General features: G+C 46.1%; 2 protein-coding genes across 2 annotated transcripts; both read left to right on the forward strand.

Moving 5' to 3' along the window:
* Positions 1–16,777: 16,777 nt before the first annotated feature.
* On the forward strand, positions 16,778–99,028 carry CFAP221 (cilia and flagella associated protein 221; the record flags this gene model as incomplete). The annotated part of the gene is made up of 23 exons (XM_082841158.1): positions 16,778–17,021; positions 19,605–19,705; positions 29,639–29,725; positions 29,886–29,984; positions 31,541–31,641; positions 52,584–52,687; positions 58,972–59,131; positions 61,304–61,424; positions 61,508–61,619; positions 61,782–61,890; positions 65,402–65,489; positions 66,979–67,068; positions 69,916–70,014; positions 73,530–73,635; positions 74,995–75,128; positions 76,753–76,833; positions 77,601–77,708; positions 77,794–77,928; positions 83,192–83,350; positions 84,722–84,813; positions 91,247–91,339; positions 93,755–93,850; positions 98,923–99,028. Exons 1-23 carry the CDS (start codon positions 16,883–16,885, stop codon positions 99,026–99,028), a joined length of 2,520 nt encoding a protein of 839 aa, XP_082697284.1. The 5' UTR covers positions 16,778–16,882.
* Positions 99,029–110,514: 11,486 nt separating this feature from the next.
* Positions 110,515–111,456, forward strand: TMEM177 (transmembrane protein 177; the record flags this gene model as incomplete). The annotated part of the gene is made up of 1 exon (XM_082840839.1): positions 110,515–111,456. Exon 1 carries the CDS (start codon positions 110,521–110,523, stop codon positions 111,454–111,456), a length of 936 nt encoding a protein of 311 aa, XP_082696965.1. The 5' UTR covers positions 110,515–110,520.
* Between the last annotated feature and the right edge of the window lie 5,837 nt (positions 111,457–117,293).

Raw genomic sequence — 117,293 nt, forward strand, 5'->3', positions numbered from 1 at the left:
CATCAGGCAGGTGTGCCCGGCAGCCGCTCATGCTCAGTCTGAGGCCTCAGATGTCCTGGAGGTTGGCTTTTGGCCTCTCGGTACAAGGCATCTTCAAATGGCTTTTGTAGACCCAAGTTTTTCTTTTTCTGCCCTGGTGTCCATTCCCTTTCCTCGTGTCTCTCCTATCTAGATCTTTGTCTCAGGCACTTAAAGTCCGTCAGCTCATTGAATTCCCCCTCCCCCCCACCCGCTCCTGCACACGTGGAGGTGAGGCGAGCTCTGCGTGATTGACGCATTTGGGATAAGGATTGGCCTGAGGTTCTGCGGGCGTGCGCACACACACGCACACGCACGCACGTGCACGCACAGTGCTCCCACTAGCAGAGAGCCTATAACTGGATTGCCCTGGGCCAGGCTGTCATTGGAGGCCAAGGTTCTGACTGCCTTGATCCAGTGTGGTCAGTGGCAGGTGGTGGTTTTTGTCTCATTCCAGGCCACAAGTATGAGCCACATTCTCCAACATTATCAGTGACAAACCCACTTGCCCACAAGTATAAGCCATATTCTCCAAGACCAACGTTATCACTAATAAAAGTGATATTGGGCCCCATCTGTCTTAATCGTATTTCTCAACTTGTTCAAGATTCAGGCTGGAAAAAAAAGTTATCAACTGGGTTTCCCTAAACCCTGACATCATAAACGTGCATTAGAAAGTGCATGAGTTAAAGACTTGCCATTTTTACTGTATAGACTTTCGTGTTACTTGAATAGTTTCTGTAACCACTGTGTCGTGATTGCCAGTGAAAAAGCAAAACGACATTTGTTCTGGGCAATTCAATCAATTTCTGGCCTGTGGCAAACCATTCTTCCTTAAATAGGATGCTCTGTCTCTCAGAGTATTGAGAAAAAGATCTGAATGCTCTGTGGGAAGCCGTGGATGCAGTCAGTGGCTTTGTAAAACCTGCCTGAGAAAACAGTTTGAGAATAGGAGTGGAAGGGAGAAGGTAGGGAACTAACCATGTATTTAATACCCGCCATGTGCTAGGGAGTCTTTTAGTAATTTGGGGTGTGTTACCATAGCCAGTCCTCCAAGACTCAATGAGAGGCATTCACTTTGTCTGATGAATAGGATGGGAACTGGAGGCTTGGGGAAGGTAAACACTTGCCCAGGACTGAGCCCAAAGCCCCGGCCCTGCGTCCTTTGCGGGGCGCTAGGATTTCTCTCAGTCGTGAAGATGGCTTCCTTACCCTCAGGGTTTCCAAAGCTCTTTTGCCTGCAGCATCTCCTTTGATCCTAGAAACAACTCCAGAGGTCGGTAGGACCAACGATCAGGGGCTGAGGGAGAGGGAGACCCCATGGCTCACATGGTTTCATTGAAGAGTTTAATGAAAGAACACCGTGCGGAGGTGTGGGCAGGACTGAGGGCACCGAGAGGGGACGTGAGGTGCCGGGCTCAGCCATAGCGGGCCTGACAGGTGACAGAGACCCTCTCCTTGACCAGACGTTGGTCGGGCTCCTCTGAGCCTCTTCTCGACTGGGCTCTGACCTGGCCCCGTCTGTCTTTGGCCTACACGCCCAGCCTCAGCGAGACTCCGGGCTTCGGTTCCTGGGAACCCTCCCCCCTTGATGTCTGATTGAGCTCCTCGTCCCCCACCTGTGGTGCCTAATCCCACCCTGCCTTCAGCAAGAAGGCTGTTCTCTCAGTTTAGCAGGAAATCTGCCTGTCTTGATGCCTCCTCTGAGTACTCTTCCATCCACTGCCGCCCTCAGGCTGCTCCCTGGCTACGAATCCCCGCTTGTTCTTGCTCTGTTTGAAGTTGAGCCCCAGCTCTCTGCCCTATTGCAATACCTCTGTTGTAACGGTCTTTTTTAAATTCATTTTTATTGGAGTATAGTTGATTTACAATGTGGTGTTAATTTCTGCTGTACATACAGCAAAGTGACTCAGTTATATGTATATCCACTCTTTTTTAGATTTGTTACCCATATAGGTCATTACAGAATATTGAGTAGAGTTCCTTTCGCTATACAGTAGGTTCTTATTAGTTATCTGTTTTATATATAGTAGTGTGTATAAGTCAATCCTAACTTCCCAATGTATCCCTCCCTCCCCTTATCCCCTGGTAATCTGGATGTTTGTTTTTTGTACAGCCGTGACTCTACTTCTGTTTTGTAAATAAGTTCATTTGTACCCATTTCTTAGATTCCACACATAAGCAATATCATATGGTATTTGTCTTTCTCTGTCGGACTTAACATCACTTAGTATGATAATCTCTAGGTCCATCCATGTAGCTGCAGATGGCATTATTTTATTCCTTTTTATGGCTGAGTAATATGCCATTGTGTATATATACCACATCTTCTTTATCCATTCCTCTGTCGATGGACATTTAGGTTGCTCCCATGTCCTGGCTATTGTAACAGTCTTGAATAAAGGCTTCCTTACCATTTTAACAAGAATCAGAATAATCTTCCTTTAACAAGGAGCAGAGAGAAAGCAGTGTGCCCCAAAGCTGGCAAGAGCTGCCCTTGGGAATGCAGCCCCTGTCACAGCTGTGGCCTGGCAAGGGGTCAGGTTGGGATAAATACCCTGACCTCTCCTCTGCCTGCAGAATCTCCTGGCAGTGTCCTCCATCGGCTGGACCCAACCCAAAGCCAGAAACAAGGCAGACAGAGGGGGAAGAAACTGTCCACAGAGTTTAACCTTCTGCGTGGAGAAGGTAGGGTTGAGGCAAAAGGAGAATAACCCCACTTGGATGTATCATTGTGTGCATTTAACAGATGAAGAAACCAAAGTGGATGGGGCCAAAGGTCCAGATCACACAGGACTGTCTGTACTGAAACGCTGGTCTTTTGATTCCCAGCCCTGAGTTGTCTCCATCATGCTTATACCCCTTACACCTGAATCTAGTGATGGAAAATCAGAGCAATGATTTACTATCCTTTCGAAGTCCTGGGGGCTAACTGGGCTCGGCAGGCAGTTCTGGTTCGGGGTGTCTCACGTGGTTGCAGTCAGAGTCACCCTAAGACATGCTTGCTTGGATGGCTGGGGCTGGAGTGGCTGGGGTTCCTCGGGGTCCCCCTCTATCTCTGCATGGATCTCTGCGTGCTCCCTCCACATGGTCCCAGCGTCAGGCAGCCTCAGGGTGCCTGGGCTTCTTTTTTTTTTTTAAACTTATCTTTTATTTATTTATTTATTTATTTATTTATTTATTTATTTATTTTTGACCACACTGTGTGGCATGTGGGATCTTAGTTCCCCGACAAGGGATCTATCCTGCGGCCCTTGCGTTGGAAGCCCAGAGTCCTAACCACTGTACCACCAGGGAAGTCCCCTGCCTGGGCTTCTTACATCGTGGCTCTTGATCCCCAAGGTGCTTGTCCCAAGAGAGAGCAGGTGGACAGTATGCCGTAATTTATGACCCAGCCTCAGAGGTCATACAGTGCTGCTTCCGCTGCTTTCTGTTGTCTAGACAATCACAAAAGCCGGCCCCGGTTCTAGGCGAGGCAGAATAGATGCTGCCTCTTGATGGAAGAGTAGGAAGATCCTGGAGGAGCATGTGAAACCCTAAGTACTGCTAGGTGGGATGTGGAAAGAAACTGTATGTCCACACTCTAAATTCATTATAACCCCTATGAGCGTCAGAGAGGGGCGTCTATTTGATTTTGATGATTTTCTAGGTCTTCAGTCCTATCCCTTTCTCCAAGTTACACTGCAGAGGTGGAGTGGGGCATATAAACCTAAGTCATGACCGCTTCAAACGCTAGAAGTCATGTTCTCACAACAGTAACTTAAAAGTTACCCTGAAACTCTAATTCGAAAAGATATATGCACCCCAATGTTCATAGCAGCACTATTTACAACAGCCAAGATGTGGAAGCAACCTAAGTGTAAGTGTCCATCGACAGAGGAATGGCTAAAGAAGATGTGGTATATATAAACAATGGAATACTACTCAGCCATAAAAAAGGATGAAATAATGCCATTTGCAGCAACATGGATGGACCTAGACATTATCATACTAAGTGAAGTCAGAAAGAGAAAGACAAATACTGTATGATATCACTTATATGTGGAATCTAAAATATGATACAAATGAACTTATTTACAAAACAGAAACAGACTCACAGACATAGAAAACAAACATAAGTTTACCAAAGGGGAAAGGGGGTGGAGGAAGGGCAAATTAGGAGTTTGGGATTAGCAGATACAAACTACTATATATAAAATAGATAAACAACAAGGACCTACTGTATAGCATGGAAACTATACTCAATATTTTGTAATAACCTCTAATGGAAAAGAATCTAAAAAGACTATCTATCTGTCTATAAATTATATGTCTGAATCACTTTGCTGTACACCTGCAACTAACACAACATTGTAAATCAACTATACTTCAATTAAAAAAATTTTTTTTAAGTTACCCTGAGGATGGGAGATCCTGTATTTGGTTCCAGGGTAACTTGTTCCCTAACTGTTTCATACAGATATTCTTATCACCCCTGTAAGGCAGAGTGTAAGGCTAAATACTGAAGGGCACCAGAACGTCACCCCAAATATGCCGCTTTGGCATACGGATTCTTTTGAGCTAAAGGGAACTGAGAAGCAGCAGACACAGGAAAAGCTCTTCACCTCCCCAGAACTGCCCAAAGTAAAGTCAAAGCTGCCCTTTTGTAAAGGAAATTTCCATTTATAAGAAGTCTCTGTAGCAGGAAGAGAGCTCCTCCTGAAGACAAGCCTTATCATCTGAGAGAGTCTTACCTGCACAGCGAGACAAACCTCATTCACCATGCAGCCACCCCTCCTTCCTAGCTCAGCTCCCCACCCAGAAGCCCCGAAACCACTTTTCCTTTGTTTAGCCTAAGACGGTATATAAACCTCAATCATCTGGGGACTTCCCTGGTGCCCAGTGGTGAAGACTCCGCGCTCCCAAAGCAGGGGAGCCGAGTTCGATCTCTGGTCAGGGAACTAGATCCCACATGCCGCAACTAAGACCCGGCGCAGCCAAATAATTAAATATTTTTTAAAATAATAAATAAACCCCAATCATCTGGCTGCCTCCTGGACTCTGGTTTCCTTGTGAAAGTCCGTGCATAAGTGGGTAATTAAAACTGTTTTTTCTCTTGTTAATCTGTCTTTTATCAGACCGCTTCGCACAGGCTTCAGCCATTGAACCTGGGAGGGGAGAGGGAATGAGATTTCTCCTCCCCCACAGTGCAAATCCCCACCCCCTACCAAAGTGAAATATAAACATTTCCCTGGCATCAAAAGGGAAAGAGAGCTTTTCCTCTCTCCCTTTTCTTTCAACAGTTCCTCTAGAAAACTTATAAATCCCATTTGTCTCTTTGAGATGTATGTAGATCTTTATAAAAGCTCAATAGCCTCTTGCCAGTTTTGCATCCCAGGAATGTCTTTCATGAAGGTCTTGGAACCATCTCTTTGCAATGTGAATGTCAAGGAGGATGGTGCCCTGTCTTCCTAATGCTGTGGGAGTTTAGCCCAAGCACTTGGCTCCAAGTTGTAATTTCCTGCTTGTCAAAAGGATAGGAGAAGTTTTATTTTTCCTTTGTTAAAGACAATTAGCATGTGTGCTATGCATTGTATCTGTCTGGCTTTATAAAAGGGTAAGATTTCTATTTGTCTTTGCCATGGGATTGCCAGTGATGTGCATCAGAGTCTGGTTATTAATGGTCACTCAATAATAAAACGGATTCATTCTTTTCTTCATTTTGTGGAGAGGGGTCTCATGGTTGGCTGGAGATTTATGTTTAACTACTTCAACAAGAAATTAGGATATATATATAGAGAGAGAGAGAGAGAGAACTTAGCTAAGCACATCCACTCAGTGCTTATTTATTGAGCAGCTACTGTGTTCCACGTGCTGTGCCGGACCAATAGAGGCCTGGGGAAATTGCCTGCATGAAGCCCATGGTGCTGTGATTGCACCCCGCTCCCAGGAGGCCTGGAAAGATGACTGAGGCTGGTAGTCAAGACTTCAGAAGTTTGCACAACCACACATTTAACAAACTTATTGGTTGGCTGAAGTAAGCAACTGCAGAATGTATGGTGGGTATCATAAACTGGGATAAATTCTATGGGAGCGTATACATACTAAAGGACCAGACTAAGCCTTGAGGGTTAATGTATTAGGCTGTCATGTCACTCATCATCTTTGTAGATAAATTACATTTGGATAGTGATGATTTTACAAGGTTCAACCTCCTAGGTGTGTGTTGGTTGTGTCTGGCCAACCGCCATTCCCTCTTCTTCTGCTACAAGGAGCTCCCTTGGCCTTCCCCACTCGCAGACCACATGGCTTGGGTGGGACTTGCACCACAGGCAACCCAGGCGTGTGCATGTGACCCAGACCTGGGCAAGGAGAGTCGCCCCCGCCAACTGACCACAGTGACTGCTTCAGGGATGGACACATGGCTGAAGCAGGGCCAATAGGAGTGGCACCAACAGAACCTACGTGATGGCATATTACGCAGAAGCTGGTAGCAAGATGGCAGCCTTCCAACGTTATGGAGAGACCCAAGGGACAAAGAAGCCATCCTCTGGCACCTGCCCGCAGCTGTGGTGGACGCCTCGATAGATAGGTAGGTAGGTAGATAGATAGATACGTAGATAAATAGATAATTTTTATTATTTTATTTTATTTTTAAATGTTGAGCATAGTTGATTTAGTGTTGTGTTAATTTCTGCTGTACAGCTAAGTGAATCAGTTATACATACATATGTATTCTTTTTCATATTCTTTTCCATTGTGGATTATCACAGGGTATTGAATAGAGTTCCCTCAGATAGATGGTTTTTAAACTTTTATTTTTTTAACTTTCGAATTCATTTCTGTCACTTGTAACAAAAAGAGCCCTGCATACACTATGGAAGCTTCCCAGGACAGTGATGCTTGAGCTGCAGGGGTTGGTTTGGGGGCGGGGGGATGAAGAGAGTGCTGGGGGAGGGGTGTGGTGGGGGAGTGAGGAGCTGGCCTGGGGGTCCAGGTCTAAGCCCCCTGAATGAACTACACCAGTGAAACCTCACTGAACTTGCTCTGCCCCTTCAGCTAATCAATAAACCAAACAAAAAGGTCTGTTCTCCCTTGCGTGTGAGCTCCTCTGGTACTCAAGCTAATGCATTATTGATAAGCCATAAATGATGGGGCCGGAATGCTTTCCTATTCAGTGCTGAAGTGCAAAGGTGTACACTGACGTTTGCATGAGGTTTTAGGGCTCGGGCCCACTGGTTACTTTGGTATGGGGGCTGGCTTTTTCAGGAAAGCAGTTTTTACTTCTCTAACTTTCCTCCTCCCTTTGTCAGCATCCGTTTAAACATTTGTATGAAATATTATCATTAAAAGAGATCAGATAAAAGAGAGCAAATAAAACCATATCTGAAAGACAGCGTTGCTAATGCTCTCCAGGCCTTATCTTCACTGGACGGAGCGAAGAAAGGTCAGGTGCACGCTGGCCTCCCAGAGGCTCCCTGCTTTTCTGCCTACTAAGGCAGTTTGACTTGGCACACAGAAAAGAAGGTTGGCAACAGACAAACTTGGATTCTGTTCCTAATTTAGTCATCAATTACTGTGACCCTGGGCAAGTTACTTTAGCCCTTTAAGCCTTGATTTCCTCATCTGTAAAGTGAGGAAAATAATACCAATCTTTCAGCATTGCATGAGGTTGAAAATAATCCAGTGCAATTAAATTATCTAGCGATACTAATTAAGATGCATGTGGCGGGACTTCCCTGGTGGCGCAGTGGTTAAGAATCCACCTGCTAATGCAGGTGACACGGGTTCGAGCCCTGGTCCGGGAAGATCCCACATGCCGCGGAGCAACTCAGCCCGTGCGCCACAACTACTGAGCCTGCGCTCTAAAGCCCATGAGCCATAACTACTGAAGCCTGCTCACCTAGAGCCCGTGCTCTGCAACAAGAGAAGCCACCGCAATGAGAAGCCCATACACCACAATGAAGAGTAGCCCCCACTCACCACAACTAGAGATTGTCCGTGCTCAGCAACAAAGACCCAACACAGCCAAAAATAAATAAATAAATAAATAAATAAAATAAAATAAAAAGATGTGATACACACACACACACACACACACACACACACACACACACACACACACACAATGGAATACTACTCAGCCATAAAAAAGAATGAAATAATGCAATTTGCAGAAACTCGGATGGACCTAGGTATGATCATACTAAGTGACATAAGTCAGACAAAGACAAATATCATATGATATCACTTATATGTGGAATCTAAAAAAATGATAGAAATAGAAACAGAAGTAGATCCACAGACATAGAAAACAAAATTATGGTTACCAAAGGAGCTAGTGGGGGGTTGGGAGATAAATTAAGAGTTTGGGATTAACATATACACACTACTCTATATAAAATAGATAACCAACAAGGACCTACTGTATAGCACAGGGAACTCTACTCAATATCTTGAAATAACCTATAAGGGAAAAGAATCTGAAAAAGGATATATACATATATACGAATTACTTTGCTATACACTTGAAACTAACACATTGCAAATTAACTATACTTCAATTTAAAAAAATTTTAAAAAGGAAATACAGCTTAAACCTGGCTCTCTCCTGGGATACTTGCCCTGTGAACCCAGCAACCATGTTGTGAAGAAGTCCAGGCCACTTGTTGGTATTTTGGGCAAGATCTTCATCTACGCTTGCAGCTGGCAGCTTTAGCGTCAACTGCCTTCCGACAACTTCACCTCCCCGAATTTCGGGTCTTCCAACTGAAGCCCCAGACATTATGGAGCAGAAACAAGCCATCTCTGCTGTGCCCTGTCTGAACTCCTGTCCCACAGAAATCGCGACAGATAGTAAGTGCTTGCAGTTTTTAATTTTTTTTTTTTTTTTTTACTATTTACTTATTTATTGGCCGCACCACGTGGCATGTAGGATCTTAATTCCTGGACCAGGGATCGAACCCATGCCCCCTGCAGTGGAAGTGCAGAGTCTTAACCACTAGACCGTGATGGAATTCCCCATAGTTGTTTTAAGTCACTAAGTTTTGGGGTAATTTGTTATGGAGCAATACATGATGAATACAACATAAATTTTTTTTAAATTCTGCAAGGCAAAAACCATTAACAGCAAAGTCGAATAACAAGTGTTGGGAAAATTTTTGCAACACTTATCAAGGAATGAAAGACAAATTCCCTGATATATAAAGAGCTCCAACAAGTCAATAAGAAAAAGATCAAGAATCCAATGGAAAAATGAGTAAGGGACATGGATTACAGAAAAGGAAACACAAATGTCTCCTAAACATGTGAAAACATGCTCACCTTCACTGATCATTAGAGAGATATAAAATCAAACCAAACTGAAATACCATTTTTCACCTATCAGATTGGCAAAAGTATAAATGTTTTGTAATATATTCTGTTAGTGAGGCTGTAAGGAAACAAATGACCTCACACTTTGCAAGTAGGAGCAAAAATTAATGCAAAGCCCATGATGGGTGACCCAACAGTAGTTATCAATAGGACAGAGGCACAGACCCTTTGGCCGAGCACTTCTACTTTAGGGACGTTTCCTACAGATATACTCACATGTACGTGAATGTATATATGCAAAAGTCTGTAGAGATGATATATGCATTGTATAAATCATTACAACACTTTTTTTTTTTTTTTTTTGGCTGCGTTGGGTCTTCGTTGATGCACACAGGCTTTCTCTAGTTGCGGCGAGCGGGGGCTACTCTTCGTTGCGGTGTGCGGGCTTCTCATTGTGGTGGCTTCTCTTGTTGTGGAGCACAAGCTGTAGGCGAGCAGGCTCAGTAGTTGTGGCACGTGGGCTCAGTAGTTGTGGCTCGCAGGCTCTAGAGTGCAGGCTCAGTAGTTGTGGCACACAGGCTTCGTTGCTCCGCAGCATGTGGGATCCTCCCGGACCAGGACTCAAACCCATGTCCCCTGCATTGGCAGGCGGGTTCTTCACCTCTGCGCCACCAGGGAAATCCTACAACATTGTTTATAATGGTGAAAGATCAGGAACAACCACATATCCAACAATAGGGGACAGGTTACATAAAATACTGAATATACGCAGCCATAAAATAAGAATGAGGAGGTACCTTATGTACAGATACGGAATGATTGTTACAGAACGGTCCATTCGCCGGACTCACAGCAAGCCAACCACTAGACGCCAAGGTTTACAGCAGAGAAAGAGTTTATTCACAAGGCAGCCAAGTGAAGAGATGGGAGAACCAGTCTCAGATCCACCTCCCCAAAGGCAAGGGCCTTGGGATATTTATGGGATAAGCAGGGTGGTCTTAGGCGTGAGGAAAGGGGATTGGAGGTAGAGGAAAGGTGAGATAATTGCTGTTCCGTGCAGGTGCATCTCGGATACCTGCTTCTGGATATTCAAAATGGAGGCACTGACCATGATTGGGGGGTGCGGTTTTCCAGTCCTCTGAGGTCAACAGGCCATTCATAGGGCATCTGCACAGGCCCAGTCTTAGGGTCTGTGGTCTCAACCAGCCCCAGCTGGCTCACACAGGGCAGGAGCTGAAAGATCTTGTAAAATAAGTGGGCTGAGTGAGGCTGGGAAGGTACGCAATTAAAGAGAGAGAGAGAAAGGAAGGGAGGGAAGGAGGGAGGGAGGAAAGAAACTAAAGCAAACATCATCAGTGAAGGCTGTTGACAATGAAGACAGAAGCAAAGTGCTTTACAAGCTGTGCCCTTAGCTATTGTTCTGTAAGACAAGTTCAAGAATTTCTATTAGTTATCAGCTCCTGTGGGGCACAGTTTCATGATCACTCAGATTTATTGTAAGTGGAAAAAAGAGGAGACAGAAGAGTGAGCAATTTGGCTTTTAAATAGGGGATGAACTGCTTACAAGTAGAAGCATACATATAATTGCTTGTGTATGCATAGCATACACCTGGAAAGATAATAAGAATCTGGCAACATGTGTTACCTCTAGGAAAGGGAACCTGGTGGCTTATGGACAGGGATAGGGGGGAGATTTTTTTATTTTTTGAATTTTGAACCATATGAATATATTGCCTATATTTCAAACACATATGTGTGTGTGTTCTAAATATATATGTGTGTGTATATGCGTGTGTATATGTGTGTGTATGTATATATACGTGTGTGTATACATGTGTGTATGTGTGTGTATATGTGTGTGTTCTAAATATATATGTGTATATAGTGTGTATATATATGTGTGTTTGTGTACGTGTGTGTATGTGTATATATATGTGTGTGCGTATATATATGTGTGTGTTCTAAATATATATATGTGTGTGTATACATATATATATTTGTATATATATGTGTGTGTATGTGTATATGTGTATATATGTGTATGTATATATATTGTGTATATATATGTGTGTGTTTGTGTATATATGTGTGTGTATATGTATATATATGTGTGTGTGTGTATATACTGTGTGTATATATATGTGTGTTTGTGTATATATATATGTGTGTGTATGTGTATATATGTGTGTGTGTATATGTGTGTGTGTGTGTATATATATATATATATATATATAAAAGTTTAGGACTCTCTTGGCATAATTCATTAATGACTTAATTCTCTGAATATTTTGGAGGTCGCACCACGTGCCAGGCAGTGTGCAAGGTGATGAGTATATGGTGGTGAGCAAGTCGAACTTCGCTGAGCTTATGGTCTAGGAAGACAGAGGTCAAAGAGGTAAAGCCATCGGTCTAGAATCACACACTGCGAAAAATGCAATGAAGGAAAAGAACCTGGGGCTGGGAGAGAGGATGATGGGGTAGGACATGATTTAGCTAGGGAAGCCAGGAAAAGCCCCTCTAAGGAAGGGATCCTTAGGCTGAGTAGGACTTAGCCAAGTTTTCCATTATTCATTGCTGCAGCTAGATGTATCCCAGAGCTTGCAGGCTTGAAACAACAACCATTTTATTCTATTGCATGAATTTTGGGGTCAGAAATTCCGGCAGGACTGGACTGGGCCGTTAAAGTAGTCCCAGACCCACCCAGATTCAAAGGGAGGGCACAGGGTCCCCACTTCTCATGGGAGGAGTGTCAGAGAACCTTCAGCCAGCTTTAACTCACCACACCAGGCAAAGGGCTGTGGGGGGAGAAGAGTGGAGCCAGGGGTGAGGGAGAAGGTGGAGAGAGGGGCCAGCAGTCAGGTCCTGCAGAGCCTTGAATGTTGTGTTAAGGATTTTGAATTTTATTTTCTGCACAATGTGAAGCCACCGAGGAGTTTCAGCCAAGGAAATTCACCGCTCCCCTGTGCATCAGCTTCCGTGCCTCTTGTCACACCCATTTTATTGCATTAGTTTGGCAGAGGCTGGGATACCCTTGTATTCTGCTCACTGCAAACGCTAAGTGAAATAAATGTGAAATACGTAAATGAATCGATTAAATAATTGATGATCTAGAACAGCTGGAATTGTACGGCATCAGTTCAGTCATTTCCAAACTTTAATGTGTCCATGAATCTCCTGGGGAGGGGCTCTTATTAAAATGCAGATTGTGATTCGGGCGTTCCGAGGTGACCTGAAATTCTGCATTTCTAACAAGCCTCTGTGCTACCACTTTTGATTAGTGAGTGTTTAGAAATCATTGTATGTCAGAATGTTTTCAGCTGAAAGAAAGAGGTCATGGGATTTGGGTACCAAACAATCAGAGTCGAGATGACGTCATCCAGGTGGAGTCTCATTCCTGCTCTGCTATCCTCACCACCGCCACCTTCACCATAATACTAGGACCCCTCAATGCCTCTGGGGGCTGCTGCACTTCCAAGGAATCACTTCTGGATACTACACTGTCCAGAAAGAGAAAGATACTGTATGTCTCTTTCTTAGGAGAAAGGAAGCCTTTTTCCAGGGTCCCCTGGAAGCCTTACTCTAATGTCTCTGTGGCCAGAATTGAGTTACGTACTCAACCATAAATCAATCGTGGGCAAGAAGATTGGGAATTCGATGATTGGTATAGACTAATCAGAATCTAAGTGGGGTCTACGGAACTGGGGATTAGGGAGAAATCTTAGCAAAGCTGCGGTTCTGTTTGTAAGAAAGTGGAAGCAGATGACCAACAGTGAACACTACACAATAATATGCAATTTGCTTAATTGATTGTACAGAGACCTACATGTTATATGTATATCCCTATCTATCTATCTTTACATATAAAATAGGGAATTTGGCAAATTTATTTAAAAACTTAAGGGAAAATCAGGGAATTCCCTGGTGGTCCAGTGGTTAGGACTCTGCATTACCACTGCTGAGGGCCCAGGTTCGATCTCTGGTCCAGAAACTAAGATCTTGCAAGCTGCGAGGTGTGGCCAAAAAAACAAAACAAAACAAAACAAAAAACTTAAAGGAAAATTTTAAAATGTTACCCAATACCCCTTAAAAAGTGTATGGAGATAAACATTTGATGATTTGATCTCAGGTGGAAAGGTCCGGGAATATGGGAAACATAATACTTGTTCTGAAATCTACATCCTTGTTGGGGCAACAAAACAGAAAAGTAAAAAGCAATCTACTATATAAGCAAGTGAATTAATTTTTTTGCCCACTTGACCAACAGTTACTGGGTACTCACTCTGAACAAAGAACTGTGCTGTGGGAGATGCAAAGATAAGGCATGGTCTCCTCCTCCTAAGAATTCTGCAGCTTCAAACACACACATAATGATGTGTTTGGCATATAAAAAGTGCCCTCAAAGATGACAAAACAAAGTGAATAGGAGCCCAGAGGAAGGAAACAGTCCTTGTGGTCTGGATGCTTAAGGAGCAGGTAGAGGTTACACCATCTCTACTGATACCCTTGAAAGATAGGGAGATTTTTAATCAGGGATGATGGTAGGGAGAAGGGAGGTGCTGGAAAATGGGAAGATGGGAAAAATGAGCATTCCAGGGTGGGGGAGGGGGGAGGGGCACAAAAGCGCATGCAACACAAGTGATGTGGGTTTGGAAAAGGCAGGTATCCTTATTGGATTCCTACGATAATCTCTTATCAACATGAAGCCATAAATAACATCAAGCAAGTGCCAAGTCATACAAGGAGGGAGCAGGACAAGGGCAGCTCCCAGGAAGAGAGACCTGAGCTGTCTGTGTAAGGAAAAATGTTCATGCATGAGCAGGGTGGAGCAAACAGGGCAAGAGGTCTGGGGAGCTGGCCCAGTTTCATGGTTTACAATCCCTAAATACCATTATTAAACAGAAACAGTTTCTTCAATGAATAAATTGCAACAACAACAAAAAGACATGGAGAGAGAATCTATTGATGAAGAGACCTAAAGGACATATCAATCTATTGTAATGTGTGGATTCTATTTGAATTGTGATTCAAAGTGTCAAACTAAAAAAATATTTTATGACGTTTATGAGACAATTGAGTACTCAGTATTTGAAGATGTTAAGAAATTATTGTAATGTTTTAGGTACTGACTGTGGTTATATTTTCAAAACGAGGCCTTTTCTTTTGGAGGTATATTCTGAAATATTTATTGTTGATACGATGTCTGGGAGTTCAGACATGAAACAAATACAGGGAGTAGAGGAAAGGTATAGATGAAACAAGATTGGCCATGATTTGATAATTGTTGCAGGTTGGTGTTGAAGATTAATCATACTATTCTGCCTGTATATGTTTGAAATTTGTCATAATAGAAAGTGTATATGTTTGAAACTTGTATGTGGTTGGAATTTGTCATAATAGAAAGTGTAAAATGAACTATATTACAGTAGGATGTCTAGGACTGAATGTCCCTCGGGGAAGCTCCACCCACTGAGCTTGGTAGGCCCCGCCCCCTTCGGCCCCGCCCCACCCCTTCAGCTTCAGCCCCGCCCCGTCAGCTTCAGCACCACCCCCTTAAGCCCCGCCCGTTTCAGCCCAGCTCTCCCGCCGTCTGCTCTCAGGGTATGCAGTTTATGGTGTGTTCCGACTTCCTCATGTCCGCTCTGGAATTCGTTGTCTTCACACCCTATAAGTCGCTCTCTTTGTTCTTTCCCAGGCCGCAGAGACTGCTCCGAGTCCCCAGAACTGACCCATGGCCTCCAGACCTCCAGCAGCGGCCGCCCGGGTCCCCCCACGTCCCAGGGGAGTTTGGTCGCGTCCGGTCGTGACCCAGGGAGCGCGTCCGCGTCGTCATGGCGACGCTCGGGGAAGGTGGCGGCGCCCGCGGAATCCCACCCGGAACCCGCTCCGGGGTGAGCGGCCTGGGACCTGGGGTCGTGAAGGCAGCCTGAACCCCGGACGGGTGTCCAGCCGCAAGTCAGCCTGGGTGGGGGGCGGAGGAGAGCTCGGGCCCAAAGGGTTAAATGAGGATGCGGGTGGCACGTGGGTCTGGGTTCGACCCTGCTCTGGGGTAAAGGGGTGCTGAGGGGAGCAGGCGTTTGCCGAGGGTGAGAGGGCCTGCCCCGTAAAGCATGGGGCCGCGAAACCGAGGATGCCTGGCGGCGGGGGTGGGGAGGTGGGGGTAAGGGGGACAGTTCACCTTGGGGGTGAGTGACCTGGGACGGGAGCTTGGATGACAACGGTTTAGCTATTGTGTCTCCCTGAAGTACAGGCAGGGAAAGTGAGGGGAGGGGGCTGGAGAGTGAACCGGGGCGGGTGTTGAAGGGGTCGAGGGGAAGGAGCTGGGCGAGGTGAATCTTCAGCCATGCTGGCGAGAGGGGATGGGCCGAGAGTAGAAAGGAGAACCTTCCTTCAGAAAGTGATTGTTAAGCACCTCTTCAGTGTGGTCAGTGTATTTTGCTTGATGCTGTACTCTTTGGGGAATCTAAAGCTATGAGCCTTCTCAAAACAAAAAACAAAAGAACACACGTAAAGATCCACACGTGATGTTACGTCAGTCTCAGGGGCTTCACAGAGCAGCCCCCAAGCTTAGAGACGCAGCTGTGGGAGATATAAGGATGTGTGGGATTTGTAAAATGCCATCACAAGGCAATACATTATTAATGCCAGAAGTAGTGGAGGCAGCAATTGCTAAAGAACGTTAAGGGGCATTGAGATCAGTGTGAACTTTATGAAGGGAACTTTATGAAGGCAAGCCTGGCAAAGGGTGTGACGGAACCGGGACCCTCGGTCCTAGGACAGAGCTCCTAGGAAAGCACCCAGTGGCGGGGGAGGAGGTCTATGGCTCTCCACCTCCTCTCCCCAGAGGGGGGCCCAGGAAGGTGGCTCAAAAATGTCAGTGTCTCGGCTGCCCTGGTGGCGCAGTGGTTGAGAGTCCGCCTGCCGATTCAGGGGACACGGGTTCGTGCCCGGGTCCGGGAAGATCCCACATGCCACGGAGCGGCTGGGCCCGTGAGCCATGGCCGCTGAGCATGCGAGTCCGGAGCCTGTGTTCCGCAACGGGAGAGGCCACAGCAGTGAGAGGCCCGCGTACCGCAAAAAAAAAAAAAAAAAAAAAAAAAAAAAAAAATGCCAGTGTCTCCCAGTGTTGAAGGGTTTCATGGTCACATCCATCCAAGAAACTGATTCGGAGAAATCTCAGAAAGAAAAGCCCCGTTTAACTGCTGACTTCAATATTTTCCAAACTTCATCAACTGTGAGAGCCTCAGGAAGCATCAGGGCTACATTTTGGGAAAAGCTCTTGAACAGAATGAAGGACCACGGAAGGGTTTTGAGCAACGGCACGGCACTGGGTTCCATGTGTGACGCAAGATGAATGGGACCACCTGTGTGGGAACGGAGCGGCGAGAGAGGAGAGGCGGCGCGGGGGCGGGGGGGAGCCCTGAGCCACAGTAAACCACACAGTGACAAGAAGTACATTTGTCAAGGGTTGAGAAAAAACTGTGTGTGGTTTCCTGTGGATGATTATACGACTACTGTTTTCTTCCCAGGAAATGACCTTTGGCTCTAAAAAGAAGGCTCCATTTTTCATAAAATGGCAGCGGTGAAAACCCCCAGCAGAGAAGTAAAGAATGCTGAAGAACCATTTCATGATGTATCGCCCCTCCTTTTAAGGAGCCTAGTGGAGGAACCCAAGAAACCAAAAGAAGTACCTAATCACCTCCTGGAATCAAGTAGGTGGTTAGGAAACAGATTTGCTTTACAACTCACATCTTCCCAGAGGCTCCAAAGTCCAGAAAGCATAAAGGAATGTTGGGTGCTGATTTATCTGTATTGTTGTACAGGCTGGTGATAGTGTTCATCATTAAGAACAATGGTTCCATTTAGATCCATCCACTTCACTGGTAGACTTTTTTTTTTAATATTTATTTATTTTATTTATTTATTTATTTTTGGCTGCATCAGGTCTTAGTTGCAGCACATGGGATTTTCTGTTGCCGTGTGGGCTCTTCGTTGTGGTGCTCTGGCTTCTCTCTAGTTGTGGTGGCGGGTTTTCTCTCTAGTTGTGGCACTTGGGCTCCAGAGCGCGTGAGGTCTGTAGTTTGCGACACGCGGGCTCTCTCTTTGAGACGCGTGAGCTCAGTAATTGTGGTGCGTGGGCTTAGTTGCCTGGCCACATGTGGGATCTTGGTTCCCTTGACCAGAGATCAAACCCGCTTCCCCTGCATGGGAGGAGCGTGGAGTCTTATCCACTGGACAGCAGGGAAGTTCTGTAACTGGTAGACTTTTGTGGTGGAAATTGGTCGCCAAGTTCTGCCACCTCCACTTCCTCCAATATCTTTCCTCTCTGTCCCCATTGCATCCTCAGCAGGTCACCAGGACTATTTCAGGGCCCTCCTCCCTGGCCACACTCTTCACAGCCCTGGCATTGTCCTTCCTAGAATCCATGCTGGCTCCTGCCCCCATCCTGTTTGGATGCTCTCAGGGGATCCCCTGTGTGCAGTTCCTTTGCTTGGCACTTGGCCCTCTTTGCCGTCGGTCTAAGCCTGCCCACCCAGGGGCCCTCCAGTCCCCCAGCTCCGGCCATGCCTGTTACTCCTGCTTCTTCAAGGATACGTGCCTTTTCCCACGCGCATCCCTGAGCCTGGAAAGCCTGTTAAATCCTATGGCTGTTGTGCAGAAGGCTAATCATTTTGCCTGCGATCTTCTCACTGAATCCATCACATCATCATGATACCGTCTATGTCCATTTTACTGTTGGGGAAGCTGGGGTGGCCCACCTAAGCAGAAAGGTGGTGTTCAGCTGTTGCAGCCCAGTGTCCCGCTCCCTACGTCCCACGAGCTTGCTTCCCACTTGCCATTCAAGGCCCATCACAAATGCTGGAAATGCAGCATTTGCTGTGACTCTGTTGTCCCTGAAGAACACACTGAGTGCGAGTTAGTATACTTGACTATTTCTGGACATTAACAGAAAAATGCCCATTTTACATGTTTTGTGGCCCTACAAACAAAATCTTCAGCATTAAAAAAAATTACCAGGGGACTTCCCCGGTGGTCCAGTGGGTAAGACTCCACACTCCCAATGTAGGGGGCCCGGGTTTGATCCCTGGTCGGGGATCTAGATCCTGCGTGCATGCCGCAACTAAGAAGCCCACATGCCACAAGTAAGACCTGGTGCAGCCAAAATAAATATAAATAAATAAATTTTTTAAAAATTACCAAGTAATGTTCAATACTTAAAAGTAATTACCAATACTTACAAAGTTACCAAATAAACTACGGAGATCATAATCCCCCTGAGACCCCACCCTTACCCCAGTCCAGCCCTTCAGTTTGGCCCACAGTTGATGACAGTGACCATTCGCCCGCAGAGGAGAAAAACACCAAATGTTTCACACCCGCTGTAGATGGGTACGAAACATGGCGGGCGAAGGGTGGGGTCAGAGTGTCAGTGACTCACAAGATTTAGCTATAGCCAAAGGGGAAAGGTCATCATTTGTAGGAAACTGGACAGGGCATTCATACCGCAGGAGGCAGTTTACTGGTCGGAACCAGGCCTAGGTTTGATTTTTACAAAATGGAAAGAACGGGGGGTTATAAACAGATGCCTGGCGTGAAGCACGGAAGGCACGGAAAGGCTTGCGACCCAGTGTCTTCTCCACACATCTCAGTTCCTGCTGCGTGAAGAGCCGGGACAAGTTCTGTAGACCTGGACTCTTCTGTGAGCTCAGCTGTCCTAACCTTGTTCTCAAAACTGGGAGCAAAAAAAGACACTCACGTGACAAGAGCAGTTTGAGACTTTACCGTCCAGAGGCATAATTTTTCAGAGCCTTAGGATTACTCTGTATTGCACTGTAATTCAGTTCAGAGGAAATCAAATAATAGCAGTTAAATATGCAGTAATAAAATTAAACCCTTGCTGTTTGGATTCTTTGAAGTGGATATTCACTACATAATAAGCAATTGCAGTGTTATACAGAGAAAACACAGGGTGTGTGCTCTTCACAACCTTGTTTTATTATGAAGACTTGTATAAAATGTGTACAGAGCAAGTTATTTTAATGGATAATAATAAATGTGAATTTGTATTGTGATGATAATATCTCCCAAGTGATGTGTAAAAATAGAGGGAGAAGCAGTCCAGTTCTTGTGGAACAATCATTAATCTTGTTGGCAGCTGTATCCTCTGTCTGAAACCTTCGCAGGCTTAAAATACCCTAGATTAAAGGGAGCTCGTGTTGATAGGATCTTCTTTCATTTCATATACGTTTTTATGTCTAAACTCATGATATACTTAATCTGCATTGTTTTTATAGAGGTTTATGCAGATCTTCTGAATAATAAGGTCATACAGGCAAAACCTGGCATATTGCATTTTGGAGGCTATCAAGTAGAAAAACAACACCAGCAGATACTGGTAGGTACTTTAAAAAAATTTTTTTTTAAATTTCGTTGAAATATAGTTGATTTACAATGTTGTGATAGTTTCTGCTGTACAACAAAGTGATTCAGTTATACATATATATACATTCTTTTTCATATTCTTTTCCATTATGGTTTATCCCAGGATATTGAATATAGTTCCCTGTGCTCTACAGGAGGACCTTGCTGTTTCTCTCTTTAATAGTTTGCATCTGCTGACCCCAAACTCCCGATCCATCCCTCCCCCACCCCTGGGTAGGTACTTTCTAAGTGGGATAATTAATCATAATAATGAAATGCCATGAATGTTCTACATTTATATTACTCATTCATCTAAAGAGAAGCATAATCAGCAGAAGTGCAGATGTAAATTGGACCAGAAAGGTAGTTCTAGGATGAGAAATTTTAAAGTTGCATCAGTGTCCTTGGACAGCTTTCCTCCCCCTGCCAAAGGCTCCTCCCAGCACTCTCTCCAAACTGGTGCCGTTGCTGAGGGGCCAGGAACTGTGCTTTGCATCTCACGTGGTCCAGTTGTCTTTATACTAGCTTTGTGGAGGTTGTATTGTGGCTCTCTTTGTAGAGATGAGGAAACCGTGATTCCAGAATGTTAAATACAGTACTTGCCTCAAGAACACAGGGACAGAGACAGAGTGACTCTTAGGCTGCCTGCCTCTCAACCAGTGAACTTTTTTTTTTTTAAGATTTATTTTATTTATTTATTTTTTGGCTGTGTTGGGTCTCTGTTGCTGTGTACAGGCTTTCTCTAGTTGCGGCGTGCAGGCTTCTCATCGTGGTGGCTTCTCTTGTTGTGGAGCACGGGCTCTAGGCGCACAGGCTCAGTAGTTGTGGCGCACAGGCTGAACTGTTCCATGGCACGTGGGATCTTCCCGATCCAGGGCTCGAACCCGTGTCCCCTGCATCGGCAGGCGGGTTCTTAAGCGCTGTGCCACCAGGGAAGCCCCTCAAGTGCGCTTGCGCTCCACGCCTCTACCACCAGGGAAGGGGTGTCCCTTTCTTAGGAGCGCCCAGCGAAGTTTCCGTTTCGCCTGCTCAGGTCAGATGCCCAGGCCTAAATCAGTCACTGTGGCCAGAGACACTCTGGCCTGACCTGGGACAGCAGCTCCGCCGAAAGGGCTCCGGAAGGGACAGGTGAAAGGACGCACCGAGGAGTGGCTGAAGCTGTGGGGACAGCAGTCCACCGCAGAGCCACATGAGTCTGGGCCTTTCTGGCTCCCCGTCCTTGACCCGGATGTCCAGACTGGGGAGGGCCCGCGGTGGCTACAGCACTTCTAATCCGCCACGAAAAGGGGGCCTGAGCATTAAAGCAGCTGTAACGCCTCAGAGACCCCGCCGTGACCCTCCAAAGTCACACTGAGCAGGACGTCAGAACTACGGCAGCCGGCCGTGGAGCTGGGCTAGACTGGGCTGCGGGCATGTGCTGGAGTGGGGCCGATAGGCGTGGGCCCTCTCGTGTGGGCCCTGCGGCTCCGGCTTTGTGGATGGCGTCCCCGCGTTTACGCGCAGTGCGTTCTTATCAGCCATGTCTTTCACTTATTTATTTATTTTTGTTTTCACATAGCGTCTTTTCTAAAATTTTTTTAATTTAATTTTTATTTTATATTGGAGTATAGTTGATTTACAATGTATTCGTTTCAGGCGTACGGTGAAGTGATTCAGTTATACACATACGTATATCCACTCTTTTTTAGATTCTGTTCCCATATAGGTCATTACAGAGTGTTGAGTAGAGTTCCCTGTGCTGTACAGTAGGTCCTTGTTGATTATTTTATATATACAGTGTGTATATGTCAATCCCAAACTCCTCATTTATCCCTCCCGCCGAAACCGTGTCTTAAAGTGGATCATTTAGAGCCAGAATTCCAGCTATGGTGTTAGACTCATCCTCAGAGTGAGGAAAATCGCTGGAGGAAACTGACAAATGGTAAAGCTGTCAGGAAGTGAGGCCAGGTTCTATGGGGCAGACCCCTGCCGACAGAGAATGCAGCTTCCAGAGAATGCAGCGTCTGCGAGTCCTTACGCATCCAAGAGGGTGGAGAGAGAAGGGATCGGGAGAGGAGCCTGTTAGATGCCCAGTGCTTCCTCCTAGGAAAAGGGTCAGGATTTAAAACCGCAATTGGAAACTTTACCCCTCAGTCTATCAGGACACATTCCTTAGAACACAGCATCAAAGACCAAAGTTAATCATTCATTTTGGAACTTGCTTTTCCTGGTTATTAGGTTTGCTATCTAGATGATGGTAGGGTAAATCTAAAATAATTATTGTTCATAATTACTCATTGTTTGCAATGAGTGAACAATTCACTACCCGTTCCCACCCGCCTCACTCTCCTCATTCCTTTACCCACCCACCCCCAACCTGGGCAGCCACTGATCCACCTTGTGTTGGTATAGATTTGCCTATTCTGGACGTTTCACATAAGTGGAATCACACAACATGTGGTCTTTTGCGACTGGCTTCTTTCATTCAGCATGTTTTCCAGGCTCATTCAATTTGTAGCATGAATCAGTACTTCATTCCTTTTTATGGCCAAATAATATTCTGTTGTATGGCTTTATTACATTTTGTTTTGTTTAAAAAAATTTTTTATTGAAATATACTTGATTTACAATGCTGTGTTAGTTTCAGATGCACAGTAAAGTGATTCAATTATACATATCTATATAACTATATATATTCTTATTTTACATTCTCTTCCACTAAAGGTTATTGCAAGATATTGAGTATAGTTCCCTGTGCTATACAGTAGGTCCTTGTTGTTTATCTATTTTATATATAGTGGTGTGTATCTTTTAATCCCAAACTCCTAATTTATCCCTCCCCCACCTTTCCTCTTTGGGAGTCATAAGTTTGTTTTCTATGTCTGTGAGTCTGTTTCTGTTTTGTAAATAAGTTCATTTGTATCAAATTTTAGATTCCACATATAAGTGATATCATATGATATTTCTCTTTCTTTTTCTGACTGACTTCACTTAGTATGAGAATCTCTAGGTCCATCCATGTTGCTGCAAATGGCGTTATTTCATTCCTTTTTATGGCTGAGTGGTATTCCACTGTATATATGTACCACATCTTCTTTATCCATTCCTCTGTCAGTGGACATTTAGGTTGCTTCCATGTCTTGGCTGTTGTAAACAGTGTTGCTATGAACATTGGAGTGCATGTATCTTTTCAAGTTATGGCTTTCTCTGGTTATATGCCCAGGAGTGGGGTTGCTAGATGATATGGTAGCTCTATTTTTAGTTTTTTAAGGAACCTTCACACTGTTCACATTTCATCGGTTGATGGACGTTTGGATTTTGTCTTTGGGGCTGCTAGGAATAATGTCATCGTGGACATTCGTGTCCATGTGTTTTTTTTTTTTTTTTTTCGGTACGCAGGCCTCTCACTGTTGTGGCCTCTCCCATTGCGGAGCACAGGCTCCGGACGCGCAGGCTCAGCGGCCATGGCTCACGGGCCCAGCCGCTCCGTGGCATGTGGGATCTTCCCGGACCGGGGCACGAACCCGCGTCCCCTGCATTGGCAGGCAGACTCTCAACCACTGCGCCACTAGGGAAGCCCTATGTCCATGTTTTTGTGTGGATATATTTTTAATTCTCTCGGCTATATATTAAGAAGTGGAATTGGGTTGTATGGTATGCTAGTTTTCTGTGGCTGCCATCACAAATTACCACAAATTTAGGGGCTTAGAAAACTAGAAACTTATTCTGGAGACCAGAGACCGAAGTCAGCCGGGCCTCGCTCCTTCCACGGGCTCTTGGGAGGAATCTCTCCTTGCCTCTTCCAGGTTGTGGTGGCTCTAGGTGTTCTTTGTTTTGAGGCTTCATGACCCTAAACCTTGGCCTCCATCTTCACATGGCTTCTCCTCCCACTCCCTTTTGTCTTCTCTTCTGTCTCTAAAAGGATACTTGTCGTTGGACTTAGGGCCCATCCGGGTAATCCAGGATGATCTCATCTCAAGGTCCTTAACTTAATAGCATCTGCAATCAGTCTTTTCCCAAATAAGGTCACATTCACAAGTTCCAGTTATTAGGGTGTGGCTGTATCTTTTTGAGTTCACCATTCAACTTACTGTTGTTCTATTTGCATTTCCTTAATCACGAATGATGTTGAGCATCTTTTCATGAGCTTACTGGTCACATTGCACCAAAGGCTTGTGGTAGAGAAGCCATTTGGGATAGCCTAAGAGCAAAGTGAGAGGTGGGGAGCTGACACCCAGGGCATAGAGGGAGACGAGGAGAGAGGCTCGGAGGGAAAGCATGTGGCATATTTGGAGACCAGTGTGAGGTCTGCTTTACCTAGATCGTAGGCTTTTTGGAGAGAGGTAAAAACTTCATTCTGCTGAAGAACAGAGGCCGTCTCTGTCTTTTGTACAACACAATGCCTAACACACACAAGGCACTCAATAAACACTTGTCAAGATATTGAACTCACTTTATTGGAAGAGAGTGACTTGGTAGAGACTCGTGAATTCCAAGTAAATACAGGCTAGCATCTAAATAATCACACTGCTTCTATCAGACATTGAAACAAGCAGAAATGGATACAAGTACAAAATTATTTCATCTTAATAACATTCTGGGAGAGCCAGCCTCCTGTTTCTATCAGCAAACTTAAGCAGAAACCTAAGGGAATTACCTTGAAACTCTTGCCAAACAAGGGGGGGAAATCCAACTCTGCCTTTATCTCGGTTTTGTTACAGGAAACGGTGTAAATTACCCAAGAATGGAATGATTGAATGTGTATTTAAAAGGACAATAAATTGTTCATTAACATTTGAGATTGATCCAGATCTGGTTAAAGGCTTTAAAGCCTTTTACTTGGATTCATATCAAAATCAATCTTTCGATTTAAAAGTTGAAATAATGGCTCCCACTTTTCTCAAAACCAAGACCTCTTAAAATCCCTTTCCCTCTGCGGAAAGACGTTGTCTGGGAAACTATATTTATTAAGGAAATAATTAATCAGTTTTCCCATGAGACAACCAGTGTTACTGTGGCCAGCCCCAAACAAAGTTGTCAGCCTCTACAGCCTTATCTTATGCAGAGCAGCATTCCCTTCAGGCTTTCTGCAATAATTGTATTAGTTTTCAGGTCCCTGTTGCAGCATTCAGAGACACCCCTGCCCCAGGATCTTGGTTCTCAAACTGGAGCCACGAATCCCAATGGCTTCTAGTCAGTGTGCGAGGGTGGGGACTTGAAGCTACAGTGTAAAAAAACATGGTGCATCCTTCTGGAGCATCAATTTTACTCTCCCATTTTGGAGAAATGCAGTATAGAGCAAAATTTTAGAGTAAAATCCATTACCAACCTGCATTTTAAGGTAAAACTGTTACTGACCAGGGTTCTTGGACTCCGTAATCAGTAGAAATTAATAGGAGGCCAGAGGAGACATTCAGGCAAGGCTTTACTGGGGCCCTTGCTGTAGCAGGGGGGAGCGAGAACAGGTAGCCGGTTCCCTGTTCCCTTTCTGGCTCCTCGAGGCGGTGCGGGCTGGTTCCTTATATGGGGTGAGGCTAGGGGCAGGTCCAGGGGTCGGGCCTGAGGGGTGGCCTAGGTGCTCTGCCCACCCCCTTGGTGAGCTGCGTGCAGGCATCCTACGCAGGGCCCTGCTTTTGCTCCTGGCTCCTCAGAAGTGGCAGTTGGGTTTTTTTGTTTGTTTGTTTTTTGTTTTTCTTTGGTCTTTTTGTATCTTGTCCACAATTTGCCCCAGCTACACATGCACGCAGTTATTTTTAGTCCCTTATAGTTTCTTTGTATCTGTTGCTCCAGGAGACGTCTGTCCCCGTGCCAGCACTGCAGCAAAGGGTCCCAGGTCCCAGGTCCCAGCCTGTCTCAAAACACTTTAAAGAACTTATAGAGCTGCTTCCATTTTGCCCCCAGATCCCTGGCGTTGGGTATTAACCTCTGAGAAGCTGTGTCCCTGAAGGGAGGGGTCGAAGGACCCCGACTTGGAGGCTGAGCTGTGTTTGGAAAATACTATGATTAGTGCCCGGGGTTGAAGGTTAGGCCCGACGCTCTGCCCAGTGGAGGGGCTGGAAGGAAGGAGCAGAGTGGGGACGGAGGGGCGGGAGCTCTGAGCAGCCCTTGGGAGAGCCCTGTGACCCTTGAGTGCCTGGTTGGTGGTCCCATGCTTGCTTGCCTGTTCTGGGGGCCCGTTCTGAAACACTGAAGCGGGGGCTGTCAGTTGGGGCCCGGCGGGGTCAGGGGAGGGAGTGTCAAGGTCGTGAGGACCCACGGGGCCAGGAGAAGGTCAGCTCCCAGGGGCGCAGAGAGCTTGCAGGGGGAAGTAAGGACATCTATTGACCCCAGAATTGCGGGACAGAATAGGGTTTTAGGTGAGTTTATCTTGTCTCGCCTCAAGGGCAATCCTGGGTTGCTCACGTTTTCAAATAAACTTTAAATATTAATTTAACATACACTTTCTAAACACTTGATCTTCCCAAGGCTTTTTTTCCCCTTTCAATGATGATTATTTCACCCCCAGTTTTAGTTATAAATGAAAAGGCAGGAATGCCATTTTAGCCCTGAAAGCATATTACTTTTTAAAAAGAAATCAAACTGACCTGCTGACAAAGTGTAAAAAAAAAAAGATAGATAGGGAATGTAGTTCGGGTACTGAGACATCCTGAGCTCTGAGACGGGAAGAGCCCTAGGTTCCAGGCATCCTGGGCTCCAGCATACCAGTGTCTCCTGGAAGGACCATTCTCCTGGGTAGGAGATCCAGGAGCCCACACCTCACCAAGATTCCCCCATGCAGAACCCCTGGAGGTCAAGAGAGGCCTGGGCAACTTTTATTTTTTCAGGCTTCTCACATATTAAAGAGATATGCCAGACTTCCCCGGTGGCACAGTGGTTAAGAATCTGCCTGCCAATTCAGGGGACACGGGTTCAGGCCCTGGTCCGGGAAGATCCCACATGCCACGGAGCAACGAAGCCCGTGCAGCACAACTACTGAGCCTGTGCTCTAGAGCCCGCAAGCCACAACTATTGAGCCTGCATGTTGCAACTATGAAGCCCACATGCCTAGAGCCCGTGCTCTGCAACAAGAGAAGCCACTGCAATGAGAAGCCCGTGCACCACAACAAAGAGTAGCCCCCGTTCACCGCAACTAGAGAAAGCCTGCGCACAGCAGCGAAGACCCAACACAGCCAGAAATAAATTTTAAAAAAAAGTAATTTTAAAAATAAAATTAAAAAAATAAAGAGATATGCCATGTTGCTGCAAACGGCAATATTTCCTTCTTTTTTATAGCTGAATAATATTCCATTATATGTGTGTACCACATCTTCTTTATCCATTCATCTGTTGATGGACATTTAGGTTTGCAGCAACATGGATGGACCTAGAGATTATCATACTAAGTGAAGTAAGGCAGAGAAAGACAGATATTGTATCACTTATATGTGGAATCTAAAAAAAAATACAAATCAACTTATTTACAAAACAAAAACAGACTCATAGACAAAGAAAATAAGCTTATGGTTACCAGAGGGGAAAGGGGATGGGGGAGGAGATAAATTAGGAGTTTGGGATTAACAGATACACACTACTGTGTATAAAATAGATAAATAACAGGCTTTTACTGTATAGCATAGGGAACTATTTTCATTATCTTGTAATAATCTATAATGGAAAAGAATCTGAAGCTTGAATTTGACACTTGAAACTAACACAGTATTGTAAATCAACTATAGTTAAATTAAAAAATTTTTTAAAAGATATGCCAAAACAGGGTCACAAAAATTGTGGTCCTTTAAGAATATTCACAGGTGAACAGATAACTAATAAGAACCTGCTGTATAAAAAAGTAAAATAAGATAAAATTCAAAAACATATATTCACAGGTGACAAATGAGAACTTTTAACAAATGCAAGCATTGGTATAATCTCATCAAGAGATTGTGTCTTAAGTCTGACTTAGGGCCTCAGTGAACTCGAGGCCTTGGGCAGTGGCCGTGTGACAGGCTCAGCCTCTGGCCTGGACTTTGGAGACCAAGAGCCTCTTAGCTGTCCTCTGGCCCAGGTGAAGGCCACATCCCAGAACCCAAGGTCCTTGCTCTCCTTTCATGTAGAGGAAGGAAAAACCCCTCTACTCAGAGACCTTGTTAACTTACCCAGCAGGTTGTCCTGCCTTGAACGAGGGCCTCCTCCCGACCCCATGAGAGAACTCCTGACTTTGTGTTCTTTTTTATCAGCCCTAGCAATGGATTGGAGGCTGTCCTCTCCACACTTCTTTTCCTGATTTTTTGACTGCCTTAGTGTCACCAGGTCCCCAGGACAAGTGGCATGTAATTAGAGAAACTGGGAGTGGGTGGGTGGCTGGCTTCTTAGCTCAGCTGAACCACAGGACTAAGTTGAGTTCAACAAAAAGGTGCACAGGTAACCAGTCAGGGCAGGAGGAGGGGAGTGTGCAAGGCCATGCCGGGGGGTACCTGGGGCTGTAGCTCTGGAAAAGTCTTAGGTTGGGCAGAGACACATGGGCATATTTCAGTATTCTTTAAGTGGTGTTGTGTTTATTTTATTATTCGTTAAGTGGTGTATGGTAGATTTTGAATCTCTTAAAGTGTTTAAACGTGCACTGAAGCCAGAGCAATCTTGAGAAAGAAAAAATGGAGCGAGAGGAATCAGGGTCCCTGACTTCAGACTATACTAGAAAGCCACAGTAATCAAAACAGTATGGAACTGGCACAAAAACAGACACACAAATCAATGGAACGGGATAGAAAACTCAGAGATAAACCCACACACGTATGGTCACCTTATTTTTGATAAAGGAGTCAAGGATATATAATGGAGAAATGACAGCCTCTTGGATAAGTGGTGCTGGGAAAACTGGACAGCCTCATGTAAAAGAATGAAATTAGAACACTCCCTAACACCATACACAAAAATAAACTCAAAATGGATTAAAGACCTAAATGTAAGGCCAGACACTGTAAAACTCTTAGAGGAAGACATAGGCAGAACACTCTCTGACATAAATCACAGCAAGATCTTTTTGGATCCACCTCCTAGAGTAATAATGAAATAATGCCATTTGCAGCAACATGGTTGGACTTAGAGATTATCATACTTAGTGAAGTAGGTCAGACAGAGGAAGACAAATACCATATGATATCACTTATATGTGGAATCTTAATGATACAAATGAATTTATTTATGTACAAAACAGAAATAGACTCAGAGACATAGAAAACAAACTTATGGGGACTTCCCGCGTGGCACAGTGGTTAAGAATCTGCCTGCCATTGCAGGGGACACAGGTTCGATTCCTGGTCCAGGAAGATCCCACATGCCATGGAGCAGCTAAACCGGTGCTCCACAACTGCTGAAGCCCACGCGCCTAGAGCCCGTGCTCTGCAACAAGAGAAGCCACCGCAATAAGAAGCCTGCGCACCAATGAAGAGTAGCCCCCGCTGGCTGCAACTAGAGAAAGGCCGCGCGCAGCAACGAAGACCCAATGCAGCCAAAATAAAAAAAAAAAAAAAAAAAAAAAAAAAATCATAAAAAAAAACCCTTATGGTTACCAAGGGGAAATGTTGGGGGGAGAAATAAATTAGGAGTTTGGGATTAATATATACACACTCCTATAGATAAAATAAACAACAAGGATCTACCGTATAGCGCAGGGAACTCTACTCAATATTCTGTAATGACCTAAATGGGAAAATAATCTGAAAAAGAATAGATATATGTATAACTGAATCACTTTGCTGTACACCTGAAATTAAGGCAACATTGTAAATCAACTATACATCAGTATAGAATAAAAATTTAAAAAATAATAAAAGTGCACCGTATCTCCTCACATCCCTTTAGGAACAAGATGAGGTAAAGATAAATGAGGAGGTGCATGTGCAGGTAGATAAAGCAGTGTATTCATGTGAATGCTTCTTTTTCTCTCCAGCACGTGGTCAATATTTGCAATGAAGATTTACACGTTCATATTTTACCCCCACAAACCAAACACTTTCAGATCAAATATGTGAAAAAGGTAAGTGTCCCTGGGGGGCATATTCTCCCAAGGTGTTCATTGCCAGGTATGGTTTTGTGTGCCGCAGGTCTGCCCGGGGCGGCATGTAGCATGTTGTCCCCGTGGTCCTGCTCCCTTGGGCGCTGGGGCTCCTCCGGACAGGAACCCCCTTGTCTTCTAGGAGCACCGCCTTATCCCTGGCTTGTCCCTCACGGTCACCGTTACATTTACTCCAGATGAGTGGCGATACTACTATGATTGCATCCGCATTCACTGTACGGTATGTCCCTTAATATCAGGGGTTTTTTGGGGCTTGGGGGTGGCATCAAACCTTACATCTTCAAGGGAAGAAGAGAGACGGAGTGACAAGTATGAAGTTTCTCAGCCTGATGCCTTGGGCAGCCGGTCTGAGTGGCTTGAGGGTCCTGGTCCGGTGACGTGGGTCCCAGCTGGGGAAGCTCCAGGCTGCCGAGAACTGGGGCAGAGCCAGAGACACTGCTTGCTGCAGGTTCCCACCTGCCCTGGCCTAAAAATCTCATTTATCTTGTGGTGCTGGGAGTTGAGGAAGGCTTGTCAAATAACTTAAACATCGTCCTTTAAGAGCTAGGTGAGAAGATCAGCAACAACCCCGAGCTGTCACTGGGCACCAGCAGCAAATGTTCTCCGAGGCAGCCCTGGGGGTCTGCAGGGAGGCTACTTGTGTGGTCCGACCCCAGAGGCTGTGCTGTAGGAGCTCTCGAAGGCCTTTTCCAGGTCACCTAATTCATCCCCGGCCTCCAGCCTCCAGCCCCACGTGCTGTCAGTCCTTCCCTTAAAACTGGCACCTCCACACCCCTCCGCTCTGGGTTCCACGCCCAGCCCTTACAAGTTGAGAAGCCTTAAGGTTAAGGAAATTTACCTTTTCAAAATTAAAGTGGAAGAGTGTGCTTTAGTAACAGATGAGTCTCAGTTTTTAAAAAGAGGGGGAAAAAAAACTAAAAATGAAACCAGAATAGTGCTTTCAGGAGGAATATTCTGTACCAAGAACAAAAATCCTTAGGACAGGCATTGCGTAGAGCACCAGGGCAGGTGTCCTGCTACTTCATAGCAATGCTATTAGTACCTTGTATTTATGTGGTGCCTTAAACTTTTTAAGGCCAGTGTCTGCTTTAATTCTCAAAAATACCTTTAAAGAAAGGTGGCCTTATCCCCACTTGAAAGCAAAGGAAGAAACGAGCTGTGGAGAGGTCAGAGGTCTTACTCAAGGTCACGCACTGTGCAGGTCTAGAAGCAGGCCTCTGTGCCTCTGGCTGGTCCAGTGCTTACTCTTCGGCACTGTCTGGATCAGCTGATTCTGTGCTGGTTTCTGTTTATCTCAGGCCGCTCACAATTGTGTTTCCCTATAACTTTCTGAAATCGAAACAGATGACTGTTTTCATCTCTACGTGAAGGCATCATTAGCTTTCCTGGATAATATTGAATATCATTTCAGTGAAATACGCTAAAAATTTTCTATACTTTGTTTATAGCTAAGAAAACTCAATATTTCAACTGTTATATTTAAGCACTCAGTGTTTTTTTTTTAAGGAAATGTTTTCCCTTTTTTTCTGGAGGTATTTTTTAATGATAGAAAACAAGATAAGAAATACAGGATCTACAAATTCATCTTTGAAAATTATAGCCTTGGGACTTCCCTGGCAGTCCAGTTGTTCCAAAGCAGGGGGCGTGGGTTCAACCCCTGGTCGGGGAACTAAGTTCCCACATGCTGCGAGGTGCAGCCAAAAACAAAGAAAAAGAAAAAAAGAAAATTATAGTCTTAAGCATATGGTAAACTTGACTTTTTCCCATTAATTTTAGGGAGATGAGACTTTGCTTGTCCCCATCCACGCCTATCCTGTCATGAATAGACTGGACTTTCCCTCATTTATAAATCTATCAAATGTTCTACTTGGTGAAAGGTACGTTATCAAAATGAATTACCAAACTGTCATGGGATGTGCAAAGTTAAGAGAGACTCACATAGATAAAAACTTAGATTTCTGTTTTTCCTAATGGAAAGTCTTCCTTCTAGCTGAGTTAGACTGGACTTGTAGTTGCAAAGGCAAAGCAAACAACCGACAAACAAACCCAACCGCGTCAAAATATCGTTAAGCAAGAAAGGAATTTCTTGGGTCATCAACCTGAAAGGTGCAAGACGGCACGCACCTTCAGGCGTGGCTGCGTCTAGGGGTTTAACAGGGGTTGCTGGGACCTGACCCTCCCCGGATCTTGGTTTTGCTGCCCTGCGCAGGCTTCTTTCTCCACAGGCTCCCCTTCACAGGGCAGGGTAGCTGCCAGAAGGTCCAAATACTGTTGGCAACAGCGGTAGTTGGAGGGCCTGCAGGGTTGGGAGTATTAGTGTCGGAGTCCCAGGGAGGCATCTCATGCCTGTGCATTAACCAGCATGTGTTTTTGGACGGAATGGCCACAGGGAAGGCCAAGACCCTGGACAGTCACTATGGAAGCCAAATCTCAAATCCGCCCTCCTTGTTGGGAAAATAGTTGATGACTCTAGTTGTATTTCAAGGTGTGTCTTGTTTCAGCAGTAAATATTTACTAAATACCCACTACCAGGCACAGTGCTGTCTGTCCCTAGGGACATAAAGAAGGTGACTAGTGAGCTGTTAGATACCGAGATACAATGGCCATGCCGGTTGTTAAAATCTTGTTAAACGCTGAAATATTTCTGTACTGGTTGGGAAATATATACTGTCCTGAGCCCCCAATCCCTCCCTGCCATCTGCTTGGCCCCTCTCCTGCCGCCCCTCACCTCCAATGATTCTGTAACTAAGTTGTTAATACCTAGCCATCTGGTGGTGGTGGGGTGGGGGGGAACGGACCTGCAGGACCTGGCTCCAGCTTTGTATCCACACTAGTGGCGCACTGCCCGTGAAGTCCTGTTTGGGTGATGTTTGGAATATCACCTGTGGTAAAAAGATGAATAGACAAAAGTTCTCATTCTGAAGGTCTTAAAGTCTGATGGGGACAGAACCACGTCACTGATTAATTACACCGCGTGCCAGTGTTGTAATCAGGGCACACACGGGGTCTCGTGCAGGAGGGATGGGGAAGGTCCTCACGCCTAAGCAGGGGACGTCCGGTTATCCTATCCGGTTAGCCACCACGGGGCAGGCTGTGAGGGTGGCATTCCAAGCAGGGAAACAGCACGCACAAAAGCACAGTGGTGGCAAAGAGTGTGGACTACGTCTTGCAGGTGATGAAGCCACCCAGTAGCTGGTAGATACTAGATGCCTTGTGGTCTAGGCCCAGACAGTGAGCAAAGACTGTGGGCTTCAGCCTGTGTTTGGGGGTGAAAGCAAGTTCAGGTGCCTGCAGGCAGCTCTGAGCAGGGGATACAAGTTGCTAGTGACTGGGTAGTAGAGGTAGAGAGGGGGCAACTGAAGCTTTTTGGTGCTGGCGGGGGACCAAGGTGTATGAGCTTCAGAGCCCTTGAATGAAACTCACCATCTAGATCTGAACAATCGCGTTGGTTCAGCTGACGTGAGATCCCATCCCCCGCCCAGCGGCTTCGCATGAGCTTCTGATGCACCGTCTCTCTTTACTTATTTTTTTAAAAACAGCTCTTTAAGAATTGTCAATAAGGGACTTCCTTGGTGGTCCAGTGGTTAAGACTCTGCACTTCAAATGCAGGGGATGTGGGTTTGATCCCTGGTCAGGGAACTAAGATCCCTGCACGGTGTGGCCAAAAACTAAAATAAAAATAAAATAAAATAAAAATTCCCCCCCAAAATAATTGTCAATAAATTATACATACAAAAGGGGCTAATAGAGGTGAATCCCTCCTGGCAGGACCCACTCACTCTATGCATTTTGAGGCCAAACATAGCTATTTCCTTTAAATGGGTGAATAAGCAATTTTTAACCAAAATTGAAGTGGCAGGAAACAACTAACTTCCTAGTTCATCTGTCTTCCTCCCTCCCTCCCTCCCTCCCTCTCTCCCTTCCTCTCTCTCTCTCCCTGTTTTTCTTTCTTTCCCTCCACAAATCACTCCTTGTCTGGACCGTAAGCAAGGCTGTTGAGGTTGAGAGCCCTGGTCCATAGGCAGGAGGAAATGATGCAGAAATCAGCCTTGGTTCTTCTTCTTATTTTTTTTAGTGGGGTATAATTGCTTTACAATGTTGTGTTAGTTTCTGCTGTACAACAAAGTGATTCAGCCATACATGTACATACATCCCCTCCCTCTTGGACCTTCTTAACAGATAAATCTGCCCACTTCCCTGGAGGCGTCTCCCAAGCTGTTTTATACATCATGCCCTTCATTTGTAATCAGAATGAAAATTTCAGCTAAACAGTTTATGAAGCTGAGTTACTGTGTGTAACACTGTGATATTTTAAAAATTTTTCAAAAGATAAGTGTGCTACTTTGTTTCTCCAAGCATTCTGGCAGCAGCGCCTTCCCAAGACTTGATGCACTTGACTTAATGGCTTTTCCCCAACTTTTAACTATGCAAACTGCCCAGCACTGCATTCCATCCACAATGTCTGGCGTCGGGGGCGGTGGTGCTGGTGACTATTTGAAAGGGTTTTCACCTGAAATGTCCTCTGTTAATCCTAAGCCGCCTTGGGGGTTGAAGGTATTATTTGGGTAGGTTCTTTATTCAACATTCATTCATTTAACAAACCTTTATTGAAAGTCTACTATGTGCCAGGCACAATGGTAGGTACTAAGGATGTAGAGGTGATTAAACCCTCATCTCATGATTAAATAGACAATTCTTTATTTGTATTTTATTGAAGTATAGTTGATTTACAATGCTGTGTTAATTACTGCTGTATAGCAAAGTGATTCATATATATATATATATATATATATACACACACACACACACACACACATTCTTTTTTTTTTTTTCTGGCCACACCACATGATATGCGGGATCGTAGTTCCCCAAGCAGGGATCAAACCCGTGCCCCCTGCAGTGGAAGTGTGGAGTCTTAACCACTGGACCACCAGGGAAGCTCCCTATACACACATTCTTTTTCATAGTCTTTTCCATTATGGTTTATCACAGGATATTGAGTAGAGTTCCCTGTGCTCTGCAGCAGGACCTTGTTGTTATCCATCCTCTATGTACTAGTTTGCACCTGCTGACCCCAAACTCCCACTCCTTCCCCCCACACCCCACTCCTCAGCAACCACAAGTCTGTTCTCTATATCTGCAAGTCTGTTTCTGTCTCGTAAGTTCATTTGTGTCATATTTTAGATTCCACGTATAAGCGGTATCATATGGTATTTGTCTTTCTTTTTCTGACTTACTTCACTTAGTATGAGGATCTCTAGGTCCATCCGTGTTGCTGCAAATAGCATTATTTCATTATTTTTTATGGCTGAGTAGTATTCCATTGTATATGTACTACATATTGTTTATCCATTCCTCTGTCGATGGACACTTATGTTGCTTCCATGTCTTGTCTATTGTAAATAGTGCTACTATGAACATGGGGGTGCATGTATCTTTTTGAATTACAGTTTTGTCTGGATATATGCCCAGGAGTGGGATTGCTGGAGCATATGGCAGCTCTATTTTTAGTTTTTTAAGGAGCCTCCATACTGTTCTCCATAGTGGCTGCACCAATTTACATTCCCACCAACAGTGTAGGGGGTTTCCCGTTTCTCCACACCCTCTCCAGCATTTATTGTTTGTAGACTTTTTGATGATGGCCATTCTGACCTGTGTGAGGTGGTACCTCGTTGTAGTTTTGATCTGCATTTCTTTAATAAGTAGTGATGATGAGCATCTTTTCACATGCCTCCTGGCCATCTGTATTCTTCTTTTTTTTTTTTAAATAAATTTATTTATTTATTTTTGGCTGCTTTGGGTCTTCGTTGCTGCACGCGGGCTTTCTCTAGTTGCAGCGACTGGGGGCTACTCATCATTGCCGTGCGCAGGCTTCTCATTGCAGTGGCTTCTCTTGTTGCGGAGCATGGGCTCTAGGTGCATGGGCTTTGGTAGTTGTGGCACGTGGGCTCAGTAGTTGTGGCGCACGGGCTTAGTTGCTCTGCAGCATGTGGGATCTTCCCAGACCAGGGCTCGAACTCATGTCCTCTGCATTGGCAGGCAGATTCTTAACCACTGTGCCCCCAGGGAAGCCCTGTATGTCTTCTTTGGAGAAATGTCTATTTGGGTCTTCTGCCCATTTTTCGATTAGGAGGTTTGCTTTTTTGTTGTTGAGTTGTTTGAGCTGTTTGTTAACTGGACGATTCTAATTTCTAATTCAGTGTGTTCTGAGGAAGGACACGTAACCCAGCTCAGTGTGAAGTGAGTTGGGGGCAGGTGGGACAGTGGAGCTCAGACAAGACTTCCTAGAGGAGAGTGCACCTTTTGAAGCGTGACTAGACATCAGGCAGCGGAAGGGAGCAGGAGGGAAGAAGGGTGTTTCAGGCAGTGTGGAGGCTTGGGCACAGGCAGAGGTGTGGATGGAACGGCACCTGTGGACCGCTCTGGGGCGTTCGTGAGCCTGGACCTGGGTTATCAGCGCTGTGGCAGGGCAAGGGCTGAGCGAGAAGGGCCTCAGAGGCTTTGCTGGCAAAGGTGGATTTCACTGAGGCCACCACTGAACAAGGGAAGCAGAGAAATGCACGGTCGTGTGTACCTTGTAGAAACTGCACTCTGGGGACTTCCCTGGTGGTCCAGCGGCTAAGGCTCGGTGCTCCCAATGAGGGGCCCAGGTTTGATCCCTGGTCAGGGAACTAGATCCCGCATGCATGCCGCAGCTGAGTCCACGTGCCGCAGCTAAGACCAGCGCAGCCAAATAAATATTTTTTAAAAAGAAACCGCTTCTCTTTGAAATTTGGGGCATATTATATTGCATGTGATTGTCAGACTTTTAAGAGTTTGACTTTTCAAAGCTTACATTCACGTCATATTTGTGTGGGCTTATGTGACTATAGTAAAACTGTTTTGTACCATTCTTTAAAATTTGCTTATAAGAGGTAAAAATACTACAACGATCATCAGAAGTATAATCATTTCACTGGTGTCTTTGAGCTAATGGATTGTATCTGAAAGCTATGTGAAAGCCAGGCGTTGAATAGAAGAGATTGCGAATTGAAACAGTGTTTTTATTTATTTACTTATTTATTTACTTATTTATTTATTATACAGCGGGTTCTTATTAGTTATCTATTTTATACATGTTAGTGTATATATGTCCATCCCAATCTCCCAATTCGTTCCACCCCCACCCCCCGCCCACTTTCCCCCCTTGGTGCCCATACGTTTGTTGTCTACATCTGAAACAGTGTTTTTAATTAATTATAAATATTGCTGACATATTGTTTATTTTAAAATTTGGATTTTTTTTTTTTTTTTCGGTACGGGGGCCTCTCACTGTTGTGGCCTCTCCCGTTGCGGAGCACAGGCTCTGGACGCACAGGCTCAGCGGCCATGGCTCACGGGCCCAGCCGCTCCGCGGCATGTGGGATCTTCCCGGACCGGGGCACGAAGTCGTGTCCCCCGCATCGGCAGGCAGACTCTCAACCACTGCGCCACCAGGGAAGCCCAAAATTTGGATTTTTTTATACTCTTTACCTACCTCAGTTATCAGTGAGTTTCAGAAGGGGGCTTTGAAGTATAATCTTATGTTCTACTTGATACTGTAGCAATTTCTATATATAGTATAACAACTCTATTAAATAAATACATCATGTACTTAACACTGCTGTGGAGAGGGGCCTGGGACACCTCAAAATCAGGCACTGATCGCAAGTATTTAAATGTAGTCGTGGGGCCTTAGGTTCCTTAGAAGCAGAAACAAGGATTCGTTGCACCTGACTTACTAAGGCATAACCCATAAAGGAGTGCAGGACAGGGATGGGGGTGCCCAGCCCCTCAGCCAAGGGCACTTCTCTGGAGAAGGTCAAGGGTGAGTCCTCAGCGCCAGCCCTCCCAGAGCCGGGCGATGGGTCCACCAGCTGGCCAAGGGGAGGGCACGCAGCAGCACCACAAATCCACAGCAGGCGGACAGCCCCTTGATTCACACACTCGCCTGTCCACCCTCCGTCCGGCTTCATTGGGCTCTGGAATTGTCCTTCTCTGGAGTGATGGTGTGGATTTGTGTGAGGTTGAGCTGATGTGAGCTGCTGCCTGGCAGAGGGGACGGTCTTCCGGTGGACGGTGTCATGATGGAGAGTGTGGGGTGACTACGTGGCGGTCCATCTCTGGGCTGCCTTCCCTCCCTGGGGCAGAGGGGCGTTTGAATGTGACCATGCACTGTTCAAAGGTTATTTATTGTTTTAGCTGGTATAACACCTGGGTAGTTGCTGCGTTATTTATGTAGATTTTTCTTTTTTACATTACATGGCAATGTACACTCTTCTGATACATACAGTACATAAAATAAGATTCTTTAGAACAGTTATGCACAAGACATGCAGTACTGGATTTATACAGTAGGTCCCAGGATGTGACTAATTGGAGGAAAAAAACGTTGGACTAGGCATTTTGACTACAGCACCCAGAAGTTATATAACACAGAGCAGACACACATCTGGTTTGAAGGGCAGATGCTAAACATTATCCGTGAGAAAACACTCCTCCCACAAGGGCGGGTTGGCTGCAGCCACTGCTGGGTGCATAAGAAGCGGCGATGCCTCATCTGTGACCTCCAGTCTCACTGTGGTCCCAAGGTCCCAAGCGTGCCACTCGCCTCGGAGCCCATCAGCCCTCACCCTCGAGGCTGCATTGCAGTCCGGCTCCTGCTGTTTCTCTGCCTCAGGCCCGCAGCCCCCAGTCCCACGCACACACGAATACCCCCGCTCTGCTCCGTCACTTCTTCAGGGGCTGCTGGTGAGGCCCGGCTGCGGGACCAGGAACGACACACCTGCAGGTGCTGCGTCTCTGTGCTTGTCCCAGCTGCTCGGCAGCTTCTGCGCCCAACCTCACCCACTGTTGCCCCCACCCCGCCCACCCAGAGGACCAGCACGCCCTCCAGCAGCACCGCCAACCTGTCACTGTGTCTTACGAGGTGGGCATCTGGCTGCTGGCAGCTGTACCTCTGGCTCCTTCGCCCATCTCATCCCCTCAACCTCAGTCTCTCCCTTTGTAGCTCCCTGTGGGGAGTAAAGTCCAGGATGGTTCTCTGAGGAATTTTGAGATTGTTGGGGAGAGTGGGGAGCGTCCCACCAATCCTCCTGTCTAGTCTGGTGCAGACAGTTTATCCCTCAGCCTGCCAGCCATCCATCCGTTCTGAATTTGTGGCTCTGATCTCATTAAACTGCTGACCTGCTTCATTTGTTCCACATGGTTGGGGACCACATTATTTATTTTTTGTAAACATTTCAGGCTTGTGGTTGCCAAAGGGGAAAGGTGGGGGGGGGGGTGGACTGGGAGTTTGGGATTAGCAGATGCAAACTATTATGTATAGAATGAGTAAACAATAAGGTCCTACTGTAGGGCACAGGGAACTATATCCAATCTCCTGGGATAAACCATCATGGAAAAGAGTATGCAAAAGAATGTATACATATGTATAACTGAGTCACTTTGCTTACAGCAGAAGTTAGCACAACATTGTAAATCAACTAGACTCCAATAAAATAAATTTTAAAAATTTCAGTTAGTTGCCAACATTTAGAAATCAGAAGATTGCACATGAAAATTTAGATTTCCACTCTTTGTTAAAAGAAAAAAAAAAAAGAGGAAGATCCAGCAGTACTAGGCACACATTCCTGCATGACCACAATCGGTTCCTCAGGGACGAACTGGAAGCTGCCCCGTCAGAGGGCAGTACCTTTGCCAGGCTGCCGCAGTCCCCACCACTCCCTGTTACCTCACACGTAGCCCTCTCCTCTCACTGTTACCTGCCTGGCCTGTGAGGACCCTCAATAAAGAAACTAAAAAGGAGACGAGGCAGTGCAGTGTCTAGATTCCAATCCAGGCTCTGCTTCGTGATGGCTATACGACCCTAAAAGTGACCCAAAAAGTTAGGGGTTTTTTTCAAGTTTTTCTCACAAAATGTTGAATCCCAGACTTTTGACTCCTGGAGAAAGCCATCAAAAGGCTGAAAAACTGAAATTTGGGAAAGTAATACTGACCTTATTAGAGCCTAGCTTGGAAATTGTAATACTGGATACTGCTTTTCTCCCTTTGATTTTGTGCAAATTTTTTTAAATTTTATTTATTTATTTATTTATTATTTTTGGCTGCGTTGGGTTTTCTCACTTAAAATTCTTAGAGACTGCAATTTCAGAACCAAAAGTATTTGAAAATACGCTGCTTTGCTTTAAAAATTCATTTCTTATTCCACTGCTGAGTGATTTTTTGTCCTTATAATTGCTGGTGGGTGAGCGGCAGGGACTTGGAGCTGTAGCTGGGCGCCCGGCCGGCAGGACAGGTCATTCATCTCCAGCCGAGTGTGTGTGTGTGTGTGTTTTTGTTTTTTGTTTTTTTTGCGGTACGCGGGCCTCTCACCGTTGTGGCCTCTCCCGCCACGGAGCACAGGCTCCAGACGTGCAGGCTCAGCGGCCATGGCTCACGGGCCCAGCCACTCCGCGGCATGCGGGATCTTCCCGGACTAGGGCACGAACCCGTGCCCCCCGCATCGGCAGGCGGACTCTCAACCACTGCGCCACCAGGGAAGCCCCAGCCGAGTGTGTTTTTAATACCTTCAGTGTGGGCTTGCTTCTCCCTTGTCTCCTAAAAGAGGAAGACCGTCAGTAGTTCTTAGTGTATCCTCTTATCTTCTCCCAGTAAGTGCTATATTTTTCTCAGCTAAAAAGGAACTCGATCTGCAGGAGGCTTTTCAAGCCTTTTCAAGGCCTTTTTGGTGACAGTTGTGTAACAGTGTGAATGCACCTAATTCCACTAAAGTGAACCTTAGAAAATGGGTGAAATGGTAAATTTTATGTTATGTACATTTTACCACATTCTTTTAAAAGGTGTTTAACCAGTATGAATAGGGTACATACTGTCTCTGCAGACGACATGTCATCTGGTCACCTCTAACTTTTCCAGAATTCAGTTACCTTCCACCCCCCAGAGAAATACCGTAACTTCCTTTACCAAGTATGCAAAGGGGACCTCATTTAATTCCCACTGTTCCCTAGTGATTTCAGCAGAACTCCACCTTTTCCTAAACTACTGGGGTGTGGGAGAGGGTGAGGTTTTACCAGTAGGAAGAACTAAGTAGGGTTGGGGAAGGAATTGAAGTAAGGGCAAGAAAGGAGCTTGAAGGCCAGGCCAGCAAGAGAAAAAACATCCAACCTCCCTGACACTTTGATTCTTTATCAGTCTTTGCCTCTAACACTGGTCTAAGCCTAGTCTAAAATGAGTGTGGCGTTTAATTCTATAAGGGAAAAAGAATAATTAGACGCCTGTTCCCTGAACGTTTCTTTATGTGAATTTGTGCTTGTCTTTATTTGACTATATCATTAGGATCATGGGTCCACTGTGCTTCTGGTTTCAGGCCCCAATCCCAGTGAAGTTAATTATGTCTTTGAAAACAAGATAAGCAGCCTATGAAAGTTCACAAGAACATAAATCATCTGAGATAAAAGAGCGTACTTTGAAATTTGAAACATAATTTACTCTCCACTCTTTGTATCTTTTCAAATTGTGGCCCATTCGTTTGGGGGTTTGGGGGTCTGGCTTATCCGGCAACTAATCATTATGTCTGATTTCTTTCTGTTTTTGTTGGTCATATTCTGAATACAGCAATGTACATCTCAAGCTTAAAGGAAAATAACTGGCCAGTCCCCAGATTTCCCCCTTTCTCTCTACATGCATGCCAGGACTTGAGGGGAGGTGGGTAACATCTGAGAAAAGGTCTTGGGACTTTATAACCCTTTGTTGCTGATGGGCTAATTAAAGGACACGTCTTTCAAAAAGCTCAATAAATAAAGCACAGAGGGATCAGGGTTTTTTGTTTGTTTTGAATTTTATTCTATTTATATTTTTATACAGCGGGTTCTTATTAGTTATCCATTTTTTACATATTAGTGTATATATGTCAATCCCAATCTCCCAATTCATCACACCACCACCCCTCCCCCTGCCACTTTCCCCCCTTGGTGTCCATACGTTTGTTCTGTACATCTGTGTCTGAATTTCTGCCCTGCAAACTGGTTCATCTGTACCATTTTTCTAGATTCCACATATATGAATTAATACGATGTTTGTTTTTCTCTTTCTGACTTACTTCACTCTGTATGACAGTCTCTAGATCCATCCACATCTCTACAAATGACTCAATTTTGTTCCTTTTTATGGCTGAGTAATATTCCATTGTATATATGTACCACATCTTCTTTATCCATTCTTCTGTCGATGGGCATTTAGGTTGCTTCCATGACCTGGCTATTGTAAATAGTACTGCAGTGAACACTGGGGTGCATGTGTCTTTTTGAATTATGGTTTTCTCTGGGTATATGCCCAGTAATGGGATTGCTGGGTCATATGGTAATTCTATTTTTAGTTTTTTAAGGAACCTCCATACTGTTCTCCATAGTGGCTGAATCAATTTACATTTCTACCAACAGTGCAAGAGGGTTCCCTTTTCTTCACACCCTCTCTAGCATTTATTGTTTGTAGATTTTCTGATGATGCCCATTCTAACTGGTGTAAGGTGATACCTCACTGTAGTTTTGATTGCATGTCTCTAATAATTAGTGATGTTGGGCAGCTTTTCATGTGCTTCTTGGCCATCTGTATGTCTTCTTGAAAAAATGTCTATTTAGATCTTCTGCCCATTTTTCGATTGGGTTGTTTGTTTTTTTAATATTGAGCTGCAACAGCTGTTTATATAGTTTGGAGATTAATCCTTTGTCCATTGATTCGTTTGCAAATATTTTCTCCCATTCTGAGGGTTGTCTTTTCATCTTGTTTGTAGTTTCCTTTGCTTTGAAAAAGCTTTTGTTTCATTAGGTCCTATTTGTTATTTTTGTTTTTATTTCCATTACTCTAGGAGGTGGATCAAAAAAGATCTTGCTGTGATTTATGTCAAAGAGTGTTCTTCCTATGTTTTCCTCTAAGAGTTTTATAGTGTCTGGTCTTACATTTAGGTCTCTAATCCATTTTGAGTTTATTTTTGTGTATGGTGTTAGGGAGTGTTCTAATTTCATTCTTTTATATGTAGCTGTCCAGTTTTCCCAGCACCACTTATTGAAGAGACTGTCTTTTCTCCGTTGTATATCCTTGCCTCCTTTGTCATAGATTAGTTGACCATAGGGTGTGGGGTTATCTCTGGGCTTTCTATCCTGTTCCATTGATCTATATTTCTGGTTTTGTGCCAGTACCATATTGTCTTGATTACTGTTGCTTTGTAGTATAGTCTGAAGTCAGGGAGTCTGATTCCTCCAGCTCCGTTTTTCTCCCTCAAGACCGCTTTGGCTATTCGGGGTCTGTTGTGTCTCCACACAAATTTTAAGATTTTTTTCTTCTAGTTCTGTAAAAAATGCCATTGGTAATTTGATAGGGATTGCATTGAATCTGTAGATTGCTTTGGGTAGTATAGTCATTTTCACAATATTTATTCTTCCAATTCAAGAACATGGTATATCTCTCCATCTGTTGGTATCATCCTTAATTTCTTTCATCAGTGTCTTATAGTTTTCTGCATACAGGTCTTTTGTCTCCCTAGGTAGGTTTATTCCTAGGTATTTTATTCTTTTTGTTGCGATGGTAAATGGGAGTGTTTCCTTAATTTCTCTTTCAGATTTTTCATCATTAGTGTATAGGAATGCCAGAGATTTCTGTGCATTAATTTTGTATCCTGCAACTTTACCAAATTCATTGATTAGCTCTAGTAGTTTTCTGGTGGCAATTTTAGGATTCTCTATGTATAGTATCATGTCATCTGCAAACACTGACAGTTTTACTTCTTCTTTTCCAATTTGTATTCCTTTTATTTCTTTTTCTTCTCTGATTGCTGTGGCTAGGACTTCCAAAACTATGTTGAATAAGAGTGGTGAGAGTGGACATCCTTGTCTTATTCCTGATCTTAGAGGAAATGCTTTCAGTTTTTCAACATTGAGAATGATGTTTGCTGTGGGTTTGTTGTATATGGCCTTTATTATGTTGAGGTAGGTTTCCTCTGTGCCCACTTTCTGGAGAGTTTTAATCATAAATGGGTGTTGAATTTTGCCAAAAGCTTTTTCGGCATCTATTGAGATGATCATATGGTTTTTCCTCTTCAATTTGCTAATACGGTGTATCACATTGATTGATTTGTGTATGTTGAAGAATCCTTGCATCCCTGGGATAAATCCCACTTGAACATGGTGTATGATCCTTTTAACGTGTTGTTGGATTCTGTTTGCTAGTATTTTGTTGAGGATTTTTGCATCTATATTCATCAGTAATATTGGTTTGTAATTTTTTTTTTGTAGTATCTTTGTCTGGTTTTGGGATCAGTGTGATGGTGGCCTCATAGAATGAGTTTGGGAGTGTTCCTTCCTCTGCAATTTTTTGGAAGACTTTGAGAAGGATGGGTGTTAGCTCTTCTCTAAATGTTTGATAGAATTCACCTGTGAAGCCATCTGGTCCTGGACTTTTGTTTGTTGGAAGATTTTTAGTCACAGTTTCAATTTCGTTACTTGTGATTGGTTTGTGCATATTTTCTATTTCTTCCTGGTTCAGTCTCGGAAAGTTATACCTTTTTAAGAATTTGTCCATTTCTTCCAGGTGTCCATTTTATTGGCATAGCATTGCTTGTAGTAGTCTCTTACGATGTTTTGTATTTATGCAGTGTCTATTGTATCTTCTTTTTCATTTCTAGTTTCATTGATTTGAGTCCTCTCCCTCTTTTTCTTGAAGGGTCTGGCTAATGGTTTATCAATTTTGTTTATCTTCTTAAAGAACCAGCTCTTAGTTTTATTGATCTTTGCTATTGTTTTCTTTGTTTCTATTTCATTTATTTCTGCTCTGATCTTTATGACTTCTTTCCTTCTACTAACTTTGGGTTTTGTTTGTTCTTCCTTCTCTAGTTCCTTTAGGTGTAAGGTTAGGTTGTTTATTTGAGATGTTTGTTCTTCCTTGAGGTAGGATTGTATTGCTATAAACTTCTGTCTTAGAACTGCTTTCGCTGCATCCCATAGGTTTCGGATCATCGTGTTTTCATTGTCATTTGTCTCTAGGTATTTTTTGATTTCCTCTTTGATTTCTTCAGTGATCTCTTGGTTATTTAGTAATGTATTGTTTAGCCTCATGTGTTTGTGTTTTTTATGTTTTGTTCCATGTAATTGATTTCTAATCTCATAGCGTTGTGGTCGGAAAAGTTGCTTGATATAATTTCAATTTTCTTAAATTTACTGAGGCTTGATCTGTTCCCCAAGATGTGATCTATCCTGGTGAATGTTTCATGCGCACTTGAGAAGAAAGTGTAATCTGCTGTTTTTGGATGGAATGTCCTAAAAATATCAATTAAATCTGTCTGGTCTATTGTGTCATTTAAAGCTTGTGTTTCCTTCTTAATTTTCTGTTTGGATGATCTGTCCATTGGTGTAAGTGAGGTACTAAAGTCCCCCACTATTATTGTGTTACTGTTGATTTCCTCTTTTATAGCTATTAGCAGTTGCCTTATGTATTAAGGTGCTTCTATGTTGGGTGCATATATATTTACAATTGTTGTATCTTCTTCTTGGATCGATCTCTTGATCATTATGTAGTGTCCTTCCTTGTCTCTGGCAACATTATTCATTTTGAAGTCTATTTTATCTAATACGAGTATTGCTACTCCAGCTTTCTTTTGATTTCCATTTGCATCGAATATCTTTTTCCATCCCCTCACTTTCAGTCTGTATGTGTCCCTAGGTCTGAAGTGGGTCCCTTGTAGACAGCATATATATGGGTCTTTTTTTGTATCCATTTAGTGAGCCTGTGTCTTTTGGTTGGAGCATTTAATCCATTCATGTTTAAGGTAATTATTGATATGTATGTTCCTATTACCATTTTCTTGATTGTTTTGGTTTTGTTTTTGTAGGTCCTTTTCTTCTCTTGTGTTTCCCACTTAGAGAAGTTCCTTTAGCATTTGTTGTAGAGCTGGTTTGGTGGTGCTGAGTTCTCTTAGCTTTTGCTTGTCTGTAAAGCTTTTGATTTCTCCATAGAATCTGAATGAGATCCTTGCCAGGTAGAGTAATCTTGATTGTAGGTTCTTCCCTTTCATCACTTTAAATATGTCATGCCACTCCCTTCTGACTTGTAGAGTTTCTGCTGAGAAATCAGCTGTTAACCTTATGGGAGTTCCCTTGTATGTTATTTGGTTATTTGTCTTTTTTCCCTTGCTGCTTTCAATAATTTTTCTTTGTCTTTAATTTTTTCCAGTTTGATTACTATGTGTCTTGTTGTGTTTCTCCTTGGGTTTATCCTGTGTGGGACTCTCTGAGCTTCCTGAAATTTGGTGGCTATTTCCTTTCCCATGTTAGGGAAGTTTTTGACTATAATCTCCTCAAATATTTTCTTAGGTCCTTTCTCTCTTCTCCTTCTGGGACCCCTATAATGCAAATGTTGTTGCATTTAATGTTGTCCCAGAGGTCTCTTAGGCTTTCATTTCTTTTCATTCTTTGTTCTTTATTCTGTTCTGCAACAGTGAATTCCACCATTCTGTCTTCCAGATCACCTATCTGTTCTTCTGCCTCAGTTATTCTGCTATTGATTCCTTCTAGTATAGTTTTCATGTCAGTTATTGTATTGCTCATCTCTGTTTGTTTGTTCTTTAATTCTTCTAGGTCTTTGTTATTCATTTCTTGCATCTTCTCGATCTTTGCCTCCATTCTTTTTCCAGAGTCCTGGATCATCTTCACTATCGTTATTCTTTATTCTTTTTCTGCAAGGTTGCCTATCTCCACTTCATTTAGTTGTTTTTCTGGGGTTTTATTTTGTTCCTTCATCTGGTACATCTGCCTTTTCATCTTGTCTATCTTTCTGTGAATGTGGTTTTTGTTCCACAGGCTGCAGGATTGTAGTTCTTCTTGCTTCTGCTTTCTGCCCTCTAGTGGATGAGGCTATCTAAGAGGTTTGTGCAATTTTCCTGATGGGAGGGACTGGTGGTGGGTAGAGCTGGCTGTTGCTCTGGTGGGCAGAGCTCAGTAAAACTTTAATCCACTTGTCTGCTGATGGGTGGGGCTGGGTTCCCTCCCTGTTGGTTGTTTGGCCTGAGGGGACCCAACACTGGAGCCTACCTTGGCTCTTTGGTGGGGCTAATGGTGGACTCTGGGAGGGCTCTCGCCAAGGAGTACTTTCCAGAACTTGTGCTTCCAGTGTCCTTGTCCCCACAGTGAGCCACTCCCCGCCTCTGCAGGAGACCCTCCAACACTAGCAGGTCGGTCTGGTTCAGTCTCCCCTGGTGTCACTGCTTCTTCCCCTGGGTCCCGATCCACACACTACTTTGTGTGTGCCCTGCAAGAGTGGAGTCTCTGTTTCTCCGAGTCCTGTTGAAGTCCTGCAATCAAATCCCGCTAGCCTTCAAAGTCTGATTCTCTAGGAATTCCTCCTCCCGTTGCCAGACCCCCGGGTTGGGAAGCCTGATGTGGGGCTCAGAACCTTCACTCCAGTGGGTAGACTTCTGTGGTATAAGTGTTCTCCATTCTGTGAGTCACCCACCCAGCAGTAATGAGATTTGATTTTATTGTGATTGCACCCCTTCTATCATCCCACTGTGGCTTCTCCTTTGTCTTTGGATGTGGGGTATCTTTTTAGGTGAGTTCCAGTGTCTTCCTGTCAATGACTGTTCAGCAGTTAGTTGTGATTCTGGTGCTCTCGCAAGAGGGAGTGAGAGTACGTCCTCCTACTCCACCATCTTGAACCAATCCTCAATTGAGTTTTAAATCGAGGGATCAGTTTTAAAGAGAAAGTCAATAGGGAAGAAGACGGCAGTGCTAACAGTGAGATGTTCTTAGCTCTTGGTTGCTATTAGAGACTGAGAAGAGAGGTATAGTATCGCAGTTAAGGGTCCTGGGGTCCTGGCTTTAATTTCCACCTCATCTCTTATTAACTGTGTGTCCTTGGACGGCCCCACAGATCAGTTTATTTGTCCATGAAATGGGCATAGTAATAGTACTCACCTCACAGGGTTGTTAAGAGGGTTAGCTGAGGGGCAAACACAGTGTGACTGGGACATATGAAGGGCTTCTACCAAAAGGAGAAAAAAGACTTAAAAAATTGCCAAATTATTATTCCAACCAGAAATGGGGTAAGGTAATCATTCACTAAAGGAGAAATGAGATGAGAAAGAGAGAATGCTTCCCTTTTTCTTGATGGTGTTTCTCTCAAAGTTTTGTACATGTGTAATAGCTAATGATTAATTTATTGTGCTGTCTGAATCCAGCATCTTGTAATAGTTAGCATTTGTCATGCTTATTATTGTTATCGAACCAAGCTTGGATCTGCTCACCCATGTGTAGCAAAGCCAATCTACAGACACCGGGTCATGGTGAAGGAAAGTGCAGCATTTATTGCAGGTGCCAAGCAAGGAGTCCAGGCAGCTAGTGCTTAAAAGGGCCAAACTCCTTGGAAGCTTTCAGGGAAAATTTTTTTAAAGACAGAGTGAGGGAGGGGGGTCGTGGGGTGTGTGATCAGCTCGTGGGCATTCTGCTCGGCTTGTGGTGAGGTGATTTGGAGTCAGTGTCATCAACCTTCCAGTTCCAGTGGGTCTGGGGTCTATGTGCTTGTGGGCAGTGTGCAGTTAAGCTCTCCCACCTGGCGGGGGTTTCAGTATCTGCAAAACAGCTCAAAGGACATGGCTCAGAATATTCTCTACAGCCCTTGAGGAGGAACTAAAGATCCTTGAGATTGTATAATGGCTAAACTATTATTGTTTTGTCTTGCTTGATGGTTTTCCTTCCTTTCTGCATTTTCTCACTTCTCTTATTAAATTTACTCTTTGGAACTCAGGGAAGGCCTAGGAGGCTACAGGTTTTCTACAGCAAAGAAGCAGGTAGAGGACGTGAGTGGGGGGGTGTCTGTTCCGGGAAGGCCCCATGGTGTCCTGCTCACTTACATTATCAGTTATTACGATAATTCTCCAAAAAGGAGTCCAGCGCTATTGATGGCAAGATGGTTCACTCATTCCACTCTCTAAACATTGAGACTTTTTAATTGGGGAGGAAATTTGATTTTATGTTATATACAATAAGTTCACAAGATGATTCATTCTCTCAGAAAAACCTTGATTACTCCTGAGACAAACACAATGTTAGATTTTAGGGTAAATGATAAAATAAGATCAGAGTAAAGCAAAAACAAATGTTATGTAATTTACTAGAAATTACTGTGGTGTCTGGCCCTCTACTTGCATTTATTTAGAGAAGGGACAAGAAAGAAATTTGAGTTTAAGTTATTTTATAATATTTCCTTTCTGTGAGGCAAATTTATACCCTTTTCTTCTAATAGGCACAGAGTTTGTACATGATCATAATGTATGAGTCTAGTATTTAAAAGGTGTGGGTTGGATTTTACTAAAAATAGGGAATAATTCTTTTAAAATACTTAATATATTTTTATACATAGCCTTAGCATGTTTGGTTAAATGTTTAAATACTAAAGTAGCAGGGGACTTCCCTGGTGGTCCAATGGTTAAGACTCTGCACTTCCACTGCAGGGGGCGCAGGTTCGATCCCTGGTCGGAGAAGTTCCGCATGCCTCGCAGTGTGGCCAAAAAAAAAAACACACATAAAGTATCAGGGATAAAAGTTGTCATTACCTCCCAAAGGACTAACTTCTATCTGCTTTACTATGTTAATTGACTGCTTTCTATAAGTTATGGAAGAACTCTTAATCCAGGCTCCTATTTGCATCTGAAGATTAATAGGCATAAGATATGTATATTTATTCACGTTTCTTCACTGCAGATCAGTTTTAATTGTATTTAGCAATGGGGATTTAGTTGATAATTTTTAAGTTCCCCCAGAATTTAACGGTATTCTGTTTCTTGACATATGGAAAACTTCTAAAAATACTAAACTTCATATTTGCCAAAATTGCTCTTGACCCAAATTAATCTAGACTGTCCTTGATTTATGATGAAGGAAGCCAGCCACACTAATTTGACATCCATAATGTGAACAGCAGCAATGAAAGCAAAGGTCAGTGCTTCCACTGAATTGGCATTTCTTGCACTGCTGTGTCTCTTTCTGAATCAAGGCCCTTGGAATTTTGTGCCCTTAAGGAACTGTTTGTTTTTCCAACTGGTTAATGCATCAGGAACTTGGCTTCATGTAATCATCATTAAACAAATACTCTGACACTTTTTCTATGGGAATTATCAGAGCTCTGAAATTAGCTACAGATTAGGCATACATAAAAAGCCCTAGCAGTTTTTGTTTGTTTGTTCAGGAAAATGCAAATGTTCAGCTTCTAGCAGGAGAACCCTGAGCAGCTGCTGGGGCAGCTCTGAGCAGACCCCTGGGGGTACCAACTGGAGGGCCACGTAGCCCAGGTGGCCTGGGGGTCACTGGCCTGATCTTCAGGGACCAGGTTTGGGCAGTTTCATGCTTCACGTTGACCATTACCCAAAGCTGCTTACATCTTGAGAGGCATGTGTAATTTGTAGTGTTAGTTTTATCTCCCCAGTGCTGTAAAGGACCTGATGCTCAGTGGGGCCTGAGTGTCTGTTAGGGTGAATTGCCTTGAAGATGTAACGACTTTTATGTACCCTGTATTTCAGAATTAGAAAGCGTCTCAGAGTGTTAAGATGGATGAACTGATGCTTCTAGTAGAGCCTGATTTAGGACAGAGTCTGTGAGTTTGGTAAGACAAAACAGAACAAACGAACAAACAAAACTATGAAGTATTCATCTCACTGTTGGCTGAAGTGATTACTCTGTATAATGACGGTTGTCTAGAATTTATATCAATGGATGTAATTGACAAAATGAATATCTAGAATTTCCAAATTAATAAGAGAACAGAACAACCCAATAGAAAAATGGGCAAAGAATATGCACAGGCAGTTCATAGGAGAGGGAACCCAAATAGGTACCCATGAGCAGAAGCTCAACCTCAAAGAAATGAAAATGAAAATAAAATGAGATACCATTTCGCCCCCATCAGGTTGGAAGAAGTTAATATGTCTGAGAATGCTGTGCTGGTAATCAGATGCTGCTTGTGGAAGGATAAATTGGTCCAAGTGCTTTGGCCGTATGTAGTAAAGCTGATATTTTCACTTTACTGCTAACCAGTAATTCCATTTCTTGGTTATAGCTAGAGCAGCTCTGGTCCAGATGCATAAGGAGTCCCACCCAAGGACTGTCCCCACCACATTGCAGTAGCGAAATGGTGCAAACAACCTAAACGCTTTCAGCACGGGAGTAGAGAAACAAGGATGATGTCGTCATACAATGGACTACTCGTCACTGGTGAAAACGAACCAACAGAACTTCATGGGTCAACCTCAAAAGCATAGTGCTGGGCAAAACCAGGACGTTTTAGAACCATATTGTTGAAAACAAACAGTAAATATTATACATTTTATGGGTACATACGTATGTGGTGATAGTATAAAAATCTGTGGGATTGATGGTGCATCCAGGTGAGGTCACCCCCGGGAAGGCAGGAAGGATCAGAGGCCCCGGGACAGGGGGACAGGGAGCTTCAGCTGTTCCACAGTGTTTTATTTCTTTACGAATATGACATTGATTTACCCAAAGCAGAAGATTTGATAGAGGTTTGTAGTGGATAAAGGGATCTTTATTTATTCTTCTCAATATTTTTCTTTATATTTGGAATATTTCAGAAATGTTTAAAAGATAAGGAGTTTAAGGCCAAATAAAAATGCTCTTGGCATCGTTTTTCAAACCATGTTTGCACTGTACCGTATCCCCAAAGTCCTACTGACAAAGGGTGATTTCACTTTGCTCCGACAAATCCTCGTTGGGCTCTGTGCGGGACTCGGGGGCTTGGCTGAGGCCGAGCAGGGGAAGCCAGTCGACTCGGCTGTGCCTTCCATGAAGCTTGGAGCTCCCAGGCAGACGGGCGCTGGCCGCTGAGGGAGTGGGCCGCGATATGAAAGCCCACAGCCAGCTCGGCGGCAGCACGAGAGCTGCCCAAACCCCCTGCGATCGACCTCGCTCTCCCGGAGTCGGAGCCGGGCGCGAGGGGCAGAGCGGCCGCGCGCGAGGGCGTGCAGAAGGGAGCACGCAGCCCCGGGGAGGGAGGAGCTGCCGGACGGGCCGGGGTGACCTGCCCCAGCCGCGCTCGGGATGCCACCGAACGCCTGGAGGGCTCTGTTCTCCTGCAAACGCGTCCCGCACACTCGGGCCGCCCGGGCGCGCCCTGTAGAAGGAGGGGACGTCAGGGGAAGCGCAGGGCTCTCTAAGGAAGGCGGGTGGCCTTGTCCCCGTGAGAGCATTTCTCTCCAGCTCCTCTGCTGGTTTGCAGCTTCTAACCGAATAGCCTCTAGCATATTTCGGCCAACGAAAGCCACCGCGTGGTTTCTTCAACACGGGCCAGTTCCAGGCTCTGCAGGGGCCACGGCTTCCCGGGCTGTCCATGACGCCTGCTTTTGCAGCGTGCCCAGGCTCCCCGGGGCCCGTCGTGTGGCAGAGATGCCCTTTCCCCGTGACTGAGCACCCGTAGGTTAAAGGTGGCCGACAGAGCTGTTGTCGGGACAGTGGACCTGCACTGAATCCTGGTTCTGTCGCAAACCAGCTGTGTCCCCTTGGACAGGACAGAAACCTGCGCTGCGCCTTGGTTTCCTCTTCTGTCAGTGGAGAAATCATCTTACCTCCTGACAGGATTAGCCTAGTTTACTGTCGGCTAGCCGTCACCCGGGAATTACTGTATGCGTGTTGGCTGTCCTCATGGTTGTGGTTGTTTATTACATAACCTGAGTTTCTTTTCCTTGATACCAAAACATCTAGTTATAAAGAAAAATATTTTCCATTTTTCTTTTCTTTTCTTTCTGCAGCAAAAGCTATGTGATTCCTTTGCAATGCAGTTGTCCTGTAGATTTCGAGTTTCATGTTGCTTTGGTTCAGTCTCATCAAGCCTTTACTGTTGAGCCAACATCAGGTAAGGAGAATTAATTCTCAAGTTGCCAGAGTTCTCAGATCGAAGATGATTTGGAAAGTAGCTCTCAAGTTATGGAGAAGAATAAGCCACATTTGAATATGTTATTTTCAAATGTGTAAGAGTAGCAGACTTTACATGTCTGACATAATGTGAATTGGAACCAGAAATTTGGGAGTAGAAACAGTTTGGGATAATTTGTGTCATGCAGATAATTTATAATAATGCCCAGGTAAATTTCTCCCAGAGTCAAAACTTGAAATCAGAAGTTAATCCATTCTAATTCTAGTTTTGACTCTTGGTACATCCTTGGTTTTGTAGTCACCTTTAATTCATGTTCAAATAAAATGGGAATATTATTTCTTTCCAAGCCTTCAGAATCTTAGTGAAGGGTCTAAGGAATTTGTCTCACAGGTGGCGTAGACCATCTGTCTTTGCACGCCCCAAAGGATATAGATCCCAAAGATGCTCAGGACCTCTGAGAGTGAAATCTCCACCTGAGCTGATCTCTGCTTGTCTCTTGACGTTTAGGTTTCAGATTTAAATATCTGCCCACTGTGATCTACTGTGAATGCTACAATCGTTTTGTTTTTATTTTGTATTTTTTTCTTATTTTTTGAGGTATAGTTGACACATAAAATTGTTATCTTTTTAAAGTGTACAATGTGATGATTTGACATATGTACACATTGGAAAGGATTCCTTCATTGAGTTAATTAATTAATATATCCATCACATCACATAGTTACTTTTCTTTTTTGGGTGAAACATTTAAGTTCTACTCTACTCTTAGCAAATTTCAATTATACAGTACGATGTTACCAACTATAGTCACCATGTTTTACATTAGGCCCTCAGACCTTATTCATCCTGCAGTTGGAAGTCTACACCCTTTTATCAACCTCTCCTTTTTCCCTCACCCCTCAGCCCCTGGAAATCACTTTTCTACTCTCTGTTTCTAAGAATTGGGCTTTTTTCTTTTAGATATGCATATAAGCGATACCATGCAGTCTTTGTCTCTGTCTGGCTTATTTTACTCAGCATAATGCCCTCCAGGTTCGTACATATTGTCGTAAATAGCGGGGTTTCCTTCTTTTTTAAGGCTGAATAATATTCCATTGTATATATGTACCACATCTTCTTTTCCATTCAACTGTTAATGGACACAGATTGTTTCCATACCTTGGATATTGTGAATAATGCTGCAATGAACATAGGAGTACAGCTATCTCTTCAAAATAATGATTTCATTTCCTGTGCATATATGCCCAGATGTAGGATTGCTGGACCATATGGTAGTTCTATTTTTTTTTAACGTTTTGAGGAACCTCCATACTGTTCTCTGTAGTGGCTGTGCCAGCTTGTATTTCCAACAGTGCACAGGGCTCCCTTTTCTCCACACCCTCACCAGGATTTGTTATCTCTTCTTTTCGATAATAGCCATTCTAATAGGTGTGAGGTGATATCTCATTATGTTTTTATTTGCATTTCCCTGATGATTAGTGTTGTTGAACACGTACCTGTTGGCCATTTGTATATCTTCTTTGGAAAAATGTTTATTCAGGTCCTTTGCTTATGGAAAAAAATTGGGTTATTTGGGTTTTTCTGCTACTGAGTTATATGAGATCCTTGTATATCTGGGGTATTAATGCCTTACTGGATATGTAGTTTGCAAATATTTCCTTCCATTCCATAGGTTGCCTTTTCATTTTGTTGATGGTTTCCTTTACTGTGCAGAAGCTTTTGAATTTGATGTAGTCTCACTTGTTTATTTTTGCTTTTGTTGCTTTTGCTTTTGGTATCAAATCCCCAAAATCATTGCCAAGACCAGTGTCAGGGAGCTTTTTTCTGTGTTTCGTTCTAGGAGTTTTATGGTCAAGTCTTACATTCAAGTCTTTAATCCACTTTGAAATCATGTTTTTTAATGTTTTAAATTTTTATTGAAATATAGTTGATTTACAATGTTGTGTTAGGGTAGGGTGTACAGCAAAGTGATTCAGTTATACATTCATATATATATTCTTTTTTAGATTATTTTCCCTTATAGGTTATTACAAACTATTGAGTAGAGTTCCCTGTGCTATACAGTAGGTCCTTGTTGGTTGTCTGTTTTATATACAGTAGTGTGTACATGTCAATCCCAAACTCCTAAGTAATCCGCTTCCCACATTCATTTTTGTATGTGGTATAAGATAGTGGTTCAGTTTTGTTCTCTTACATGTGGCTGTTAAGTTTTCCCAACACTATTTATTGAAGAGACTGTCCTTTCCCCTGTGTATGTTCTGGGATCCTTTGTTGCCAATTAATTGACCATGTATGCATGGGTTTATTCCTGGGCTCGCTATTCTTTTCCATGAATCTATTTATCTATTTTTATGTCAATATCATTCTATTTTGATTACTGTAGCTTTGTGATAGGATTTGAAATCACAAAGCATGATGCTTTAGCTCCATTCTATCCCAAGATTGTTTTAGCTACTCTGAGTCTTTTGTGATTCCATACAAATTTTAGAATTGTTTGTTCTATTTCTATGAAAAGTACCATTAGAAGTCTGATAAGGTTGCATTGAATTTGTATATCTCTTTGGATAGCATGGACATTTTAACAATATTAATTCTTCCAATCCATGAACATGGAATATCTTTCCATTTACTTGTGTCTTCAATTTCTTTCATCAATGTCTTATAGTGTACAGGTCTTTCACTTCCTTGGTTAAATTTATGCCTCATCACAAGAAGAATTTTTTCTTTTCTTTTTATTGTATCTATTTGAGATAGTAAACATTAATTAAACCTGTTGTGGTCATCGTTTCACAAATATGTAAATCAAACCATTATGCTGTGTACCTTAAACTTATACAGAAATGTATGTCAATTATTTCTCAATAAAACTGGAAAAAATTTATTCCTAGGTATTTTATTCTTTGTGTTGCTATTGTAAATGGGATTGTTTTGGGGGGTTTTGTTTTTAATTTATATTTTATTTTTGGCTGTGTTGGGTCTTCATTGCTGTGTGCGGGCTTTCTCTAGTTGCGGCGAGCGGGGGCTACTCTTCATTGCGGTGTGTGGGCTTCTCATTGCGGTGGCTTCTCTTGTTGCGGAGCACGGGCGCAAGGGCTAGCGGGCTTCAGCAATTGTGGCTTGCGGGCTCAGGAGTTGTGGCTCGTGGGCTCCAGAGAGCAGGCTCAGTAGTTGTGGCTCACGGGCCCAGCTGCTCTGCGGCATGTGGGATCCTCCCAGACCAGGGATCAAACCAGTGTTCCCCACATTGGCAGGCGGATTCTTAACCACTGTGCCACCAGCGAAGTCCCCAGTGGGATTGTTTTCTTAATTTCACTTTCTGATGGTTTGTTGTTGGTGTATAGAAACACAAGTGATTTTTCTATATTGATTTGTATTCTGCAACTTTACTGACTTTTTAAATTAATTCTAACAGGTGTTTTTGGCGGAGTCTTTAGGGTTTTCTGTAGTTTTCTGAAGCACCGTGGGATCTGGGAAGTTAAAAGAGCTCTGGGGCCTGGTGTCTGCCTTAGGGGCTTGCAGTCTATTTGGGCGACTGGTAAACATAGCAGGGTGACAGCTGGGGTGGCACCCGGGGATCGCAGGGTGATGGAGTGTCGGGGGTGGAGGCTCCTGGGGGTGGTGCTGTAACACATAGGCTGGCGCAGGCTTTGAAGTTTTATTTATGGAGCTGGAACACCTGTAACGAGCAGGCACTTGCTTTTGTGAGACTTAGTAGGGGAGGCAGACGGCAGAGAGATGGTTTCAGGGGTGGGAATCAGCGGCTGAAAGAAGACTTGGAGGAAGGGCTTTCCAGGTCGGGGAACGGCGATGCCAAGGCCCTGGGGTGCAGGAGGAGCCCGTGTCTGGGGATTGGAGCAGAGGCCGCTCTCCTCTTCACCTGAGCCTGATGTCCCCGGCGCTCAGACAGCTCCTTGTGCTTCACTTGCTTCCCCAAGTCCTGCTCTGTACTCATGCCATGACTTGAGAGTTTATCTTCACTTGCTTATTTCTTTTTGTTTGCTATCCCGACTAGCATGTAAACTCTGGGAACTCTGGGACTTTGCTTTGTTTATTGCTGTATCTCAAATGCCTAAAAGAGTGCCTGGCACCCAGCAGTGCTCAGTGAATGCTTGGATGGCTGAAGGAAAGGGCTGTGCGGTTGGCACAGAGAGAAAGGCAGAGGGTGGACCACGATTCAGAGGCCGTGGATGGGAAGGGGGGTGCCAGGCATTTATGAGGGGGTACAAGGCCTCTGCAGGGGCCATAGGAAGGCCCGATGCACCGGACAGAGGGAACCACCTAGAAAGCAAACCAGAGAGCCTTCAGTGGAAGTCAGAAACATTAGCCCCTCTCACACTTAGGGCATGGATCCTCCCTCCCTCCCTGCCTTTTATTTTCCTTTCCATGTTTTTTGAACACTTACTGGGTTCCAAGCCCTGCTGGCGCCAGAGATACAAAGGAGAAATAAACATCGTGTGATATCTGACTTTGGAGAGAACAGTCATCCATCCTGAAGATTTGAAAGGAGAGAATCAAATTACACAAAAATATAGGGAACTGAATAATTTGGACACGAGCTTTTGTGTGTGTTCCTTGCTTTCCCTTGTGGCTCACAGCATGAACATTGACATGTGGGAGTTAGCTTGAAGATTAGGGTTCTGGGAATTCACGTCTGAGTCAGTAACGCTGATTGATAGGCACATGTTTATATAACTGACACAATCGAGTTATCATTATAAAGAATTAAGGTAGTAGTTGGATAAATAAGATCAGGGTAAACATGCAGCAGTTGATTCACGTGTATTTAATGAAAAGACTATATAAAGGTAATAGAAACACTGATGCTTCTCACGGGGAGAATGTATTTGTGTGTGTGGTGTGTGTGGTGTGGTGTGTGTGTATATGGTGTGTGTGTGTGGTGTGGGTGTGTGTGTGTGTGTATGGTGTGTGTGTGTGTATGGTGTGTGTGTGGTGTGTGTGTATAGTGTGTGTGTATGGTGTGTGTGTGTATGGTGTGTATGTGTGGTGTGTGTGGTGTGTATGGTGTGTGTGTGGGGTGTGTGTGTGTATATGGTGTGTGTGTGTGGTGTGTGTGTATGGTGTGTGTGTGTGTGTGTATGGTGTGTGTGTGGGGTGTGTATGTTTATGGTGTGTGTGTGTGTGGTGTGTGTGTGTATGGTGTGTCTGTGTGTGGTGTGTGTGTATGGTGTGTGTGTGTGTGTGTGTGGTGGTGTGTGTGTGGTGTGTGTGGTGTGTGTGTGTATGGTGTGTGTGTGGTGTGTGTGTATAGTGTGTGTGTATGGTGTGTGTGTGGTGTGTGTGTGTATAGTGTGTGTGTATGGTGTGTGTGTGTGTATGGTGTGTGTGTGGTGTGTGTGTGGTGTGTGTGTATGGTGTGTGTGTGGTGTGTGTGTATAGTGTGTGTGTGTATGGTGTGTGTGGAGGGTGTGTGGGGGTGTGTGTGGGGTGTGTGTGTGTGTATGGTGTGTGTGGGGTGTGTGTGTGTGTGTGTATGGTGTGTGTGTGTGTGTGTGGGGTGTGTGTGGTGTGTGTGTGGGGGCTGTGTGTGTGTATGGTGTGTGTGTGGTGTGTGTGTATAGTGTGTGTGTATGGTGTGTGTGTGGTGTGTGTGTATAGTGTGTGTGTATGGTGTGTGTGTGTGTATGGTGTGTGTGTGGTGTGTGTGTGGTGTGTGTGTATGGTGTGTGTGTGGTGTGTGTGTATAGTGTGTGTGTGTATGGTGTGTGTGGAGGGTGTGTGGGGGTGTGTGTGGGGTGTGTGTGTGTGTATGGTGTGTGTGGGGTGTGTGGGGTGTGTGTGTGTGTGTATGGTGTGTGTGTGTATGGTGTGTGTGTGTTTATGGTGTGTGTGTGTATGGTGTGTGTGTGTATGGTGTGTGTGTGTTTATGGTGTGTGTGTATGGTGTGTGTGTGTTTATGGTGTGTGTGTGTATGGTGTGTGTGTATAGTGTGTGTGCGGGGGTGTGGGGTGTGTGTGTGTATGGTGTGTGTGTGTATGGTGTGTGTGTGTATGGTGTGTGTGTGTGTATGGGGTGTGTGTGTGTATGGTGTGTGTGTGTTATGGTGTGTGTGGGTGTGTGTGGTGTGTGTGTGTGTGTATGGTGTGTGTGTATAGTGTGTGTGGGGTGTGTGTGTGTATGGTGTGTGTGTGTGTATGGGGTGTGTGTGTACGGTATGTGTGGGGTGTGTGTGTGTGTGTCAGCCTCTTTGCTGGGACTTGGCAGGAAGAGAACGCATCACGTTTTCTCATGTCTTTCCTCCCAGGAATAATACCAGCGAACGGGAAGATGGATGTGACAGTGACGTTTACCCCCTTTCAGTGTGGGATCGCACAGATAAAAGTGCAGCTGTGGATTGCACAATTCAACTCTCAACCATACGAGTGTGTCTTCACCGGCACGTGCTACCCCAATATGGCTTTAAAGTACGGCTGCCTTGGGGGGCTTCTGTGTATTCTTCAAACTTTTTCAAAACCCCAGGTCTTCCTTCCTTCCATTCTGTGTTTCTTTCTTGTAGCAGAATGCCATCAAAAGCGTACTTACTATGCCTGAAACTAATATACTATTTTCTGTCAATTCTATGTCAGTTTTAAAAACTTATTTAAACGATGAACCTTCATAAAATACACTTAAGATACAACAGCAATGCAGAGGATAGCTCTGCACTTGGAGCCGTAGTTGCTTCTGGCAAGAGGGGAAGAGATGACTGAGGAAAGGAAAATTTCACAGTATAAACCCCAACCTTGGAAAACCCTTACAAATATTTTGAAAACGATAAAGAAAAAGTTTGATTTTCTCCTCTCCCCTCCATGCACAGGTACACATCACACAGTAATATCATTAGGCATATTAAATAAAGTGGAGTAACAACCTAGTATCAAAATAAGAACTAACTCCATGGTTTATTATATATTTATGTTATTATTCTTTTTCTAAAGAGCCAAAGCAGCTCAAGTCAACTATAGACCCTTCGTGTGGCCCGCTGAACCCAAATCTTGGAAGTTCCCACAGTAGAACTAACATGAGTCAGCCGATGAAGAAGTGGCATTGGATGTAACTGAAAAGCAGTGCTCATTCTTCTGGTGTCAGTTACTGGCCGAGCAGAACGCCACTGGCCAGCTCGGGTCACGTGCTGCGACACACAAACTGCCTCCTTAACGGCATCGCCTGAGTGGGACGTTGACTTGCCCCTCTTTGACCTTGACTTCCACAGGCGTGTTCGTACATACAATGGCGCAGTGCGCGGCCCAGGCTCCGTATGAGAGTGGGAGCAGACCTTTCCTAACTGATGTTTTGGTTTCCCAACTGGAGTTTAACGTCTTGTTTAGAGCACTCTTGATGTTTTCCAGGACTGTGTCTCCCCAGGCTGCAGGTGGGGCTAGAACAGACATTCCACCAGCAAGGTGAAAAGTGGCCCAGCTGCAGTATGTTCTGAAGGTGTCATAGGTTGCTTTTTTGTTTCAGGGTGGGTGCGTGATGGATACACTCACGTATGTCCTGACTTTGGCGCTGCCAACTCCACGTAACTCTTTGGTTTCTCGCTTTCTCATTTCCATCCTTAACACTAGCAATTAGACTTCCTAAGGAGGCTGGGCTTTTTGCTGTTGCTGTTAATTTTCATTGGAGTATGGTTGCTTTAGGAGACTGGTTTTTAACACCCTCAGAAATTTGGGGTTGTTTCCCAGATATTTACGGCAGAGGTGGTATCAGAGCTCTGTTGAGATGCAGATGCCGGGCCACAGCTCACTTGTCCCTGCACCTCACAGCGCGTCAGTCAGTGTGGACAGGTTCTCCCGTGCCGTGACCTTTCAGGACTCTCACACAGGCCACGTTAAGTTTGGGATCGCAGGCCTATGGCCCGTGTTGTGCAGTGGGGCCGGGTCAGTAGGCGCTAGGCCAATGCACCTGGCATGTCAGAATGCATGAATGGTCGCAGTCTCTCATCTTACCTCTGTAACGTCATGGACACGTGTCATCCCACCAAACACGTGTTCACACATTCTTGCTTAAGAAAATGCTGTCATGGGTAGCATTCATAAACATACATGGTTCTACTACATCTCATGATAAATAAGCAGCTTCTGCAGACATGGAAGCAGCTCTGTCTATACCTGCCTATGTTTAAAGCAGTTTTCATTCGCAGAAAAGATCTCAAACATTAACCTGAATCACTTTTTTTTTTAAAGATCTTGCTACAAACAGTGGGAAAAATTATTCTTTTACTAGGAACATAAATCAATGTAAGAGTTTTTCAATGTGGTAAGTAAATTCAGCTGTGGAAATCCAACAGCCCAGAAATGAATTATGCTGGACGCTGAGAGCATTTTTTAGCATGTCCCGTTTTCCACTTGTTATGTTCTTTGAGAACATAAGGAAAACAGCCATCGAGCAGCTGTTTGTATATGATTATGCTCTGTTATCCTGACCTTGCATTTATTTTAGTAAACCACTGTTTTAGCACTCAGATTGATTTTTAGTTTAGATATAGTATTGATATTTAATGGACTATAAGTCATGGTATTATTGGAAAGAACTAAAATTAGGAGCCTTGAGTTGTTGCATTACATACTAATTTAATAATCTGTTTTCAACTCTAGGTTAGCAGAATTTGAAAGATTAAATACTCTTTCTAGGAAAGTAGTTGTTCCTCCAGAAAAGGCAAGGACACATGTACATTTTCACCGATTGCCAGCAAAGGCAAAGCCTCCCAAGATTAAGGTAAAGTGGGCGTTATGTGGACCACGATGGAAGGAATGACAGAGAAGGCAAATAATGACTTTTCCCTCCTGGTTTGGTCTCAGGAAATCGAATATCAGAACTTGAGATTTCCAGTAGATTTATCGAATCCATTTGCTGTGGCAACTGTTCTAAACCAAGAACCAGGAAAATTGAAGATTAAAGAATTAAGAGAAGGTAAGCAGTTGATCCTCCGTAAATCAGCCCCTGGGCAGAATCTGAAGCAGCAGCAAAACTCAGTTAGATCGCTGTTTTGTTTTGCCATTAGAAATGTGTTTTTCTCTCAGCCAGTGATTCTGATTTGATTACTGGTATAATCGTGTTTGCTCCCTCCCTCAGTTTTGGACCAAGGCACTGAGGTTTCAAAAACAAGACAGATGAAGGAAACACTCTTTGAACAGAAAGTCAGACAGAACACTTACGAAGAGCTCAGAAATCACCTTAAGTGGTAAATATCGCACAATTATTTGCATCAAGTGACGGTGGTTTTGGTAATCCATGAGACATGAGACACAATGAAATGTAATACCTTTTTATGCCCTTTGAAAATTTTGATTATTCTCTCCCCTTTAATGGACCTTCTGTTTCAGAGTGAAGTTTCTATTGGGAATAAACTAATGTGACCAAACCATTTTGTTTCCTAAGCATGACCAGTGGCAGAGCCAGAGTGCACCCCCCTTGCTCAGGACCGATCTGGGTGACAGGCACCCCGGGTCTTGCCCCGTCACCTCTCACCCCACCCCGAGCCCCCTGTGTCCTGGGCTGTGTGCCTCAGAGGCCATCCGGGGATCCCGGCAGTGCAGGCTGGGCTCGGGGAGGCTCCCGGTGGAGGTTTTCAAACTCAGATGCGAGGCTTCTTCTTTGTGCTCCTGCAAACAAAATGGAACCCTTTTTACAAATTTTTACCAGATCATACCAGGCATATCTACGTGTACAGATTCAGCTGAAGTAACTTTAGAAACTCTTAAACTGAGTTCAAAAGGAGACTCCTGGAGGAACTTCCCTGGCGGTCCAGTGGTTAAGACTCTGGGCTTCCACTGCAGAGGGTACGGGTCCCATCCCTGGTCGGGGAACTAAGAGCCCACATGCCGCCCAGACAGGCCACGCACCCTGAGCTCTGGGGCCGGCCCAGGTGTCCCCACCCTGCCACCCCCTCAGGAGAAACAGCCCCTTCTGTGAATTCACAGAATCCTGTGTGAGCCTGTACTCGGGGTCTGGCCTCAGTTGAACAGGGCGTATGCCAGGTTACCCAGGACCATTTTTTAAAAATACTCTTTCCCTGTTGTAAAAAAAGTGGACACATTGTCATTGTAGAAACTTGGAGATTTTATTTTGAGTGTAGAAGAGGAAACCAGAATCACTGCTAGTGCAGTGGCCACTGCTGACCCTCGTGTTTTCCCTCCCACCTATGCTTCTTTGTAACAGACTCAAAATCACACCCTAAATTTTGTGTTTTGTTTATTTATTGATTTATCTATTTATCTATTTATTTGTTTTGGGCTGTGTTGGGTCTTCGTTGCGGTGCGTGGGCTTCTCATTGTGGTGGCTTCTCTTGTTGCAGAGCACGGGCTCCAGGTGCGCGGGCTCAGTAGTTGTGGCGCATGGACTTAGTTGATCCGCGGCATGTGGGATCTTCCTGGACCAGGGCTCAAACCCGTGTTCCCTGCATTGGCAGGCGATTCTTAACCACTGCACCACCAGGGAAGTCCCTAAATTCACTTTTTTTTTTTGCAGTACGCGGGCCTCTCACCGCTGTGGCCTCTCCCGCTGCGGAGCACAGGCTCCGGACGCGCAGGCTCAGCGGCCATGGCTCACGGGCCCAGCCGCTCCGCGGCATGTGGGATCTTCCCAGACCGGGGCACGAGCCCGCGTCCCCTGCATCGGCAGGCGGACTCTCAACCACTGCGCCGCCGGGGAAGCCCCCTAAATTTACTTTTGATCATGTGTTGTTCACTTAATACTTTCTCCCTACTTTTTTGTTAAAAGATTTAAACCCCGCCAGTAAGAGGCACACACATTGATGTAGGGTCAGTGGTTAACGCCACGCGCGTGCACACGCGCACAAATGCACAGGCGCAGACACACCCTTTATCCCCCTGAGCCCTTTGAAAGCGAGTTGCAGGTACAAGTGCCATGAACCCTCGCCCCTAAAGGCTTTAGCATGTAGCTCCTAAAAGCAGGGACATTCTCCAACATCACCGTAATCACTACCAAGAGGTTTACCATTGATGAAACACCGAATAATCAGCCTATATGCAGATTTACCTTGTTGTCCCCGTAATGACTCTTATACCAGGGGGTTTTGGGTTTTAAAGCGGGGAATCCAAGGTCCAATCAAAGAGCATACACTTTGTGTGTAGTTTTCATATCTCTTTAGTCCCCTTTAATCTAAGACAGTTCTCCAGAACTTTAAAGACCACAGCTACTGTATCCTTGTTTTGTCATATCTCTTTAGTCCCCTTTAATCTAAGACAGTTCTCCAGAACTTTAAAGACCACAGCTACTGTATCCTTGTTTTGTCATATCTCTTTAGTCCCCTTTAATCTAAGACAGTTCTCCAGAACTTTAAAGACCACAGCTACTGTATCCTTGTTTTGTCATATCTCTTTAGTCCCCTTTAATCTAAGACAGTTCTCCAGAACTTTAAAGACCACAGCTACTGTATCCTTGTTTTGTCATATCTCTTTAGTCCCCTTTAATCTAAGACAGTTCTCCAGAACTTTAAAGACCACAGCTACTGTATCCTTGTTTTGCTCTCTTTTTTTGTGGCCACGCCGTGCAGCTTTCGGGATCTTAGCTCCCCAGCCAGGGATCGAACCCAGGCCCTCGGCGGTGAAAGCCGAGAATCCTAACCACTGGACCTCCAGGGAACTCTGCTACTATATACTGTGAACACATATCAGACTCCATGATGGGTACATTACATACCAGAGGTGTTTTCAGTGTGATGAAATTCACATCACATAAAATGAACCATTTTAACCATTTTAAAGTGTACAAGCCAGAAATTATTAGCACGTTCACGGTGTTGTGCAACTGTCACCACTTTTTTCCAGAACATTTTCATCCCTCCAGAAAGGAAGCCCGTCATAAGCATGAAGCGGTCACGCCCCGTCCTCTTTCCCCGGCCCCTGGCGACCACTAATCCGCTTTCTGTCTCTGTGACATTGCCCCTTATTTCACATGAATGCAATCGTAGAACACATGGCCTTTAGTAACTGGCTTCTTTCGCCATTCGTGTTTCCAAGCTTCATCCACATCACAGCACCTGTCAGTACTTCATTCATTTTTATGGCTGAATAAGATTCTATTTTATGGACATACTACATTGTGTTTATTCATTCATCAGTTGATGGACACTTGGGTGGTTTCCACCTCTTGGCTATTTTAAATAATGCTGCTACGAACATTTATATACAGGTTTTTGTGTGAACTTATCTTTTCAGGACACTTGGGTGTATGCGTAAGAGAGGAATCGCTGGGTCGTACGGTCATTGTATGTTTGCCTTTTTGAGAACGGCCAAGCTGTGCTCTACGCGGCTGCAGCAGTTTACATTCCCACCCGCAACGTGCGAAGCTTCCAGTTTCTCCCCCTCCTTGGCACTCCTGTTATTTCCCTTCATTATGATTGTTGTCACCATCATCACCATGAATCGTCACCCAAGGGGGTGTGCAGTGGTGGTCCATCACTGTGCTTTTGATTTGCATTTCCCTAATGGCGACTGGGGTTGAGCATCCAGGTTTCTTTATTCATAAATATTTTGGTGTGTGTCACTAGAAGCTGAGCTTCGTCTTGTGGAACACATTGTTCACCCGAGTTGTGTTGCTGTGGTCTCTGCAGCTTCTCTGCCCCACGGTGTGTCCTCCCTCTTCAGCTGTGCAGTATGGCTAAGACACTCCATCCTGAAGTCGACTATGGTATTCTGATGGGTTCTGGAAGCTGGTTTTTTTCTCCCCAGGCAGGTACACCTCGGTAAAGATCACATGTCCCTTAAATTTAAAAAAGACCTTACTGAGGAGCGGCAGAGAGTAAACAACAAATACAAGGTCAGGATCACTGCTAATTCGATGTCATTTATTTCACTAAATATTGTTAATTCCTGCTGTATGCAAGATGTCATATAAGGAGAGAAAACCTTACAATTAAGTTGGGACGGGAGGCTGATAACCAGCCCTCGGTTAACTGTAAATCGAGGCTGCCTGTAACTGTCACCGAGACCACTGCTGAGCAGTGTGGGGCTTCAGAGTCCAGCTAGCAGGGGACTCATCTAGCTGGAAAGCTTCCTAGAAGACACGGTATACGTTTGAAAAGCAGTAAAGAGGAGAAAGGCGCCCAACTTAGAGGCAGGGAATGGCTCCGGTTTGGGCTGGAATGCTGGGCGTGAGCTGCAGAGCACGAAGGTAAGAGAGACCCAGAGACGGTGACCAGGAGCGAAGCCAGAGCCAAGTCCAGACCAAAGCTGGAGGCCGAGCCCTGTGGCAGGAAACCGAGCAAAAGCGAGAGGGAGGGAGGGTGCAGAGCAAGTGGGCACGGGAACCACGCGGCCCAGACCCTCGGGGGCGGCGGCTTCTTGCTTAAGGGAGACGGCCAGTAATGCTACATTCTGAATGTTCATCGTAAATGAGTAGAGTCTAAATAGAGGTACAAGAAGTTTCCCTCCTCTTTCGTCTAACAACGCATTTGCCAATCCCTTCTTTAAATTCCCTCTATTTTATTTGACTTTTAGTTGTCATGGAGTTCAGGGTCTCTCCCCACGGAATCTGTATTTTGAACCTAAGGTCCCCCATCTCAAACTCAACCTCCTGCTGCGTGCAAATCAGACTGGACAGCTCACCACCCTGGTGACAATCATAGACATCCGTTATTTCTTGTTTTCTTTGATTGCAGTAGAGTTGATCTACATTGTGTTAGTTTCAGGTATACAGCTCAGTGATTCAGTTACACACACACACACACACACACACACACACACACACACACACACACAATCTATTCTTTTTCAGATTCTTTTCCCTTAGAGGTTATTACAAAATATTGAGTAGAGTTCCCTGTTCTCTCCAGTAGATCCTCTCATTTTCGAGTAGGGTGTTAATGTTTTGGTCAGATTTCTTCCGATTTAGTCTATAAAAATGTTTGTGAACAGCATACCTGAAAGCCAAGCTAGTTTTAGAAGTTACCTAACACAGAAATAATAAAAACCACAGAGAGGCAAAAGCCAACACGTGTGCAGGTGCACGGCCCTCTTACCGTGGGGGCAGGCGTGAGGAGACACTGAGCCAAGCCCGGCGGCCTTCCTGGGAGCGACCAGGCGGTGCCAGTGGCTCCGGGGTAGGGGAGATCGCTCGGGGCCAGGGGGCAGGCGGCGGAGACACCTCTCCACGGAAGGGACAGACCCCCAACTTCCACCACCCAGGAGAGGGAAGGGATCACGTGCCTTTGACCAATGGCTTAATGGGTTTCTACCAGTTTCAAAGAGAAATACAGTTGTGTGCCTTTGTATTCCATTTTAACATTTTTGATGATTGAAAATCCCAGCTAGATAGAGGAGATCCTGTTTTGGATGACGAATTCCAGCGACTCAAGACCGAAGTTCACCCGAAACGGGTTGTACGCGACCTGGAAGAAGTAAGTAACTTTCTTTATTTGGAATCTAATTATCAGGAGCTCTTTATATGCTTATTTTTTAAGCATATAAACAATTTTATAGAAATCCTTTTACCAAGAGATTTTTAATAGTTTTTAATTTGCTTACCTTTCGGGGTGTTTTTTCTTATGACATATCCACAAGTCAGGCATCAATTTGTAATTGTTTCCCTTGAAATTAATAGCCTTGTATATGGGCCCCTGCTTCCCACACCTCCGATTTCTCCTCTTGGTCTCCTTTGTTCTTCCCCTTTGCTGCCCATGCCCCTGTCCGCAGGTCCTCAGGGTGGGTCCCTGGGTGGGTTCCTGGCCCCCTCCCCTCCCCTTGTAAGAAGACAGCCAGTCAGACGCCAGAGCTCTGGTGCCAGCTCCACCTCAGATTTGGGACCCGGGAAGAGCCCTCTGAGCCCTCGTGCCCTGGTGTCCTCAAACGTGAAGTGGGGACAGTAGCCACCCCCCCCCCCCGGAGTTTCCTCTGTCATGTGATAGTTTCTGGTTAAAACCCCAATTTTTAATTTATTTTACTTAAAGAAATTTTTTTGAAGCATAGCTGATTTACAATGTTGTGTTAATTTCTGCTGTACAGAAGTGATTCACTTATACATATATATATATACATTCTTTTTCATATTCTTTTCCATTATGTTTTATCACAGGATATTGAATATAGTTCCCTGTGTTCTACAGTAGGACCTTGTTGTTTACCCCAATTTTTAATTTTAACAACGAAAAAATGCTTCCCAGTCTCCCCACCTCCACCATTCTCAGTTTTCTCTTCTGGGTCTGCACGCCTGCACTGTTTTTACCTCTTTCCCCCCCCGCCCCGCCCCATCTCATCTGGCCACACAGTTGTGCTAATCGCTCTTCCACGAGGCCATCCCCCGGTCCACCTTCACGGCTCACCCTCAGCTCATCCTGCAGGTGAATCGTTTGTGTTCCGCCCCTCTGCCCTCTCCTCCATGGCCCACTGCCCGGGCCAACGCAAGACTGACTCACTTCCGATGACTGTCTTCACGTTGCTCCCCTGTTCAGTGACCTGCAGCGCCCAAGGCTCTGGCCGGCGTCACGACACCCCCAGACACCCTTTCCTTCCCAGTCATTACTGATCCACACACGCTTGTGCCCCCGGTGCGTGGGCTCCACTGGGGACCACACGGTCTGGCCTCCTGCTTCTGCAGCATCCCAGCACCCGACGCAGGGTTCTGATTTCTGTGTGACTTTATTCTTCCTCTCTAGACTGTACATTTCGTTCTTTCTTTTTTTTTTTTTTTGATGTAATAGTCACAGTTTTCTAAAAAGAAAACTCTTAACAAATGAGGGAAACAGAAGCTTTTGTAAACTCATAAATTGATTTTTCAAAAAAATTACAGTAAAAGTCATTCTAATTGGCGAAAAATTAGAGGTACTGCATATACAAGCAAGTACAAACTCTTTTATTGAATATTGTGTTAGAGGTTCTGGATAGTACAGTATGATAAGAGAAAGATACAAGAAAAGTTATAAGTATTGGAGAGAAAGAAATAAAAAGATCATTGATTTTATATGATATAATTAACTATGATTGTCGAAAATCTAAAAGTGTCTATTGCCAGATTAATTAAACCTACTGAATTTGTAAGAGAATTTGGGAATTGCATGTAAAATCATTATACAAGAATATCTACTGTATTTTCATATACAAGAAATGAAACGTTAACATATACTTTAATAGACATGTAATTTATAATAGCAAGCAAGTACCTAGAAGCAAATCTAACAATTACAAACTTTACATTAAAACAATAACAAAGATCTAAATAAATTGAAAGATATTTATAGATGTCTTATGGAAGAGAACAAGCATTGTAAAGATGTTACCTTTTTCCAAATTGATCTACAGATTAAATGCAATCCCAATTAATACCTCAGTAGGCTTTGTCATGGAATTTTATAACTCTTTAAGTACATATATATGTATATATACACAACATGAACACGAATATTATGTATATATACGTATATATATGAAAGAACAAAGGCTCAAGAATTTTTTTAACTTAAAATGAATAAACCGGGGGAGAGGACTTTCTCTGAAGGAGACAAAGCTTTTTGACCAAGTTGGATCATTAAGGCAGTGTGGTATTATTGGCATACGGATAGGCAAAAGAGAAATGAAACCAAATAGAAAGACAGAAACAGATCCACATATGTATCGAGTCTTGATATATGATAGATGTGGCATTGTAAATCACTTGGAAAATGAGATTAGATTGTACATTTCTTTTTTTTTTAATATAAATGTATTTATTTATTTATTTTTGGCTGTGTTGGGTCTTTGTTGCTGTGCGCGGGCTTTCTCTAGTTGCAGCGAGGGGGGTTACTCTTTGTTGCAGTGTGCGGGCTTCTCATTGTAGTGGCTTCTCTTGTTGTGGAGCACGGGCTCAAGGCACGTGGGCTTCAGTAGTTGTGGCTCGTGAGCTCTAGAGTGCAGGCTCAATAGTGGTGGCGTACGGGGCTTAGTTGCTCCGCAGCATGTGGGATCTTCCCAGACCGGGGATCGAACCTGTGTCCCCTGCACTGGCAGGTAGATTCTTATCCAGTACGCCACCAGGGAAGTCCCTAGATTGTACATTTCTTGAAACCCAAATCTTGTCTTCCACTTTTGGTCCCTAACCCAAGAAGTATTCCCTATAATGCTGTGTACACCAAAAGTGCTTAATAAGTGCTCATTAAATGGAAGAACAAATAATAACTTGGTTTGGGATCCAACTCTGAAACATTTTTATTAAATGCTTTTATGCCAGGAGTTAAAATTTAAATCTAACATGCACCTATATTTTGTGTTCACAGAAAACCAGGGAATTTCATCCTAATTTTGATCCGCTCGTAAATAACACTTGGGTCAACAGGTTCTGGGCGCAGAGACGGTTTCAGCAAGCAGCACGCAAGGTAAGTTTCAGCACCAGGTTGAAAATTTAATTTCTTTAGTTATCAGCACAGGGAAATTGAACAGTGAGTTTTTTTAATAGCAGCTTTATTGAGATGCAATTCACATGCCTTAAAATTCACTCCTGTAAAGTGTACAGTTCAGTCGTTTTTAGTGGAGTACGGCCATCACCACTATCGGATTTTAGGGCGTTTTTATCACTGCTTAAAGAAGCCTGGTCACCAGCAGCAGTCGCTCTCCACCCCCCACCCCCTTCCCTGTTCACTTTCTGCCTCTGTGAATTTGCCTATTCTGGATGTTTCGTATACACGGAATCCTACAATACATGGCCTTTCGTAACTGGTTTCTCTCACTTAACATGTTTTCAGGGTTCATCCACGGTGTAGCATGTTTCAGTACCTCATTCCTTTTTCAGGATGAATAGTATTCATCCTTGAACGGAGATACCACACTCTTTATCTAGTCATCGGTTGAAACATTTGGGCTGTTCTCACCTTTTGGCTGTCATGGTGAGAATAACGGCGCTACAGACATTTATGTGCAAGTTTGTGGACATGTTTTCAGTTCTCTGGGGCGTGTACACCTAGGAGCAGAATTGCTGGGCCGTATGGAAGGATGCTGGTTAGTGATTTCTAGAGAGGACAGTGGGGTGCTCCTGTGCCCCTCGGCCTCTACAGTCCACAAAGGGTGTGAGGTGGCCCCCTGGCCTGGCTCCGCTCCCCCCGCAGCTGTCCCAGTCCTCTGTGTGGCCCCAGTCCTCTTCTTCTCCCAGGACACCACCTGAAACCCCATCCCATCTCCCTTCCCTCCACCCACACCTGTCCTTCGGCCAGCTCAGCCTACCCCTCCTCCAGCAAGCACTAGCGCTTGGCCGTCTTGGGGTGCCTCTTGCATCTTATGCTGCCTGTCGACCTCTCGTCCCAGCCACTGGAGCCTGGCTGCCTGGGGGGCAGAAGCCCTCCTGCCCCCACCCCGGCAGGGAGACCAGCGGTGGAGACACGGACTCTGGAGACAGACTGCTTGCCCTTCATTCTTTTTTCTTTTTCTTTAATAAATTATTTCATTTTTATTTTAGATAATCATTTTACTCTTTTTTTTCCACTAGTAAATGTATTTGATTGATGGATGGATGGATTGATTGATTTTTGGTCACACCGTGCAGCATGTGGGATCTAGTTCCCCAACCAGGGATCAAACCTGTGCCCCCTGCAGTGGAAGCACAGAGTCCTAACCACTGGACCACCAGGGAAGTCTCTTGCCCTTCATTCTTGGTGCTACTTCTTTTTTAATGGTTTTTAAAAGTTTTTTATTCAAGTATAGCTGATTTACAATGTTGTGTGAATTTCTGGTGTACAGCAAAGTGATTCCGTTATACATATATATTCTTTTTTTTATTCTTTTCCATATGGTTTATCACAGGGTATTGGATATAGTTCCCTGTGCTCTACAGTAGGACCTTGTTGTTTATCCGTCCTATGGATAATAGCTCACATCTGCTAATCCCAAACTCCCAGTTCTTCCCTCCCCCTCCCTCCCTCCCACTTGGCAACCACAAGTCTGTTTTCTACGTCTCTGAGTCTGTTTCTGTTTTGTAGGTAGGTTCCTTTGTGTCATATTTTAGATTCCACATGTAAGTGATACCATGTGGTATTTGTCTTTCTCTGTCTGACTTACTTCACTTAGTATGAGAATATCTAGGTCCATCCATGTTGCTGCAAATGGCGTTATTTCATCCTCTTTGATGGCTGAGTAGTATTCCATTGTGTATATGGACCACATCCTCTTTATCCATTCCTCTGTTGGTGGACATTTAAGTTGTTTCCATGTCTTGGCTATCGTGAATAGTGATGCTATGAACATTGGGGTGCATGTATCTTTTCAAATTAGAGTTTTGTCCAGATGTATGCCCAGGCGTGGGAATGCTGGATCATTGCACAGCTCTATTTGTAGTTCTTTGAGGAACCTCCATACTATTCTCCATAGTGGCTGCACCAGTTTACATTCCCATCTTGATGCTACTTCTCATGAGTTTTCCAATCTTGGACAAGTTCCATGACCTCTGTGCCTTCGTTTCCTCATCTGTCACTGAGGAGACCAGTAAGACCTTTCTCAGGGCTGTCATGAAAGTCAGGTGAGTCAACACATAGAAGACTCCAAGAGTTTACGTTGCAGGTGATCTCTCAAGCAGTGCTTGCAGCCTAGGCTGATGTCTGTAAACCAGTGTCCCTGCTGGGGCTTTGTCTGGGTGGGCTCTGCGCCTGTGCGGGACAGAGGTGGCTATGAGACACTCGTGGGACAGCCCCGGCCACTCTGGAGCTAGTCCTCCTGGGTCAGCAGCTGTGTGTCTGGCTCTGAGTGGAGGCTCCGTCTTTCCCGCACACTCCCCAGCAGGTGCTGCCAGTTAGATGTGCCAACACGTCCCCAGCCCGACGGCCCCTGCCATCCCCCCGGCCCAGTCACAGCCCCATCCTCTCTGCCTGGACCACCGCAGCCAGAAGAGGCCTCCCAGAGCTTGGACGTGATCGGACGTTGCCCCTGGGAAAACCTTCCAAAGGCCCCCCATTGCAATTGGAATAAAAGGCGCAATTTTTATCGAGGCGACAAGGCCATACTGGGTTTCTCTCTGTCCTTTAAGCATGTCTCCTTTGTTCCTGAATCAGGATCTCTGCACCTGCTGCTTCCCCTGCTCAGAACTCTTTCCAAGGCCAGTGTCTCCTCATTGTTCAAGTCTCAGATCGAACCTCACCTCCCAGAAAGGCCTTCCTTACGTCGTCCCTGCGGCAGTGGCCAGACCCCCTCCCAGCCCCTCAGTCACACCCCCGTGTGTTTAGTCTTCTTCATTTGCTTCATGGTGTTTAGCTTGTGTGCTCGTTTGTCTCCTGCCATCCCACTCCACACACACGCACGAACAGGACGTCAGCTCTGTGCGGGCTGGACCCTTGTCCGCCCCCCACTGTGTCCGCAGTACCTGAACAGGGCTGTGCATGGAGCGGCCACCTCTTCACACTGGATAAGTGGCAAGGCCGTGGGCGGATGGGAAGGAGTGGCCCCAGCTCTGGGCGCAGGGAGCGCTCACCCCCAGCAGCGCCTGCTCTGGACGCAGAGCGTGCGGTGTGCAGCCAGCGCCGCCCAACCCACTGCCCGATGTCTATGGAATTGTCTGCTTAGTTTGTCCTTCAGCTCTGAAAATAACATGGCAGCAGTGTCACAACGCAGATATACCGAGAAGAAAGACCGTAGAACTAGTCACTCTTCCACTCTGGAAATATGAGAAAACTGGGGCTCATAAATTGGGAGGGTCAAGGCCAGACGACAGCCGGGTCTCTGCGTTCAGGCAGGTCTGCACTTCCCAGACCTCGATGCCCGTGGCCTCGTCCAGGGCACTGTGACCCTCCCTGGGAATTCCACATAGATCCGTGGCCTCAGCCCCTGGCTGTGGTTGAGGAAATTGAGCTAAACTAAATGCCAAACTGAGCCCCGACGAACAGTGTGAGATCATTCTTCTTTCTAATTCCAGGTCGTGATTCAGCGCCGCTTGCTGAACATGCTGACTGCGATCCGTAACATGCACAGAGACGCCATCAAGAAAAGGTTCAGTCACGGAGGACAGTCCATAGCACAAGGTAGAGCCGGCTGTGAACAGCTGCGCTTCCATCCACATGTGTCCTGAGCAGCGGGCTTCTCTGTTAGGAAGTCAGATGGGTACAAATGCACGGCTTCATCAATCACATGTACTGGATTTTTAAAAGTGTTACTGAAGTCTAGTTGATTTACAGTGTTGCATTGATTTCTGCTGTACAGCACAGTGATTCCGTCAGTTATACACATATGTTCATATTCTTTTCCGTTGTGGTTTATCCCAGGATATTGAATATAGTTCCCTGTGCTCTACAGTAGGACCTTGTTGTTTAGACATCCTCTATATACTAGTTTGCATCTGCTGATCCTAAACTCCTGATCCTTCCCTCCCCCAGCCCCCTCCCCCTTGGCAACCGCAAGTCTGTTCTCTATGTCTGTGAGTCTTTCTGTGTCGTAGATAAGTTCATTTGTGTCATATTTTAGATTCCACATATAAGTGATACCATATGGTATTTGTCTTTCTCTGTCTGACTTACTTCACTTAGTATGATAATCTCTAGGTCCATCCATGTTGCTACAAATTGCATTCTTTCATTCTTTTTTATGGCCGAGTAATATTGCATTGTATATATGTACCACATCTTCTTTATCCATTCTTCTGTCGATGGACATTTAGGTTGCTTCCATGTCTTGGCTATTGTGAATAGTGCTGCTGTGAATATAGGACATTTTATTACATTTTAATTATCCTTTTTCCTCCTATATTATTTTATCTCTGATGCTGATGTTTCTAATAAAGAAACTCTTTTAAAAAACATTGTAGGGCTTCCCTGGTGGCGCAGTGGTTGAGAGTCCGCCTGCCGATGCAGGGGACACGGGTTCGTGCCCCGGTCCAGGAAGATCCCACATGCCGCGGAGCGGCTGGGCCCATGAGCCATGGCCGCTGAGCCTGCGCATCTGGAGCCTGTGCCCTGCAATGGGAGAGGCCACAACAGTGAGAGGCCCACGTACCGAAAAAAAAAAAAAAATTGTAAAATTTACCCGTGAGTTACATATGGACACCTGTAAAATGTCTTTACATGCTTCTTAAATTTGATCTTTTTCTTTGATGACAAGGGCAAAGAATATTCATCAGAGAGACTTCACTATGAATTATAGTTTTTTGGAAGTAAAAACAAAATTTTTAAAAAATTGGAGAAGGGGTTGAGGTAAAGAACAAAAGAGAAACTAAAAACGAGACTACACACATACATACGTACACACACACGTTCTTTCTGGAATGGGGTGTGCCAAGGACCCAGTAACTGGTGTGTGGCAAATGCACACACGCACACAACCAGAGGCGGTGGTTTCACACAAATACCTTGCGATTCTCCCAAAGCGCTGTCTGGTTTCACCCGCAGACAAGAGTTCCTCCAGACACCTTCCGGCGCGGGCCAGCCAGGACGGTTACTGCAGCTGCTTCTCTGTGCCACCCCAGCAAGTGCTGCCCTTCGCCTTCCCGGCCTACAGCGCCCCCCAGGGCTCCGACGAGCTGGTGGGTGTGCAGGGCTGCGGTGGCCCAGGCTCCATCAGGGTCGCAGGCAGGCGCCAAGGGGAGCCCCGCCCTGTCTCTGCCCCTCCGCTGCCTCCTTAGAGGCTCCCAAGTCAGACCTGCGTCCAAGTTATTGTGATGAACGGGAAACTGAGTGGCCCCTGCTGCCCCCTGCCTGGCCCCTGGCATGCCTGTGCTCAGGCTCTGCCCAGCCTGGAGGCCGCCGGGCCCTGCCACACTGCTGGGGAACAGGGCCTGAGGGCCGCGGCAGATGTAGGACTAAGAGGCAGGCCCAGCCCAGCCAAGCCCTCGGGTGCGTGGGGTCTGCGGGGGCCGGGGGTGGGCGGCCACAGCCTCTAACAGGCCAGCCTCGGACTCACAGGTCCATCCCTCTCTCCCTCTCGGTGGCAAGAAGTGTGACAGTTAGCCAAATGATGCATCGTCATAATTCAGATCGTGGCCAGACCACGAGTCAGGCAGTTTCTTAAGCGCTTCAGTTCTATCAGTTCATTTAATCTTCAACAAGTCTACATGGTAGGTTTATCCTCTTACAGCTGAGAAGGAGCCTGGGACACAAGGTCACAGAGCCAGTAATGAAATGTTGCCCGAGTTCCCCAAGTTCACGTAGTTAGCAATAAAAAGTGTGTTTTAATCGATAGTGAAAGGGCACAAGCAAAACAGTTTTTTGGTTTCAAAGAATGAACTTGCCATTCACATCCTGTAAAATGATTTGAGCCTTGCAGGTTAATCTACTCAAGAATTACAGGAGTGACTTTAGAAATTCCATGTGTTTTCCGCATTAGAAAATCAAATGACTTAAAAGATGAGCATATTTAGTTCCTAGGAAATGATAAATCTGAGATTTTCAAGCACTAAGAATTATCTGATACTCAATAATTAATGGGTGGAAAGAGTGATAGGGATGCAAAGAGATTATCACTGTGCTGTGGAGCCCATCTTTTTTTTTTTTTAATAATTCAAAGCTTATCATTTCATTTGGTACTTGAGTTAGTGCTGCAGAAATTTCTGTACTGCTCAGGGTTGATGAAAAACAGAATGCTCAGCATTCCTGTCCATAAAGAATTTTGTAATTCATTCCATAAATACTGTATTTCACCTATTCTAAGGTCACGTTTTAAAATATACAGCACCTTTGAGATTGGGAAATGTCTTATAATTGGTGGCACATTCGCATTGCATCGTATCAGTCTGACGACGGTGTCTCAGCTCGGTGAGCCGTAGTCGTTACTGAGTGCCTGTCACAGGTGGGGCGCTGTTGCAGGCTCTGGGTGATGCAGCAGATCCGCGTGCAGGACATTTGTGAGGTGGTGCTCCGGGATTAGCACCCGTGGAAGGGAAGCGGCCGCAGTGGGCAGAGGAGAAGTTAGGCTGCATCCTTTGACAGAGACCTCAGCTGCTGTCCTGAGAATCACACCCTAAGAGACAAGGGGGGCGGGGGCCCACGCTGCCTCCAAGCCACTCGCAGGAAGCAGCAGCTGTGGTCACGGGAGGGGTCACTTAGAGGGAGGAGCTGTTTGTGTAACGTGCAAAATGTGGAGAAATAGAAGCATAGCTGCCCTCGCTCCGCGATGATCACGTGTCACTTTTTTGAATTTTCACATTTTAGGCTCCTGGTGGCCTTGGACCTGTTCCAATTAAACCTTCAGAAATTCAAATCAAGCAGGCCTATTCCTTCTTCAATCTGCAGGTTAGACCTGTCATGTGGTTTTGTTAATTGGGTTTCTTATGAAGTAAACAATAGTCTTGAATTTGAACTGCGCTATTTTTATTAGTTTTGTTCTATGACGGATTATGCCACGTAGCATACTGTGTGTTTTGCTCTGATGTTATTTTATGCGACGTGCGAAGTGTAGCAGATTCTCTTTTCCTAATGTGGCTTATGGAAACCAGGGTCTTTATTCTGTGGATATACCATATAGTATGCATATCTGAAGCTGTCTGAACTGCATATGTTAGAAACTTGAAGAAAAGACACAAGTGAACAAAAGTGAGTCAGCCTTTGTGTATGACCACTTCTGTTTTTGAAAATATGCATGCTTTATTTCTTTTTTCTTTTCTTTTTTTTAATTGAAGTATAGTTGAATCCCAATATCTTGTTAGTTTCAGGCACACAGTGCAGTGAGTCAGTTACACACACACACATCTATTCTTTTTCAGATCCTTTTCCCTTTTAGGTTATTGCAAAATGTTGAGTATAATTCCCCGTGCTGTCCAGTAGGTCCTTGTGAAATATGCATGTTTTAAACTGACAAACCAGTGTTCAGTGTATTGCAGAGTTAAGCCCTAAGACAGGGGCGAGGAACTGTGAACACCGATGTGTGCTGCGACCCAGAACAGGGCCCAGGACGGCACTGACAAAGCTGCTGCTTAAACGTGGCGCTCGTTTTCCTTTTACCCCCAGGCGGCTGGGAAGTGCCTCCCAAGGGCTTCGAGCGCCTGCCTTCTCTCCCCCAGGTTCCTCAGCTGTACCAGATCAAGAGGTACCAGCCGGTCTCTGTGCAGACGTCTTCAACCAGCTACTGGCCTCAGAAGCTTGCCCGGGCCCTGAAGCCAGGAGCTGAGGTGACAGGTCCCCACCCTCGGGAACGTCCCATCTTCCCGCCGCCCTGGCGCGTGGACTAACGTGCTGTCCTTGGTCTTGGCCCAGGACGAAGCCACCGCCGTCATGGCCCTGCCCAAGCAGGACTCCGCGCCCCAGCTCCCCGGCGAGACCTCCGTCCTGAGCATACGACTCCCTGAGGCCTTGGCCCGGGCTCCAGAGTACGACCCACTTTATATCTTTGTAAGTGACATCAGCAGAAGTCATTGTTCCCTGTCCCTTTATCCAGCAGTTACTTCATAAGAAAGCAGAAACAAACAGAAAACAATCTTATTTTTGGTTACCAAAAGGGAAAGGGGGGAGGGGTAAACTAGGGGTGTGGGATTAGCAGACACACACTACTGCACATAAAAAAGATAAGCAGCAAGGACTGACTATGTAGCACAGGGAACTGTACTCACGGTCTTGTCATAACCTGTAGGGGAAAAGAATCTGGAAAAAAAAAAAAATATATATATATATATATAACTGAATCACTTTGCTGTATACCTGAAACTGACACAATATTGTACGTCAACTATACTTCAGTTTTTTTAAAAAAAACATTGAGAAAAAGAAGACAGAAGCACTAATTGGGAATGTTTTTCTCTCTTTGGAATTTCAAGGGTTAAACCACATCTCACCTTTGAACTTGCTGGCCAGCCTTTATCATTTGGAGAATATCAATGTTTTTGTCTTTTAACAACTCCAGCATTTATTTTTTTATGACAATAGCTTTATGATCTTTTCTAATTATCTATAATATGCACCTGTGTATTTTTGTGTTTCTTTTAAGTATAGTTGCTGTGCAATATTATGTAAGTTACAGGTGTATAATACAGTGATTCACAATTTTTAAAGGTAGTATATATGTGTGTGTATATATATATATATATATATATAATTTTTTTTTTTTTTTTTTTTTGTGGTACGCGGGCCTTTTACTGTTGTGGCCTCTCCCGTTGCGGAGCACAGGCTCCGGACGCGCAGGCTCAGCGGCCATGGCTCTCGGGCCCAGCCGCTCCGGGGCATGTGGGATCCTCCCGGACGGGGGCACGAACCCATGTCCCCTGCATCAGCAGGCAGACTCTCAACCACTGAGACACCAAGGAAGCCCTGTATATATATTTTAAGATGAAAATACAACAGAAAAAAAGTAAAGTCACCCCAGCCCCGTCCCGCGGCGCCTAGTTGATTCTTTATCCCATCTTCGGGCACCGTGGCCCTGCCACACCGACGCCCGATTCCCTGTCTTCTACCAAATTGAGTCCAGTCTCCCAGCGATGTGGGGTCCAGCCGGTTCTTCCCCCTCCCCTGCGTGTGTCCTCCTGTCACCTGCCCTCAGGGGCACCCCCTTCCCCCTTATCCTTAAGGATGCAGTACCCAAGCCCTAAGAGACTGAAGGCCAGACAGGAAATCTGAGGAGGTTCTATGTAAGAACGGAATCATCGGCGAAAAGCCACAGTAGTTGCCCTAGTTACAGTCTGTTTTGTAAGGACACGCACACACACGAACACACACACACACACGCGTGCTCACACACACACATGCAGTATGAGGAAGGGCCTCAGACACTACCTGAGAAAGGCTCCTCTGGGAGAATCTACACGTGAGCCTCTGAATCTCTGACAGGGCAGAGATGCCAGTGGTCGCACCCAAGGGCAGAGCTGGGACAGACGCCTGCCTGTTTCCTGGTTGTTTGCCTTGGGGCTACTCCTCTGAGCTCTGCTGCTTTCCTCCAGGGAGCTGTGCTGTTTGTGTTTTGGCCAAACACAAACACAGCGTGTTCTGGTAGTCTCATTGCGGGGTGGGGGAGGGCTGTCCCTCACAGACATAGAGTCAGGGCTGGGATGGCCTCACCGGGCATCTAACTCAGTGATTTTCAGACTTCACTTAGCACCAGCACCCTATCGCCAGCTGAAATTTTACACAGCAGGGCAATATGTAAAATAGGGTCCCGGTTGCTGGGCAGGCAGTGGATAAGGGGCTTTCCTGAGGAGGGTATCCCTGCAAAACCCCAGGGTCTTCACAGTCTCCCCCAGACCCACCCTCTACCACCCCTCACCACTCTGCAAGTGAGAAAGCTGGTCTAGAGACCGGTTTTGCAGATGTAACATACATCAACATTTACCAAATTACATACTTTTCACATGGGCAGTTTATGGCATATCACTTACACATCAGTATGGCTATAAAAGAAAGAATTCGAAAAGCCTAAGAAAAGAAACAAAAATAAAAGGCAAGCAATGCTGGTCGCAATGAGTAGAGCATTGCAGTGGAGTCTTGGTTGAAGTTTTTGTTTTTTGGGTTTTTTTTGGCCGTACGTGGGCCTCTCACTGTTGTGGCCTCTCCCGTTGCGGAGCACAGGCTCCAGACGCACAGGCTCAGCGGCCATGGCTCACGGTCTCAGCTGCTCTGTGGCATGTGGGATCTTCCCGGACCAGGGCACGAACCCGTGTCCCCTGCATCAGCAGGCGGACTCTCAACCACCGCGCCACCAGGGAAGCCCCACAGTGGAGTCTTGGGGTGATATCTGTGCGCTGTCTGCAGGAGATGGGGTAGAGGGCTCTGGGGAGGAGACGCTGGGACAGTGTGGACCCCATGCACCGACGGTGCAGCTGAGGCCATGGAAACGCTAGAGGGTTTTATAGAGGCACGTTACTAAAGCAAAACGCAAGGCCATTATAAACTCCAGGGGGGAGAGTCAACTAAAAATCGATGTATGTTCCCAGTAGGAAGCCAAACTGAAATCGGCATGATTTTTAAGACTTGATAGAAAATTGAAAAATAGAATCCATCAGGCCTTGATACTAGAACTTCCCTCTGTCACTGACCCAGAGGTCGTGATAGTGAACCTTCACCAGAAAGCTATAATCCAGGCCTCAGCTTGGCCTGGCAGAGGGACATACTTAGACAGTTAAGACAAAATAAATGCTGTTTACTAGTTTCCAGCTTTCAGAGACAACTTATGAGCAAAGCATACAGGTCTTGGTGTGGTTCCAGAATGCAGATGTTGATGATCTCAATAATACAAAAGTAAAATTGTGGAAGAGAGGAAGAAAGGAACGAGAAAGCATGGGAGTGGGAATGCCTTCGTTTCACCCGAGGGGGAGTTGAAATACTCAACTAAAGATGATGAAACAGGAAATAGGTGGATCAGTGGATCATTTCAAGTCGCAGCAAAACTAACAGTAACCATGTGATTTTCAAAGTCCGGAAGGAGCATCTGTGTACACGAGCAAGACCCTTACCTTACGTGGTAGTGAGTCAGCAGATACTGTGAGGTCGACAGTCAAGAGAAGGAAGAAGCAGCGTGATGTTTAGAGTTAGTGACCATCCCAGGCACAAACCCAGACCCGAGCCTGGGGTAGGAGGGGCCCGCACGAGCCCCCTTCCTCTTCGCCACGAATCCTTCCAGCCTGGGTGAGCCGCTCCCATATGCACACAGTGGTCTGAGGGAAATTAAAATTAAAATAGTCACGGGCTGACCACTCAGACCTCCTGCTCTGGTAGCGATGGCCACCCTGGGGGAGGTGAGGTGTGACAACTGTTAGAGATGGTGGCATGGCCATTTCCAGAAAGATTTCATCCGCTGCACTTGACCCAAGGCAGGTCCAGAGAGTTGGCCACACGGCGGGTGTCCCCCCCACCCCAGGGCTGTGCACCTTTGCCCCCCGTCCCCGTCCCCGTGAGACTGCCAGCCCCTCCCCCATCAGTGACTCCACCTCTTGGTCACACTGTGACCAGGCCCAGCTGGGGTCTCTGTCATCCTGCCCCGAATCCCTGAGGCATCCCTTCCCAGGGGCTGTCCCGATTGTCCTTTGTCACCACAGGGGTGACTCCTGGTGGCGGAGGCCAGCAGCCTCCAGATTCTGGCCCTCGCCCCATTTCTGGGGAGGTAGTTGTGCCCAGAGCACCTGGGCGGCTCCGGCTGGGTGCTCACCCTGCCTCCTGTCCTTTGCCCCTCCTTCCGGCACGTCCTCGCACGCTGGGGGATTTAAGGGGCCCTGCGCGGCGGCAGGACGCGTCCCCCACTTGCCCACCCACACCCGCCTTCCTCTGCATCCTCAGTCTCCCCGGCTTTGTCTCACCACGCCCCACCTTTCCCCTCGTTCCCTCCCAGCCCTCCAGCCCTGACCTGGGTCAGAGTGGGGACCCAAGGTTTGCCTTCGCCTCTGTCCCTGTCCCCATTCCGTGTGGCCCTGTGAGGGACGGGAGAAGAGCTGCTGTGGACACACAGATACTCCACTCCTGACTCCCTCGAGGGGTTATCGCCTCCCTGCCGTCCTGCTGCCTTTACATCCGTGCGTCGGCGCAAGAGCTTCTCTGTGGCCCTGGCTGCAGGTCAGCCTCCCTGCATGACTGGAGGACAGGCAGCCCAGCGTTCGTGGCCGGGACGCCTTCATCACACGCACGATAGCCGGGCCCTCCTCTGGGTGCTGTCACGTCGTCTTCAAGTTGTTGGGGACATTTGTTTCTTGGCGGTGAGACTGGGTTCCCGTCAGTCGTGTGGAGTTCTGTGGGTTTTTAAAAAAATTTTTTTTTTTAATTATTCAAACAAACAAAAAGAACAGAATCTCAACTTAGTGGTTCCTAAACATCTGTGATTAAACAACCACAAGGGAGCTAAAAGCTATGTTGTCTGGGAGAAGAGCTGGGTTTTTGTTGGACAGGCCCCAGAAGGAACATTAAAAGGCTCCACATTTTGATATAATTGCTCTGTGCCTCCATTAGTTCTGCTGGAAAATTAGTAAAAGACAGGAACTCCCTTAAAGCCAGATACTTCATCCAAATGGAGCCTTCCTGAATTAAAAACATCACCAAAACAATGTTAAATGCTGATGTTTCCTGATATATCACATGCCACCCTCTCCTTTGTCTTTTTTTTTTTTTTTTTTTTTTTTTTTTTTGTGGTACGCGGGCCTCTCACTGCTGTGGCCTCTCCCGTTGTGGATCACAGGCTCCGGACGCGCAGGCTCAGCGGCCATGGCTCACGGGCCCAGCCGCTCCGCGGCATGTGGGACCTTCCTGGACCGGGGCACGAACCCGTGTACCCTGCCTCGGCAGGCGGACTCTCAACCACTGCGCCACCTGGGCAGCCCCTGTCTTCTCTTTAAAGTTACTTTTTAGAAGCTATTCTTTTGTTTCCAAAACCAGCAGCTCATTGCTTTTTAAAACCAGTTTCCTTATTTAATAAATCCCCCTAATTGATCAAATCCTGAATCCGTGTGGTATGTAATGAAGCGCTTCAACCAGAAAAGTGACATTTGTGAATGACCGTGAACACTGCCCATCTGAAGCCACCTCTGCTCTCCTGCTTCTCTTTCCCAGACGGGCTGACAGAGGTGGGGTCAGAGTGCGCGTGCCGGCGGGGGGGCTGCCGAAGGGAGCCTTAGCTGACGCCTGTGCTGTGGCAGAGGAGGAAACCGGTCAACAAAAGAGACCCCGTTTTTCGTCTCTCCCGCAGAACCCCAGCCCAGGGTTATTTGCCGTGAAGCACCCGCTGACCTACGTGGAAACCTCGATGGATTACCATCTGTGCACCCACCCCAAATACAAGTTCACCAAGGAGTCCCACTGCAGCTCCAGCATCCCCCTAACCCAGAAGCAGTTTCTCCATCACATGGTAAAGCCATCCCGGCTCAGCGGCAGAGCTGGCTCTGGGCTGCGGGGACGGGCAGGGGACAAGGAGGGAGGGTCACCGCTGGAACCGAGGAATAGAGGGTTTGCTGCTGCAGCTGCAGGACGAGGACAGTAACCGTGGCGCTGTGGACCCTGTCATGCCCCAGCCCTGAAGGGGGGCAGGTGGGGACTCAGCACCATCCCCATCAGCCCGTACCCAGCTCCCAGGCTTCACGTTGCCCCCTTTTCAACATTCTTAGTCTCTTTTTCCTTGAAGGCCATGCCTAATATTCATCTTATCCCCGCTGCAACCATGGAAAAACAGTCACGTGGCGGCCATAACCCTGTGGGATGACCCCCCTCTTTGTTTGGTCCCCAACAAGGACAGAAACGTCATAATGGGCAAGGTGGTGATGTGACAAATGCACAGTGAGGAAGAGGCCCCCGAGATCTCCTTCTTCCCCCAAATAACCAACCTGACCTCAGCCTCCAGGCACCTCCTGGGTGGCCCGCACCCTCCGGCTCGGGATGAAACCCTAACTTAGGTGGGTGGCTGTCTCAGCCCTGCCCCCGCCAGCTCCGCCTCATGCCTCTTCCCGCATCACCTTCCTGCCTCTTGGTTCTAGGGCCCCAGCCTGATCCCCGTGCTCCTTGCTTTGCTCCCTCTTCCCCAGCCCCGCAGCCAGCCGCCCCCGGGCCCTCCCTGGGTCCCACCGGCTGGCCTCACGTGCCATGTGGCTCCCTGTCCTGCACCCCAGGGCCCAGCAGCGCACCGTCACCCTCCTGAGAAGCCTTCCTTCCACACAAATCCGATCCGGTCGTTTTCCAGTTTGGAAACCCTCCGTGGTCCCTGCTGCCCCTGGGAGCAGCTCCAGGCTCATTAGCTTGGCCCACGAGGCCCTCCACAACCAGCCTGCCTCTCCAGCCTCATTTCCTGTCACCCCCGTCACCCGCCCTGCACTCGGTGCTCTCCTGATAGCACCCTCCTCGCATTTTCCATGCCTTTGCGCGCGCTTACCCCTGCCTGGACAGCCCTCTGATGAACTGACCCATCCTCTGAATGTTGCATTAGCATCACATGCACAGTAGTCAAAACGGGTGGAAAGGCCAGACCTGTCCTCCAGCACCAGGGCCGTTGCCCCTGTGCCACATAAGACAGGGGCGGGAGCCTCTCCGTCCTCCCTGCCTTAGTGCCTGTTGCCTTGTTGCAGCAGATGCTGGAGCAGCTGTCGTTTTTAGCCTCAGAAAAGTTCTACTAAACTTAATGAAATGATACATTTTGGAGCTCAACTTGGATTGAAAAATATTCAGTTGAATGAAACGGAAGTCTTTCCTGAACTTTACATGTGGTCCCCCTGTGCCGGCTCTATTACAGGATGTCATTCCTGGAGTGATGACCTGGAAGAGGTTCCAGTGCCCGGTCCTCTCGTCCCTGCCCGAAACCTCGAAGACGGAGATGACGCAGAGGTAAGCCCAGCTCCCCGTCGCCTCACGGAGGTGTGTGTGCCCTGCAGAGTGCAGAGGCTGCAACCTCAGAAGTTACCTGCCAGTAGTATGTCAAAGCATACTTTTAGTGCATCGTGAGGGAAGTCTGCTCACCAGAGGAATATGATGGTGTCTATAAAGTCATATCTTGACTTTATCTTAATTGAGATATACTTTATTTTTTTAACTTTTATTGAAATATAGTTGATTTACAATGTTATGTTAGTTTCGGATGTACAGCAAAGTGACTCAGTTATATGTGTGTGTGTGTGTGTGTGTGTATGTATATATATATACATATATTCTTTTTTACATTCTCTTCCTTAATAGGTTATTACAATATATCGAATATAGTTCCCTGTGCTATGCAGTAGGCCCTTGTTGTTTACTTTTATAAATTAGTGGTGTGTATCTCTTGATCCCAAACTCCTGATTCATCTCCACCCACTTCCTCCACCCCCTCTCCCCCCTGGCAACCACAAGTTTGCTTTCTATGTCTGTGAGTTTATTTCTGTTTTGTAAATAAGTTCATTAGTATCATTGTTTTAGATTCCACATATAAGTGATATCGTATGACATTTGTCTTTTTCTTTCTGACTTGCTTCACTTAGTATGATAATCTCTAGGTCCATCCATGTTGCTACAAATTGCATTCTTTCATTCTTTTTTATGGCCGAGTAATATTGCATTGTATATATGTACCACATCTTCTTTATCCATTCTTCTGTCGATGGACATTTAGGTTGCTTCCATGTCTTGGCTATTGTGAATAGTGCTGCTGTGAATATAGGACATTTTATTACATTTTAATTATCCTTTTTCCATCACTTAGTATGATAGTCTCTAGGTCCATCCATGTTGCTGCAAATGGCATTATTTTGTTCTTTTTTATGCCTGAGTAATATGCCATTGTATATATGTACCGCATCTTTTTTTTTTAACATCTTTATTGGAGTATAATTGCTTTACAATGGTGTGTTAGTTTCTGCTGTATAACAAAGTGAACCAGCTATAGCTATACATATATCCCCACATCTCTTCCCTCTTGCATCTCCCTCCCTCCCACCTTCCCTATCCCACCCCTCTAGGTGGTCACAAAGCACCGAGCTGATCTCCCTGTGCTATGCGGCTGCTTCCCACTAGCTATCTATTTTACATTTGCATTTGGTAGTGTATATATGTCAATGCGACTCTCTCACTTCGTCCTAGCTTACCCTTCCCCCTCCCCGTGTCCTCAAGTCCATTCTCTACGTCTGCATCTTTATTCCTGTCCTGCCCCTAGGTTCTTCATGACCTTTTTTTTTTTTTTTTAGATTCTATATATATATGTGTCAGCATACGGTATTTGTTTTTCTCTTGCTGACTTACTTCACTCTGTATGACAGACTCTAGGTCCATCCACCTCACTACAAATAACTCAATTTCGTCTCTTTTTATGGCTGAGTAATATGCCATTGTATATATGTGCCACATCTTCTTTATCCATTCATCTGTCGATGGACACTTAGGTTGCTTCCATGTCGTGGCTATTGTAAACAGTGTTGCTATGAACATAGGGATGCATGTATCTTTTCGAATAAGAGTTTTATTCAGATACACGCCCAGGAGTGGGATTGCTGGATCATATGGTAGCTCTTGAGATATACTTTAAAAAAGTCAATGTCGCAAGTGGCTAGTTGGCCATGCTTCAACAAAAGCAAACACCAATCCATATAATTCAGCCGAAATAGCCATGGTCCATTTTTAACATTGTAGAGTTGCCAAGATTCGCCGTCCACACCCTCCATATCCACTCCCAAACGATCCACCTCTCTCCATGCCCCAGCCTGGCCGTCTACCGGGCGGCCCCACAGCTGTCATCACACAGAGACAGAGCAAGTAGATGAGAATATTGTTAGACCAAAGAAGGAGGAAATTTAGAGTAAGCACATTTTTGCTAATTTGCTCATTTAACACCTCTCCAGAGCCCTAAGATCTCAAACAAGTAGACTGATGCCTTTTCTTTAAGACACGGCCTGGTCAGTGACCTGCTCCTGAGCCCTGGAGTTTGCTTCTTTGGCCCATTGTCCTTATAAAACGTAGTGAAATGAGTCGCTGGTGAGCAGATGTGACTAGTGTCCCAACACAATGACCATCAGCAGCGACATTCTGCTCAAACCCTTCGATTCAGGGTGAGGCCCAGCCCAAGTGGGGGCAGGGCCCTGCCACGGCCCAGGAGTGGCCAGCTCTGCCGGAGCACCGCCGCCAGCCAGGGTCGGCAGGGACACGTACCCTTGACTCGCACCAGCGAGTGCCGGCTCTTCCCCGTCACCAGAATGGCTCGCAGCCTCCCGGAGCTGTGTGGCCCTGGCCCCGCTCTGTGGCCAGCTCTCTGGCCCAGTCCTCTCGTGCAGAACACAAGCCGATCGGGCTTGCTGTGAAGACCCCGCTCAGCCTCGACATTTTCGTTTTAGCAGAGGTAGGAAGGCTCACCCCGATGTGCACCTACCCCGTATGTACCACCCGTCACCTGCCCCTCCCCGGGTATTTGAGGAGATCGTTGCAATCCAGTTTGTGACCCTGGAACACTTACCTTTACTTCTTCCTGCACTGCCAGGCAAAAAGCTCTTCCTGAATGAAGCAGAATCTAGGCTTGTCCACCTGCTGTTCCCTTCGGGTTATTTCCTCGGCGCTTCCTGCCCCCCTCTGCCTGGAGATTAACATGAGACCAAGATTTGGCCCATGGTAGGGGCTCGAAAATATTAGTTCCTTTTCTGTGAGTTCATGTTACCGAACCAAACTTGGGTGCACTCGCCTGTGCACAGCAAAGCCAATCTACTGACACCAGCTTGTGGTGGAGGCAAGTGCAGCGTTCGTTGCAGGCGCCAAGCAAAGAGTCAGTCAGTTAAAGGTCAGGAAGCCCCAACTCCCCGGTGGCTTCCAGGGAAGCATTTTTAAAGGCCAGGTGAGGGAGGGGCGTTGCAGGGTGTGCGATCAGCTCGCGCACAGCTCTCTGGGTGGTGGTGAGGTTACAGGGTGGTGTTTCATCGTCAGTCCTCAGGTGTGGGGGCTACGTGCTCATGGTCAAGTAGTCAACTTCCGCTTGACGGGTTTCAGCATCTGTAAGACAGCTGAGGAATGTGCATCAGATACTGTTATCTGGGTACACCTCAGAGAGGAGCCATGGCAGAGGACATAGGGAGGGGTCTGTACCTCCCCACCAGCCAGACAGAAGACGGTCACACACCCTGCAGCCCTCACCCCAAATTTTGCCTTTAAAAACGCCTGCCTGAAAACCACTGGGCAGTTCTGGGTTTTGGGGGCACAAACCACCTCGTCTCCTTGCTGGCCCTGGACCTTTCTCTGCTCCAGACTCCGACGTTTCGGGTTGCTTGGCCTTGCTGTGCGTCAGGCACACGAAATTGTTTGGTAACATTAGCATATTTCTAAAATCTGAAAACTCCAGAATCAAGGGCTGGGTGGAACAGTGACCTTGTAGGGAGAAGGAGTGCTTTGGTGTCTGAAAGACCTGCCTCGTAACCCGCTAGCCCTGTCACCCACTCTGTTTCCCTGGGCCACATTTACCTATTACTGAAGCCCGTTGAGCAATCATTTCCTCATCTGTGAAACGGGGACGGTGAACGGGTCCTCACGGACCACGTGAGTTGTAAGGACTCAAGTGGTGCATCTAGCCCCATCCTTAGTAACCCTTCCCACTTCTGCCCTCCCCCACCCACTAAACCTTGCAGTAACTCTGCTGCCACCATACGGCGATGGCCCGCTGCCAGCTAGACACACGGCCTCATTTTGCTGTGGGTGAGGGCACTTCCGAATGGACCGCAGTCATCAGCAGACCAAACACAGCTGGTGTGGGTACCGCCCGGAGGCTGAATGCGCACACTGAGCAACGGCAGTCAGTGGGCACGCCGGGGTCCACCAGCTGTCGGCAAGCACTGGCCTCGGGAATTAAGAAAAGAATCCTGTTTTTTCCCAAAGCAATGTTCTTGGAAAAATCTCACGAGGCTGTTCTTTCAAAAGGCACTCAGAACGCAGTCACCTTGGGCTTGAACTAACCATGAATTAAATGTGAATTAAACAAGAAAACTCCCCAGCTAGGACTTGTTACCTCCAGCTTCTCTGCCCAAATGCTCTGTTGGCCAATTTGTTTCGTAATAAACCATAATTGCACCACAGATTATAAAATCAAGAGAGGATTCTTTATTTCTTTATCATGGATTTCTATGATGTAAGACCCTAGATAATGTTTTTATTTCTAAAAGAGTTATAGAATTATAATAGTATTCCCTTTTAAACTTCCTACACATCTGCTAATGATATTTCAACTCTGCGGTCATTTTTCTTGAATAGATTACCTATTTCTTAGCTGCTATTTCCCCTGTATTTCTGCCCCTGAGAGTTGCTGTTAAGCCATGCGGTATCCTTAGTTAATGTTTATTCACTCCAAGTTATTTTTGCATTCGTAATGATCGAAACAGCTCACTTGGGTTCTTTGCTCATTAATAAATTCAGAGAGAATTTACTGAGTGTCTGTGACTTTCATGCAATCTAAGTAAGTAGCAACAAAGAAGTCTTCTAATCCAGTGGTGCCCAGACTTTGGGGTTTTATAGACAACTGAAATTTCCAGAATAATCTTAGGGATTGACTTAGAGCTGTCGGCATTTTACTTTTCCAAGAAAGGCATGAAGCAAAACAAAGCAAAACAAAACCCCCAATCTCCGCCCACTGCCACCACCCTCTCAATTCCAGAGGAACATATTAACACATGGAAAAGTAAGCAGGACACGGTCTCAGAATTTTAAAATTAGGTAAGTTTGATCTCATGAAAAACCCTTGGTTGTTGCCATTCTGTCTTCCAGACCACCCTGGCCCCTGGGGAGTGGTCCAGGCTCCCACCTTCTCCCACCCTCCTCTCGGCTACACGCGCTCTGAGGTCTCAGTGGGATTGTCCGTTAGAACCTGTGTTCTCTGTCACCAAGTCAGTAAATAGGACTAATCTCTGGGTGGTGGAAGCCACGTCCCTTTTCAGTGAGGAATGGTGTTAGAGACCAAAATCTGGGTTCCTGGTGCACACATCATTACTGGGGGTGGAGCGGGGGAGTCAGCTCTTGGCCTCCTCAGCGGACAAGCCGGAGTGTGTACGAGGGGAAATGCATACATATATATGCACACACACACACGTATGTACACATTCATACAAAAATACATGACTGCATACATCTACACACATATGCACATGTCCATGTGCACGTAGGCACACATACACACACCTACACCCATTTTAGACATCATGAATCCACAGCGGTGCCTGTAATCCCAACCCACATTCATGGAGTTGCTGCTTGCTTTTCCCCGGTCCATAGTCGTCTGTCTCTTCTTTCCCCTGTGAGAACCCCTGGTCTCCTAACACACTCACTCCCTCAGTTTTATAGAACGTCAAAAATAGTTTCAGAATTGCTTCACCTATAACCACTTTAATAAACAAGCATTTTTGCTTATTAAACAAGGAGAAGAAACTTATCTCCAAGACGTATCTGCACGCACCAAGGAGGCTTCAATTAACCTCCTGGCTTTCCGTTCCTGCCGCCTGCCTTACCCTCTGCCTGCAGCCTTTCTAGAGCCTGCGAGGAGGTCAGTTTCCTGCTGTGGGTCATTCTTTACTCTCTTCTATGAGACAACACTCCTCTCAGCTTCTAGAAACTTATTCCAGAAAATTATTTTAAAAGTTTATCCATTTGTGACTCTTTTCCTATTCTCTTTGCTGTTGTGGGTTCCTCTAATATCATTTGAGAGGCATGTTAAGAAGGTGTTGAGACCCAAAAAAGGGGAAATTTTTTTAAAAGGTGAGTGTTTGCTCCACCAACTTGAAACAGAAGTCTGCCGCCGACTTTAAAAATAACAAAATGTCTTTTCTCCCCATCTCAATTCTTTTAATGTCCTCAACACCCAGTAATTTGTATATGAAGCTGTAAAATCATGATACCAAACAATATATAAGGGGGTGGGGAGGAGGTTTGAAACTGAATAAACAGCTAAGGAAGAGTATAAACGTGGGAAAAAATATTAAGAACAAAAAAAGCGAACTAACTGCCCCACGCCAGCCCGACCCCCGGGAAATAGCGTAAGTTTAGACACCACAAGTTTGACAGTTCTGTTTCTAAACTCTGGGAAATGTCTTTCTCAAAACCGAAGTATAGTTGATTTACAGTAACACCGGGAAGTGTCTTCTTTGGCCCCATTCTCTTGGGTTTGACTGGTACCTATCGCAGCCCCGCCTTTACCTCTAGGGAGACATGAGTGGGTTTGCAAGAACGAAGCAGGGCAGAACAGTAGCGTAAAATACCAGGGGTGGAAAGGAAAGTACTTTAGGAAATTGTGTAAAGACCCCGAGACTACAAATGTGTGATTTTTCCACAGCTGCGACTCCTTCAATTTAGCCATGCTTCCTATAGACGTCCCTGCCGTTCTTGATGCCTTACCAGAGGAAGACAGAACGGAGACCCTCGAACGGTACTCTTTTACTTTTGGTCTCTCGTGATGTCTATTTTCCAGAAATAGTCCCGGTGCTGTGAGAGATTTCCAAGGAGCACCCAGTGCCCGAGCTTGCACCCCAGCCGAGACACGGCTAACACCCAGACATACGCCCAACTAGATAGGATGCCGGATTCGCGGTGGAGAACAGCCTAAGGTCTCACACTGGCTGATCTTTCCGTGCTGCAGGCGCTCAGGGGAGGGGTGAGCGGAGGGGGAGCTGAGTGGGCTTCCAAGGCTGCAGAGTCGCCTTGACTGGGGTTAGTACTCGAAGGGTGGGTGGGGTTTGGAGGGGCATAAAGAAATAGAGCGCCCCCAGATAAATAAAAAAGAGAAAAAAGAGAAAAACGAAAACCAAGGAAATTTTAAAAGAAAGAGCGAAAACAAACAAACAAAAAAAAAAAGGAAGAAAATAAAAAGAAATATCAGCCCCAAACTAAGCTGCTTAAACTTGACTTTACTGATGAGCATCCAACATCCAGTGGGAATGCATCCTTGAATCTCCTGTGGCTGTACCCACTCGACCATTTTTCCCTGTAGATAATCGGTGAGTGAAGTCCTGAATATCTGAGGCGTGTGTCGGTTTTCGTGAGACCTGCCCACACCCAAGTGTGACACTTGAGCGCCTGAAGCTTGGAACCCAGGGTGAACAGGGAGGTTGAGTGTCCGCCACTCAAACCCCGGAGCACGAGGGCGTTTCCTGAGGACACTGTAGCCGGGCGGGCGGGGATGACACACGGTTACTTGAGGGTCAGCGCTGGGGACAGCTGGGGAGATGCTCGGCAGACCCCTCCCCCATTCAGCACTGATGCGCGGACCCCTGGGGCTCGGTTCCCTCATCTCTGAAATGGGAAGAGTAGTACCTGCTTCTCAGGGGTTGTCACCTAGGACGACGGCGGGGGGCGGGGGCGGTGACCGACATCTACTGCGCACTAAATGGGCATCTGGCAAAAGCCTCGCTCACCCGCAACAAGGTCTTGCTATTTTCCACTCTTGAGGGGTGAGGAAAGCGCTAAGGGGAAGGCGCTCTCCGCACAGCGCCGGCTTCACGCGAGACTGGCCCGGAGCCGCTGCTCAGCGAAGCTTACGGATCAGAACGACTCTGCGGGTTTCAAGGTGTTTTCCCAACAGAAAACTGCTCTGCCCACCTCTGTTTACGCATCGCTGTCAGCAGAGGGTTCCTGCTGCTAATTCTAAATTTTGAAGCCTTCGTTGATCTTGGGAGCATTTCTCTGAGTGTAGCAGAGACGGCCTCTCTCAAAAAAACTGTCCCTTCTAAAGAAATAGACTTGTGGAGACCGGAGGCTCACCGTCCCAGCCTCCCCTGCAGTTACGTCATCCATGTCACTCGACCTGTGCCAAAGGGACAGGAGCAGACGTGAGATCTCCTCCCGAGGGCAGGGCCGGGATGGAGTGGGCTCCTGCACCCTCTCTCTCGCTGCTTCGTGGAGCTGGAACCCACATGTGCAGGGACCCAGCTGTAACCATCCAACACCCAAGCTCGAGGCCAGGGGTCCGCAAACGGCCGAATCCGGCCTGCCACCTGCTTTTGCAAACCGTTTTATTGAAATACAGCCACACTCATTCATGTATGTGTTTTTCCATGATTCCTTTCATGCTGCAACAGCAGAGCTGAGTAGTTGTATAAGAGACCCTACGACCCACAGAGGCCTTTACAGGAAAAGTTTGCTGACCCCTGCTCTAGGGGATCGCAGAGCCCAAGATAAAAATAACCTCGGTCCCTGCGATGTCTTCTCTCACCCATAGGTTATTTAGAAATATACTGTTTCATTTTTAAAGCAGTCGTGGATTTTTTTACTCTTCTTTGCTATTGATTTCTATTCGAATTCCATGTGGCCATAGAACATTCTCTGAATGATTTCAATCTTTTGAAACATTCATGCTCTCCTTATGGTCCAAGGTATGGTCAATATTGGCAAATGTTCCACGTGCACCTGAAGAGAATATGAATTCTGTAACCGCATTTCTAAACTGCTTTTTTTTTTTTTTTTTTTTTTGCTGTACGCGGGCCTCTCACTGTTGTGGCCTCTCCCGTTGCGGAGCACAGGCTCCGGACGCGCAGGCTCAGCGGCCATGGCTCACGGGCCCAGCCGCTCCGCAGCATGTGGGATCTTCCCGGACCGTGGCACGAACCCGTGTCCCCTGCATCGGCAGGCGGACTCTCAACCACTGCGCCACCAGGGAAGCCCCCTCTACACTGCTTTTTATTCTCTGCTTATAAATAACCATTCCCACTACTGTGGGTTGGTAGAAAGCTATTTGTCAGCCTTATGCTTTTTAACGTAGATTCCAGAAGAGTAGGTGGGAGGAATGTTGAAAGAATTGCGTAACTCTTAAATGACGACAATATTTCTCGATTTTATTCCTTTTCAGCGAGCTCTGTGAGCAGAGTATAGACATCACGCTGACCCCAGAAATGATGGCGGTGGAATTCCCTATGTTGAACTACAAGGACACCAAGAAGGAGAAGTAAGTGGATGCTTTGATGGCTTAGGAAGAGGCAGCCAGGATAAAGTTCACCCTACAGGACGCACAGAACTGCCGTGCTGTTTGGATCTAAGAACGTGTCAAAAGGGGCACGTTTCCAATGCTTCAGATGTTTAGATGTGTATTTTATGCATAGCGACGCTCCCTCAAATGTTGTTGGCAAATAAACCTTTAGCACAGAGTCCAGCATTCCCATTTGCTTATCGTGTGATTTCAGAGCTGTGTTTGTTTCTTATGAGTAGCTGAATGAGCTTCATGCAGTATAAGAGGCCCAGGCTCCGGAGCCTGGCGAGACCCGGGGCTGCATCCCGTTTAGCGCCCGTGCCACCTCCAGCTGCATTGCTCATCTTAAGTAACTGGGCAGTTGTGAGGGTTAAATGAGATGCCAGTGCGAAGACACCTCTCCAGCTGCTCGATGTGAACTCGCTTGGCACACGTGAATTCTTCTCTTTGCCTCTCCCTCAGGGGCCAACTAGCCGAGCAAACCGTCACCCTTCAAGAATTGGTTTTGAAGAATACTTTGGTAAAGTAAATAACCACCAGAGTTCATATGGTTTGTAAGTTTGAAATTCCAGTTATCCTTTTTAGAATTCTTTTTCTCTTTAAAAAAAAAAAAGTCTTTTTTGGGACTTCCCTGGCAGTCCAGTGGTTCAGACTCCACGCTTCCACTGCAGGGGGTGCGGGTTCAATCCCTGGTCGGGGAACTAAGATCCCGCATGCTGCGTGGCCAAAAAATAAACAAAAATAGAAATAAACAAATCAGTGATTTTAAAAAAATTCTACTGAAAAAAATAAAAATAAAGCCTTTTTTTTACTATTAAAATGTTAGAAAATACAGAAAAATATAAAGAATAAAATAAAAACAATAATCCTACCACCCAGAGGCAGTAACTTGTACATTTTGATGTGTGGTCTTCCAAGGATTTATTTGTTTGTTAGTTTAAATAAACCATAAACACCTATTACATTTTGTTAAACCATACATACAGTCATCACTCGGTATCCACAGGGGATTGGTTCCAGGACACGCCCCATCCTGAGTACCCAAATGTGTGGATGCTCAAGTCCCTGTATAAAATGCTGTAGAATTTGCACATAACCTATGCACATCTTCCCAGATACTTTAAATCATCTCTAGATTACTCATAATACCTCATACAATGTAAATGATTTGGAAATAGTTGCCAGCGCATGGCAAATTCAAGTTTTGCTTTTTGGAACTTTCTGAAATTTTTTTTCATCCAGGGTTGGTTGAATCTGAAGATGCAGGACCTATGGATACAGAGTGCCAACTGTATGTGTTGACATATATTCATACATGCATACCTTATATATATATGAATTCAATCATATTCATATTGTTTTATCTTCTAGAATTTTATTTAGCAGTATAGCATAAACATAGCTGCATAGACACAGACATACACCTTTGTATCTCGTTGGTGGATGTGCCATCGTGTGTTCACACGCCCTTCTGATGATCACATCACCGTTTTCCAATGTTCTGCTGTTGCCAGTAGCGCTGCAACAAACCTCCTTGTGTCATAATTCCTTGAAAACTTATCAGACTGTCTCCTTGGGATAAATTCCTAGACACATAAATGCTAGGTTCATGTTCATTTTAAGGTTTTAATATATAGTGCTTCACCACCATCCAGAAAGTTCATCAACAAACATCCTACCAGCAGAGGTCAGGATGCGCACATTCAAATGCCCTGAACAACATGTTACGGTATCAGGCTTTTTTCTTTACCAATATGATAGGTTTTTAAATGACCATATCATTGTTTTAATTTTAAACTTCTTTGTTTACAAGTGATGGTAAAAAATTTCCTATGTTTATCAATTGTTTTTCTTCTTTTATGAAGGGATTTTTTACCTATATTGTAGAAAGTGTTTATCTTTTTCTTACTTATTTGTAAGAGTCCCTCATATTTTAGGGATAATTACCCTTCCTGTGTATACTGTAAATTTCTCAGTTTGTCTTCCTTGTTTGGGGTGTTTTGGGGAGGCCCTGCCTTTTTGGAAGGGAATACCCATATCTTAGAGGAGGATGGGCTCCTTTGGTTTGTTTGTGATAGTAGCAGAGGCCTACAGCAAACCAACACTCTCAGAAAGTAGACTGGCAGTTTCCCGTAAAAGAAAATCGAGGAAATAAAAATTTTAAATAGAATTTCAGTGAGCATCTGTTTTAAGCAGCTAATTAACAATAAAATATCATGTTACACTACATAGCACATAGAACCTCTGACACCTCAACAAAGAGATGTACTTTGCATTCTGTTTCAGGTTTCAAACAAACAGTTGACTAAGAGGTTATTTTTCAATTAATTTTTTTAAAATTATTTTATTTATTTATTTTTGGCTGCATTGGGTCTTTGTTGCTGCATGTGGGTTTTCTCTAGTTGCGGAGAGCGAGGGCTACTCTTCATTGCAGTGCACAGGCTTCTCATTGCGGTGGCTTCTCGTTGCAGAGCACGGGCTCTAGGTGCGCGGGCTCAGTAGTTGTGGCTCGCAGGCTTAGTAGTTGTGGCTCGCGGGCTCCAGGTGTGCAGGCTCAGTAGACGTGGTGCACGGGCTTAGTTGCTTCACCACCTGTGGGATCTTCCCGGACCAGGGCTCGAACCCGTGTCCCCTGCATTGGCAGGCAGATTCTTAACCACTGCGCCACAAGGGAAGTATCCCTGACTAAGGGATACTTTTTTTTTTTCAATTTCAAAAATTACCCCTGGACTTAGAATGGTTTGCCCCATGAGTGGGGCAATATCTAATACCTCTTTGCTTACTTGGTATTTAACCTGGTTTTTCACCATTTTCACTACAGAAGCTAATACTGAATGCCATTGGATTATCAAATGATTATTGAATGAAGTAGAACTTATTACTTTATATATTCACCCAAAGTGGAAGATCTTCTTTTCTTGTTTAATGTATTTTAGCTACTTTACCAAAAAAAACAAAACAAAAGAAACCCAACAATGAACTCTAAACATTTTCTGCACAACTTAGCTTCCAATTTTTTTTTCAAAATACACATACATTTCACACATTTTCAATAAATAGATCCATGGCCTTTTGAATTCATCTATTTTGCAGTTTAAATTTTTTTTGTACGTTTTTCATGTGTCAAAATTGTCAATGTAATTATCAGTTTATTGGCTGTATAGTATTCCAACTGATTGATATCCCACAGATGATTTTGTTTCATTTTTTTCAAATTTTTATTGAAATATAATTGATTTACAGTTGTGTTAGTTTCAGATATACAGCAGAGTGACTCAGTTATATATATATATATATATATATATATTCTTTTTCAGATTCTTTTCCCTTATAGGTTATTACAAGATACGAGTAGAGTTCCCTATGCTGTACAGCAGGTATTTGGTTCTGAAATTCTCTCCAGCGCATAGCAAGCATGACCCAACGCTCACCTCTGTCTTCTCTCTCCTTGTGCCTTTTCCTCACCTCCTTCAGCCTCAGCCAGAAGCAGACAGAGTCAGACACACACACACCAGAGCTTGGTCAGACAGGGATAGAAATAAAGAACCCATCAGTGGGACTTATTGTCCCCATGAAGACTGCTGTCTATTGGGTTTGTGGCAAATATTTATTTTCATGGATGCAAAGAATCATCTGCTCTCCCTTGATGGCTGTAATCAACCCGAGAGATTCTTTGCTGCCTTGATGGTGATCGCACCCTCTCAAGACCCGCTAAGGAGAATCATATTGCAAAACGTCCAAGAAACTGTGAGAGTGACTTCAGTTGCCAACATATCATTCAACTCCCCTTAGATTATCATATCACTCAATCATTAATATCTTTAAGGGCTGACATGATCTATATATTTTTACACTGATTCCATAAGGTGGTGCCAATTTTTTTTTTAATTATACACATTAGGGAACATTTTAGTTCTTCATTTTCAGATATTTCTGCTTTTTCAAAACTTTCGGGTATTTGCCAAAACTTCACATTTCACCCTCTTTAGGAAATGTTTCAGAAGCACTTAATTTTATTTTTTTAATTTTACTGAAGTATAGTTGATTTACAGTGTTGTGTTAGTTTGTGCTGTACAGCAAAGTGATTCAGTTATACATATATATATATATATTCTTTTTCATATTCTTTTCTATTATGGTTCATCACAGGACATTGAATATATCTCCCTGTGCTATACAGTAGGACCTTGTTGGTTATCCATCTTATAGATAATAGTTTGCATCTGCCAGTTCATCCCTCCCCCACCTTGGCAACCACCAGTCTGTTCTCTATGCCCATGAGTCTGTTTCTGTTTTGTAAATAAGTTCATTTGTGTCGACTTTAGATTCCTGCTGCTGTGACTACAGGGGAGAAGCACTTAATTCTGTATTGAATTCTTCTATCTGGTCAGGTCGTATAGCTGAGCTCACAGTCCTTAGACATCTGTGCTTCCAACCAAACACACTCATCACGTCCTCCCAGATATTTGGAGAGTTCTACCCCTCGCCACACCGGCGACATCTGGCCTCCACATCAGCCACTGCTCTACCCAGGTGCAGAGCCCTCCCTCTTGATTCCCACCTTCTGGAACTATGGCCAGAGTCAGAGATACTATGCGTCCACTCGACTCATAAACATGAAGAACCAGAGATAATGTGCGTCCACTCGACTCATAAACATGAAGAACCGGCTCCCGCCAACTGAGCCTTCAGAAGCCATCATGCCGGGATGTGTACGAGTAAGTTCTCGTTTCCCCTTTGCAACAATCCTGGGGGACGGGATGCACACCAGGTGTGCGTCTGGAAACGGCGGCTGAGAGCTTAGGTCACGTGGCTCTGCTAAGATACTGGTGCGGCTCAGACTGGAAACCAGGCTTGAGCCACTTACCAGTTGGGTGTTTCCACTGGTAACTAAGTGATCGCTAAGCGGGGTTTCAACTGTGTATGCGGATAAACAGCCCTCCGACCTTCGCAAGGCATCTCTCGCAACGCTGGGCCCGGCAGCAGGTTGGTGGTGTTTCATGAGGGCCCCGATGCGCCTTGCCGGGTCTGTGTTTGATGTGTATACTTAGAGAGGCGAGAGGCCAAGCACAGACACTGGAGAAGGCAGGAGAAAAGGTGTTTGAGGAGATGAAGACCCTGCGGGGCAAAGCTCTCAACTCGTTGACTCTAGAATAACAACAGTCACCGGGAGGTCAGTTCCGCTCACTTGCTTTCTGCAGGTCACCGTGGTCCTCTTGGTCTGTTTACGTTCCAGCCATTTGGGGAATTAAAGTTTCCAGAGAAAAAAAAATTGAAATGTGGATGATGTATATATTTTTAAATTATTTTTCTCTGTAACAGTAAAATGTCATCAGTATGATGGCAATGTTTGGAGCTCCTGGCTGCAAGCTTTAGCGTGGGAGCAAAGGCTTCCGGAGTGCGAGAGGCCGAGCGCCCTCTGGGGGGCGGGGGAGGGGCTGCTCCCCCCCCCCCCCGCCCCTCGCCGTGACCGCCAGCTCCCACGGCCCCCCAGCACCAGACCCTGGCTTTGGCGGCCGCTCCCGGAAACAGCAGCACTGGTGAGGGCGACACTGGCTCCCCAGCGGCTGTGACAGGGGCAGACCGAGGCGGGGGGCGACCGGAGCCCGCAGACTGGCTTGGGAGAAGAGGGTGAGGCCTCTGCAAGGGTTCTCGGGAGCAGCTGGGGCGCGAGGGCGTCGCCTCGGGCCCAGGAGTCCCTGCGAAGGGTCAGTGGCAAGCAGGCCTTTTGACCGTGTGTGGCAGCATGACTCCAGTTCTTATGCGTAGGCTGGCTGCACGTCAGAATCACTTGGAGAGCTTCAAAAACAACAGCTGAATCACTGCTATTCTTAAAATGGATAACCAACAAGGACCTTCTCTACAGCACGGGGAACTCTGTTCAATATTCTGTAATAACCTAAATGGGAAAAGAATCTGAAAAAGATTAGATGCATGTATATGTGTAACTGAATCACTTTGCTGTACTCCTGAAACTGACACAGCACTGTTAACCAACTCTACTACAATATAAAAAACCAAACCAAACCAAACCAAGAAACAGCTGAGTCAGACTTCCTGGGGTGGGACCCAGGCAGTAATCATCTCTAGAGCTATCCGGAGGATCTGATGTGCAGCCCAGACTGAGACCCACTGGCCTCCAGGATAAAGCCCAGATTCCTCACGGGGGGCTGCAAGCCCCTGCGTCTCTGGGTCCCGCCTCTAGCTTCCTCTGCCCTGGCGCCAGGCTCTCCCTGCGGGGCGGTGGGGGAACTGGCCTGGGCAGCCATCTGGTCCCAGGTGAATCCTGGTCCTGTTCTCATCAACCACACGGCTTCCTTAGTGTCTGTGAGCTTCCACTTTCCCCGGACGACCGGCTCCAGGGCTCGCCTCCCATGGGGCTGTGAGGATTACATTAGGAAATGCGAAAAGTGTACCTGGCATTAAACAAGAGTTCAGAAATCTGAGCTCCCCTTAACTCACAGGGCAGGACCGAGGCAGCAGTAATTTAAAAATTCTTTTTCATTTTGAAATAATTTTTTTTTCTTTATGTTCCCATATCTCTTCCCGCTTGCATCTCCCTCCCTCCCACCCTCCCTATCCCACCCCTCCAGTCGGTCACAAAGCACCGAGCTGATATCCCTGTGCTATGCGGCTGCTTCCCACTAGCTATCTGTTTTACGTTTGGTAGTGTATATATGTCCATGCCTCTCTCTCGCTCTGTCACAGCTCACCCTTCCCCCTCCCCATATCCTCAAGTCCGTTCTCCAGTAGGTCTGTGTCTTTATTCCTGTTTTACCCCTAGGTTCTTCATGACATATTTTTCCCTTAAATTCCATATATATGTGTTAGCATACGGTATTTGTCTCTCTCTTTCTGACTTACTTCACTCTGTATGACAGACTCTAGGTCCATCCACCTCACTACAAATATCTCAATTTCGTTTCTTTTTATGGCTGAGTAATATTCCATTGTATATATGTGCCACGTCTTCTTTATCCATTCATCTGATGATGGGCACTTAGGTTGTTTCCATCTCCGGGCTATTGTAAATAGAGCTGCAGTGAACATTTTGGTACATGACTCTTTTTGAATTTTGGTTTTCTCAGGGTATATGCCCAGTAGTGGGATTGCTGGGTCATATGGTAGTTCTATTTGTAGTTTTTTAAGGAACCTCCATACTGTTCTCCATAGTGGCTGAATCAATTCACACTCCCACCAGCAGTGCAAGAGTGTTCCCTTTTCTCCACACCCTCTCCAGCATGTATTGTTTCTAGATTTTTTGATGATGGCCATTCTGACTGGTGTGAGATGATATCTCATTGTAGTTTTGATTTGCATTTCCCTAATGATTAATGATGTTGAGCATTCTTTCATGTGTTTGTTGGCAGTCTGTATATCTTCTTTGGAGAAATGTCTATTTAGGTCTTCTGCCCATTTTTGGATTGGGTTGTTTGTTTTTTTGTTATTGAGCTGCATGAGCTGCTTATAAATTTTGGAGATTAATCCTTTGTCAGTTGCCTCATTTGCAAATATTTTCTCCCACTCTGAGGGCTGTCTTTGAAATAATTTTAGACCTAAGGAAAAGTTGCAAAACCAGAATGGAGAGCTCGCGTATACAGTACTCAGCTTCCCCTAATGTTAACCTCTACTGTGGCACAATCACCAAAAACAGGAAATGAAGACGCTCTGCGCTGTCGACTCAGGGGCTTTCACTGTTCAGGAGCCACGTGGCGTTCAGTCTCAAGTCTCCTTACCTTCTTCTCACCTGTGACAGCCCCTCAAGTCCCTGAGCCAAGCAGTTCCCAGCCAGCCCGCTACCAGGGCCCCGCCTCACAACAGCCCCTCTTTTCTTGAAGAAGTTTGAGGGCGTCTGTGTCTTACACCAAGGAGCTGAATCAGATCTCAGGACTCAGCCAAGACATGGACACGGGGCTCTGGTGACACGTTCTCCAACAGTGGTGTCTTCAACAAATGTTTCTTTTCAGATACTCTGTTTGCGGGAAGTTTGTTAAAGCCCTTGTGAAAAGAGGGGAAGCGATGCAAAGGAAAGAGCTAGAAGCATATACAGAAGATCAACAGACAATACTTAGACTCCCCAAGCCCTTGTGTATGCACACACACGTGCCCTTCCCAGGTCCAGCTCAATGTCTCGCCAGCTAGAGGCCCGCAGAAGGTGGGCCCTTTTTGATACACTTCCTCTCCCTGATGGTAGAGTTGACCTGAACCTGAGGACAGGCTACTCTTCAGGTCCCCACTGCCTGGAGCTCGACCGGCCACCCCTGGGGCACCAGTGGCCCTGCTACTCCCCCTCCCACCCCGGCCTTCCAGAAGCTCTCCCCTCTGCGTCAGGCTGATGCGTCTGAACTGCAAGCCTGCACAGGATGCCCAGGGCCTGTCCTGTAATTATTGTCCAGCGAACTACTCTGCACCTTTCCCTGGATCCCACGTCTAGAGGACTTACCAAGACTAATCTCCTCCTGCCTCGCAGTGCCGAGGCACCTTTAACCTCCAGCACCGCCAGAAGTCCAGCTGGATTAGCCGAGATGGCTACAGCAGAGACAGGAAGGTGGTTACCACCAGCCTCGGCTGGTCACATCATGACCTGCAGGAAGGAGGGCCGCCAGTGAGCAGTCGTGGAAGGAAACATCGTTCTTCCTCTTTCTGTCTTTCCCACCAGCTGAAGAATCCCTAGGACAAGAGCTGTGGGCGAGAGTGCAGAGCCTCTGCGCCCACCAGAGACAGTGGAGCCACACGTCTAGTCTTTACTGGGCAGGGTGCTGACATGATGGGGGCAGTTCTGGGTGAAAGATGAAACTGAAGTTTCGAAACAGACAACAAGACTCAACCAAAATGATACTGTCCCAGTAACTGATACTGACTGACAAATTATAGATTTGGACTGTGTGTCCTTAAGGGACCCTGTCAGTAAGCAGGAAATCAGTGAAGAATACAGCTGGTAGCAATCACTGGAGAAATAAAGTCATTTCATTTATCCCTCAATGAGCTGATATCACTCAGTCAAACTGTCCCCACTACAGTCACCACCAAAAGTACCAGCTTCTGATGTCAAAAAGATACCAAGGAATGACAGTCAGTGGAAAACTAGGATCTCAGAAGTGAGAGGGGGCTGTGCAGTGCAGCCTAGGCAAGGGGCCCAGGGTCTAATTTGGTCTCCGCGGGTCGGTATTATAATAGACAGCATTCACGTTAAAGTTAGTAAAAAAATGTTGTATTTGTGGCAATAGGGAAGCTGGTATTCAAGAAAAGACAAAAAAATTTTTTTATATTAGAAGGTTTAAGTAGTCCATTAAATTGGAGTTAAATTTAAAATGATATGATTCCATGACATGTTAAAAATATCTCTTTTCAGGGCCTGCCTCTAAAGTGGGCTCTGTGCTCTCACCCACTCCCAGGGTCAAGCAGAGTGGTCTAACATATGCCCAAAGCGCCTAGATTTTTGATCTCAAGTACAGTTCCCCAAAAGGAAGCCAGGAGCCTTGGAAAGTGTCTGATCCTATGTCTTAGGGCAAAAGGATAATTAAGATGGGCCTGGAGTACCAGTGTGTTGCCAGAAAGAAAGTATGCTTTCAAAATGATCCAGGGCAATTTTAAAGGATAAAGGAGCCAGTTGAAAGGGGCTCCCACTGAGCAGTTGGTGACAATTTGGGGACTAGAAAGAAAGCAGTAGTTCTCTGCAGAGCCATATGAGGCATGCTAGAAAAACAAAAGAAAAGAAAAAGAAGGCATGTACAAGTTTATAAGGATGTTTACAGTATGTTGACAAAGCCAGACTGTGTGTATACCGTATACTATATTCAAGTTTTGGTCAGCATCAAAATTTCATCATTACAAATCAAACAGCTAAAACATTCATTGCACCCCTGGTAGGGGATGTAGAATCTTATCAGCTCTACTCAGGCAATGAAAAATTATGGAAGATTTTACTATTACAAAAAATGACACAGGCTTGGGAAGTCCAATTATCTCCACAGTGACTCAGCCTAATAAATACTGACTCATGATGAATCATCCTGGAAATCATGCTGGACCCCAGTCCTGGGCAAGAATATCCCACCAAGAGTTCAGCCTCCAGCACCTCAGTGTGAAATGGCCCGAGAGGATGGCTCTGTGCCCTTGGGTTAGGAAAGCACATTTGTGGTGTCCAGATGAATAAAAGAATCTGCCTGGGTTGATATTTGGGTGCTGGGTAGGCTATCTGTAATAATGAGTTTTATTCCACTGTTTTATATGTACTTCATTTAAGATGTTTAAAACAGGTAAGAGAATCTGTTAGATTTATGTCTATTTTATTAGATTTATAAGAGTTGCTTAATGGTTTAGTAAGGTTTTGCTTATTAGATTTGGCTCGGGAATTAAACTACTTGGGACGGGGTGGCTATTGCTGTATTTAAGAGTCGGCTAAGTCAAATTTGAAAGTATGGTTTGAGATGCCCAAGGGAATTTGATCAACTGAGTACAGAAGCGTGGGGTAAAATTAAGGAAGATTTAATCTGTAAAGCCCATGGTTAACTGAAGGCTAACCAAAGAACAGGGAGAAACAAAATCTTATTTTCATACAAAGATCACTGAATTTATTAAGATAACAGTATTTGCAAACTGACGTTTTAGGCTTTTAGGCTTAAGAGATATGAGATATTTAAACTTGATACTTTAATCAACTGAATAGTAATTAAAATATAAGTGGGCTTCCCTGGTGGCTCAGTGGTTAAGAATCCACCTGCTGCCAATGCAAGGGACACGGGTTCGAGCCCTGGTCCGGGAAGATCCCACGTGGCGCGGAACAACTAAGCCCCTGCGCCACAACTATTGAGCATGCACTCTAGAGCCTGCGAGCCACAACTACTAAGCCCGCGCACCACGACTACTGAGCCTGCACTCTAGAGCCCACGAGCCACAGCTACTGAGCCCGCACGCCACAACTACTGAGCCTGCGCTCTAGAGCCCGTGCTCCGCAACAAGAGAAGCCACCACAATGAGAAGCTCATGCACCGCAACCAAGCGTAGCCCCTGCTCGCCACAACTAGAGAAAGCCTGCACGCAGAAACAAAGACCCAACACAGCCAAAAGTAAATAAATAAATAAATTTATAAAACATAAGTAACTCTTTAAGTATTCCTTTCATGCCCAAAAGCCCCCTCAGAAAGATTTTTAGGGAAAAATCGAAAACCTGAAAAGCCCTATAACAAGTAAGGAGATTGAATGAGTAATCAAAAATCTCCCAACAAAGAGAAGCCCTGAAGCCTACGGCTTCACTGGTGAAGTCTACCAAATATTTAAAGAACTAATACCAATCCTTCTCAAGCTTCTCCAAAAAACTGAAGAGGAAGGGATGCCTCCTGATCCATCCTAGAGGCCAGCATCACTCTGATACCAAAGTCAGATAAAAACACTACAAGAAAAGAAAACTTCAGGACAATATCCCTTATGAACACTGATGCAAACGTTCTCAACAAAATAGGAATTCAGCAGCATATTAAAGAGATTATACATCATGACCAAGTGGGATTCATTCCTGCAATGCAAGGATGGTTCAACATATGAAAATCAATCAATATAATACACCACATTAACAGAATGAAGTACAAAAACCACATGATCATCTCAACTGATGCAGCGAAAGCATTTGAGGGACTTCCCTGGTGGCACAGTGGTTAAAGCTCCGTGCTCCCACTGCAGGGAGTCCGGCTTCGATCCCTGGTCAGGTAACTAGATCCCACATGTATGCTGCCACTGAGAGTTTGCATGCCACAACTAAGGAGCCCGCGTGCCACAACTAAGACCCGGCGCAACCAAATAAATAAAAATAAATATTAAAAAATAAAAGTATTTTAAAAAAAGCATTTGAAAAGTTCAACTCCTTTTCATTAATAAACACTCAACAAACTAGGAATAGATGGAAACTGCCGCAACATAATAAAAGCCATATTTGAAAAATCCACAGCAATGGTGAAAGACTGATTTTTCACTAAGATAGGGGACATGACAAGGATGCCTACTTTCACCAGTTCTATTCAACATAGTACTAGAAGTTCTAGCCAGAGCAATTAGGCAAGGAAAAGAAATAAAAGGCATCCAAATTGGAAAGGAAGAAGTAAAATTATGTCTGTTCATAGATGATATGAAATTATGTTTAAAAAACCCTAAAGATTGCATGAAAAACTGTTAGAGCCAATAAATGACTTCAGCAGGATACAAAGTCAACATACAAAAGTCAGTTGCTATATACTAACAATAAGCAATCTGAAAAGGAAATTATGAAAACAATTCCATTCACAACAGCAACAAAAAGGAAAAATACTTAGGAATGACCTTAACCAAAGAGGTGAAAGACTTGTACACTGAAAACTACAAAACATTGCTGAAAGAAATTAAAGAAAACATAAATAATGGAAATATATCCCATGTTCGTAAATTGTGGACTTAATATTATTAAGATGGCAGTACTACCCAAAGTGATCTAAAGATTCAATATAATCCCTGTCATTTTTTTTTGTAGAAATAGAAAAACCCATCCTAAAATTCATATAAAATCTCAACTGATCCTGAACAGCCAAAATAATCTTGAAAAAGAAGAACAAAGCTGAAGGATTCATACTTCCTGATTTCAAAACTTACTACAAAGCTACAGTATTAAAACACTGTGATTACCAGCATAAAGACATACATATATAACTGAATCACTTTGCTGTACACCTGAAACGAACACAACATTGTAAATCAACTATGCTCCAATAAAAATTACAAAAAAAAAAGAGGCATACATATAGACCAATGGAACAGAATAGAGTCCAGAAATAAATTCTGGTATATATGATCAAATGATTTTTGACAAAGGTGCCAAGACCATTCAATGAGGAAAAGACAGTCTTTCAGCAAGTGTTACTGGGAAAACTGCATATCCACATGCAGAAGAATGAATTTGGACCCTTACCTAACACCATGTTTAAAAATTAACTCAAAATGGATCGAAGACCTAAATGTAAGACCTAAAATTATACAACTCTTAGAAGAAAACATAGGGCAAAAACTTCACGACACTGGATTTGGCAATAATTTTCTGGATATGACACCAAAGACATAGGCAACAAAAGAAAAACAATTTGGACTCTAAGAAAATTTAAAATCTTGTGCCTCAAAAGACAATATCCTCAGAGTAAAAAGGCAACCCAAGAATGGGTGAAAATATTTGCATCATATATCTGATAAGGTATTAACATCTAGAGTATACTGAGAACTCCTAAAACTCAACCACACACAAAAAAACCCAACCCAATTCAAAAATGGACAAAGGTTTTGAATAGACATTTCTCCAAAGAAGATATACAAATGTCCAATAAGCACATGAAAAGGTGCCCAAAATCGCTAATCATTAGGGAAATGCATATCAAAACTACAAAATACCACCATACACACATTAGAATGGCTACTATCCAAAAAAAACAGAAGATAAATGTCGGTAAAGTTGTGAAGAAATTGGAACCTTGAGCACTGTTGGTGAGAATATAAAATGGTACAGCCCCTGTGGAATACAGGATGCCAGATCCTCAAAAAATTTAAAAATGAAATTAACACATTATGCAACAAGTCTACTTCCGGGTACATACACAAAAGAATTGAAAGCAGGGTCTTGAAGAGATATTTGCACACTCATGTTCATAGCAGCATGATCATAGTAGCAAAAATGTGGAAGCAACCCAAGTGCCCATCAACAGGTGAATGGATAAGCAAAATCTCCCATATTCATGCAATGGAATATTATTCAGCCTTAAAAAGGAAGGAAATTCTGACACATGCTACAACATAGATGAACCTTGAGGACATTATGCTAGGTGAAATAATCCAATCACCAAAAGATAAATACTGTATGATTCCACTCACATGAGATACTTAGTGGTCAGAATTATAGAGACAATGTAGAACGGTGGTTGCCAGACAGTAGAGGGAGGGGAATGGGAGTTACTGTCTGATGGACGTAGAACTTCAGCTTTACAAGATGAGTTATGGAGAGGGACAGTGGCGATGGTTGCACAATGTATTTAATACCACTGAACCATACGCTTTAAAATAGTCAAGATGGTAAATATTATGTGTACTTTACCACAATGAAAAAAAAAAAAAGCAACCATCAGATGCCCTGTAATCCGTCATTTCCCAGGTTCTTATCCCTGTATTTATTTCCTGTTTATCCCCTAATGTAGTCCCAACCACCCACCCCTTGCAGCCCTCCCGAACTGCGCTGTGACTTTACAATGTTTGGTCCATCACCAGCAAATTGCCCACACCTTCACCTGTACTTCAGGGGTCCACAGACCTTTTCTGCAAGGGGCCGGAGAGTAAATGTTTTAGGTTCTCTGGGCAGACTGTCTCTGTCCTCGCTACTCGACTGCCCTTCTAGGGAAAAGCAGCCACAGACAGCGCGAAAAGGAAAGGCCTAGGAGCAGGCAGGGCTGACCCCTGACCCTCTCACAGAGCAGCTGGGAAAGTAAGCTGACAGGTGTAACGCTGCTCCGTGGACTGTACAGTGCGGATCACCTGGGAGGAGCCGGGAGCAGAGGGCATGGTAATAAAAATCCTGCTCAGAGCCTCCGCCAGCAGAGTGCTTCCCGACGGGAAAGGACGGGACCCGGCGGAAGGACGGGGCCTGGGTTCCGACGGGGGTTCCGCCAATGGCCGCCTCCTGAGCCACGCGGAGACGCTGGTCCTTCCAGAGCGAGACGGGATGGTCCAGGCCACCTGTGTGGAAGAAAGCTCAGCGCCCCCCCCGAGCGTCCCACCCCTTTGCCTCCGCCCTCGGGGCCCCGCCCCCAGAGCCGGGCAGGCGTGCCTTGCGCCCCGGCCCGGTCCCCGTCCCCAAGGGTCCCGCCCTTTTGCCTCTCTCCCGGGGCCCCGCCCCCATAGCCGGGCCTGCGTGCTTTGCGTCCAGCCCCGCCTCCAAGAGTCCCGCCCTTTCGTCTCCCCCGGGGCCCCGCCCCCAGAGCCGGGCCGGCGTGCTTTGCGTCCCGGCCCCGCCCCCAAGAGTCCCGCCCTTTTGCCTCCGCCCTCGGAGCCTCGACCCCGGAGCCGGCCGGTGAGCTTTGCGCCTGGCCCGGTCTCACCCTGCGCATGTGCTCGGCGTCCCGGGCTGCTGCGGAGGCGGAGGTGAGCGCGCGGAGCCGGCCGGGCTGACGTGCGGCTGCGGGCGGGCTCCCTCGGAGGTGTGTTCCAGCCGCGGGGCGTAGCCTAGGGGTTGGGCGTGGAGCGAGGGTCCTGCGGCCCCTTCTCGCCGGGCTGCCCGCAGGATGGGCGGCACCACCCCCCAGGCCTCCTTGGAGCGCGCGGCCTTGGCGCTGGTGGTCCTGGGGGCGTTGGGACCTTCGCCTGGCACCTTTCTTCCCCGGCCTCAGTTTCCTCGTTGGCGAAAAGGCCCAAGTGATGTGACTCCTCAGGACTCTGCTGCCCCCTTGTTTGCAGCAATTAATTTGCTAATTAAACACTTCTCGGACAGGAGGACAGGGAGCTTCAGCTAAAGTTAAATAATTGTGAATTTTTACTGAAATATTTTCGGATGAAGTAATAGGATGCCCCGAATGTGTTTCAAAATAAACCAGTTGGAGGGGAGTATGTGTGGGATTAGAGGCAAAGCAAGACTGGCCATGACTTGATAGACTGGAGTTGGTTTATGATGTACTATTTTGTCCACCGTTCTGTATGTTTGTAATTTATCATCAGAAATACTCTATAATGAAAAATCTGCTGTGGACGCCTGTGTTCAAATACTGGGCCTGTATTAGTCTGCTAGGGCTGCAGTGACGAGAACTGGGTGAGAGACATGTCTTTCAAGGTGTCAGCAGGGCTAGTTTCCTCTGAGGCCTCTCCCACTGGCTTGTAGATGGTCACCTTCAGGCCTGTGTCTTCATGGTCCTTCCTCTGCGCCTGTGTCCTAGTGTCCTGTTCTCATAAGGACACCAGTTATATTGGATTAGGGCTCATCCTAATGACCTAGCTTTAACTTAGTTGCCTCTTTAAAGATCCTATGTCTAAATACAGTCACATTCTGAGGTCCTGGGGCTTAGGACTTCAGCATATGAATTTGGAGGGACACAATTCCGCCCACAGCATGGCCACTTTACGTTTGGGATTTTGACCAGTTAGCCTGTCTGTGCCTCGGTGTTCCCTGGTGTAATGAGTCACAGAGGTGTAAGGAGTCCGTCATTAAATAATGTCTGCAGCGCTCTCAGAAGTGTGTGGAACACGTAGTAAGACTGAGTGAGTGGAACATGCTTCATGTGTCAGTTAGGGATCGTGCTCAGTAGGGGTGGGTGGTGGAGTGAGGGGTTGGTTACTTGGTGCTGTGCCTGGCCAAGGGCATCAAAGTTGTCACAGCCATTTCCTCAAGGGTGTCTGCTCCTTGCTGGGCACCGATTGTTGCGTGTGTGTTCACTGACAGCACAGACACCCTCTGGTGGGCCTCTGTCACATGCCCATCTGACCTGTGGGGAAGGCGATGCAGAGATAGAGCTGGAGCCTGTGCTTCGACTACCGTGCGTGCGAATTGCCTCCGCTAAAGAGGATGTGGCCCTGGGGGTGTTCAGTCTGCAGGTAGACCCGAGGAGCTGTTGGCTCACTTCTCTTTCTCTTGGCCCAGGTTTGCAGAGGTGGCAGCCCTCATGGCAGGTCCCCTGTGGCGGGCCACAGCCTTTGTGCAGAGACACAGGACGGCCCTGTTGGTGGGTTCCTGTGCAGGCCTGTTTGGGGCTCAGATCTCGCACCACCTCTTCCCGGATCCTGTGGTCCCGTGGCTGTACCAGTACTGGCCTCAGGGCCAGCCAGCCTCCCTGTCCCCAGAGCTGCAGAGCCTGTTCGAGGAGGTGCAGCAGGATATCGGGGTCCCCCCGGGCCACCGCTTCAAGGCCTTCACCACCTTCACCTTCCAGCCTGTGAGCGCCGGCTTCCCGAGACTCCCTGCCGGGGCCGTGGTGGGCATCCCCGCCAGCTTCCTGGGTGACCCAGTGACCAACGCTGACCGGCCCGTGGTCGTCCACGGGCAGCGAGTGGACTGGCAGAGCCCAGCGGGCGCCCGGCTGAGAGATGCCCTGACTCTGTCCCACGACGCCCAGAAGTTCGCCTTGGCCAGGGAGGTGGTGCACCTGGAGAGCGGGGCGGCCGCCCTGCAGGCCCTGCCAGCCCCCGCCTGCCTGGTGGGCACCTGGGCTCTGGGCGTGGGAGCCAAGCACGCCCTGGGGCTCTACGGAGGCCCCATGAACTTGCGAGCCGCCTTCAACTTGGTGGCGGCAGTGGCGGGCTTCGTGGCCTATGCCTTGTCCACGGACTCTCTCACTCACTCCCTGGAAGCCTGGCTGGACCGCCGCACGGCCTCGCTGTCCGCAGCCTATGCCCGGGGCGGGGTGGAGTTCTACGAGAAGGTTCTGTCGGGCAACCTGGCCCTGCGCGGCCTCCTGGGCCGGCCCGGAGAGAAGCTGTACACGCCCAGCGGGAACGTGGTTCCCAGACACTGGTTCCGCATCAAGCACCTGCCCTACACGGCCCGCCGGGACTCGGTGCTGCAGGTGTGGAGGGCGGCGCTCAGCCCCCGCAGCCCCTGAGGGCCTCATGGCAGGGGCGGTTCCAGCTGGAGCAGGTACCACCCCGCCCTGGACTTGGGGGGGGAGGGGGGAGGGGCGCTCCTGGGGCCTCTGCGCCCGCAGCCCGGTGTCAGCAGACCTGCCGGCTGTGGAGCTCAGCAGCCCAGATTCTCCCCCCCTGGGCCTGACGGGGAGAGAAGGTGTTGCTGGAACCCAGCAAGACCTCCTGGTAGGAGCGCTGGCCGAGGGAGGGGAAGGAACAGGCCTGCGAAGCCGAGGCCCAGCAGTCAGAAGCCTGGACGCGCAGAGCACAGAGCGCGCTTGGAGAGGAGCTGCGGTGAGGGACGATGGGGGCGAGGCGAGCGAGGCGAGCGGGGCTCACCGGGAGGTGAGGAGGGCGGAGCGGGGCAGGTGGGCAGTGGGCCAGGCCTGGTGTCCCGCTTGGGACCCAGCGGAGGCTGCGGCCTTGCCCGCTTGTCTGCCTCCAGCCCTCTGGATAAAGCAGACCCCACTTTTTTTTTTTCCTATTTTATCTTTTTATTTTATTTTTTTAACATCTTTATTGGAGTATAATTGCTTTACAATGGTGTGTTAGTTTCTGCTGTATAACAAAGTGAATCAGCTATACATATACATATATCACCATATCTCTTCTTTCTCGTGTCTCCCTCCCTCCCACCCTCCCTATCCCACCCCTCTAGGTGGTCACAAAGCACCGAGCTGATCTCCCTGTGTTGTGCTGCTGCTTCCTCTAGCTGTTTTACATTTGGTAGTGTATGTATGTCCATGCCACTCTCTCACTTCGTCCCAGCTTACCCTTCCCCGTCGCCGTGTCCTCAAGTCCATTCTCTATGTCTGCGTATTTCTTTTTTTTTTTTTCAGTACGCGGGCCTCTCACTGTTGTGGCCTCTCCCGTTGCGGAGCACAGGCTCCGGATGCGCAGGCCCAGCGGCCATGGCTCACGGGCTCAGCCGCTCCGCGGCATGGGGGATCTTCCCGGACCGGGGCACGACCCCGTGTCCCCTGCATTGGCAGGCGGACTCTCAACCACTGTGCCACCAGGGAAGCCCTATGTCTGCGTCTTTATTCCTGTCCTGCCCCTAGGTTCATATCCTTTTTTTTTTTTAGATTCCATATATATGTGTTAGCATACCGTATTTGTTCTGACTTACTTCACTCTGTATGGCAGACTCTAGGTCCATCCACCTCACTACAAAATGACTCAATTTCGTTTCTTTTTATGGCTGACTGATTGTATATATGTGCCATGCCTTTATCCATTCCTCTGTCGATGGACACTTAACGTTGCTTCCATGTCCTGGCTATTGTAAATAGAGCAGCAATGAACATTGTGGTACATGACTCTTTTTGAATTATGGTTTTCTCAGGATATGTGCCCAGTAGTGGGATTGCTGGGTCTTATGGTAGCTTTTTTTTTTAGTTTTTTTAACGAACCTCCATACTGTTCTCCATAATGGCATTCCCACCAACAGGGCAAGAGGGTTCCCTTTTCTCCACACCCTCTCCAGCATTTATTGTTTGTAGATTTTTTGATGATGGCCATTCTGACTGCAGACCCCACTTTTGATCCTTGGGCAGGAGACCCCAGCAGGAAAGGTGAGGAGGGTTGTGATGAGCAAGCCAGGCTCACTTGGTCATTTATGTGTTCTTTTTTTTTTTTTAATATTTATTTATTTATTTGGTTGTACCGGGTCTAGTTGTGGCAGGTGGGCTCCTTAGTTGCAGCACGTGGGCTCCTTAGTTGTGGCACACGAACTCTTAGTTGCAGCGTGCATGTGGGATCTAGTTTCCTGACCAGGGATCGAACCCGGGCCCCCTGCATTGGGAACACGGAGCCCCATCCACTGTGACACCAGGGAAGTCCCTCATGTGTGCTTTTTTTAAAATTTATTTTATTGAAGTATAGTTGATTTACAATGTTGTGTTAATTTTTGCTGTACAGCAAAGTGACTCAGTTATACATATATACATTCTTTTTTTATATTCTTTTCCATGATGGTTTATCACAGGATATTGAATATAGTTCCCTGTGCTCTACAGTAGGACCTTGTTGTTTATCCGTCCTATATGTTTAATAGTTTACATCTGCGAATCCCCAACTCCCAGTCCTTCCCTCCCCCAGCCCCTTCCCCTTCCCCTTGGCAACCACAAGTCTGTTTTCTATGTCTGTGTGTATATTTCTGTTTTGTAAATAAGTTCACTTGTATCATTTTTTTAGACTCCATATATAAGTGATATCATATGGTATTTGTCTTTCTCTGTCTGACTTACTTCACTTAGTATGATATTCTCTAGGTCCATCCATGTAGCTGCAAATGGCATTATTTCATTCTTTTTTATGGCTGAGTAGTATTCTATTGTATATATGGACCACATCTTCTTTAGCCATTCATCTGTCAATGGACATGTAGGTTTCTTCCATGTCTTGGTTATTGTCGATAGTGCTGCTGTGAATATTGGGGTGCATGTAATCTTTTCAAATCAGAGTTTTCTCAGGGTATATGCCCAGGAGTGGGATTGCTGGATCATATGGCAACTCTTAGTTTTTTGAGGAGCCTCCATACTGTTCTCCACAGTGGCTACACCAATTTACATTCCCACCAGTAGTGTAGGAGGGTTCCCTTTTCTCCACACTCTCTCCAGCATTTGTTATTTGTAGACTTTTTAATGATGGCCATTCTGACCAGCATGAGGTGATACCTCATTGTAGTTTTGATTTGCATTTCTCTCATAACGAACCACGTTGGGCATCTTTTCAAGCCATTCATGTACTCTTTTTGTTGGTGGTTATGTTTTCCCTGGAAGAGTTGAATAATTCAGGCCTGGTGCCAGTGTAACTCGGGACAAAGGGATTAAGCCACACCAGGAAGGGCACAAAGCCAGCCCAGGAGGCCCACTCAGAGGCCGGGCGGTCCCTGCATAAGACTGTGGATGGAGAGAGCAGGCAGGGGTGGCCTGATTCCTGCTGGGTCCTTGACCGTGATCTGGGCTCAGCACTCTGGCCCCATTCTGGGTGAGCCTTGGGGTCCCCGCCCTGGGCCCCGGCAGACGGGTTTCTGAGGGCAGAGCATCCGCTCTCCCAGGGCCTGCTGTCAGTAACGCAGGAGCCGGGAGGAGGCCGGCGTTCCTGCTACTCCGTCCAGGTGGGAGGGTAAGGGGCCCCAGCGTGGGTGGGGCGGGGAGGCGACCCCCTGAGACGGCCCCTTAGTTGGCTCCGTCTACCCCAAGTCACCAACTTTGTCTCCACTCAGGGGCTGTTCCCAGACCTCACACGCTTCCCGTGGCCCAGCCCCAAACCTGGGCTGGCCGCCAGCCCCGACTCCCGGGTATCCACGCAGCCCCGCAGCCCGCGCAGCCCTGCCATCTGGCTCAGGCCGGTCCACTCCCAGGCAGAGCTCTCCCGCCGCAGCTCTGGCAGGCAGCTGTTGCTGAGAACCTGCTCTGGGCTGGACCTCCCCCCACCCACCCCTCCATCCCACCTCGTGTCTAAACCAGGGCCCGGCCTCGTGATGTCCCTGCCTAGTGGCTCCCGGCTCCATCCCTGCCCTCCCCAAGCGGTTCCTCATGTGGGCTTCCTGGCCATTCTCCCCACCTCCCCCAGCTCTTAGAAGCTCAGGTCTGACTGGGTTCTCTCCTGCTTAAAACCCTTTGCAGGCATCCCTTTGTTTTCGGCCAAAGCCAAGCCTCCAAGCCTGGGCCGCTCTGTGGAATTCGGCCCTACAAGCATGTGGGTTCCTCAACTGCCCTCCCCTCCCCACATGGGCCTCCGTCTGGGGCCCTCTCTGCTGGCCTGCCCTGTCCTGGATTTTTAGGTGCTCCCTCTGCAGGAACCCTCAGGGACTGAGCCCACCGCGCCCTGCACCTCTTCGTAGCCTCTGCTGCCAACGGTAATTAAGTAAGGGAGCGCGGCTTAGCATCTCCTCTGCTGAAATGTACTGTCTGCAAGAGCAGCGTGTGTGTCCCGTTGACAGCTCTGAACTGAGGCTCTCCACGTTTTTGAATAAATGAATAAGGCTCTTAAGCTCCGACACACACGGGCCTGGCACCTTAGGGTCTCTGGGCAAGTACAGTACGGCTGGCTGGATGCCCCGGGCAAGGCCATTACGAACCCTGTGACCCTGTCCTAGCTTCCCAACTTGGGACGCTTTCCAAGGGCACGGCCTGGCCCCGCTCTTCCATGGTTGCTGACTTCATTGGGGAAACCAGGACACTTGTGGGTCCCTTTCTTTCCTATAGAGCACAGATCAGTTCTCAGAGCACCAGGGACCCCAAGAGGCTTTAGGGGAGGCTGACCCCCCGAAATTCTGTGGTATTTTGTGCCCCTACAGGCGGTTCAGGGTCGATCCCAGAAAGGCTTTGAAGCTGGGCCAGGTGGCAGGAATTTACCCCGTAAATGCTGCCCTGCACGTTTCCTTCTCAGATGCCTGCTGCAGACCTTAGTCATCAGGCTCTGCATGGGACCCTAGAGAACGCTGTTCTAGTGCGTTATGCCCCACACACATTCATGGTCTCGGAGCTACATCAGCACGCAGGTACTCCCCCCTTCCCCCGACACGGTCAGAATGCGGGGAAGGGAGTCCCAGGGTCCCGGTGCTGGCACTGGCCCTGACCCTAGCAGGCTCCACTGCCTCTGTCCCCACCAGCCACTGTCCACGATACAGGGCCACGTGCAGCACGCCTGGAGCTGGGCGCATGCATGTGGGCTCCTGGTCTCCACGTGTGCACGTGTCAGAGGCTAGGTCCCAGATGGCTGCGTGGTCCCCACCCCGTGAGACCTCCTGCCTGTTGCATCCCCGGAGTCATGTTTATGGGGCCTTTATTGGGCACCAGACACTGTGCTAGGTTCTTAGAGGTATTTTCTTAAATTTACGCCCAAATTGGAACATGTAGTTGGTAACATCCTTTTGATTTTGCAGGCAAGCACATAGCACAGAAAGGTGAAGAAGTTTTCCCCAAATCTCAGAGCTTTGTAAGTGGCAGAACCAGGATTTGAAGCTGGCAGTCTGGCCCCAGATCCCGTTCTCACAGCCCTGGACTTACACTGTCCTGTTGATCCTGAGGGCTCCATGGTGCAGACTTGTACTGTGGCCTCTCTAGCCTTTCTCCCCATGCCACTGAGAGGTGACTTTGCAGCCTCCCCTCTTTTATCAGGAAAAAATGGTCCCGAGCCGAGCCTTCTGGAACTTCCAGGGGAGACCCTTCCAGCTAGCTGAAGAGGGGCCGCCCAGTCCATCATGCCTCGGGCTGCGGTGGGGATGGGCAGAGGGGAGGGCTGTTACAGAGCCTTAGGAGGCCCCAGCTGAGGAACAGGGGTGCTTAGGAGGTGGAGAACACGGGGGGGGCGCAGCCGGGGCGGGCTCAAGTCCTGGTCCTGCCGCTTTCGCAGAGTGACCCCAAGCAAGGGACTTCACACCTCTGGTCCTGAGTTTCCTGTCTGTACAATGCGGACATTAATGTGTATCGTGCAGCATTCTTCTGACAAGGAAAGTAAAATAAAACTTGCAAAATGTGAATCCCAGACAGGGTTTACAGTAAGCTTTAAAAGAAGATTGGTTCCTAAATGTTAGTGCTTTTAAGCGGTCCAGGTGGCAGGGTGTTCAGGTCTTGCAGTTGTGCCCAAATACCAGCAGTTTCTTGTGGCTGGAACCTTCCCAGGGAGCCCTCACCACCTCACACAGGGCTCCACTTCAAGCTCTCAGAGCCGCGGTGGGGGCAGGTCCCTACCTTGCCCTCAGCGGACGCCTTTTGGGAAATTACTCAGCAGCAGCTGAGAGCAACGGACCCAGGGGGCCCTGGGGAGACAGCAAACGGGAGAAAAGGGCATTAAAGTAGGAGAT

The sequence above is a fragment of the Leucopleurus acutus genome, assembly GCF_964270905.1.
Source record: "Leucopleurus acutus genome assembly, chromosome: 6".
NCBI lineage: Eukaryota > Metazoa > Chordata > Mammalia > Artiodactyla > Delphinidae > Leucopleurus > Leucopleurus acutus.